The following is a 144179-nucleotide window of genomic DNA, read 5'->3' as shown; positions in this document are numbered from 1 at the left end:
TCTACGGGCCAATACTAGATCTATGTCCCCTCCCCTAGGAGATCATAGATCTAGTATTGGCACGTAGAGAAGCGTATTGGATCTTTACCCTAGACACTCGTTTGCCGAAGGGTTTGAATTCCAGATTTGATATAATTAATCACTGGGAATGAGTTCTTGGAGAAATCTTACCAGGTAGTCTGTCACGTTTCCTATATTTGTCAGGTCTTTGTAACTAAAATCCAGCATAATTTCCATTATATATATTATGTTCCATGATGCTAATGCCCAAATAATGTTGTTACACTTAAATGTAATGTTCAAGTTTTTTCTGTATTAAGTGCTCATTATGAATAATAGGCATAGAGTAATGCCATTTTTACAATGGGGCATTATCACATAATGGGTATCCTTCAGTGGTTTTGAATAATCACAACCCTCCATGTAGAGAGGTGTACTTTACCTATGTATTTACCTTAGGTTTACCCATTATCTGAACATTTATGCATCCTGATATCATCGGTCCTTTTAAATTAAATTGATTTAGTTACGTTTGGATAAATTTACTTTAATACTCTTTAATATTCTTCTCATGTTAAATATATAATATTTGCATTCATTTGTGTTTTTTCTATTTGGTGAATATGCAAATTGTTTGGGTTCTTTGAAACCTTTCATTCATGTTAAATGCAATGGAGGGTGTGTTAAATTTGGTATGTTGTTATTGGTCTTCATTCATGGGGGTGTGTGTTTTTGTATAACCAATCACTATTGTTTTAAAGCCTTTTAAACAAATGTGCGGGCTAGCACCTCAGGCTGTGACTACGGATACGTCCGAAATGCGTATGCCTGTTTGTGCTGCGCCCATGTCTTTGACCTAATGCTGTGTTTATCCTTTTAATCTCATTAATAAATATTGGAACTTTTAATTTATATCTACTCTGGATGCCGGTTTTTCCTTTTGAATTGTGTCTACTCCAGTCTCTTCCGTGACATCCAACCTGTGCTTTCGTCTTGGAGCGGTTCCTTCTGTGCGTTAAGATTCCGGAGCAGAGCTACTTTCCACTGACAAGAGGCGTGGTGACGTCAACACTCTACCCGCATACAAGCATCCTAGCGAGACTCTGTGAGCCGTACTGTTTGATGCAGGATGATTTGAAATCTCCTTCGTATACGGCACAGAGGTGAGGACTTACCCGGGGGTGATCCTGGATTACAAATAAGGAGTTCACTGCTGATGCTTGGTGGGCGATACCTGCACACGCCTGGTTGTTCGTGCAGCTTTTTCGGTGAGTGTTTGTTACAATACACGCCTACTTCTCTACTCGTGTTTATACACGTCTTTGACTCTTGCAACTAATCTGGATAAACTGCTGGATCCTACTTTATTACACACCAGCTATATAAAGCTTTAGGCTTAGTGTTTGGGTTTTTTCGTGTGTGTTTTTAATCAGCATAAGAGTCAGGTACAGGAGTTTCTATAGTTGATGTATGAAGAATAGAAGTAGAGAGATAGCATGACTTGGTACAGAAGTCTGATGTAAAACCCACCTCTGAGGTCTTCCAGTTAATATGTGGTTGGTGTGTTTGTAACCAGCGTAGGCCCAAAACAATTGGAAAAAGCGTTGAGGCTATAACATCAAAAGTGACATGTTCCCTATGCCCTGATGGAGTAGACATTAGAAGAGGCACAGTATGGTGAGTAATGGGGCCAGAGGAAATGAAAGAACCATCTATCACACAGAGTGCGAGTGAATCAACTTTCTTTATTAGAGGAATGTGATACAGCTTAGTGAATTTTATATCTATGAAGTTACCAAGAGTACCAGAATCAATAATGGCTTGAGTCGGTATTCTTTGGGTTTCCCACTGTAGAGAAAAATAAACGTTACAGTGAGTACTAGTTGATAACTGGTTTGTACAACTATTATAAGTTATGCATCTCTTTCCCTTCTATTTTAGAAGACTGGGACAGTCCTTGACAGAATGGAGGCGCAATATAGGCATAGGTTGTTAAGCCTCCTTCTGTTTTTCTCCTCTGTGGTGAGGGGCCCATTTGTGAAAGCTATTTCCTTTGGTTCTTCTGTACTCTTTTGGGGTGAAGGGGAATAAGAGGTAGAAGGGTTTTTCTTCCACGGCAGTTCAGTTGTGGCTTTTTCATGTCTGCGTTCATGTATGCGCCGATCTATGGATACAGCTTGAGCCATAAGAGTGTCCAGGGTAGAGGGGAGTTTTCCCCTAGCTAGTTCGTCCTTCACGGACTCTGATAATCCAAGACAGAACTGAAACCGGAGTGCTGCTTTGTTCCAAAGTGTGTCTGGAGCCCATCTCTTAAAGTCAGAGACATAATCCTCAGCGGGTATTTTATTTTGCTTTAAAGTCCTGAGGGCATTTTCAGCAGTGTTCTGCTTATTTTTATCTACATATAAGAATGACATTTTTAAAAAAAATGAATCTAGGGAGTCCAATATAGGATCATTTGTCTCATAAAAGTTGGTAGCCCAAGATTTAGGTTCTCCTTTTAGATACAATATCACAGTCAGAACTTTTGTTCGTTCTGTGGGATATGTTTTAGGTTTCAAAGAAATGTACAGCATACAGGAATTCTTAAATTCCCTGAACTGGGTCCTGTCCCCCGAGAACCTTTCAGGGGGGCAAACCTGGGGGTCTGGGTGAGAATCAGGTACACTAGGTCTAGTGTTTATGTTATCCTTGATAAAAGTCCTCAAGTACTGGTTTTCCGTTTGTATTTCCCTTACACCCTGGATTAAGAGATCCATATTTTGAGATAATTAAGCAACTCGGTTTGTGAGTTCTGTCAACTCCATGATAATTCCTGGAAAAGCTTAGTATTATGTGAGGATATGTGATTATAGTAAAGTAAAGAGGAGAAATTAGATCTTTGTTCCACTCACAAAATAGCGTGGTTACTATTGTAATGTATCCCCTGTTCTGATCCTTGACTGAGGGCCCACAAGGGGAGTTAACGGCCTTTAGAAGTATGAGAGGTAATAGACAGAGTTTCTCTACAGGGCATAATTCAGTTATAGATTACAATACAGAATGTGTGTATGTAATGCACGTTAGTTCAGGAGATTTTGGACACAGATAGTAACTTATGAAAAATGCTTGCAGCAAAGATAGATGTGTATAAAAGTTCTTTTAGCAGGTAACCACAACTATTATAACTAACTGTCCAGGTGCAAGAGAACCGCAACAATATGAGAGGTGACACAGTTCCGGTTTGCTTAGCAAGCAGTTTAGGAGGAGGTGTGAGTAAGTTAGTAAAGAGAAGCGGCAGGAGGTTGAATTGCAAACTAGTAGTTGTCAAAGGAATCAATACCTGGTAGCTAAGATTGTTGTTCCTGCCGGGTGTATGTGAAGACAGAGGTTGCTGCGACTCTTCTCAGGCACTGGAACGTGCAGACAACTAGAGTGGGCGGTCCTTGCCTTAGGCTAGTAACGGATCCTCCTTCTTACAATGTAAGAGTTCTGTGTAGGGTGAAAAAAGCAGTTTTGGTTTAAGAGGAAACTTGTACTCTCTCCTCTCGTACCACACTAGTAGAAGCACTGCTACTGGCAATGCACAAGTAGCTGCGGCGTCCTGGTAAGGAATCCTAGAGGCTTAGGTTATCACAAGCTGTGGCAAGACTGCGTGCCGTAGCAGACAGGTAAACACACAAAATACTAAGCATAGGAAGTTGGGAGGAGGATACCTTTATAGGGAGAGCGATGTGAATTAAAGGGAAAGTGAGCAACATAGGTAATATCATGACACAGAGTGACGTTAGTGTGGCATTTAAAGCTACAATTGTAATAGATGAGCAAAAAATGTATGAAAAAAGTGAGGATGTATTTACAGCTTTTAAATTATACAAACTGAAAGCTATAAAAGAGCTGAAATTGAAGTGGGAGGTAGCTAGCCTTGAAAATTATGTACAAGAAAATTAATACAGAGTACCCCGGTATTAATTTAAGGGGACTTAATGCTGATAATGATTTTGTCAAAAAGTGGAACGCAATACTAACTAGATGTGTCATTGAATTAATGGAACTAATGATTGAAGAGGATAAGAAAAATTTGGATGAAAGTAAAATAGAGGTAGAAAAAGCTTATACGGTAGTTAACACCTTTGCTACAGATCCAGCTTTTGAGAAACTCAGCGTAATATTGACAAATTACAAAATGAGATTAAGTTTAAAAAAAGAAGGAAGCTAATGGGAGATCAGGAGGGTGAGAGAGAAAATAAGATCTATATTTACAGAAATGGTGGAGGAATCCACAATTCATATGATTCAGAAACTGATAACTCGGATAATGAACTAGAAAACACCCAAAATATAAGAAATGCCCTACAGGATTCATCCCCTTTAGGAGGAAGTCAAGGAGGGGAGGGAGAAGTAAGAGATGGTGCTGGATGCTCTTTAAGCAGGAGGAAAGGAGGAGGGAGGTACAGGAACAACAGAGAAACACGGATGACAATGAGGAATCAGAGGACTTAATGTCTATCCATGGTACACAACCTAGGGATCTAATTGATGGCCTTAGAGTTGTGAACTTGTCCCCCTTCCCCCTGTCCCTCTCTCAAATCATTATGCTCAAGAAAGGCTTGTCCTTCTGTCCATCAGCGGGCCTTGACAAATTTGATTTCATCAAGGACCTAAACTTGTTTGCTAGAAAGTTGGTCCTTAAGAAAATTATGAACAAAAATAATAGATGACTTGGTGTCCCTTCTGGAGGAACAAGATGAGGACATACAACACCCTAAAGTATCTAGGTTTAAACCCCCATCTAAATATATGCCTCCCTTTCGCCCACACCAGACGTACAAATCTTTGTGAGATGTGTGGAAAATGAAATAGGGAAGTTACATATTTGTGGGGTTGTAAATGATAACCTAAGTAGAGATAAACGTAAATCTTTAACAGAACTCCTTAATCAAAAGAATTTGATCTTCAAATCTTCAGATAAGGGTGGCAATTTGGTCATCATGAATGAAATAGATTACCTAGCTGAAGTTCATAGACAGCTTGGTAACACAGCACAATACAAATTGACTGATTGGTCTGCATTTGACAGATCGTGTAATGAACTACAATTTAAGCTCAATGATGCACTAAGAGAGGGCTTGATAAAAAAAGAGCATGAATTCATGCTCAAAGGCTTTCCCATAGTACCAACTTTTTATTGTATCCCCAAACTCCATAAAAGCATGATAAAACCACCAGAATGGCCGATTATCTCGGGCATAGGAGGTGCAATGGAAGAAGCAAGCAGGTATATTGAATCTTTTATGAGTCCTTTCCTGAGTTCATTCCCCTCTTATGTCCAAGATACCTCGGATGTACTCAGAAAACTTGACGGAATAGAGATTGATGATGATACTTTATTAGTTAGCCTTGACGTGGAATCTCTATATTCCTCGATCCCACACACAGTGGGAATTAGAGCTATAAGGTATTTCTTAGAACAGAGAGGACATGAGTACCAAGCTCATACAGAGTGTGTTATCTCCCTATTACATTTAATTCTTACCAACAACATCTTTTTATTTGATGGAAAATATTACAGGCAACTCCAGGGAACGGCCATGGGTGCCACGTGTGCCCCCACCTATGCCTGTTTATATTTAGGCCTTTGGAAGGCTTGAGGTTTTCTCAAGTTTTGGGACCCTAGTGGAGACACACGTGGCACTCTGGATTCGTTACGTGGATGATATCCTTCTCTTATGGAAGGGTAGTAAAGATCTCTTAGAAACTTTTCTTGGGATCCTAAACACTGACAACGGGTATAACATCTTCCTAACTAGTGAAATTAGTAAACAGAAAGCTACTTTTCTGGATTTAACCATTAGGAAAGATGATAAACATTTAAACACTAAAGTACATTATAAACTAACTGCAACAAACAGTCTCCTACATGCTAGAAGTCATCACTCTGACAGTTTGAAATCAGGCATCCCAGTGAGACAGTTCCTTCGCCTTAAAAGGAACTGTTCCAGTATTGATGATTTTGAGGAACAAGCCAAAGATATGTCCTGTAGGTTTTTGGAAAGGGATTATTTAAAAAGACAAGTCAAGAGAGCATGGGTAAGAGCCAGAAAAAGTCAGAGACGAGACCTGCTATACAACCAGAACAGGGAAGAGAAAGACACGGGCAAAGACCGCCTTATAACGAAATACAATTCACATTGGAATTAACTTAGATGTGTAATTAAAAAATATTGGCATATATTAACTGCAGATGTTGAACTCAAAGAATGCATTGGCGATAATCCCCTACTAACTGCACAAAGGGCTCCAAGCCTTAAAGATAGATTGGTGCAGACTGCAGAGTGAATATAGGAAAGGGGTAACATCACAGACATGGTTAGGTGCAATGAATAGATGGCGGGGATGCAGTCCATGTGGACATTGTGTATATTGCAGGTTTATACAAAAACAAATTTGGAACCAATACTAATAAGAAATATGATATTAGGCAATGGATCACTTGCAACACAACAGGTATAATCTATCTCTTACATTGTTCCTATCCCATGTATTACATAGGGAAAACAAAACAAGACCTAAAAGATTGGGTCAGGGAGCACAGAAACGACATAAAAGGCAAGGTACAAGACAGCTCAGTTGCTAGGAACTTTGAAACACATCATAGTTCAGATTTTACCATTATGAAAGTAACTGGCATACAACACATTATTCAACACCACCGAGGTGGTGATGTAGCTAAATTGTTATTACAAAATGAGTCCCGCTGGATGTATAGATTAAATACACTGGCACCTAATGGCCTTAATGAAAAAATTGAGTTCTCATGTTTCCTTTTACCCCTTAACGACCAACGACGTACAGGGTACGTCCTCTATAAAAATAAAGTTAACAACCGAGGACGTACCCTGTATGTCGTTGGTCTGGGAAAGCGGTGGAAGCGATCCAGCCACTTTCCAGTTATTGCAGTGATGCCTCAATATCGAGGCATTCTGCAATAACACCCCTTGGCCAATAACACCCCTTGGCCATCTGATGCAGAGAGCCACTCTGTGGTCCTCTCTGCACCGGACATCGATGGCCGGTATCGTTGGTGGGTGGGAGCCGAAGTGGGAGGCGGGTGGGCGGCTATGTGATGTGGAGGAGGGCGGGAATGACGGGGGGTGCGCACTGATGCGCACACGTGCACGGGGAGGGAGCGGGTGGGAACCGCTACACTACGGCAAAAATTTAAATGTAAAAGTGGGAGAAAGGGGAGAGGGAAGAGTTTTTAAAATATAACTAAGGGATCTGGGAGAGGGTGGGGGGTTGATCTTTGGGGGGGAAAGCTACACTATGGAAAAAAATAATAATAATAAAAAAATATATATTTTATTGTAAACTGGGTACTGGCAGAAAGCTGCCAGTACCCAAGATGGCCCACAATAAGGTAGAGGGGGAGGGATAGAGAACTGTTGGGGGGGGGTCAGGGAGGTTGGGGGCTAAGGCGGGATCCTACACAGCAGCATATGCAAATATACTGAAGAAAAAAAAAGATATCTTTTATTTTAGTACTGGCAGACTTTCTGCCAGTACTTAAGATGGCGGGGACAATTGTGGGGTGGGGGAGGGAATAGAGCTGTTTGGGGGGATCAGGGATTCAGGGGGTCTGATGTGTCAGGTGGGAGGCTGATCTCTACACTAAAGCTAAAATTAACCCCGCAAGCTCCCTACAAGCTACCTAATTAACCCCTTCACTGATAGACATAATACACGTTTGATGCGCAGCGGCATTTTGTGTCCTTGTAATTAGCAAAAAGCAACGCCGAAGCCATACATGTCTGCTATTTCTGAAGAAAGGGGATCCCAGGGAACCATTTACAACCATTTGTGCCATAATTGCACAAGCTGTTTGTAAATAATTTCAGTGAGAAACCTAAAATTGTGAAAAATTTAACGTTTTTTTTTAATTTGATCACATTTGGCGGTGAAAAGGTGGCATGAAATATACCAAGATAGCCCTAGATCAATACTTGGGGTTGTCTACTACACTACACTAAACTTAAAATTAACCCTAGAAGCTCCCTACATGCTGGGCATAATACACATATGGTGCGCAGTGGCATTTAGAGGCCTTCTAATTATCAAAAAACAACTCCAAAGCCATATATGTCTGCTATTTCTGAACAAAGGGGATCCCAGAGAAGCATTTACAACCATTTATGCTATAATTGCAAAAGTTGTTTGTAAACAATTTCAGTGAGAAACCTAAAGTTTGTGAAAAAAAAAAGTGAACCAAAAAGCAAAGAACATGTAAACATTGGGTATTTCTAAACTCAGGACAAAATTTAGAAACTATTTAACATGGGTGTTTTTTGGTGGTTGTAGATTTTGGGGTCAAATTTACAAAAAATGTGTTTTTTTTTCCATTTTTTCCTCTTATTTTATAATTTTTTATAGTAAATTATAAGATATGATGAAAATAATGGTATCTTTAGAAAGTCCATTTAATGGCGAGAAAAACAGTATATAATATGTGTGGGGACAGTAAATGAGTAAGAGGAAAATTACAACTTTACACAAACACCGCAAAAATGTAAAAATAGCCTTGGTCCCAAACGGACAGAAAATGGAAAAGTGCTGTGGTCATTAAGGGATTAACGATATGCATTGTGTATATATATATATATATATATATATATTTGTTTAAAATTGCACATCTAAAGATAATCTAAAATCATTGAGGCATATAATAGATTAGTGTAGTAGTTGCATGGTTTGGCTGAGCCGTTCAGCTTATTTTTCAATTGTAAGGAGCCATGGTGCTATCCTCAAAAACCTGACACTTTTGAAACAATGTAATATATGCAACTGATTTGACGATGCATATACACATTGCTGTAGGATGGTAATTATGTTACTATAGACTCAGCAGCGTTAACACTCTGGAATAAATGTTAGCTGGTGGTCCCTTTAATAATTAAAGGAGAAGCAATGAAAAGGAGTAATACTTCAGGTGCTTAAAAAGCCGTCTCTGACAGAAACCAGCATCTCATGAAGCCCTAAAGTTAGCCCAGAAAGGGGAGGGGCAAAACGTGTCATGTCTGACGCTCCAAAGACCGGCATCATTTAAACAAGCTAATCTGAAGTGCTGTGGTTACAGTTTGTCCGGAGGTTCCTGTTTGCCATTCACGTTTGTTGACAACATTCCTGGAGGCGCAACACTAGGCGCTATATGCAGTACCAACACGGGAGGAGAACCGTCAGTGACTTTGAATATAGTCACAGCTTCTTCAGTAGCCGGAAGATATTTCTCACTCGATGTAGATACAGGATCCAGTAACATGAGACCCAGGAAATCTGAAATCACAACGTGGTGAGGCTTTTGTATCTTAAGCTGTCTCCGGACAAGAGCACAGAGCATAAGTAACTTTGTCATATATGTCCCTGAGGACTTTTTGTGGAGCGTGTTTTGAACACTAAGTGCTCCATTTGGACTGGCATTCATGGTTCTGCTGGCTATATAGTAATTTCAAGGAGCTGTGTACATTGCCTGTCTCCCTCCGTTACCAATTTAGGGAGTCTGGATCTGTGTATTTAAATTGCCCTGTAGGGCTTGAGCGTGTCACACTTATGTGCTCATTTCTAACCCTGTAATTGCTCTTTGTGAATAACACTGTTTTCCAGGCCTGGATATGTTTTCTTTGACATTGTGTGTGTTTTTAACCCCTTGAGGACTGATGATGGTCCTGAACCGGCATGACTTAAAACGAGCAGTGGCAGCGATCAGAGATCGCTTCCGCCGAAATACCGCTGTTACTATCTGCCAGGCATGTGAGGCACGTAGTAACAGACAATTATTATGTTTGTGACAGTGTTACAATGTCACTATTGATACATTTTAAAAATATATATTTTGAAACAGCAATGTCCTACTTGTACTTATAGCCCTATAACTTGCAAAAAAAAAGCATAAAATCATGTAAACACTGGTTGTTTTTAAACTCAGGACAAAATTTTAAATCTATTTAGCATTTTTTTTCATTAGCTTTTGTAGATGAATAAAAGATTTTTCAAGTAAAAGTAAAAAAACATGTTTTTTTTTCATTTTTCACCATATTTTATTTTTTTAGTAAATTATATGACGATACAAATAATGCTATGTAAAGAAAGCCCTTCTTGTCCTGAAAAAAAAAAACAATATATAATTTGTATGGGAACAGTAAATGAGAGGAAAATTACAAGAGACAGAGAGAGAGAGGATAACAAGAGTAGTATAGTAGTATCTTGAGACCGAAGGCTGTCCAACGACACCCTGGAAGTGCTGCCGTTCCCCTGGGATCACCTCGGAATAGCCCTTTCCGGTTATTGCAGTGATGCCTCAATATCCTGCAAAAACCTTTCTTACCCCTCTGATGCAGAGAGAGCCACTCTGGGGCTCTCTCTGCACCGGACATCGATGGCCGCAATCGTTGGTGGGTGGGAGCCAATGTGGGAGGCAGTCATCAATGGCTTCTTCCAGTAAGAGGGGGGCAAGATCGGGGGCGGGGTTGCCATGGGCGTGCACGGATGCGCGCGCGTGCACGGGGGGCTGTGGGTGAGCGCGTGTACGGGGAGGTAGCGGGTGGGAACCGCTACACTACAGAAACATTTTATGTTAAAAAGTGGGAGAAAGGGGGGAGGGAATAGATGTAAAAACAATCTAAGGGATCTGGGAGGGGGTGGGGGGGTTGGTCTTTGGGGGGGAAGCTACACTACAGAAAAAATAAAATAAAAATAAAATCTATTTTATTGTAAACTGGGTACTGGCAGACAGCTGCCAGCACCCAAGATGGCTCCCAATAAGGTAGAGAGGGAGGGTTAGAGAGCTCTTTGGGGGGGGGGGAATCAGGGAGGTTGTGGGCTAAGGGGGGATCCTACACAGCAGCATATGTAAATATGCTTAAAAAAATAAAAAATATATGATACCTTTTATTTTAGTACTGGCAGACTTTCTGCCAGTACTTAAGATGGCGGGGCGAATTGTGGGGTGGGGAAGGGAAGAGAGCTGTTTGGAAGGGATTGGGGGTGTGATGTGTCAGGTGGGAGGCTGATCTCTACACTAAAGCTAAAATTAACCCTGCAAGCTCCCTACAAGCTACCTAATTAACCCCTTCACTGCTAGCCATAATACACGTGTGATGCACAGTGGCATTTAGCGGCCTTCTAATTAGCAAAAAGCAACGCCAAAGCCATATATGTCTGCTATTTCTGAAGAAAGGGGATCCCAGAGAAGCATTTACAACCATCTGTGCCATTATTGCACAAGCTGTTTGTAAATAATTTCAGTGAGAAACCTAAAGTTTGTGAAAAAGGGAACAATTTTTTTTATTTGATCACATTTGGCGGTGAAATGGTGGCCTGAAATATATCAAAATGGGCCTAGATCAATACTTTGGAATGTCTACTACACTACACTAAAGCTAAAATTAAACCTACAAGCTCCCTAATTAACCCCTGCACTGCTGGGCATAATACACGTGTGGTGCTCAGCGGCATTTAGCGGCTTTCTAATTACCAAAAAGCAACGCCAAAGCCATATATGTCTGCTATTTCTGAACAAAGGGGATCCCAGAGAAGCATTTACAACCATTTATGCCATAATTGCACAAGTTATTTGCAAATAATTTCTGTGAGAAACCTAAAGTTTGTGAAAAAATTTGTGAAAAAGTGAACGATTTTTTTTATTTGATCGCTTTTGGCGGTGAAATGGTGGCATGAAATATACCAAAATGGGCCTAGATCAATACTTTGGGATGTCTTCTAAAAAAATATATATATATATATATACACATGTCAAGGGATATTCAGGGATTCCTAACAGATATCAGTGTTCCAATGTAACTAGCGCTAATTTTGAAAAAAAGTGGTTTGGAAATAGCAAAGTGCTACTTGTATTTATTGCCCTATAACTTGCAAAAAAAGCAAAGAACATGTAAACATTGGGTATTTCTAAACTCAGGACAAAATTTTGAAACTATTTAGCATGGTTGTTTTTTGGTGGTTGTAGATGTGTAACAGATTTTGGGGGTCAAAGTTAGAAAAAGTGTGTTTTTTTCCATTTTTTCCTCATATTTTATAATTTTTTTATAGTAAATTATAAGATATGATGAAAGTAATGGAATCTTTAGAAAGTCCATTTAATGGCGAGAAAAACAGTATATAATATGTGTGGGTACAGTAAATGAGTAAGAGGAAAATTACAGCTAAACACAAACACCGCAAAAATGTAAAAATAGCCTTTGTCCCAAACAAACAGAAAATGAAAAAGTGCTGTGGTCATTAAGAGGTTAACGATATGCATTGTGTATATATATATATTTGTTTAAAATTACACATCTAAAGATAATCTAAAATCATTGAGGCATATAATAGATTAGTGTAGTAGTTGCATGGTTTGGCTGAGCCGTTCAGCTTATTTTTCAATTGTAAGGAGCCATGGTGCTATCCTCAAAAACCTGCCATTTTTGAAACAATGTAATATATGCAACTGATTTGACGATGCATATACACATTGCTGTAGGATGGTAATTATGTTACTATAGACTCAGCAGCGTTAACACTCTGGTATAAATGTTAGCTGGTGGTCTCTTTTATAATTAAAGGAGAAGCAATGAAAAGGAGTAATACTTCAGGTGCTTAAAAAGCCGTCTCTGACAGAAACCAGCATCTCATGAAGCCCTAAAGTTAGCCCAGAAAGGGGAGGGGCGAAACGTGTCATGTCTGACGCTCCAAAGACTGGCATCATTTAAACAAGCTAATCTGAAGTGCCGTGGTTACAGTTTGTCCGGAGGTTCCTGTTTGCCATTCACGTTTGTTGACAACATTCCTGGAGGCGCAACACTAGGCGCTATATGCAGTACCAACACGGGAGGAGAACCGTCGGTGACTTTGAATATAGTCACAGCTTCTTCAGTAGCCGGAAGATATTTCTCACTCGATGTAGATACAGGAATCCCGTAACATGAGACCCAGGAAATCTGAAATCACAACGTGGTGAGGCTTTTGTATCTTAAGCTGTCTCCGGACAAGAGCACAGAGCATAAGTAACTTTGCCATATATGTCCTTGAGGACTTTTTGTGGAGCGTGTTTTGAAAACTAAGTGCTCCATTTGGACTGGCATTCATGGTTCTGCTGGCTGTATAGTAATTTCAAGGAGCTGTATACATTGTCTGTCTCCCTTTGTTACCAATATAGGGAGTCTGGATCTGTGTATTTAAATTGCACTATAGGGCTTGAGCGTGTCACACTTATGTGCTCATTTCTAACCCTGTAATTGCTCTTTGTGAATAACACTGTTTTCCAGGCCTGGATAGGCTTTGTTTGATATTGTATGTGTTTTTAACCCCTTGAGGACTGATGACGGTCCTGAACCGTCATGACTTAAAACGAGCAGTGGCAGCGATCAGAGATCGCTTCCGCCGAAATACCGCTGTTACTATCTGCCAGGCATGTGAGGCACGTAGTAACAGACAATTATTATTTTTGTGACAGTGTTACAATGTCACTATTGATACATTTTAAAAATATATATTTTGAAACAGCAATGTCCTACTTGTACTTATAGCCCTATAACGTGCAAAAAAAAGCATAAAAGCATGTAAACACTGGTTGTTTTTAAACTCAGGACAAAATTTTTAATCTATTTAGCATTTTTTTTCTTTAGCTTTTGTAGATGAATAAAAGATTTTTAAGTAAAAGTAAAAAAACTTGTTTTTTTCAATTTTTCATCATATTTTATTTTTTTAAAAGTAAATTATATGGCATGATACAAATAATGCTATGTAAAGAAAGCCCTTCTTGTCCTGAAAAAAATAAATATAATTTGTATTGGAACAGTAAATGAGGGGGAAATTACAGCTAAACACAAACACCACTAAAGTGTTAAAACAGCCCTGGTCCTTAACCCCTTAATGGCCGACGATGTACGGCGTACGCCGTAAGTTGTCGGTCTTGGAAAGCGGTACAAGCGATCTAGATCGCTTCCAGCCACTTCCCACTTATTGCAGTGATGCCTCAATAACGAGGCATCCTGCAATAACCTTTCTTACCCCTCTGATGCAGAGAGAGCCACTCTGTGGCGACATCGATGGCGGCAATCGTTGGTGGGTGGGAGCCGATGGCTTCTTCCAGTAAGTTTAGATGCCGGCCCATTTTTGGTGAACAACCTGGGTTGTTCTTGCAGATTGGTGGATAAATTCATCCACCAATAAAAAAGTTCTGTCCAGAGTTCTGAACTAATAAAAAAGTTAGTATGCCTTCTTTTTCAAATAAAGATAGCAAGAGAACGAAGAACATTTGATAATAGGAGTAAATTAGAAAGTTGCTTAAAATTGCATGCTCTATCTGAATCACAAAAGAAAAATTTGGGTTCAGTGTCCCTTTAAGTTAAACCAGTAGTGGCCTCCAGTGGTGGTTCTATGGTGGTGCACACCTTCAAAAGCCTGTGTAGCATCCCCGTTGAGCTGCGAAGAGTAGAGCATAATCTGCCAAGGGGCATTATCTGTTCGGTGTCTTTTCAAGTTTTTCACCACCTTTTTTAGGCCCCCAAATTTTAAGTTCTAGAACCGGCGTTGGTGGCCTCTGTGAGTTAAAGGAACAGTATTTAATTTCCTTATAAAATACCAAAGGTTAAAATGTACGTTTCAGAGATCCCAGCTTAGTTGAGCATCTGTTTGTGTTTTTTCCTCTTGGCAATGCATTTATAATTCAAACTTTATATCTATATTATAGCTTTATCGTATATAAATGTTTGTAATATTTAACATGTTTTTGTTTAGTCACTCATTCTCCTTCATTATTATAAAGTAATTGAATATAATGAGGCTTTTTATAGGGCTAATAAGTTTCTATTGTTCTATTTCCATGACTAAATGTGCATAACATAAGCACATCTATCAGTAAAAAAAGAACCTAGTGAGTAGAATGTTAAAGGGACATTTCGGGCAAAATTTAAATGCACATAGATGAATTACATCTTTGTGTAGAAACATATTTGAAATATACTTGTATTGGCAAACATATTCCTAGTGAAAGTTATCACTGTTTTAGTGTTAACATTTTTCTCTGCACGTGCATGTGAAGCATAGCAAGATATTCTCAGTGCACATGCATTTTAAATATTGTAGCTGCTTAGAGTGCCAGTGAGGCATGTATCATGTCAGCTATTAACAAATTGAGTCATTACATGATGGTACAGGCACCTTAGGCTTTCTGAGCAAGTGTTGGTGCTCGTGCATACTTAGATACACATCTGAAACAGTTGTAGATTGTATTAGAAGCATTTTTGCTAATACATTTATATTACAAAAATGCTTCTATTCAAAACTGAAAAGCATCCATGTGGATTCCAATTTTGGCTGGAATGTCCCTTTAAGTTAATGTGAAAGCTTAGCAATATCCATTTCTTTTTTTGCTTCTTAAATGTAAGAATCTATCAAAATGTTTCTCAATTCCATTCCTCAGGGCACACTTACAAGATTTGAGTTTCAGAATATCTGAACTCGAGCACAGGTGATATAATCAGCTCATCAGTAACCATGGTTATTAAAAGAAGACCTTTCATGATTCAGATAGAGCATACAATTTGAAACAGCTTTCCACTTTGTTTCTATTATCTAATTTTCTTCATTCTCTTTGTACTCTTTGTTGAAAATCATATCTAGTTAGGTTTATCAGCAGCAATGCACTAATGGGAGCTAGCTTCTAATTGGTGGCTGAATGTGTATGACTGTTTTCATTGGCTCACCTCAGCTAGCTCCCAGTATTGCGTCACTGCTCCTTCAATATAAGATGCCAAGGGAATGAAGCAAATTTGATAATAGAAGTAAAGTTGTTTAAAATTGCATGCTCTATCTGAATCATAAAAGAAACATTGTGGGTTTCATGTCTCTTTAACCTGCACATACCTACAGTAATCATGCAAAGCTTACCTGTTAGTGTGCCCAGAGGCTAGGTATTGCGAAACACTGAACTAGCACACACATCTTGAGAGTGAGGGATAAACTTTTTTTTTTTTTTTTTTTTAAATAAAGGCATTGAGTGCTTTTGAGAATATATATATATATAATAGAAATCTTAGGCATAGTCTTATAAAACATATCCTGTACAATTTTGTTTATATTGGCTTTATTGGAAACTATAACATTTTATATTCTTTTATTGCAATTACCATACAACGCACTTGTATTAAAAAATTACACCTAGATTACGAGTTATGCGCACTATAGGGAAATTAACTAACGCAACAAACGTTGAGTTATTTAACCCTCTATAGCGCTGCCATTACAAGTTTTGAAACAGCCGGCTAGTGTGTGTGATATGGTGCTTTTAAGCTCCATAGCGCACAAAATACAAGCGCTGTTTTGACGTACTCATGCATGCTTTCCCCATAGACATCAATGGGGAGAGAGTGTTAGAAAAAAGTCTAACACCTGCGATCGCAGAATGAAAAGCTCCGTAACGCAGCCCGATTGATGTCTATGGGGAAAAAAATGTCATGTTTAAACCTAACACCCTAACATAAACCCCACGTCTAAACACCCCTAATCTGCCCCCACCGACATCGCCGGCACCTACATACAGTTATTAACCCTTAATCTGCCACCCCCGATATCGCCGCCACCTAAATAAAACTATTAACCCCTAAGCTGCCGCTCCAGATATCGCCGCCACTTTACTAAATTTATTAACCCCTATTCTCCTGCACCCCAACATCGTCCACACTATAATAAATTATTAACTTCTATTCCGCCGTTCCCTGACATCGCCGCAACTATATAAAGCTATTAACCCCTAAACCTCTGGCCTCCCACATCACTACCACTAAATAAACCTATTAACTCCTAAACCGCCAGACCCCCACACCACAACAACCTAAATTAAACTATATTAACCACTAAACCTAACCCTAACGTAACCCTAAGCCTAACCCTAACCCTAAACCTAACCATAACCCTCACCCTAACGTAACCCTAACACCCCCTAACTTTAACATAGTTAAAATATAGCTAAATTAAACTTACAATTATTAACTAAATAATTCCTATTAAAAACTAAATACCTGTGAAATAAAACCTAAACTAGCTACAATATAACTAATAGTTATATTGTAGCTTGCTTAGGTTTTATTTTTATTTCACAGGAAAGTTTGTATTTATTTTAACTAGGAAGACTAGTTAGTAAATAGTTATTAACTATTTACTAACTACCTAGTTAAAATAAATACAAACTTACCTATCAAATAAAACATAAGCTGCCTTACACTAAAACCTAGCCATACAAAAAATAAAAAAATCAAATGACAAAAAATAAAAAACCTACCATTACAAAAAATAACAAACTAAATTATACAAACAATAAAAATTATTCCTATTCTAATACCCTTTAAAAAAAACAAAAAAAACACCCCAAAATAAAAATACCCCAAATCTATAATAAATTACCAAGGGCCCTTAAAAGGGCCTTTTGTAGGGCATTGCCCTAAAGTTAACAGCTCTTTTGCTACAAAACAAAACAAACACCCCCTAACAGTATACAAACCCCAACCTCCGAAACCCACAAAATAAAAATAAAGTAAAACCTAATCTACCCATTTCCTTAAAAAGGGCATTTAGTTTTGTTGCTGCCCAAGCCCTAATCTAAAAATAAAAACCCACCCCAAAACAAACAAAAAAAATTACACAAAATAACAAACAAATTATCAAAAATAATAAAAATGATTCCTATTTTAATACCCATTTTAAAAAAAAAACACACCAAAATAAAAAACCTAATCTAGAATAAACTACCAATAGCTCTTAACAGGGCCTTTTATAGGGCATTGCCCTAAGTTAAACAGCTCTTTTACCTGGACATTTTTTACAAAGACCCACTAACATTACAAACCCCCACCCCCAAAATAAAAAAAAATATCTAAAAAACCTAATCTACCCATTGCCCTGAAAAGGGCATTTGTATGGGCATTGCCCTTAAAAGGACATTTAGCTCTTTTGCTGCCCAAACCCTAATCTAAAAAAAAACACCCAAAAAACCCTTAAAAAAAACCTAACACTAACCCCTGACGATCCACTTACAGTTTTTGAAGTCCCGCTTGAACGATCTTCTTCTATCTTCATCCAGGCGGCGAGAAGTCTTTATCCAGACGGCCTCTTCTATCTTCATCCAGGAGGCATCTTCTATCTTGATCCCGGCCGTGCGGAGCGGGTCCATCCTGAAGACATCCGGCACTGAGCATCCTCTTCATACGGTCGCTGCCGTACACTGAATCTTCAATACAAGGGAGCCGTTTCAAAATGGCGTCCCTTGCATTCCTATTGGATGAAAAATTAGAATCAGCCAATAGGAATTAGAGCTGCTAAATCCTATTGGCTGTTCAAATCAGCCAATAGGATTTAAGCAGCTCTCATTCTATTTGATAACTTTATTATAGCGGTAACAATTTCGGGGAGCGGCGGCGGAATAGGGGTTAATAATTATTTTTAGTGGCAGCTATGTCGGGAGCGGCAGATTAGGGTTTAATAAGTTTAATATAGTATTTGCGATGTGGGAGGGCCTCAGTTTAGGGGTTAATAGGTAGTTTATGGGTGTTTAGTGCACTTTGTAACACTTTAGTTATGAGTTTTATGTTACAGTTTTGTAGCTTAAAACTCATAACTACTGCTTTTAGATTGCGGAACGGATCTTGTCGGTATAGGCTGGGACGCAAGGTTTTTAGCCTGACCGCAAAACTCGTAATGGCAGCGCTATGGATGTCCCATGAAAAAACATAATTTTTACGTGTTTGGGACTGACGTTGCGGTACAGGCTAAAAGGCTTGCGGTACAGCTATACCGACAAGTCTTGTAATGGCTGTGGTGCTGTTTTAAGGCTGAAATGACCATTTTTTCAGTGTTAAAACCCGAACGCACAACTCGTAATCTAGCTGTTAGTGAATTGAAAAAGAAACATCTATTTTTTAAATTTAAGAAAGAGAAAAAGAATAATGTCATAAAAATAAGCTGCTTTGTGTTAGAGCTGTTAGCTTTTTTTTCAATAAATGAAATCATACTTTTTTTTCATTCCTGCTAAGGGGCTCATCCTATGGGCAGAGTCACATGCCAGCATGTTCCCATGCCATACCCAGATTGGTCAGCAAATCAATTACTACATACTATAGCAACTACTCCAATATTTGTTATATCTAACACTTTGTACCACTATATTTTATAGCCCATAACATAGCATTTATGCTTAGCTCAAAATAAGAAACAATGCAAACACGAACATTTTACATCATTCATTGTTTTTTCTTGTACTATATTTAACCCCTTCAGGAACGGGAATTTTAGAGAAAAATTTACTTAAATACAATATTTTTTTAGCATTTTTGCTATCACTCCATTTAAACAGAAATAAATCCTTGTTTTTTTTTTAAATCTATTTACCTATCAAAACTATATATTTGTTTTTAGAAGACAAGCTACCCGATTAACCCCTTCACCCCAAGGTATTGTTCTAGGCACACTTTGGTATATTTCATGCCACCATTTCCCCCGCCAAATGCGATTATATATAAAAAAAACGTTAACTTTTCACAAACTTTCGCCTAGATTACGAGTTTTTGTCGGTAAGGCTTGCAGGTCTAACGCTCCCTTTTTTCCCACAGCTCCCTTAAGCCAACGCTGGTATTACAGGTTTTTTTAAACCCGGCGTTAGCCGCAAAAAGGTGAGCGTAGAGCAGAATTTAGCTCCACATCTCACCTCAATACTAGCGTTGCTTAAGTCAGTGGTAAGCTGGCTAAACGTGCTCGTGCACAATTTCCCCATAGGAAACAATGGGGCTGAGCTGGCTGGAAAAAAACCTAACACCTGCAAAAAAGCAGCGTCCAGCTTCTAACGCAGCCCCATTGTTTCCTATGGGAAAAATTTTTTTTGTCTGCACCTAACATCCTAACATTAACCCCGAGTCTAAACACCCCATATCTTACACTTATTAACCCCTAATCTGCCACCCCCGCTATCGCTGACACCTGCATTATATTATTAGCTCCTAATCTGCCGCTCCGGACACCGCCACCACCTACATTATTCCTATGAACCCCTAATCTACTGCCCCCAACATCGCTGACACCTATATTATACTTATAAACCCCTAATCTGCCCCCCCCAACGTCGCCGCCACCTACCTACAATTATTAACCCCTAATCTGCCAACCGGACATCGCTGCCACTTTAATAAATGTATTAACCCCTAAACCGCCGCACTCCCACCTCGCAAACACTAGTTAAATTGTATTAACCCCTAACCTCCGTCCCTAACATCGCCGACACCTACTTACATTTATTAACCCCTAATCTGACACCCCCAACATCGCCGCTACTATATTAAATTTATTAACCCCTAAACCTAAGTCTAAACCTAACCCTAACCCCCCCTAACTTAAATATAATTTAAATTAAACTAAATTAATTTAACATAATTAAATAAATTATTCCTATTTAAAACTAAATACTTACCTATAAAATAGACCCTAAGCTAGCTACAATATAACTAATAGTTACATTGTAGCTAGTTTAGGTTTTATATTTATTTTACAGGCAACTTTGTATTTATTTTAACTAGGTACAATAGTTATTAAATAGTTATTAACTATTTAATAACTACCTAGCTAAAATAAGTACAAAATTACCTGTAAAATAAATCCTAACCTAAGTTACAATTACACCTAACACTACACTATCATTAAATAAATTACCTAAACTACCTACAATTAATTACAATTAAATTCAATAAACTAAAGTACAACCCCCCCCCCACTAAATTACAGAAAATAAAAAAAGAATTACAATAATTTTAAACTAATTACACCTAATCTAATCCCCCTAATAAAATAAAAAAGCCCCCCAAAATAATAAAATTTCCCTACCCTATACTACCCTATACTAAATGTGGGGCATTGCGCCAAAGTAATCAGCTCTTTTACCTGAAAAAGAAAAATACAATACCCCACCACCCACACACCCCTACTCTAAAACCTACCCAATCCCCCCTTAAAAAAACCTAACTCTAACCCCCTGAAGATCTCCCTACCTTGAGCCGTCTTCACCCAGCCGGGCACAAGTGGTCCTCCATACGGCAGAAGTCTTCATCCGATCGGGGCAGAAGATGTCCTCCAGACGGCAGAAGGCTTCATCCAGGCTGCATCTTCTATCTTCATCCTTCCGGAGTGGAGCCATCTTCTATCCAGCCGACGCAGAGCCATCCTCTTCAAACGACATCCTAACGAAGAATGAAGGTTGCTTTAAGGGACGTCATCCAAGATGGCGTCCCTTGAATTCTGATTGGCTGATAGGATTGGATTGGATCAGCCAATAGGATTGAGCTCGCATTCTATTGGCTGTTCCCAGGGCTATTTGTAATTTAGTATAGGGTAGGGAAATTTTATTATTTTGGGGGGCTTTTTTATTTTATTAGGGGGATTAGATTAGGTGTAATTAGTTTAAAATTATTGTAATTCTTTTTTTATTTTCTGTAATTTAGTGTTTTTTTTGTACTTTAGTTTATTTAATTTAATTGTAATTAATTGTAGGTAGTTTAGGTAATTTATTTAATGATAGTGTAGTGTTAGGTGTAATTGTAACTTAGGTTAGGATTTATTTTACAGGTAATTTTGGACTTATTTTATCTAGGTAGTTATTAAATAGTTAATAACTATTTAATAACTATTGTACCTAGTTAAAATAAATACAAAGTTGCCTGTAAAATAAATATAAATCCTAAAATAGCTACAATGTATATTATTTTATTATTATTATTTTATAGGTAAGTATTTAGTTTTAAATAGGAATAATTTATTTAATTATGTTAAATTAATTTTGTTTAATTTAAATTATATTTAAGTTAGGGGGGGTTAGGGTTAGGTTTAGACTTAGGTTTAGGGGTTAATAAATTTAATATAGTAGCGGCGACGTTGGGGGTGGCAGATTAGGGGTTAATAAATGTAAGTAGGTGTCGGCGAAGTTAGGGACGGCAGATTAGGGGTTAATAAAATTTAACTAGTGTTTGCTATGTGGGAGTGCAGCGGTTTAGGGGTTAATACATTTATTAAAGTGGCGGCGATGTCCGTTCGGCAGATTAGGGGTTAATAATTGTAGGTAGGTGGTGGCGACATTGGGGGCGGCAGATTGGGGGTTAATAAATATAATGTAGGTGTCGGCGATGTTAGGAGCAGCAGATTAGGGGTCATAAGTATAATGTAGGTGGCGGCAATGTCCGGTCGGCAGATTAGGGGTTACAAATTTTATTATAGTGTTTGCGATGCGGGGGGGGCCTCGGTTTAGAGGTTAATAGGTAGTTTATGGGTGTTAGAGTACTTTTTAGCACTTTAGTTAAGAGTTTTATGTTCCGGCGTTAGCCCATAAAACTCTTAACTACTGACTTTTAAATGCGGTCGAAGTCTTGACAGGAGAGGGCCTACCGCTCACTTCTTCCAAGACCCATAATACCAGTGTAAGGCAAATCCCATTAAAAATATAGGATACGCAATTTACGTAAGGGGATTTGCTGTAGCCTTGAGTCGCGGAAGAAAAGTGAGCGGTGAGCCTCTACCTGTCAGACTCGTAATACCAGCGTTAGATAAAAAGCAGCGTTGGGACCTCTCAACGCTGCTTTTTAAGGCAAATGCAAAACTCGTAATCTAGGCGTTTGTGTTTCTCACTGAAATTATTTACATACAGCTTGTGCAGTTATAACACAAGTGCATGCAAAAGCTTCTCTGGGGCCCCTTTTGTTCAGAAAGTGCAGACATACATGGCTTTTCCATTTCTTTTTGATAATTAGAAGGTCGCTAATTGCAGCTGCGCAACATACTTCTGAAATTCCAGGCAGTGAAGGGGTTAATTAGTTAGCTGGCAATGGTTATAATATTCTTGTGTAAGAATAACCGTATCACCTGACACTCCCTTCCATACTTTATTTTATGTAGTGTAGGGCCCCTCCCACTTCCTTCCTCTCTCTTCCCCTCTCCCTTTGTGCCACCCGCCTCCCTCCTTCACCTCCCACCGGCACTGAAGGAGATTGTTAAAGACAGTGACACAGACCATATCCCTGTCTGTAACGATATGGCAATCTGCACTCATTTTGTAATGGAGCACCGTTCGTGCTCCATTACCATATGAGAATAGATTGCCTGCAGGATGAACCTGCTCTGCGCGGCCGGGATCAAGATAGAAGATGCCGCCTGGATGAAGATAGAAGAGGCCACCTGGATGAAGACTTCTCGCCACCTGGATGAAGATAGAAGAGGCCGTCTGTATGAAGATCGTTCAAGCGGGACTTCAAAAACTGTAAGTGGATCGTCGGGGTTAGTGTTAGGTTTTTTTAAGGGTTTTTTGGGTGTTTTTTTTTTTTAGATTAGCGGTCAGTGCTGGAGCTTCTTGAAGCTGCAACGTATATATCCATTATGTGGTGTAATGGACCTTTAATCGCATAACGTATATATATATGTCAAAAAAAGAAACAATCCCAATCGTCCAGATAAGGTAGGTAAAACAAAAAATGTATTGTAAATCCATGAAAATCAGGTACAACAGAGGCTCAATGGGTGATAAGCACTGTCTTATTTGTTTCAGCCGAGACGGCTGTAATCATAGACATGATATATGTGTCGCATTGGGTAAAGAGGTTAAAGAGACATGACACTTAAAATGTTACTTTCATGATTGAGGCAGATCATACAATTTAAAAATAAGTTTCCAATTTACTTCTATTATCAAAGTTGCATTGTTCTCCTGTTACTCTTTGTTGAAGAAATATATAGATAGGTAGCGTGCGTATATTTTTTATAAAATATTTTACCAGGAAGGATACATTGAGATTTCTCTCCTTTTCAAGTATGTCCCGAGTCCACAAAACATTGCACTGATACAATAGGGTATAATAAAATACAAAAACAATATTAATACATAACATATGCAAAATTTAACATAGAACAGGTAGGAAATATATAATCAACCATGACAGGTGCATTCTGTTTTGAGATATGCAAGGAGGGATCTCTTAAAGGATTTTAGTCTTGGGGAAGGTTTTATGTTAAAAGAATTTTATTTCAGTTCCAAAAGCAAATACAAACACTTATCATCCGACAGTTACATTGTCAATAAAGGTCTTTAGTTCTTACACAGATTACCATTCTGTTTATCATCATTACTTAACAAGTCTTTGCTCAAGTCCTTTATGTTTTATGGCATTACATGTGACTCCGTAATACCTTTTTGCCCATTCTCTTGTAGACCACATCTATATTGAGTGCAACTGTCTCTTAAGCCTGAGAGAATAATAGCATTTAAGTTCTCCTATCCCATTACTACCTCCGTCTCTTTGGGTATTCCCCTTTAGTATCCAATAATACCATATTTTCTGAAATTGGCCTGTATTTCCTTGCAATCGTGAAGCTCCTTCTGAGAAAGAGTATATATCCTGAATCTTATCTGTGACTTCTTTCCAAGTCGGGTTACCTATTTTCCAATATTTGGCTATGCATATTCTAGTTATTGTACATAATATTTTAGTGAACTTATTAATTGACGGTAGAAATCTTGGCAGGTCTCTATTTAAAAGTGCTTGGTCCATGGTCAATGTTATTTGTTCGTCTAGTAGATAGCTTAGTAGATCATTTAACCTAGCCCAAGTATTCCTAATTATAGTACAATCTCACCACATGTGCCTATAAGACCCCCTTTCTCCGCATCCTCTGTAACATAGTTTGCTCTTATTAGTTGAATAATGAGATGTGTTAGTCGGGATTAAGTACCATCTAAATATTGTTTTTATAGTGTTTCCCCGTAAGTCTGCACTTGCCAATCCTTTGCAGGACTCATGAAATATCTGATCCCACTCTTCCCTCGGGAGTGTAAGACCTAAGTCTGCTTCCCACTTCAGAATGATGTTGGATTTGGTATTAAGCTTGTCAGCTTGAATATCCATGTATATCTTGGAAATTACTCCTTTCTCTCTATGCTCTGATTTGCATATTCTTTCTAAACTAGTGGTAAGTTGTCTGTTGTGAAGTTTAATGTAACTGGTTAAGGCTGAGGAAATCTGAAGATATGCAAACCAATGCAGTTTGTCCGGCTGTAATATGTCACGTAAATGGTTATAGATTGCTACCTTTCCCTGTACCACCAGGTCTGCTACCCTATATAATCCCTTGTTTGTCCATTTACCTACATAGCTATGTAGCTCTTTCGGTAGAAGATACTTTATGGGCCTAATCCATGAGTGATTGGGTAGGAGTGTATGGGATTTCATGGCCAGATTCCAACACCTTTGTGATTCTAGTATGGTAGGGATTGTTCCCAAGCGATATCTGCCCTCTTTACCTGAATCCCATAAGATACCATCCAAATTTTCTTGTTCTACCAGATCTCTTTCTATTTTAGTCCACACTACTTCACTCGACTGTTTACTTAAAAGTGTCGTTTGAGCTGTCCTAGCAGCTTGATAGTAATCGGCTAAGTTTGGTACACCAACCCCTCCTTTCTGTCTATGTTGAGCTAAAATTTGTGACGCAATTCTTGCTCCCCTATTTCCCCTCAGGAAGGAGTGGAGATCCGTTTGTAGTTTCTTTAGGTCCTGATGGGGGACCTTAATTGGTAGGGCACAAAATAAATACAGTAGTCTGGGAAGTATATTCATTTTTATTGATGACAGACGGCCATACCACGAGAAGTTGCCTTTCTTCCAATTATGTAATTCCTGTCTAATTGTGTGATATAAAGGGATATAATTTAGTTGGTAGAGCTTATGATATGAGTCTGCTAGCTTTATCCCTAAGTATGTAAGGGAATGCTTGACCCAAGAGATATCAAAGTTGACCTCTAACAGCTTTTTCGTATGAGAGGGGAGTGAGATCGGTAAGGCCTCGCACTTATCATTATTGACCTTGTAGCCAGATATTTCTGAAAATTCTTGTAACACCTTGTATAGATGCGTCATGGAATTTAAAGGTTTAGTTATTGTCAGAAGGATGTCATCTGCGAACAACGATAATTTATATTCTTTTTTTCCTATTTTAACTCCACTAATATCATCTGATCTCCTAATTCTGGAAGCTAGCGGCTCGATACAAAGAGCGAACAGTAGTGGGGACAGGGGACAACCCTGCCTGGTACCATTCAATATTGGTATAGATCTAGATTGGTATCCCGCAGCGCTTATTGTAGCCGAAGGTGTTGAGTAGATTCCTTTAATTGCCTGTACAAAGTCGCCCTCGAAACCGTAACCCGTCAGTACCTCCAACATGTACAACCAGTCAATTCTGTCGAACGCCTTCTCCGCGTCCAGTGATAGGAGCAGAGAAGGCGTTTCCCCTATTTTCAAGCATTCCGTCAAGTCTATTGTTCTTCGGACATTGTCTGGAGCTTCCCTTCCTTGAATGAACCCCACCTGGTCAGGGTGAATAATCTCTGGGAGCACTGTCTTAAGTCTGTTGGCCAGAATTTTTGTTAGTATTTTTATGTCCTGGTTAATTAATGAAATCGGTCTGTAGTTTTTGCATTGTGTAGGGTCTTTCCCAGGCTTGGGAATAACTACAATCTTGGCTCTTAGTAAGTCCATAGGGATCTCCACTCCTTTCATGATATCATTACAGAACGTTTTTAAGTGTGGGACTAACTCCTTTTTAAAGGCCTTATAATATTCACTGGTTAGGCCGTCAGGGCCTGCTGCCTTACCCACCTTAAGATCCTTCAAAACACTCAGGATTTCTTGGGAAGTTATCTCTGCATTCAAACTCTCTTTATTTGCGGTGGAAATTTTTCTAATCTGAGCTTGTCTCAGAAATTCTAGTGTTTTAGTGTGTGTCTGAGGTGTTCTAGTAACCTTTTTACCATCATAAAGTGATTCATAATAGGATGCAAAGGTATTCGTGATCTCCTGTGGGTTTGATGTTTTAGTGCCTTCTTTAGTCTGAATGGTCGGGATAGAATGCATTTTCACTCTTTCCCTCAATTTATTGGCTAAATATTTATCCGGTTTATTTGAATAAATAAAGTATGAGGTCTTTAATCTCTGAATAGCTCTCGTGGCCGAATCATTTAAAATCTTTGCTAATAGCTTTCTTTTGGTCTGTAACAATTTAAAAGTGGCTACCGATAAGGTTTGTTTATGTTGTGTTTCTAGTGTGTGGATTTCCTCCTGGAGTTGGTCTATAGTCCTATGAGAAAGTTTCCTAATCCTGGCCTTTTCTTGTATAAACATTCCTCTCATATAAGGCTTATGTGCTGCCCAGTCGGAGAGTTGGTTTAATGTGGACCCCCTATTTAATTCCCAGTATTCTTTAAGTAGTTTGTTCATTTAAGTAAGGGCATGAGCATTACCAATAGTTTGTGGGTCATATGTCCAGGATCTTTGTCTTTGATAATTTAGTATTCCCTTTAGTTCCACCTGTACCATAGAATGGTCTGACCAAACACAGGGAACTATAGAAGCGCTTATTATATTAGGGATCATCATCTGACTAACCGTTACATAGTCCAGTCAAGTATACGACCTGTGTGCATGCGAGTAGAATGTGTGGTCTGTCGTTTCTCCGTAAAGGGTCTCCCAAGTATCCACTAGATTATGTGAGGCCAATGAGTCTCTTATTGATTTGGCTATTGATTTTTGTCTATTCAATTTCTTTGAGATTTTGTTTTGCAAGTCTCTGACATGTGGTGATAGTGAAATATTAAAGTCACCAGCCATGATTGTTCTAGTCTGGGACCATTGGGTAAGGTGGTATGAGATCTGTTTGAAAAACGAGTTTTGCTGTTCATTCGGGGCGTATACATTACAGAGCGTTATGTCAAGGTATATGTGAGATTAATAAATATATATTTTGATCATATATTTCAAGATTAATAAATCTGTATCTTTGATCAAATATTTTCACTGATCAGTAGAAAATAACTCATTGCATTCAGAACTGACTTCAGACAGGTTCAGTTCTCTCCCACTTCTTCAATTACACAGGAGATCTCACACACTCAATATGTTAAATTATGCAATTGTATAATTTAGCAAGGAACTAAAATTAACACAGTTTCAGGAACCTCTGTATGATTGCCTGGGAACCAATGTTAAATGACAGCACTTTGATACAATGGGACATTTGGCCTGCCCAATTTAATACAGTCACTTAGAGGAATGTTGGGGGAAGTAATTTTGAAAGAGAACAGGATGAGTCATAAAAGGCAAATTAAGAGGATAGATTGTCAGATAGGTAACACCACACAAAATATATGGAGACGAAATGTCTGAAATACCCATTTTGGAACTGATCAAAATCATAGAGAAACAGCTTTTATGCACATAGGTGTTAGTTAAACATCAAATACACATCTACACTGCTGGCTAAACAGGAGATATGCTGTATTAAGACTTTTACAACTACTCGTGGATTGACCCCATGTGGAGCAATGAAGGCCTTGGAAAACAAAAGACAGATGCTGAGGTGTGACTCTGGAAGCTCACATAAGCAGGCAGCAAATAAACATCAATTTATTTTTTTCTGTTTGAATGCATGCCCCAGAATGTATTAAATATAGAAATTTGAGAAATTGTCTAATTCTCTATTATTATTACATGGGTATTTGCTAAGCTTGGGAGGTAACTGTTTTAGTCAGTCAAAAATGTGTAATAACCTCTGTTTTGTTTATATTTTTCAGACAGATAATCTCAGATCTACATAGAAATAAATGTGCATATATATGTGTATATATATATATATATATATATATTCATATATATATATATATATATATATATATATATGTTTTGAAAACATAAAAGATCTTACTTAACCTCTGTGTTTTTAAGAATATAAATAAATACTTGTGGACCTGGAAAGAAATAATTAATGACACTTATTACTTTATTTCAGATGGAATGCCTGCATGAAATGAAATATCATATCATATGAATGTGCAATAAATATTTATAAAGTTTCAAATACATCTTTTAAAATATAGTAAGATGAAGATATGGAAGTTACTTTGATGTGATATGACTATGAGATATACATTTTCTGTTAGGCTAAATGAAATATAAATTATTTTAATATAATGTTAGATGTATTTGATGTTTCAAATCGATCAGGAAATTAATCTGATGCCGCTTCACCTATAATTAATATTGGGAGAGATTAATACAAGAAATTATGGGAGTTATTATACATTTTAAAGAAAGATGCTTAAATGTATAACTGTATTTCACTGTATTTCTTTGTCATGCTGCATTTGTTTATGCTGTCTAATTGTAATGCTGCCACCCGGTGTTGCTATGAGAGAACTACAGCCAGAAAGCTTTTTGGCTGTTGGAAATGGGATATTCAGATTATCCAATAGAGGGACAAGGTTTCGAAGGGCCACCCATATTTCACACCTATGATTAGACAATAAGTTGTATGCAGAAGGAAGGAGAAACACTGGCTGCAGAGTTTGGTAACTGACTGAAACTGTTTTGCGTGGGACACAGTCAAACTATAAAAACAAAGTGGGCCATACTACTCCTATTCCATTGCAATTACACTTATTTTATATGAGGTGTGAAAAAATCTTGAAGTTTCCTTCGTATCATGTATCCTCCCTCTGACTATAAGAAACCTCCCCTCCGGGTCTGTTATTACTTCTTCTTTTATAAAGTGCAAAGATGAGTGGATTAAGATTGAAACTCCTCTTTTTTTTTGGTCTGTAGTGGTGTGGTAATGTGTTGGATAATGTCTGCCAAAATTTGGGAATTTTCCTGAAGGAAAACAATCTTAGCCTTTAGCTTCAAATATTGACTAACTGCTGTCTTGCGCTTAATATTTGTATTTAAGCCTCTCACATTATGTGAGAGGATTGTGAGTGTAGGTGTAATTTGTTATCTTAGTGGTGTATTTGCCTGGACCCATAGCAACCTGTGCCAACCCAAAGTACCCGTTATAACACACAGACTGAATAACCTAAAAAATGAAAAACTAAACATTTCAAGTATAACATAACAATTGTATAGGCTCAATGCCCTATTATAACAGTTATTGTTCATCTAACCCTTTAGGTAAATAGTTTCGTGCAGGAAATCTAAACATCTTAAAAACAGCTAAACTAACTAAAAAGGTGTATTTTTATTCTATAGCAATATAAGGACCTGGTCACTGGGTAAAGTTAAAAAATGTTCAATGCATCAGCGTGCCAGGTAAAACAGTGTCCATTATCATATCAACAGAGTCTTTGCAGTTGCAGCTTAACCCTAAAAAAAAAACAGTGTAAAACAGTTAACTTTGTATACTCATCTGCCACCAGTCTGATCGTGAGGACCAATCTCGTGTCATCTTGGAGTTACAGAATCAGCAGTCATGCATTAAGTCATTTTGGTTTCTTTTTGGTGACTTTAATCCATTTGGCTCTTTTGTGGATGTTATCTCTTTGTGGCTGTTGTTCTGCTTCTGAATCGCTGTGGGTGGATGGAAGGTCCGGTGATTCCAGACCAAGATATTCACAGATATCCGGGATATCCTTCCTTTCTTTTATTGAGAGGGTTTTCCCCTCATGCATGATATGCAGGGCGAAGGGGAATCCCCATCGATAGTTCATTTGTTGTTTCCGGAGCAGTTGTGTGAGGGGCCTTGATAAAACTGCACTACCACTCCTTGATATTTGAAGGTTGGGTTCTTCCTGGCCGCCATAAGAATTGCCTCTTTTTCTGGGAAACTAAGCAATTTCACTATTACATCTCTGGGCGGGAAATCACCCTTTGGCTTTGCTTTCAGGGCCCTATGAGCCCTCTCTATGTGGAAGTTGTCTTCTTCTGAGGATCCAGTGACCGCCCTGAACAATTGTTTTAAGTAGCACTGAAGGTCTGTCTGCGAAACGGTCTCCGGGACTCCTTTCAGCCTCAAATTGCTTCTCCGTGAGCGATTCTCCAAATCTTCCATCTTGTCTTGTATAGAATCTATTTCTAGCTGATGGTCTTGTGATCTTTGGGTCATAGCGGTCACTTTTTCCTCTATATTATTCTCATTATCTTCCAACGTGGAAGATCCTGCATCTCATGCTTTAGTTCTGTGAGACTATTGGTGATGGTGGTCTGAAAGGAGTCCATTTTAGTCCACAATTTTTCAAAGTTTTTATCAATATCTTGCTTTGAGACTAGCATTTTAATATCAGCCCGGGTAATCGGGATTAAGTCAGCATCACCTGTCTGAGAGTCTAAATCTTCTTCCATGATCCCCACTTGTTCTGAATCCGGGGGTTCCACCGTTTTCTCCCCTTTAGAGGGCTTAAAGAACAAGTTGGCCGCTGTTGCCTTCCCTGTAGTGGGAGGTTTGTTTAATTTTCTGGCTGCCATTACCTCTTATTTTGTTTAATCCTTCTGTCTCCTCTGTATATATCAAAATATTCAGCTCTTCTTATTATGGCATGCGATAGCTTACTAATAACAGGATGCAGAATAACAGTTTTACATTAGAACGCATCAGCAGACAACCAAACACTTTGTATATGGGGCTAATGTCTTAGCTTTTCCTTATATATAATTTCTGAGCTCTTTAGAATCCATGGGTAACACAGAGTATAGGGTCACGACTTATCTCTTTAGTAGCTAGCTCTGTCCTTGGGTAGAGGGGAGCCTGACATGCAGCCTAAGTTTCTCTATATAGTTGTCCGGACAGTTACAGGAGTTAGGGCTGCAGACTTGAAGGACTTCAGACCGACCTGCATGGTCGCAACTAGATTCTCTCATTCTTTAACATGCTGTGACTTTACCCTGTCAGGCTGCCCGATCCCTCAAAGGGTGTTATTTTCCCCTCTTCGTTACTTAACACTGCCTGGTTCTCATTTAATAGGCTTATTACTGCCTCACCATGCGGTAAAATCTGCTTCTATACCGGTTGCAGGCCACATCTGATGTGTCATAGATATTGATCTTTCGTATATGCAGTTTAAATGACAGCCTTGAATTTACATTCACACTGCGTTCCGGTCTCTAATAAAAATTATTTTAAGTCTTGGGAAAACTTACAATCAGGAGTTCCGTAGTAATTCACTTGTCTGTTTCGTATTTATCTCCCATGTGGGCTGTCAAGATGGCGCCTCCTCTCACAGAGCTCGGTAAAGCTTCACTTCTATTTCTCCACACCAAGCACTTTACCCGGCTAAAAAGAGTCACATCTTCTTCCCTAGTAGTCAGCTTAGTGTCCGCTGGCAGTCAAAGTTTGTTTGCTAAGTCTTAATTACTTTTTTCAGCCACCTTTATAAGTGTCCGGCACGGAGCAGCTCAATTATGCTGCCCTCTCCATTCTTAGTTCGGCTCCGCCCCCCTTGGGGAAGGTTTAAAGTGTGCGGGAGGTTGTTCCATAATTGTGGTGCTCTGAAGGAAAAGGAGGATCGAGCTGCTCTCTTTTTGTATGGAGGCAAACTAAATAATGTGCTGGTACTGGATCGGAGGTTATAGGAGGTTGGAACAGATGGAGAGAGCATTCTGCTCAGGTAGGGTGGGAGCTTCCCAGAAAAGCTCTTAAACACAAGGCTGGAAAGATGGAGGGTGCGTCTGGATTCCAGCGACAGCCAGTTTAGTTCTTTTAGCATGTCACAATGGTGGGTCCTGTAGTTACATTGTAGCACAAAGTGGCAGAACAAGTTATACAATGTATTAGGTTTATTTAGGTGAGTTTGCGGTGCAGGTGCATATACTACATCCCCATAATCCATGATTGGCATCAGCATTTGCTGTACAATCTTTTCCTTTACTGTAGGGCTGAGGCAGGATTTGTTTCTGTACAGGGCACCTAGTTTTTCTATGTGGAGGCCAAAAGATAGATTTGGGTCTAACAACATACCCAAGTATTTGAAAGAGTAGACTGCGGTCAGTGTGCCATTTGATTTTGTTTTGATGCGTAGATGGGAATTTTGTAGTTTGTGTAATTTAGGTACCGTACCAAAGATCATTGTGACAGTTTTGTCAGTGTTTAGGAAGTGTTTGTTTTTTGAGATCCACATTTCTACCTCTGTGAACTTGGTCTTGGTGCACTGCCTCAAGCTGCGGCAGATAGGATTTGTTTGCAAAGATTACCGTGTCATTTGCGTACATGTGTACAGTTGAGGATTTGCAGACATTTGGCAGATCATTTATAAATAATGTGAATAGTAGGGGGCCGAGAATGGAACCTTGGGAAACACCACATATGACTGGGAGAGGAAGGGAGTCACTGTCAGAAATGGAGAAATACTGTGATCGATCCGATACATATGATCAAAACCAGCATAGTGGACGATCACCAATACCTGAGTATTTTAGTTTGAGCAGTAGTATGTCGTGGTCTACTGTGTCAAAGGCCTTTGCAAAATCAAGGAAAATAGCTTCAGTTAGGTCTCCTTGTTCCATGCCAGTTTGGATGTCGTTGCAAACTTTTAGGAGGGCAGTTGTAGAGGAGTGATTCGGGGGAAAACCTGATTGAACAGGGGTCAGATAGATTGTTGGTAATACTCACATAGTTACATATGGAAGCATTTTTCTAAGATTTTTGACAATACTGGGAGCAATGATATTGGGCGATAGTTAGTAACCAAGGTTAACTCACCACTTTTATGGATAGGCACTACTCTTGCAGTCTTCCAAAGTTTGGGTATGTATCCAGACACCAAGGATTCGTTAATTAGGGTTGTGACAAGTTTAGCAATTGCCGGCACATTGAGCTTCAATAGCATTGCTGGGATTTGATCAGGTCCAGACTGGTTTTTAATTTTTAGATTATTAAGGTGTTTCTTAATGACATTGATGGGTACAGGTCTAAAATTGAACTTCTCTATATTCTTCTCAGATTTATTGGGGCCTGATCCACATTTGTAGTTTCAGGATGTGTGCCATTTATTAGTTTGTCAATCAGGGTGGTGGAGCATCCGACAAAATAAGGCATTTGCTACTTCTAAGGGAAGTTGCAGGGTTTGGTTGTCCACTTTGACAGTGGAGGGTTGGGAGTGGATTGGGGGAGTGTGTAAGTTATTTATGACTTTCCAAAACTTTCTAGGGTTTGATATGTTATTGTTCAGATTTTAAGCAACAAAAAAGGGAGCGATCCACACCAGCCAAATAAAATCTTGGGTCTTTATTTGAAATATAATGGAAGATATACAGCAGACAGAGTAAGCGCAGCACTTGGCTTACGCGTTTCGGCTAGCAAGCCGTAGTCATAGCCTATAGTGCTGTGCTTGCCTCTGATATTTAAGAACAGAGAAAGGAGCCCATTGGCTCAGATTTCATTCAATTAGTTCATTCATTAAAAACACTTGTGTGTTACTCAGTAAACATTATAATGCCTGATTCTATGTTGATATGGAGCAAAACAGATACTCATTGTAAAACAAAACTGAGTATAGAAGAGCTATCATTAATAATGGTGTGCAAGATAGTAAATCATATTCAATAATGTACGTTAATGGTAAATTATCCATAAATGACTTTTAAATTGAATATATGAATATATAGTTGGATGTGTTTTACTGGTTATATTTTATGTTTACACCTGGGGGAGGGGAGAGGATGGGGGAGATAGAAAAAGGGGAGGGGGAAGAGAAAGGGGAGGGGGGAGAAAGGGGAGGGGGGAGAAAGGGGGGAGGGGAAATTAATAAATTACCACTTTATAAACAACTAGATTAACCTGCTATTGGGTACATTGAAACAAAAAAAACCTAAAGCCTCTGTGTAATCATTAATGGGATTATCCTAATCTAAGGACAATTTTAAATAATGTCTTTATTAATTAATAAATAACTTTATTAATTAATAATGTTCACTAGGTATAGGAAAGTTGGATTTATTTACATAAACTTCCAACAGTGTATAAATACTATTCCCAATAATTTATCATATCAAATTTGGAATTCAATCCCCTAGGCACCCTCGTTTCCAATTTGAAAATCCAGAAGATACCTCTTTTTGCCAAAAGCTGGTACAAATTACCACCACGTTTTGGCAGGACTACCATTTTAATCGCACACCATCTGAAGGTGTTTAAATTACCCTTGTGGGTCTTTGCAAAATGTTGCACTAATGGGGTGGATGCCCTGCCTATACTGATGGTAGAGAGATGTTCCCTGATTCTCAAATTCATATCCCTTGACGTGAGACCAATGTATTGCAATTTGCATTGAGTGCATGTGATTAGATATATTACATAGTTGGTTCTACAGTTTAAATATGAACGTATGTCAAATTTATTTCCATTCACTGTTGACTCAAAATCTTTGGTGATATGTACATATTCACAAGGGCGACAATGATTGCTCCCACACCTATACATTCCTACATGTCTGAGCCAAGAGCTGTTTGTGCTCTGTGAATTTCTCAATTGTGTGGGTGCCAATAATGTACCCAGGGTCTTGCTTTTTTATATGAACATCTAATTCCTTTGTCCACTATCTTGTTAAGATGATCATCTGCTGCCAGAAGTGAGAAATTTTTCCTCACTATTTTGCAGATATCATGATACTGGGCACTAAATTCAGTGATAAAGTTTACTCCGCCATAATTGTCACTGTTTGAACCCTTCTTCTTATCAGCACTAAGCAGTTGGTCTCTTGGAATGGAGTCCACAACTGCTTGTGCTCTGATAATATCTTGTTTGGGATATTTTCTGTCTCTTAGTCTTTTGCTGATATCAGAAGCTTCTTTCTGATATTCAGAAGGGTTAGAGCAATTACGCTTGAGTCTGATATATTGCCCTTTGGCTATTGCAAACCTATGCCTAGATTTAGAGTTCTGCGTTAGCCGTCAAAACCAGCGTTAAGGGGTCCTAACGCTGCTTTTTACCGCCTGCTGGTATTTAGAGTCAGTCAGGAAAGGGTCTAACGCTCACTTTCCAGCCGCGACTTTTCCATACCGCAGATCCCCTTACGCCAATTGCGTATCCTATCTTTTCAATGGGATCTTCCTAACGCCGGTATTTAGAGTCTTGGCTGAAGTGAGCGTTAGAAATCTAACGACAAAACTCCATCCGCAGAAAAAAGTCAGGAGTTAAGAGCTTTATGAGCTAATGCCGGTTTATAAAGCACTTAACTACTGTGCTCTAAAGTACACTAACACCCATAAACTACCTATGTACCCCTAAACCGAGGTCCCCCCACATCGTTGCCACTCTAATAATTTTTTTTAACCCCTAATCTGCCGACCGCACACCTCCGCCACATACATTATCCCTATGTACCCCTAATCTGCTGCCCCTAACATCGCCGACACCTACATAATATTTATTAACCCCTAATCTGACCCCCCAACGTCGCCGCTACCTTACCTACACTTATTAACCCCTAATCTGCCGACCGGACCTCGCCGCCACTATAATAAATGTATTAACCCCTAAACCGCTGCACTCCCGCCTCAAAAACCCTATAATAAATAGTATTAACCCCTAATCTGCCCACCCTAACATCGCCGACACCTAACTTCAAGTATTAACCCCTAATCTGCCGACCGGACCTCGCCGCTACTCTAATAAATGTATTAACCCCTAAAGCTAAGTCTAACCCTAGCACTAACACCCCCCTAAGTTAAATATAATTTTTATCTAACGAAATAAATTAAATCTTATTAACTAAAGTATTCCTATTTAAAACTAAATACTTACCTAAACTACCTACAATTACCTACAACAATTAAATCAACTAAACTAAATTACAAAAACAAACAAATACTAAATTACAAAAAATAAAAAAAGATTACAAGAATTTTAAACTAATTACATCTACTCTAAGCCCCCTAAAAAAATAACAAAGCCCCCTAAAATAAAAAAATGCCCTACCCTATTCTAAAATAAAAAGTTAACAGCTCTTTTACCTTACCAGCCCTTAAAAGGACTTTTTGCGGGGCATGCCCCAAAGAAATCAGCTCTTTTGCCTGTAAAAAAACATACAATACACCCCCCCAACATTACAACCCACCACCCACATAACCCTAATCTAACCCACCCAAACCCCCCTTAAAAAACCTAACACTAAGCCCCTGAAGATCTCCCTACCTTGTATTCACACAGCCGGGTATCACCGATCCATCCAGAAGAGGTCCTCCAGAGGGTCCGAAGTCTTCATCCTATCCGGCCAGAAGAGGTCCTCCAGAGGCTCGGAAATCTTCATCCAGGCGGCATCTTCTATCTTCTTCCATCCGGAGCGGAGCGGGTCCATCTTGAAGCAGCCGGCACGGATCCATTCTCTTCTAATGACGTCCTAAGTTCTAATGAAGGTTCCTTTAAATGACATCATCCAAGATGGCGTCCCTCGAATTCCGATTGGCTGATTCTATCAGCCAATCGGAATTAAGGTAGGAAAAATCTGATTGGCTGATTGAATCAGCCAATCCGATTGAACTTGAATCTGACTGGCTGACGTCATTTAAATGAACCTTCATTCGGACTTAGGACGTCGTTAGAAGAGGATGGATCCGCGCCTGCTGCTTCAAGATGAACCCGCTCCGCTCGGATGGAAGAAGATAGAAGATGCCGTCTGGATGAAGACTTCCAAGCCTCTGGAGGACCTCTTCTGGCCGGATAGGATGAAGACTTTGGACCCTCTGGAGGACCTCTTCTGGACGGATCGGTGATACCCGGCTGGGTGAATACAAGGTAGGGAGATCTTCAGGGGCTTAGTGTTAGGTTTTTTAAGGGGGGTTTGGGTGGGTTAGATTTTATTTTTTGTAATTTAGTGTTTGTTTGTTTTTGTAATTTAGTTTAGTTGATTTAATTGTAGGTAATTGTAGGTAGTTTAGTTAATTTATTTATTGATAGTGTAGTGTTAGGTTTAATTGTAACTTAGGTTAGGATTTGTTTTACAGGTAATTTTGTTATTATTTTAACTAGGTAGCTATTAAATAGTAAATAACTATTTAATAGCTATTGTACCTAGTTAAAATAAATACAAAGTTGCCTGTAAAATAAATATAAATCCTAAAATAGCTACAATATAATTATTCATTATATTGTAGCTATATTAGGATTTATTTTACAGGTAAGTATTTAGCTTTAAATAGGAATAATTCATTTAATAAGATTTAATTTATTTTGTTAGATAAAAATTATATTTAACTTAGGGGGGTGTTAGTGTTAGGGTTAGACTTAGCTTTAGGGGTTAATACATTTATTAGAGTAGCGGCGAGGTCCGGTCGGCAGATTAGGGGTTAATAAGTGTAGGTAAGGTAGCGGCGACGTTGGAGGGGGCAGATTAGGGGTTAATAATAAATATTATGTAGGTGTCGGCGATGTTAGGGACAGCAGATTAGGGGTTCATAGAGATAATGTAGGTTGCGGCGGTGTCCGGAGCGGAAGATTAGGGGTTCATAGTAAAATGCAGGTGTCAGCGATAGCGGGGGCGACAGATTAGGGGTTAATAAGTGTAAGATTAGGGGTGTTTAGACTCGGGGTCCATGTTAGGGTGTTAGGTGCAGACTTAGGAAGTGTTTCCCCATAGGAAACAATGGGGCTGCGTTAGGAGCTGAACGCTGCTTTTTTGCAGGTGTTAGGTTTTTTTGCAGCTCAAACTGCCCCATTGTTTCCTATGGGGGAATCGTGCATGAGCACGTTTTTCCAGCTGGCCGCTACCGTAAGCAACGCTGGTATTTAGAGTTGAAGTGGCGGTAAATATGCCTCTACGCTCCCTTTTTGGAGCCTAACGCAGCCCTTCAGAGAACTCTAAATACCAGCGTTATTTAAAAGGTGCGGGGGAAAAAAACACGCGTAGCTAACGCACCCCTTTTGCCCCAAAACTCTAAATCTAGCCGCTAATTTGCTTAGGGTGATAACTGTTGCCATGTAAAATGGTATTTCCTGTTATTGGCTTGCGGTAAACGCAAGTGGCAACACTTTTATCAGTTGTACCTTTCAGCAACAGGTCTAGGAAATTGATTTCTACTGGATTTGTCTCACAAGTGAATCTCAGACCCATATCACTCAAATTGAGAAAGTTCATAAACAACTTGATATCCTCTGCTTCGCCTTTCCAGACTAAAAGCAAATCATCTATGTACCTATAGTCCAACATAATATTGTTTCTGTAAGGATTGCCATCTCCATAGATGCAACCAAGCTCCCACCAGCCTAGATATAAATTGGCGTATGATGGGGCAAATTTTGCCCCCATGGCTGTGCCGCATCTCTGGAGATATCAATCACCCTCAAATTTAAAGAAATTATGAGTGAGAAGAAACGTTACCACCCTTATAACATAGGCCTGAAACTCAATCGTGAAATTGGAATAATTCTGCAGAAATAAATGGATTGCCATTAAGCCTTTGTCGTGAGGAATGGAGGAATATAATGCCACTGAATCAACAGTTAACCAAGTATAGCTACTGTCCCATTTGAATTTTTGGATGATGTTAATGACATGTTTGGTGTCTTTAATGTGTGAAGCCAATTGAACCACAAAGGGCTGTAATATGGAATCGACCCACTGCGAGAGATGCTCTAGCAGTGAACCGATTCCACTCACAATAGGCCTCCCCTGTACATTTACCAATGTTTTATGTACTTTGAGAAGATGATGGAACCAGGGGGTCCTGGGAAATTGGACATCCAGACATGCAATAGTCTGGTCATCCAGGAACCCCTGCTCCCTACCATCATCCAGAATCTTTCTGAGTTCATGTTGGTAGGCTTTGGTGGGATCCCTATTGAGCTTCAAATAGTCGTGTGTATTATGTAACTGGCGTAAAGCCTCTGTTACATAATCTGTCCTGTTCATGACCACTACCGCACCGACCTTATCCACGGTGCGTATCACCAATTTATCATTATTTTGGAGATGTTTGTTAGATTTTGTTTGGTGTGGGTACATGAACTTGCCAGATTGGTAAGATCTTTTTCTACTCTCTGTTGGAATGTTTCTAATATATTCCCACGGCTATGAATAGGGTAAAACGTGGATTTACTTTTTAGAGAGGTTATTTTGCTCACTGTGCCTGAGAAATTTCTGGACTCACTTTCCAGTGATTGCAATGTGACTATATCACAGACTTCGTTGAAGTCATGTAAAGTATTCTCAGTGGATAAAGGTTGTACAGCTCTATCTTCCAAAATGAATTCACTTTCACCAAAATGCTTTTTTAATGTTAAATTTCTAATCAGACGGTTGACATCTAAAAGTGTCTGAAATAAGTTGAAATTACTTGTGGGTGAAAAACCTAAGCCAAGGGAAAGAACCTGAAACTGTTCTACAGATATTAATTCAGAAGAGAGATTAATAACATTGTTTCTCATTTGTACCTTATTTGTGGGCGATTGCCCCTGAGTTGGTATCTCCCTCCCACATCTTGGGTTTGTTGTGCTCCCCCTATTTGATCTTGGGTCTCTGGAAAAACCTGTGGGAAAACCTGTTCAAGATCAGGGTATGAGGTATTATATGTGAGTGTAGAATTTTGAGCTTGTTGTGACTGGTGGTATGCCTCTTGCTTATATGCCGATATGGAGCCCTGTACCTGTTGTGGCTTATAGTGTGCCCCTTGTTCAATTGCACTCTTTTCTTTAGGTCTAACAATCAAATTACTCACTGTTGCTATATTTAAACCTACATTGCCTGGGGTGCAACTTGGTGGGTTAATAGTAGTGGTAATAGCTGGTGGGGTAATCGCAGAAGCAGAGCAAGCTTTTCCCTCATCTGAGGAGTATTATGTTTCACTCCCTGAAAATGACACATTTTTATTTGATTTGTTGCCTCTGCGTCTGCGGTTGCCCTTTTTTTTGTTACCAGAGAAGTGTGTTCGTCTAAACTCCCCTCTTTTCTTGCGATTCCAGATATACACTAAATCAGTTTGATAATCTGATCTGTCTCGCAAGTATTTTGAATGTTTGTTTTCCATGACTAGGCTTTTTCCTCTAGCTACCATACCCCTTAGGATTATATCAAATTTTCCAAACTGTGGATCACTAATGCGTAAATCTGTTATTTCAATTTTTATCACATTCAATTGTTTCAACTTGTATTCTCTCAACATCACCATTAATCTAGATGAGCATTCAGACAAAATTAAATTCCAATTTTTGACAAAATCTTTCTCATTTTGATTAACTTCAAAAGTGGGGAATTTAAACAGTCTCAGTCCTCTGGGAATCATCCCCAATTCTAAGTATTTATCAAATGTCCAGATATCCCACTGGATTTTGCATTTTTTCAGCAATAACGATTCCATGGTTTCAAAGAGGGAACTCAAAGATAAAACTCCATTGTCCTCTGAAAAAATATGTCTTGTACATTATGCTCCCTTGCAGTGGCAGGCATTAATGAGAAGTAGTCCCTGTTAGATTGGACTAGCTGCTGTTGGTGAACTTCCACGTTACAGCTGTGTTGCAACACTCGTAACTCTGACACCCTCAAATGATACCTCCAGACAGTATCCAATTAAACAGTCATACAAAGAAAGAGGAGAGTGGTGTGAGTCAATAAAACATCATGAGATGCAAAACAAAATGCCTTTCTGCTGGATCAATGGTACTTGATACAGTGCCACATGAGAGATTAATGCACAAAATTAAGGGACTGGGAATAGCTGAAAATGTTAGCTCATGGATAAATAACTGGATAAAAGATAGGGAGCAACGAGTAGCAGTAAATGGATCATACTCAGATTGGACAAAGGTAATCAGTGGCGTCCCCCAGGGATCAGTACTGGGCCCTGTTCTTTTTAATATTTTTATAAATGACTTGGAGCAAGGATTAAATAGCAACATCTCTATTTTTGCAGATGATACTAACTTAAGTAAGGTCCTTAGGTCAGAGCAGGATGAACTCTCTTTGCAAAGGGATTTGCTAAAATTAGAACTATGGGCAAGTGAATGGAAAATGAGATTTAATACAGAAAAATGTAAGGTTCTACATTTTGGAAGTAAAAATAAGCAGGCTATGTATTTTTTAAATGGGACAAGACTTAGCCAAACACAGGAGGAAAGGGATTTGGGAGTAGTAATAGATAACAAGCTAAAGATGAGTGCACAATGCAGGGCAGCGGCTTCAAAGGCTAATAAGATACTAGCATGTATTAAAAGAGGCATTGATTCAAGGGAGGAAAGCATAATTCTGTCATTATATAAAGCCCTGGTAAGACCTCACCTTGAGTTTGGAGTGCAGTTCTGGGGACCGATTGCTAAAAAAGATATTGCAGAACTAGAAAACGTTCAGAGAAGGGCCGCAAAGCTAATAAGGGGATTGGAGAAATTAACCTATGAGGAGAGGCTAGCCAAACTGGGTCTGTTCTCTTTAGAAAAAAGGCGCTTGAGAGGTGACATGATTACTTTATATAAATATATTCAAGGCCCATATACAGAGATGGCAGAAGCTCTTTTTATTCCAAGAAAATTGGTTCTGACAAGAGGTCATAATTTAAGGTTGGAGGAAAGGAGATTTAATCTCCTGCAACGGAAACGTTTTTTCACTGTAAGAGCAATAAAATTGTGGAACTCATTACCAAAGGAGGTAGTGAATGCCAATACCATAGATACATTTAAAAATAGTCTGGATAAATTTCTGTATATAAACAAAATTCATGGATATGATTGCTAGTATTAAATGGGTCACATTTTAATGGGGTTATTTAAGCTTAACTGGAGCTTTTTGTAAGTATTTTAGATTTGTATAGGTTGAACTCGATGGACTTCAGTCTTTTTTCAACCTTATCTACTATGTTACTATGTTACTATGTTAAATTATCCCCAGTGAACATCAATATTGCATGTATACAAAACTTGGTATGTACATATGGGTCGGCACATACAGTACTCTCTTACCCTTCACCTTGGACTTTGTGATCCATTGGAGAATGTTAGGACGATTCCAATTGACGAGAGCAGTTTACTCCCTGGTCTCCTCCGCCTCCCTCGGCGTCTCCGACAATCAATGATCCTCAGGTGTCCCGGAACCTCCGGGTGACGTCACTCGTATACTGGAGATTGTAACTTGATCTTACAGCAGAGTGTGAAGTGAACAGCTGTGCAGCTGTGCGGATCTCTGGATTCAGCAGATAGAAGCAACAAAAAAGGGAGCGATCCACACCAGCCAAATAAAATCTTGGGTCTTTATTTGAAATACTTAAAATATAATGGAAGATATACAGAAGACAGAGTGAGCGCAGCACTTGGCTTATGCGTTTCGGCTAGCAAGCCGTAATCATAGCCTATAGTGCTGTGCTTGCCTCTGATATTTAAGAACATTGAAAGGAGCCCATTGGCTCAGATTTCATTCAATTAGTTCATTCATTAAAAACACTTGTGCGCTACTCAGTAAACATTATAATGCCTGGTTCTATGTTGATATGGAGCAAAACAGATACTCATTGTAAAACAAAGCTGAGTATAGAAGAGCTATCATTAATAATGGTGTGCAAGATAGTAAATCATATTCAATAATGTACGTTAATGGTAAATTATCCATAAATGACTTTTAAATTGAATATATGAATATATAGTTGGAGGTGTTTTACTGATTATATTTTACATTTACACCTGGGAAAGGGGAGAGGATGGGGGGGATAGAAAAAGGGGAGGGGGAAGAGAAAGGGGAGGGGGAAGAGAAAGGAGAGGGGGGGGGGAGAGAAAGGGGGGGGAGGGGAAATGAATAAATTACCACTTTATAAACAACTTGATTAACCTGCTATTGGGTATATTGAAACAAAAAACCCCTAAAGCCTCTGTGTAATCATTAATGGGATTATCCTAATCTAAGGACAATTTTAAAGAATATCCTTATTAATTAATAATGTGCACTAGGTATAGGAAAGTAGGATTTATTTACATAAACTTCCAAAGGTGTATAAATACTATTCCCAATAATTTATCATATCAAATTTGGAATTCAATCCCCTAGGCACCCTCGTTTCCAATTTGAAAATCCAGAAGATCTCTCACTTTGCCAAAAGCTGGTCCAAATTACCACCACATTTTGGCAGGACTACCTTTTCAAACGCACACCATCTGAAGGTGTTTAAATTACCCTTGTGGGTTTTTGCAAAATGTTGCACTAATGGGGTGGATGCCCTGCCTATACTGATGGTAGAGAGATGTTCCCTGATTCTCGAATTCATATCCCTTGACGTGAGACCAATGTATTGCAACTTGCATTGAGTGCATGTGATTAGATATATTACATAGTTGGTTCTACAGTTTAAACATGAACGTATGTCAAATTTATTTCCATTCATTGTTGACTCAAAATCTTTGGTGATATGTACATATTCACAAGGATGACAATGATTGCTCCCACACCTATAAATTTCTACATGTCTGAGCCAAGAGCTGTTTGTGCTCTGTGAATTTCTCAATTGTGTGGGTGCCAATAATGTACCCAGGGTCTTGCTTTTATATATGAACATCTAATTCCTTTGTCCACTATCTTGTTAAGATGATCATCTGCTGCCAGAAGTGAGACATTTTTCCTCACTATTTTGCAGATATCATGATACTGGGCACTAAATTCAGTGATAAAGTTTACTCCGCCATAATTGTCACTGTTTGAACCCTTCTTCTTATCAGCACTAAGCAGTTGGTCTCTTGGAATGGAGTCCACAACTGCTTGTGCTCTGATAATATCTTGTTTGGGATATTTTCTGTCTCTTAGTCTTTTGCTGAGATCAGAAGCTTCTTTCTGATATTCAGAAGGGTTAGAGCAATTATGCTTGAGTCTGATATATTGGCCTTTGGCTATTTCAAACCTAATTTGCTTAGGGTGACTACTGTTGCCATGTAAAATGGTATTACCTGTTATTGGCTTGCGGTAAACGCAAGTGGCAACACTTTTATCAGTTGTACCTTTCAGCAACAGGTCTAGGAAATTGATTTCTATTGGATTTGTCTCACAAGTGAATCTCAGACCCACATCACTCAAATTGAGAAGGTTCATAAACAACTTGATATCCTCTGCTTCGCCTTTCCAGACTAAAAGCAAATTGTCTATGTACCTATAGTACAACATAATATTGTTTCTGTAAGGATTGCCATCTCCATAGAAGCGGTCAAGCTCCCACCAACCTAGATATAAATTCGCGTATGATGGGGCAAATTTTGCCCCCATGGCTGTGCCGCATCTCTGGAGAAAGCAATCACCCTCAAATTTAAAGGAATTATGAGTGAGAAGAAACTTTACCACCCTTATAACATAGACCTGAAACTCAATTGTGAAATTGGAATAATTCCGCAGAAAGAAATGGATTGCCTTTAAGCCTTTGTCGTGATGAATGGAGGAATATAATGCCACCACATCAACAGTTAACCAAGTATAGCTACTGTCCCATTTGAATTTTTGGATGATGTTAATGACATGTTTGGTGTCTTTAATGTGTGAAGCCAATTGAACCACAAAGGGCTGTAATATGGAATCGACCCACTGCGAGAGATGCTCTAGCAATGAACCGATTCCATTCACAATAGGTCTCCCCTGTACATTTACCAATGTTTTATGTACTTTGGGAAGATGATGGAACCAGGGGGTCCTGGGAAATTGGACATCCAGATATGCAATACTCTGGTGGGATCCCTATCGAGCTTCAAATAGTAGTGTGTATTATGTAACTGGCGTAAAGCCTCTGTCACATAATCCGTCTTGTTCATGACCACTACCGCACTGCCCTTATCCGCAGTGTGTATCACCAATTTATCATTATTTTGGAGATCCCGTAGGGCCTTCTTCTGTATGTTTGCTAGATTTTGTTTGGTGTGGGTACATGAACTTGCCAGATTGGTAAAGATCTGTTTCTACTCTCTGTTGAAATGTTTCTAATATATTCCCACGGCTATGAATAGGGTAAAATGTGGATTTTCTTTCTCTTGTAAGGTGTATCCAGTCCACGGATCATCCATTACTTGTGGGATATTCTCCTTCCCAACAGGAAGTTGCAAGAGGATCACCCACAGCAGAGCTGCTATATAGCTCCTCCCCTATTCTCTTGCAACTCTCAACAAGCATGGAGGTAGTAAGAGGAAAGTGGTGAAATGTGGCTGTTATCTTGCTTCAATCAAAAGTTTGTTATTTTTAAATGGTACCGGAGTTGTACTATTTTGTCCCAGGCAGAAAAATAGAAGAATCTGCCTGTGATTTCTATGATCTTAGCAGGTTGTAACTAAGATCCATTGCTGTTCTCACACATGACTGAAGAGAGAGGTAACGTCAGCGGGGGAATGGCGTGCAGGTTATCCTGCTATGAGGTATGTGCAGTTAAGATTTTTTCTAGAAGATGTGAATGCTAGAAAATGCTGCTGATACCAAAATTATGTAAGGTAAGCCTGAATACAGTGATTTAATAGCGACTGGTATCATGCTTACTTTCTGAGGTAATACTTTTTTATATTTACAATATAAAACATTTGCTGGCATGTTTAAACGTTTTTATATATACTTTGGTGATAAAACTTTATTGGGGCCTAGTTTTTTCCACATGGCTGGCTTAAATTTGCCTAGAAACAGTTTCCTGAGGCTTTCCACTGTGTTACTATAAGTGGGAGGGGCCTTATTTAGCGCTTTTTTGCGCAGTAACTTTTACAGACTGAGACATCCAGCTTCCTCCAGGAGTCCCCTGAATGCTATAGGACATCTCTGAAGGGCTCTTAGGTTTTCCAAAATTGTTTGTTGGGGAAGGTAGACCCACAGCAAGGCTGTGGCAGTTTGGTGTGACTGTTATAAAACGTCTATATCGTTTTTTGATCCGTTTTTTGAACTAAGGGGTTAATCATCCATTTGCAAGTGGGTGCAATGCTCTGTTACCTTATTATACACACTGTAAAAATTTCGTTTGATTTACTGCCTTTTTTCACTGTTTTTCAAATTCTGACAAAATTTGTTTCTCTTAAAGGCACAGTACCGTTTCTTATATTTGCTTGTTAACTTGATTTAAAGTGTTTTCCAAGCTTGCTAGTCTCATTGCTAGTCTGTACAAACATGTCTGACATAGAGGAAACTCCATGTTCATTATGTTTAAAAGCCATTGTGGAACCCCCTCTTAGAATGTGTACCAAATGTACTGATTTCACTTTAAGCAATAAAGATCATATTCTGTCTTTAAAAAATTTATCACCAGAGGAATCTGACGAGGGGGAAGTTATGCCGACTAACTCTCCCCACGTGTCAGATCCTTTGACTCCCGCTCAAGGGACTCACGCTCAAATGGTGCCAAGTACATCTAGGGCGCCCATGGCGGCAGTCATGGATAATACACTGTCAGCGGTATTAGCCAGACTACCTGAATTTAGAGGAAAGCGAGATAGCTCTGGAGTTAGACAAAATACAGAGCATACTGACGCTTTAAGAGCTATGTCTGATACTGCCTCACAATATGCAGAAGCTGAAGAAGGTGAGCTTCTTTCTGTGGGTGATGGTTCTGACTCAGGGAAGATGATGCAACCTGATTCTGATATCTCTACATTTAAATTTAAGCTTGAACACCTCCGCGTGTTACTCAGGGAGGTTTTAGCTGCTCTGAATGACTGTGATACAATTGCAGTGCCAGAGAAATTGTGTAGACTGGATAAATACTATGCAGTGCCGGTGTGCACTGATGTTTTTCCAATACCTAAAAGGTTTACAGAAATTATTACTAAGGAATGGGATAGACCAGGTGTGTCGTTCTCTCCCCCTCCTATTTTTAGAAAAATGTTTCCAATAGACGCCACTACACGGGACTTATGGCAGACAGTTCCTAAGGTGGAGGGAGCAGTTTCTACTCTAGCAAAGCGTACTACTATCCCTGTCAAGGACAGTTGTGCTTTCTTAGATCCAATGGATAAAAAGTTAGAGGGTTACCTTAAGAAAATGTTTATTCAACAAGGTTTTATCCTACAGCCCCTTGCATGCATTGCTCCTGTCACTGCTGCTGCAGCGTTTTGGTTTGAGTCTCTGGAAGAGGCTTTACAGGTAGCGACTCCATTGGATGACATACTTGACAAGCTTAGCCATAGCAGAGCGCTATGGCTTAAATCATGGTCAGCTGACGTTACTTCAAAGTCTAAGCTGCTTAACATTCCCTTCAAGGGGCAGACCCTATTCGGGCCTGGTTTGAAGGAGATTATTGCTGATATCACTGGAGGAAAAGGTCATGCCCTTCCTCAGGATAGGTCCAAATCAAGGGCCAAACAATCTAATTTTCGTGCCTTTCGAAACTTCAAGGCAAGTGCGGCATCAACTTCCTCTAATGCAAAACAAGAGGGAACTTTTGCTCAGTCCAAGACGGTCTGGAGACCTAACCAGACCTGGAACAAAGGTAAGCAGGCCAAAAAGCCTGCTGCTGCATCTAAGACAGCATGAAGGAATGGCCCCCTATCCGGTAACGGATCTAGTAGGGGGCAGACTTTCGCTCTTCGTCCCTAGGCGTGGGCAAGAGATGTCCAGGATCCCTGGGCGTTGGAAATTATATCCCAGGGATATCTTCTGGACTTCAAGGCTTCCACCCCAAAAGGGAGATTTCACCTTTCACAATTATCTGCAAACCAGATAAAGAGAGAGGCATTCTTACAGTGTGGGAATGATCCATCCAGTTCCAAAGGAGGAACAGCGACAGGGATTTTACTCAAATCTGTTTGTGGTTCCCAAAAAAGAGGGAACCTTCAGACCAAGTTTGGATCTAAAGATCTTAAATAAATTCTTCAGAGTTCCATCATTCAAGATGGAGACTATTCGTACCATCCTACCTATGATCCAGGAAGGTCAATACATGACTACAGTGGATTTAAAGGATGCTTATCTTCACATTCCGATACACAAAGATCATCATTGGTTTCTCAGGTTTGCCTTCCTAGACAGGCATTACCAGTTTGTAGCTCTTCCCTTTGGGTTAGCTACAGCCCCAAGAATTTTTACGAAGGTTCTGGGGTCGCTTCTGGCGGTCCTAAGGCCGCGGGGCATAGCAGTGGCCCCTTATTTAGACGACATCCTGATTCAGGCGTCAAACTTCCAAATTACCAAGTCTCATACGGACATAGTGTTGGCTTTTCTGAGGTCGCATGGGTGGAAGGTGAACGAGGAAAAGAGTTCTCTATCCCCCCTCACAAGAGTTTCCTTCCTAGGGACTCTGATAGATTCTGTAGAAATGAAAATTTACCTGACGGAGTACAGGTTATCAAAACTTCTAAATTCCTGCCGTGTTCTTTATTCCATTCCTCGCCCTTCGGTGGCTCAGTGCATGGAAGTAATCGGCTTAATGGTAGCAGCAATGGACATAGTGCCGTTTGCACGCCTACATCTCAGACTGCTGCAACTATGCATGCTCAGTCAGTGGAATGGGGATTACACAGATTTGTCCCCTCTACTAAATCTGGATCAAGAGACCAGGGATTCTCTTCTCTGGTGGCTATCTCGGGTCCATCTGTCCAAAGGTATGACCTTTCGCAGGCCAGATTGGACAATTGTAACGACAGATGCCAGCCTTCTAGGTTGGGGTGCAGTCTGGAACTCCCTGAAGGCTCAGGGATTGTGGACTCAGGAGGAGTCACTCCTTCCAATAAACATTCTGGAACTAAGAGCGATATTCAATGCTCTTCAGGCTTGGCCTCAGCTAGCGACAATGAGGTTCATCAGATTTCAGTCGGACAACATCACGACTGTGGCTTACATCAACCATCAAGGGGGAACAAGGAGTTCCCTAGCGATGTTAGAAGTCTCAAAGATAATTCACTGGGCAGAGATTCACTCTTGCCACCTATCAGCTATCCATATCCCAGGTGTAGAGAACTGGGAGGCGGATTTTCTAAGTCGACAGACTTTTCATCCGGGGGAGTGTGAGCTCCATCCGGAGGTGTTTGCACAATTGATTCATCATTGGGGCAAACCAGAACTGGATCTCATGGCGTCTCGCCAGAACGCCAAGCTTCCTTGTTATGGATCCAGGTCCAGGGACCCCAAGGCAACGCTGATAGATGCTCTAGCAACGCCTTGGTCCTTCAACCTGGCTTATGTGTTTCCACCGTTTCCTCTGCTCCCTCGTCTGATTGCAAAAATCAAGCAGGAGAGAGCATTGGTGATCTTGATAGCGCCTGCGTGGCCACGCAGGACTTGGTATGCAGATCTGGTGGACATGTCATCCTTTCCACCATGGACTCTGCCGCTGAGACAGGACCTTCTACTTCAAGGTCCTTTCAACCATCCAAATCTAATTTCTCTGAGGCTGACTGCCTGGAGATTGAACGCTTGATTTTATCAAAGCGTGGCTTCTCCGAGTCAGTCATTGATACCTCAATTCAGGCACGAAAGCCTGTCACCAGGAAAATCTATCATAAGATATGGCGTAAATATCTTTATTGGTGTGAATCCAAGGGCTACTCATGAAGTAAGGTCAGGATTCCCAGGATATTATATTTTCTCCAAGAAGGATTGGAAAAAGGATTGTCAGCTAGTTCCTTAAAGGGACAGATTTATGCGCTGTCTATTCTTTTGCACAAGCGTCTGGCGGATGTTCCAGACGTTCAGGCATTTTGTCAGGCTTTAGTTAGAATCAAGCCTGTGTTTAAACCTGTTGCTCCACCTTGGAGCTTAAATTTGGTTCTTATAGTTCTTCAGGGGGTTCCGTTTGAACCTCTTCATTCCAAACTTTTATCTTGGAAAGTTCTTTTTTTGGTAGCTATTTCCTCGGCTCGTAGAATCTCTGAGTTATCTGCCTTACAATGTGATTCTCCTTATCTGATCTTCCATGCAGATAAGGTAGTTCTGCGTACCAAACCTGGGTTTTTACCTAAGGTGGTATCTAATAAGAATATCAATCAAGAGATTGTTGTTCTGTCTTTGTGTCCTAATCCTTCTTCAAAGAAGGAACGTCTATTACACAATATGGACGTGGTTCGTGCTTTAAAGTTTTACTTACAAGCTACTAAAGATTTTCGTCAAACATCTGCTTTGTTTGTTGTCTACTCTGGACAGAGGAGAGGTCAAAAGGCTTCGGCAACCTCTCTTTCTTTTTGGCTAAGAAGCATAATCCGCTTAGCCTATGAGACTGCTGGCCAGCAGCCTCCAGAAAGGATTACAGCTCATTCTACTAGAGCTGTGGCTTCCACATGGGCCTTTAAAAATGAGGCTTCTGTTGAACAGATTTGCAAGGCGGCGACTTGGTCTTCGCTTCATACTTTTTCAAAATTCTATAAATTTGATACTTTTGCTTCTTCGGAGGCTATTTTTGGGAGAAAGGTTTTACAGGCAGTGGTACCTTCCGTTTAAGTACCTGCCTTGTCCCTCCCTTCATCCGTGTACTTTAGCTTTGGTATTGGTATCCCACAAGTAATGGATGATCCGTGGACTGGATACACCTTACAAGAGAAAACATAATTTATGCTTACCTGATAAATTTATTTCTCTTGTGGTGTATCCAGTCCACGGCCCGCCCTGTCATTTTAAGGCAGGTATTTTTTAATTTTAAACTACAGTCACCACTGCACCCTATGGTTTCTCCTTTCTCTGCTTGTTTTCGGTCGAATGACTGGATATGGCAGTTAGGGGAGGAGCTATATAGCAGCTCTGCTGTGGGTGATCCTCTTGCAACTTCCTGTTGGGAAGGAGAATATCCCACAAGTAATGGACGATCCGTGGACTGGATACACCACAAGAGAAATACATTTATCAGGTAAGCATATATTATGTTTTTTAGAGAGGCTGTTTTGCTCACTGTGCCTGAGAAATTTCTGGACTCATTTTCCAGTAATTGCAATGTGACTATATCACAGACTTGTTGAAGTCATGTAAAGTATTCTCAGTGGATAAAGGTTGTTCAGCTCTATCTTCCAAAATGAATTCACTACCACCAAAATGCTTTTTTAATGTTAAATTTCTAATCAGACTGTTGACATCTAAAAGTGTCTGAAATAAGTTGAAATTACTTGTGGGTGAAAAACCTAAGCCAAGGGAAAGAACCTGAAACTGTTCTACAGATATTAATTCAGAAGAGAGATTAATAACATTTTTTCTCATTTGTACCTTGTTTGTGGGCGATTACCCCTGAGTTGGTATCTCCCTCCCACATCTTGGGTTTGTTGTGCTCCCCCTATTTGATCTTGGGTCTCTGGAAAAACCTGTGGGAAAACCTGTTCAAGATCAGGGTATGAGGTATTATATGTGAGTGTAGAATTTTGAGCTTGCTGTGACTGGTGGTATGCCCCTTGCTTATATGCCGATATGGAGCCCTGTACCTGTTGTGGCTTATAGTGTGCCCCTTGTTCAATTGCACTCTTTTATTTAGGTCTAACAATCAAATCACTCACTGGTGCTATATTTAAACCTACATTCCCTGGGGTGCAACTTGGTGGGGTAATAGTAGTGGTAATAGCTGGTGGGGTAATCGCAGAAGCAGAGCAAGCTTTTCCCTCATCCGAGGAGTATTCTGTTTCACTCCCTGAAAATGACACATTTTTATTTGATTTGTTGCCTCTGCAGTTGCCCATTTTTTTGTTACCAGAGAAGTATGTTCGTCTAAACTGCCCTCTTTTCTTGCGATTCCAGATATACACTGAATCAGTTTGATAATCTGATCTGTCTCGCAAGTATTTTAAATGTTTGTTTTCCATGACTAGGCTTTTTCCTCTAGCTACCATACCCCTTAGGATTGTATCAAATTTTCCAAACTGTTGATCACTAATACATTTATCCATCTCAGTTTGTAAATCTGTTATTTCAATTTTTATCACATTCAATTGTTTCAACTTGTATTCTCTCAACATCACCATTAATCTAGATGAGCATTCAGACAAAATTAAATTCCAATTTTTGACAAAATCTTTCTCATTTTGACTAACTTCAAAAGTAGGGAATTTAAACAATCTCAGTCCTCTGGGAATCATCTCCAATTCTAAGTATTTATCAAATGTCCAGATATCCCACTGGATTTTGCATTCTTTCAGCAATAAAGATTCCATGGTTTCAAAGAGGGAACTCAAAGACAAAACTCCATTGTCCTCTGAAAAAATATGCTCATAGTCTTGTACATTATGCTCCCTTGCAGTGGCAGGCATTAATGAGAAGTAGTCCCTGTTAGATTGAACTAGCTCCCCCTGCTGTTGGTGAACTTCCATGTTACAGCTGTGTCGCAAGAGGCAAGCACAGCACTATAGGCTATGACTACGGCTTGCTAGCCGAAACGCGTAAGCCAAGTGCTGCGCTCACTCTGTCTTCTGTATATCTTCCATTATATTTTAAGTATTTCAAATAAAGACCCACGATTTTATTTGGCTGGTGTGGATCACTCCCTTTTTTGTTGCTTCTATCTGCTGAATCCAGAGATCCGCACAGCCGCGCAGCTGCTCGCTTCACACTCTGCTGTAAGATCAAGTTACAATCTCCAGTATACGAGTGACATCAACTGGAAGTGCCGGGACACCTGAGGATCATTGATTGTCGGAGACGCAGAGGGAGGCAGAGGAGACCAGAGAGTAAACTGCTCTCGTTGATTGGAATCGAGGTCCCAACATTCTCCAATAGATCACAAAGTCCAAGGTGAAGGATAAGAGAGCACTGTATGTGCCGACCCATATGTACATACCAAGTTTTGGATACATGCAATATTGACGTTCACTGGGGATAATTTGAGTACCATTGATCCAGCAGAAAGGCATTTTGTTTTGCATCTCATGATGTTTTATTGACTTACACCACTCTCCTCTTTCTTTGTATGATTGTTCAGATTTTCACAGAAATATTGGGTCTTGGCAAATTTTGTTTGTTTAGTGCATATATTTTGCCATTGTCTATATACACAGTGATCTTTCATAGAGCCAGTATGCTCAAACTTTGACCACAATGAATCCCAAAACTGGTACATTTGAATGAGGTCAGCTGTAATCCAATTCATATGTGTTCCTTTAACTCTCACCTTACGCAGCAGGGCATGAAAATTCCAAACTTGTAGGAGTTCGGACTGAAAGAATTCAACTGCAGAGTCTAAGGGGCATATTTACCAAATGTCTGTCGGACCTGATCCCACAGTGCAGATCAGGTCCGACAGACATCGCTGAATGCGGAGAGCAATGCGCTCTCCATATTCAGCATTGCACCAGCAGCTCACAAGACTCGCAGGCAATCGACCGCTAGCAGGGGGTGTCAATCAACCCGATCGTACTCGATCGGGTTGAATTCCGGCGATGTCTGTCCGCCTGCTCAGAGCAGGCGGACAGGGTTATGGAGCAGCGGTCTTTAGACCACTGCTTCATAACTGCTGTTTCTAGTGAGCCTGCAGGTTTGCCAGAAACACGGGCCCTCAAGCTCCATTCGAAGCTTGATAAATGGGCCCCTAAATCTGTTAATAGGTTTAATCTGTGCCAGGGGAGGTTCTTGATGTCATTTAGAAATGATTGAAGATTACATTTTTTTGAAGGACCTGGTGAGTTTAACCTTGGGAGAGGATTTTGTAGCCTTTATTTTGCACACGCAGTACACTAAGCAGTGGTCACTGAAACTGTTAGGGAGAACACCTGCCTCCTGGATTCGGTCAAGAGAAGTGGAGCGAATCCAATCGAGCACGGTGTGGTTATGGCTTTTAATCTTTATTCGAGATGGAGAGGAGATTAATTGCGTTAGCTGCAAAGTCTTAAATGGTGAGCAAGAACTATTATTTTTAGGATTTAGGATTTTAGGATTTAGGACCAAAATTTCACTTTTTGGGTTTTGAACTATGGTTTCACTAAGGAGATGGGCTATATCAGAAAGGGAATGCACAGGGGAGCTAGGTGGGCGGCAGATTCCTGCAACAATGATTGATTTTCTGCAGGGGATCTCAATTGTGCCAGAAAGGAAATCAAAGGTGGCAGGAGAGCTAAATTGTTGTAAAGGGGTGAACATTATAGAACTGTTAACATAAATTACAATGCCGCCTCCTCTTTTTGCTCTGTCATTTCTATGGCATGAATACCCATGTATTGCAATGGCAGAGTCAGGTATTTTTGAAGTTATCTTGAGCATTAAACAGCAGGATAAAGTGCTGCCACTTTAGTGCTTTTGCTAATGTATAACATACTGCCATATATTGCTGTAGACAAGTGAATGCTCCTGCTTTTCAACAAAGGATACCAAAAAAATGAAGAAAATGTTATGATTGAAGTAAACTGGAAAGTGGTTTAACATTCCATGCTCTATCTAATTGATGAAAGAAAAATGTTGGGTTTTATGTCTCTTAAAGGGATAGTAAACCCCAAAAATATTTTTAATTTAATCAAAATATCTTTATATAATAAATACCGGCTAGATTACGAGTTTTGCGTTAAGGTAAAAAAGCAGCGTTAACAGGTCCTAACGCTGCTTTTTTACGCCCGCTGGTATTAAGAGTCTTGCAGGTTTAGGGTCACCGCACACTTTTTTGGCCTTACCGCAAAACAACTTACGTAAACTTTGTAAAGTCTTTTTTCTATGGGACTTCCATAGCGTCAGTATTACGAGTCTGTCCTGGGAGGCCAAAAAGTGAGCGGTACACCCTCTCCTGTCAGGAGTCGTAACGCATTTAAAAGTCAGTAGTTATGAGTTTTATGGTACAACGCTGTAACATAAAACTCATAACTAAAGTGCTAAAAAGTACACTAACACCCATAAACTACCTATAAACCCCTAAACCGAGGCCCTCCTGCATCGCAAACACTATAATAAAAATGTTAACCCCTAATCTGCCTCTCCGGACACCGCCGCCACCTACATTATATTTATGAACCCCTAATCTGCTGCCTCCAACATCGCCGCCACCTACATTATATTTATTAACCCCTAATCTGCCTTCCCCAATGTCGACGCAACCTGCCTAAACTTTTTAACCCCTAATCTGCCGCCTCCATCGTCACTGCCACTATAATAAACATATTAACCCCTAAACCTAAGTCTAACCCTAACACCCCCTAAATTAAATATAATTTAAATAAATCTGAATAAAATTACTATCATTAACTACATTATTCCTATTTAAAACTAAATACTTACCTATAAAATAAACCCTAAGCTAGCTATAATAACTCAGAGCTTTCCAAACTTTTCATGTTGGCGACACACTTTTTAGACCTATATCATTTCGTGACACAGTAATTCAGTTGTACTAGCAAACAGGAGTTTAAACTAACTTGTTTTAAGAGATACGGACACATACGTAAATTATATAATAACGAAATGTATTTACAAGTAACCGTATGTATGTGCAAGAATTAAAAAAAGTTTAATAACACCAATAGCTACCTACTATTTTAATGAGCTCCATGAGGTTGATGGGATGAACACAGTTTCTGAATATTTGGTGGAATATTTGCTAAAAACACTCGCATTTCATCATCAAGCATTTTTAAGCATTTTTAAGCTTCCACTTCCTATCCATATATCAAGAGCAGGAGCAGCAATGCACTACTGGGAGCTAGCTTAAACAAAAAAAAAAAACACTGACTTCTGACTTCAGCTCAGCGTTTAAGCTGAAGCCCTCAGAGCTCTGCATGTCCGACTTTCTACTGCCCGTGCTGCAAACACACTGCTGTCCACTCGCTGACTACATATGCAGTCACAAGCCTATTGAGGAGACTACGCATGCAGTCAGGAGCCAATTTTCCCACCAAAGCTGCCAGTGGTGAGCTGTGCCAATTGGTTAAGATGATCTGTGACCCACTAGATATGAATCACGTGTCAACCACGTGATATGCATAGCAGGCAAGCAGAAAGTCAGAACCCCCCCCCCCAGTTAAAAAAATTGGTGCTGAAGCAGGGACACACTCACACACTGCTGCCGACACACTAATGTGTCACGACACACAGTTTGGAAAGCACTGATATAACTAATAGTTACATTGTATCTAGCTTAGGGTTTATTTTTATTTTACAGGCAAGTTTGTATTTATTTGAACTAGGTAGAATAGTTACTAAATAGTAATTATTAAAACTATTTAATCACTACCTAGCTAAAATAAATACAAAAGTACCTGTAAAATAAAACCTAACCTAAGTTACACTAACACCTAACACTACAATATAATTAAATTAACTAAATTAAATTAAATTAGCTAAAGTACAAAAACAAACAAACACTAAATTACAGAAAATAATAAACAAATTACAGATATTTAAACTAATTACACCTAATCTAATAGCCCTATTAAAATAAAAAAGCCCCCCCAAAATAAAAAAAACTCTAGCCTAAACTAAACTTAAAAGGGCCTTTTGCGGGGCATTGCCCCAAAGTAATCAGCTCTTTTACCTGTAAAAAAAAAATACAAACAACCCCCCCAACAGTAAAACCCACCACCCACACAACCAACCCCCCAAATAAAATACTATCTAAAAAAACCTAAGCTCCCCATTGCCCTGAAAAGGGCATTTGGATGGGCATTGCCCTTAAAAGGGCAGTTAGCTCTTTTGCCGCCCAAACCCTAACCTACAAATAAAACCCACCCAATACACCCTTAAAAAAAACCTAACACTAACCCCCTGAAGATCGACTCTCCAAGCGCAATGTTTTTTACTTTACTTTGCTGTGCTTTAACACTAAATGTATTATTAAAGTTAAGGGGCCCAGCCGTTTCACCATTGGATGGGGGTCGGATACTAGATTTACATGAGCCATGCCTCATCTTATGGGCGGTCGTTACTGCTTATTTCATGATAATTTAATCTTGAAAATGAAGGTATGTGAAAGCTTCATTTAAAAAAAAAAAAAAAAAAAGTTTTATTTTATTGCATTTATAGTAGTCTTTATATGAATATATTTTAATTAGGTTCAAATGGTGATCAATTTCTAACCCTTTAAAATATTTTGTATAATAACTATCAGTATCTCATATACCCCTTTTAAAAAATAAAATAAATAAATAAATAATGTATTTAGATTTTCAGTTATTATGGTTTACTAATATTTTTGTAGCAAAAAATAAAAAAGCATAACTTCCTTTTTATGTTTAAATCTTTTTATTAGCATATTTTAAAACAAGTTGCAACATACCACACATAATAAGGAGACATGTTAACACCTAATAATCATATATCCATTACCATATACAATCTCCAATATAATAAAAGTAACTTGTCTATTACAGACCATACGTCTTGTAATCTTTGTCTTTACACATTCTACTAATGTTTATGTTGGATTCCAATATCAAAAGACATTTTCAAACAATAACAGCTGTCTGTACAAACGAATACCCAACACTAAGAAAAACAATAACGAACAAAAGAAAAAAAGAGGAGAGGAGAAAAAAAAAGAAAAAGGGAAAAACGAAATTGAGTCAATTGAAATCAGTACTTCTGTGTTTGATTTATGTTTCTTTTTCTATCTTTTCTTTTTTGAGGAAGAGTGGACGACACTGGGCTGTATAAATGAGAATGTCAGTCTGTTAAAATCTGTTAATCTATATGCATTATTAGCATGGGTCTAGAAGTGTTAGCATGTGATCCTCTCAGTACCCAATAAAACAATAACTTCCTTTTTAAACTACATACTAACTGAAAATTATTTTGTAGCATAACCCACTATATGAGGCTTTAAAGGCATAAAAAGATTAGGTCCCTGCATATGGCGCAGATTCAATTTAGAGAATTTTGCTTTTTCAAGGTCTTTCCAGGTGGTCCTTGTTAGGTGACATCCATCAATGAGCAGTTTCCACGTAGGATTAAGGACTTTCTGGACAAAACTTGTATAACTGGAGTCATCTGGGGATGCTACATGTTCCAAAAAATAGAAAGCTCCCCCCTGAAAAGAAAAAATGAATATTGTTACATTTCATTTGCATTTTCCTATTAAAGGGACAGTAAACACCCTGTAATTACAAGACATTTCTGTTGTGTTATATAGAATAACAAACCAGTCAAGTCTTAACGTTTTAAAACTAATTAGCCATCCTTTTTACTGCAATTTTGTTTATCAAAAGTCAAACTCCACCAACCATTATTTGGAGTAGTCAATCTGGGCTTTAGTGTACAGACAAGGCTAGCCACTGTCATAAAGTTAGTATAGAGTACATTGTTTTGCATCTGTTATCTAATAAAGCCAATTAGACACACACACACACACACACACACACACACACACACATACATACATACATAAACATACATAGATACATATATATATATATATATATATCAATCAGGGTTATAGCCTCGAAAAGTCATCAGGGTGCAGTTTAAAGGGACATGAAGAATTGGGCCCTTAGCATCAGCAGAAATTCCATCTTGCATATTTAAGGTGTTTTTCTATAGGTTGTTTTAGACCTAAGGTATGTGGTACAGAGCCTTTTAACATCAAGGTGTCTAAAGGACTAATGGTCAAAAGTTTACCATCAAAAAACATATTAAAAAAATATGTTTTGCCTCGCAGGGACAGTCTTCATGCATTTATCAAAGAAAATGGGCTGTCCCTGCAAGTGGTGAGCTGTCTCTCAAAGAAATAATGAGAGTTCCCTGCTGTGTAAAATTTTGCAATGGAGGATGAATTACACAAAGAGAACCCAGTGTATGTTTAAACAAAATGTATTACGTCTGTTTCTATATTCATACCTAATGGTTGCCTAGTCTCCAAGGTATAGATCCAGTTGGCCTCTTTTTGCGTAAATCCCTGAGTCAATCACCACCCTGGGGGTTTCTTACAGAGCAAATCTATGACCATCCAGGTAAATGAACTCACATCTTTATTGTGCATGTCAATAAAATGTCTAGCCGCACCAGTGGCATTATGGCCATGCTAAATGTCATTTTAGGTATCCACATATTCATTCCCTCACCTCCCGTGAGGTACAGCCAACGTACTGTTTGTCACATTTTGAACACGTGATCACATAAATGACATTCAATTTGTGCAATAATAGTGTGAGTATGCCTTTTGTATTACAGTAGATTGAAAAACCTTACCTACTATCATCTAGATTGTAAGTTCCCACGGGAACAGGGCCCTCAATTTCCCCTGTATTTGTTTGTTAAACTTTGTCTGGTGTCTTTTATATTGTACTGTACTTTTATCGCTGTACTCATGGACAGCGCTGCGGAATCTATTGGCGCTTTATAAATAAAGAATAATACTACTACTACTAATAATAATACTATCACATGGCTACATGCTTTACATGAACCCCTACCCATGAATAATGTCCCTTGGTAGTTAACCAACTATTCTTTGCTTCAGATGTTTTCATTATTGAGGGTGAGATACTATTGCCAATTGTTGCATTGCACCTTGAAATACAAAAGCAACTATTTCTAACCTCACCCTTTAGAACTTCATCTGCCAAGAGAATTGGGAGATTTCTGCGCACTATATTGCACACCCAATAGTACTGGGAACTATATGTGGTTATAAAGGTGGGCCTATCTCTGAGGGCTCTTTTCCTTGATGATTCTACAAGCAATTGTTCTCTGTCCTTGTTCTTAACAGCATTATATGCTCTTAATATTGTTGACCTATTATACCCTCTTTCAAGGAATTTATTCATTAGGACTTTGCTCATGCGAGAAGCTGTCACCATCCGAGCAGTTCCTTTTGAGATGCAAAAATTGTTCCTTTGCAATGCCGTAACTCATTTGTTTAGGATGATAGCTCCTCTCATGTAGAAATGTGTTTGAGGCTATTGGTTTCCTATAGAGAGAGGTACCGATTCTATTCTCTCTGGGTATTCCTACTAGCATTACATCTAAATATGATATTTTCTCCCGATCAAAGGATGAAGTAAATTCTAAGCCTACTTCATTGCCATTAAGATAATTGACAAAATCTGTGCTGCTTGATTCTGGACCTGACCAGATAAATAGCAGATCATCAATATATCTTTTATATCCAGTGATTGAATTTAAATATGGGTTTTGATCTGCATAAACATGGGTAAGCGCCCACCAGCCCATCAATATATTAGCATAGGCTGGAGCAAATTCAGCTCCCATGGCTGTCCCTCGTCATTGCAGATAAAAAGGCCCCCCCAAATTCAAAATAATTATGGGTTAGTAAAAATTCCAATACACCCAAGATATATGTAGTTCTGATGAATAACTACTGAACTTATTTAACATATAGTTAACAGCTTCCAAACCTTTGTCGTGTGGGATAGCTGAATAAAGGCCTACCACATCAACTGTCAACCAACCCATGTCCTCTTACCAAGGTGTTGTTTTTTAACAGCCTTAATAGATGATATGGTCATTTATACTATGGGTTGTAGTATGGATTCAAGCCAATTGGACAGATTTTCGAATGGTGAACCTATACCAGAAACTATTGGTTGCCCCTTGACTTCTATCGCAGATTTACGGACCTTCAGGAGAAGATCGAAATTTGGAACGAAGGGAATGATAAAAATTCAGGGAATCAAAAGTATTATCATTTAGGATACCTAGTTCTCTAGCATCATCCATCAGATTGTGCAACTGAGCTCTATAAATATTGGTGGGATCTCCTGATAAATTCATATAGACATCACTGTTATTTAGTTGCCTTTCTGCCCCCCTTGTCCGACTGCTTGATGATTATATCTTCCCTCTTCTGTAGTTGTCGCAAAGCTAGCCTTTGTTAATTTGTAAGTTTATCATTTCTGTTAACTTTTTTGATGTCTTATTTCATATGGTCTTCCTCTATCCTCTTATGGACATGTATAGGGTAAAAAAATTATTTGGGCTTGAACCCCTTATGGGAGTTCTTGAGGGATTCTACATTTGTGCTCTCTGACTCCAATGAATAGAGTGCAAGGAAGTCCTCAGCCTCTGTCAAATCAAAGTAATCATGTTGTGGACTAGTATCTTTCTCTTCAAAACTATCCTGAACTGGTGTTGGATTATGCATATAGTATTTCTTAGGTGTAAGATCTCTAATGAATCTGTTGACATCCAAGATGTTAAATCTAGCTGAGGGGACAAAAGTAAGACCCAGACTTCTAAAATGAAAGTTCTATCCCTATTAGTATTACTTTCAAAAAATTTATGACATTTGATCCCTCTATTTGTTGATGTGCCTGCCCCGTCTCAGGGAATAATGATCCCTCTGTAGACATTTGATTGCACCATAATGCCTGTTATTTCTATTCCTCCTCTTTCTTGTTGGTGGGTTAAGTGAAAATCCTGTTGGCCCTGCAGTGTACTACTGCTATCCTGTGTGGCCTGTGTCTGTATTTATTACCTCTCTGAGGATTTACAAACTCTGGCTTCTTTGGTCTCACAGATATTTCAGTAGGCTTAACTGGTTTTATTCTTGACAGATGAACTGCTCTAATGGTATGGGGGGAGGGGGAGAGTGGGTACAGACTGGGTAGCAGCACTAGTAACTAAGGCCATAGCCTGTGTGTCATCTTCTGACGTTTGTCCACTAGACATAAATGATACAAAGTCTTGTAGGTCATCGTCCTCAGTATATTCAGGATCTCCTCCCTTCTATCCTATTGTATTGGGCACGTCTATTGCCGTGATTTCTCTGTCTAAAGTTCCTTCACAAACTCCAATTGTATACTCTGTTGGTCGAATAGTGAATAGTCTTTCAAGTCTCTGGAATATTTCTTAAATTTAATTAAGTCCAGTTCCTTCTTGGCATTGCCAACCTTCTGTTGTAGTACTTTGTCCAATTTAGAATAATCTGAATGATCTACAAACACATTGAGATCTTTTTGTATATGTTCTATATGTAGTCTTGCTTCAGTCAGTTTTTTGTCTTTATGTCTAATAATGAGAGCCATTAGTCTCAATGAACATTCTGACAGAATGTCATTCCATTCAAGCACAAATTTTTCATCCATCACTAAGGATGAAAATGTCCTCAATCTTAGTCCTCTAGGAACCATCTGGAGAGAGACATACTTTTCTAGTGAACGTTTGTCCCACCATAATTTGTATTCCTTTAATAATGCCTTTTCCATAGACATGAAAGAGTCTGATATATCCAATGTATTACATTTTTTCTCAAATGTATCCTCTATACTGGGCCTGCCACCTTCAATATTGGCTACAGTTTGTAAAGAGTAAAAATGCTGTGCCATATTTGCCACACTGTCACTCTATTTGTAGCAAAGCACAATGCGAAAGCGCATTGCATCGAAGCTTTGCAGGCATGAGAGCGCACTTCCATAGGCTCCAATGGGAGCCTCGTTCTCATGCCGTCAGATGCGGCTGAGAACCTAGCGCAGCAAAGGGGGTAAGTCGCGCAGCGTTGGGCAGCAAATATTAAATATATATGTATATATTCATATATATATATATATATATGTGTATATACACATATTAACACATAAATATATATGTACTATATAAGCATATACAAATATATTTATAGAGAACACACAGTTCCCCATAGACCACAATGTAAAGGCATGACCTGTTTGTTTCTAACATTTTGAACCTTTTAGCAATTAACAAAACCTTCTTCTTCTGACTCTGCTTACATTGCTACTCTCACACATGGTGGTCTCCCTTTTTAGCCATACCCCTAGGCCAGGTGAGAGACATTATGGTGGTGTTGGAATCTTGCTCTCCCCCTCTTGCTCCTATCAGAACCTGCCTCTACTCCTATCTCTCTCGTTCTTCTCCTTTAAAGTGCACTGCATTCGCCTGTTCTCCCCCCCAACTTTGCTGCATGGCTTACTCACTTTCTCATTCCAAATATACTGTTCTCATACTGGGGGGCTTAATTATCCCAATTGATATCTCATCTGCTCTTGCTGCCTCTAAACTTCTTTCACTCACATCCTCCTCCTGTCTCTCACAGTCCACCCTATTCCTATTAAAAAACATATACAGATAGTTTTGGGAAAAAAGGGAGTGTTTGCAATATGTACTTTGAAAGTAATCGTAATATTTCTGCAATAAAATCATGACTTCCTATGCACAGTGGAAAAATATAGACTACTGTCTGAGTAAATACTACAAACACTCCCCTTGCAACTAATAACCTGCATGTCTGTGACACCCGGTAGTGTGCATAAATCACACAGTCGCTGTCCCAGTGAGGGTGCTGTCTGTCCCGCATTGCCATCAGCCCCCATGCTGCTGCACTGTTAAGTGTTTTGGGAGAAAAACACCTTCCTATTGGGTCCTCTTGCTTACCATTACATCAGTCACATGACCCTTGCAGCCAATCCTTGCAGTTAGTCTGCAGGTGGCTACAGTAACACGTGATCGCTAAACATGTGAAAGTGAGTCTCCGTGCATGTGGATGCGGTGCTGGAACTGCTCTCAGTCATTCTCGTCGTGATCACTCGTAAGGTAACAAAATGTAACTTACTGTGTTGTGAACTACTCTGAGCTCGGGTGGGTGCATATGGCACAGGGGTAATACTACAGCCTGTACTAGCTACCGTGCATGGAGGGTGCTCTCTCTGGCTCACTAGTCCCTCACATTTAATTCATATCATTAGGGTAATCATATAGATAACTGTAAAGAGCTGAAACCTGAAGAGAAATATTAGCGCGCAGCTGAGATGTCTTTTGTATTCATACTCACTGATCAAACTTCTGCTGCATCTCTAGTTGTCAGAAGCAACAGCAGCATACGACTTCTCAGTACACAGGTCTTGAAAGAGTCATTTAAGCCCATGATAATGCTAATATTAAACTATTCTACTTTCTGGAACCACCCTGCTTTAGAAAGTGAGCTCATGGGCTATTCTAAATGTAGGGCACATTAAATTAAAGTGCATTTACTAATGCTTGTTGCTGTCAGGGTGCCAGGAATCAGACTGAGACGAGAAGTGCAAAAATAATCACACCTTTATTAATAGCAAAAAATAATAAAAAGTCCACAAGTCAAATAACAAGCCAGGAATCAAAACCAGAGCTGGTAGTCAGACGAGCTGAGTCAGGAGCCAAAGTGAGTAGTCAAACGAGCCGGAATCAGGAACAAGGAGAACAGCAGAGTCAGGAACAAGTCAGGGATCAGGAACCAGGAGGGACTTCAGACAGCCAGGTAATACACAGGAGCTCTCACAAACAGGTCTGAGACAATGCAAGGGCAAAGCATACAGAACAGAGGCCCTTTAAATAATAAGTGATGACATCACAATTCTGAGACTGCAAACTGTCTCACACGGATGATGTACTCCAGTCTGGCCATAAAATGAAGTGCAGGAAATTAGCAGCATCACACAGTATGCACCAGAGTCAGCAAGAGAGGTGAGTAAAATGGCTGCCAGCAGCACATGGCAAACAAAACAGGGAAAAAACCCTGACAGTACCCTCCCCTCAATGACCCCTCCCACGCGGGAGGACAAAAGGCTTATTGGGGAAACGGGCATGGAAGGCATGGAGGAGGGCGGGAGCATGAACATCAGAGGAGGGAACCCATGAATGCTCCTCTGGACCGTAGCACCTCCAGTGAACCTAATACTGTACGCAGCCCCTGGACATACGAGAGTCAATAATGCTGCTGACCTCATACTCCTCATGGTTGTCAACAAAGATAGGATGGGGACGAGGCAACACAGTGGTAAACCAATTACAAACCAATGGTTTCAAGAGGGAGACATGAAAAACATTGGAGATGCGCATTGCAGGAGGAAGGTCAAGAGCGTAGGCCACAGGATTGACCCGTCGAAGTATTCGAAAAGGACCAACATAACGGAGAGCCAGTTTATTGGAAGGCACATGAAGATTCAAGTTGCGGGAGGACAGCCAAACTCTCTCACTAACCTGGTAGGAAGGCGCTGGCAGATGCCTACGATCATCCTGGAACTTTTGGCACTGCATAGAACGATGAAGGCAATCCAGAATCTGCACCCACATGGAACGGAGTTGCCCGAGATGCTCCTCCAAAGCTGGAATACCCTGAGACATGAATGAATCGGGCAACAAGGATGGTACTTGAAACCCATAATTTGCCATGAACGGGGATAACTTGGAGGAAGCAATAATAGCACTATTACGAGCAAACTCTGTCCAAGGTAACAGTTCAGACCAATTATTGTGGTGATCTGAGAAATAGCAATGGAGGAACTGTTCCAGAGCTTGATTAGATCGTTCCGCAGCCCCATTGGATTGAGGGTGATATGCCGAGGAGAAGGAAAGCTGGATCCCCATTTAAGCACAAAAGGAATGCCAAAATCTGGAGACAAACTGGCTACCCTGGTCCGACACTATCTCCTTGGGTAACCCATGTAAATGGAAGGCCTCCCGGGCAAAAATTGAAGCAAGCTCCTGAGTGGTAGGCAACTTCTTCAAGGGAATGCAATGTGACATTTTAGAAAAACGGTCAACCACCATAAAGTTAACAGTATTGCCATTGGAAACAGGGAGCTCGACAATGAAGTCCATGGAAAGATGTGTCCAAGGACGCTCACCATTAACAATAGGTTGAAGAAGACCCACAGGAAGACGTCGAGGAGTCTTACTCTGTGCACAAACTGAGCAGGAGGCAACATACGCAGCAACATCAGAACGAAGACCTGGCCACCAGAATTGTCGAGTGACAGACCAAATTATTTGGTTCTTGCCTGGGTGACCTGCAGCTTTAGGAAAGTGGTAAGTGTTCAAAAGTTTAGTTCGAAGATTCTCAGGAACAAAACACTTACCACTAGGTTTCTCAGGAGGTGCATTGGTTTGTGCAGCCAGGATTGCCTCCCCCAAGGGTGAAGTCAAATTAGTATGTATGGTAGCCAAAATATGGTCAGGAGGTATAACTGGAGTAGGTACAGACTCCTCCTTTGTTAGATACAGCAGTGTTAGCTGCTGATTATTGTTTCTAATATGCAAATATATGCAAAATAGAGATGCTGTGACAAATAAAGAAGTTTGTTTGCTAGTAAGAAAACACAAACTTAGTTACTTGTTATTATTTTGCCTTGGAATTCTTAAACCAATAATATAAGAAGTATTAATGGTTAATTAGTTTAGGCATAACAAAGTAATGAAATTTTCGTAAACTTCAGATTAGGAAGGTAACAGTTCATGGAACTCAGGAATAGCTAAGGATAAGGTAATCAACAGTTCAATTCAGATATATACTTTAGGAGGTAAGTCTATTATACTATAGAATCAGTGTGGAACGTTATCAGTAGGTCTGTCTTATTAGCAAGCAGTTAACAGTTTTCCCAGCTGGGTACTATTATGTACAAGTGCAGTGGCAAAGGTAAACGGAGCTACAGCAATCACTCTATAAGTATACGGAACCTGTTCCTGTAGCCGTGATGATGATGGAGGCTAATGATCAGCAGGGTGGTTTGTGTATCCATGAGACCGGAATGCTGAGGATTCGAACAGCGTGTCACGCTGAGCTGTTTCTCAGTGCAGAGCTTCCCTGCTGTCTGTGAGGTAGGAGGAGAGAGTTACACTGCCGGACCTGACGTCACAGCTTGCGGCAGACAGTAAACTGATGCGATCCGGATGAGAGAACCAAGGAGACACAGTGCAAGTGGTATCCTCTGTATAACAAGGCGCAGAGTCAAGCTGGAGTCTTTAGGGAGCTTCAATAAACCAGCAAGGAACCTTGGGAAAACGTAGGTAATATAGGGAAAGAAAGGATGTTAATTGAAATTAAAGGTGGTATAGTGATGTTACACTGATTTACTTAAGGTGGAATGGAGGAGTTCATGACATCCTTGGACAGAGGGGAAAATTGTCGAGAGAGGGCATCAGCCCTAACATTCTTACTACCAGGCAGGTAGGAGACCACATAATTAAACCGAGACAAAAATAGCACCCATCTGGCCTGTCGGGGGGACAAACGTTTAGCTTCAGATAGATAAGTTAAATTCTTGTGGTCAGTAAGAATGAGCACTGGCACACTAGTACCCTCGAGAAGATGCCTCCATTCCTTGAGTGCCAAAATTATGGCCAGTAATTCCCTGTCGCCAATTTCATAATTGCACTCAGCTGGAGACAATTTCTTAGAGAAGAAACCACATAAATGCAAGGAACCGTTAGGCATAGAACGTTGAGACAAGAGGGCACCTACTCCAGTCTCAGACGCATCAACCTCAAGAACGAAAGGCAGGAAAGGGTTAAGATGAGCCAGAACTGGAGTGGCAGCAAAGGCAGTTTTAAGACTATCAAAGGCCTTAATGGCAGTAGGTGACCTATGGAATAGATCATTCTCTTTACCGGTCATGTCTGTGATAGGTTTGACCAAGGAAGAAAAGATTTTAATAAACTTTCTATAGTAATTGGCGAACCCCAAAAAACGTTGACTAGACCAAAGACCAATTGGGCGAGGCCACTGCAGAACTGCAGATAATTTGTCAGGATCCATGGAGAACCCTGCAACAGAGATAACATAACCTAGGAAGGTTACTTGAGTCTGATGGAACTCACATTTCTCGAGTTTACAAAACAGGCCGTTCTCACATAGTCTCTGAAGAACCTGCGTAACATCAGAACGATGAGCCTCAAGTGTGGGTGAGTGTATGAGGATGTCGTCCATGTACACCACAACACACTGTTGCAACATATCTCGTAGGACATCATTAATAAATTCCTGGAAAACAGCAGGAGCATTACATAGGCCAAAGGGCATTATAAGATACTCATAATGCCCGCTCCTGGTGTTAAATGCTGTTTTCCATTTGTGGCCCTCCTTGATCCTAACGAGATTGTATGTTCCTCTCAAATCAAGTTTAGTAAAGACCGTAGCTCCCTTGAGGTGGTCAAAGAGTTCCGTAATGAGCGGAATAGGGTAAGCATTCTTAATGGTAAGATGATTAAGACCCCTATAATCGATGCATGGTCTTAACTCGCCACCCTTTTTCTTCACAAAGAAGAAGCCATCCCCTGCAGGCGAGCAGGTTTGCGGATAATCCCCCGCGGCAGAGCATCGGCAACATACTCCTCTATAGCACAATTCTCTGCAACAGACAAAGGGTAAACCTGGCCCGAGGAGGAATGGCTCTGGGTTGCAGGTCTATGGCACAATCGTAAGACCGGTTAGGAGGCAACGTACCTTGTCAAAAATGTCTAGGAACTCTCGGTACTTCTCTGGCAATTGAGATACCGAAGAAGTGCACAAGATTTTAACTGGTTTCCGAAGACAAGTGGAAATACATTGCGGAGACCACGACAAAATTTTGGACCTGCACCAGTCGAGACTGGGATTGTGCTTTTGGAGCCAGGGAAAACCCAGAACAACCAGAAAATGCAGAGAGTTTATCACCTGGAACTGGAGGGTTTCAAAATGGAGAGCCCCAACAGCCATGGATAATGGAGCAGTTTCGTGAGTAACGAGTGCGGGCTGAAGGGGCCTGCCATCAATGGCCTCAATAGCAAGCAGAACGGACCGAGGCAAAACAGGAATGGAGTGCTTTGATACAAAAGCACTGTCAATGAAATAGTCTGCAGCACCGGAGTCAACAAGAGCCTGGGTGACTATGGACAACCGTGACCAAAGGTTTCTCCTTTAGCGGTTCCGGGGACAAGGATAAACCACCCAAGGTCTGCCCCCAACAGGACCTTAGGTGTGAGCGTTTCCCGACCGTGTAGGACAAAACTTCAAAAGGTGGCCCTGTAACCCACAATAGAGGCAGAGCCCCTCCCTCCTCCTAAAGGCCTCTCCGCCACAGAGAGACGCGTGAATCCCAACTGCATAGTCTCAGCAGTACCTGGTGACTCTGGACCAGGAGGCATGGGAGGAGATGGAGGCATGGGTGGGAACGAACACGTAGGAGACCAACGGAACAGGAGGCTTCCACAAGCGCTCCTTGAAAGAGGGCCTCTCACTTAGTCTGATGTCAATTAGGATAAAAAAAGACACCAATGCCTCGAGATCTTCTGGTAAATCTCTGGCAGCAACTTTGTCTTTAATTTTATCACAGAGCCCATGAAAGGGCTTCATTGTTCCAACCTACCTCTGCGGCAAGCGTACAGAACTCAATGGCATACTGAGCAACAGATCTTGTACCTTGCTGAATGGACATGAGTCATTTAGCAGCAGAGGAGGAGAGAGCCGGAAACATCAAATACCCTTCAAAAGGAGGCCACAAATTCAGGGTAATTTGAAATCACAGGTTTATTCATCTCCCACAAGGGATTAGCCCAGGCAAGAGCTGTGTCAGAGAGTAACGGGATGAGAAATCCCACCTTAGCTCTGTCAGAGGGAAACACCTGAGGTAACATCTCAAAGTAAATGCTCACCTGGTTCAAAAACCCTCTGCACTGATTAGGATCGCCTCCATAATGCTGAGGTAGAGGCACAGAACCGGACATGCTCCTGGTAGGACTAGGTGCAGTAGCGGAAACAGGAGCAGCCATAACTTGCGGGACACTTTGGTCCAAATGTGCAGTGCGAGTTAGCAGGGCTTGCACGGCTAGTGCAAATTGATCCAAGCAGTGATCCTGTTCATCCATCCTGGAAATTATGGCAGGTAAAGGTGGATTATTAGCACCATCAGGATTCATGGCCCTTGCGTAATGTCAGGGTGCCAGGAATCAGACTGAGATGAGAAGTGAAAAAAATAATCACACCTTTATTAATAGCAAAAAAATAATAAAAAGTCCACAAGTCAAATAACAAGCCAGGAATCAAAACCAGAGCTGGTAGTCAGACAAGCCGAGTCAGGAGCCAAAGCGAGTAGTCAGACGAGCCGGAATCAGGAACAAGGAGAACAGCAGAGTCAGGAACAAGCCAGGGATCAGGAACCAGGAGGGACTTCAGACAGCCAGGTAATACACAGGAGCTCTCACAAACAGGTCTGAGACAACGCAAGGGCAAAGCATACTGAACAGAGGCCATTTAAATAATAAGTGATGACATCGCAATTCTGAGACTGCATCCTGTCTCACACAGATGATGTACACCAGTCTGGCCATAAAATGAAGTGCAGGAAATGAGCAGCATCACACAGTATGCACCAGAGTCAGCAAGAGAGGTGAGTAAAATGGCTGCCAGCAGCACATGGCAAACAAAACAGGGAAAAAACCATGACAGTTGCTCAGGGTAATTTATATCCTTTTTTTCAAGTTTGTTGAGTATGTACTGTACCACTGTATAGTCCTGTGTAAAATTCTGGTTCTTTATAAAGCCAGTTTACATGGGCCATTTTTTGCAGTACAGCGTTCCCACCCCTTGCTCTCTCTCTCTCCCCCTCTCTTTTGCTCTCTCTCCCCCTTCTCTTTTGTGCTCTTTCCCCCTCTCTTTTGGGCTCTCTCCCCCTCTCTTTTGCGCTCTCTGTCGCTCCACCTCTCTTTTGCTCTCTTTTCCCCTCTCTAATGCTCTCTCTCTCCCCCCTTTCTTTTGCTCTCTCTATCCTTTCTTTTGCTATTTCCCCTCTCTTTTGCTCCCTCTCTCCACCCTCTCTTTTGCTTTCTCTCACCCTCTCTTTTGCTCTCTCTACCCCCTCTTTTGTGCTCTCTCTCCCCCTTCTCTTTTGTTCTCTCTCCCCCTCTCTTTTGCTCTCTCTCCTCCTCTCTTTGCACTCTCTCCCTCCCTCTCTTTTGCGCTCTCTCTCTCTCCCCCTCTCTTTTGTGCTCTCTCTCTCCCTCCTCTCTTTTGCGCTCTCTCCCCCTCTCTTTTGCGCTCTCCCTCCTCTCTTTTGGGCTCTCTCTCTCCCCCTCTATTTTGCGCTCTCTCTCTCCCCTCTCTTTTGCACTTTTTCTCTCCCCCTTTATTTTGCGCTCTTTCTCTTACCCCTCTCTTTTGCGCTCTCTCCCCTCTCTTTTGCCCTCTCTCTCCTCCCTCTCTTTTGCGCTCTCCCCCCTCTCTTTTGCGCTCTCTCTCTATCCCCTTCTCTCTTTTGCACTCTCTCCCCCTCTCTTTTGCGCTCTCTCCCCCTCTCTTTGCTCAGTCTCTTTCCCCTGTTTTTTGCTCTCTCTCCATCCCTCTCTTTTGCTCTTTCTCTCCATCCCTCTCTTTTGCTCTCTCTCTCCCCCTCTCTTTTGCTCTCTCTCCCCCTCTCTTTTGCTCTCTCTCCCCCTTCTCTTTTGCTCTCTCCCCTCTCTTTTGCTCTCTCTCTCCACCCCTCTCTATTGCTCTCTCTCCCCTCTCTTTTGCTCTCTCTCCCCTCTCTTTTTTTCTCTCTCCCCCTCACTATTGCTCTCTCTCCCTCTCTTTTGCTCTCTCTCCCCTCTCTTTTTCTCTTTCTCCCCCTCTCTATTGCTATCGCCCCCCTCTCTTTTGCTCTCTCCCCCCCCCCTCTCTCCCTCTCTCTCCCCCCTCTCTCTCTACCCCCTCTCTCTCTCCCTCCCTTCTCTCACAACCCCACCATGCCCGGTCATGCCCCCACACACTCCCGGCCATGCCTACTTTTGCTGCACCGTGCCTCAAACAGCAGATCAGGTAAGGCCAGGTGTGTTTGTCCTGTGCTGTCCCTACTGCGCATGACAGCTTCGGACAAACACATTTGGCCTTTTATATTATAGGATATGTCATATATTTATAATGTAATATGAGAGCATCAAAACTAAAGAATTAATTAACTGAAACTTCTGCTTCTTCAATTTTAAAAATTGTCACCCTCAAAAAGAAGCATTTTTTCTTATTCTTGCACTTCCCATAAATGTGTGTGTTTTCCTCAGCAGCCAATGAACTTCTATCCCTCAGGCTTCATGTCTGTTTCCAAACAACCAGTCTGTTTAATTACACCTCTAGCCAAATGTATTAAAGTGCTTAAATAATTTAATTGGCTAGTGCTGAATGTTATATATACAAATGTTATCTTGTGATTCACACAGAGCACACCATTTTAAAAAAAAATACACTTTACTTCTATTATCAAATTTGCTTCATTCCCATGATATTCTGTGTTGTAGAAATATCTGGGTAGGCATCTGGAGCACTGTATTGCAGTAAATAGAACTGCCATCTAGTGATCTTGCAAATGGATAACTGCTGCCATATAGTGCTCCACAAATGGATCGGCCTGATTTACAACAAAAGATACCACGAGAAAAAAGAAAAAAACAATTCAAATAGAAGTAAATTAGAAAGGTCTTCAAAATTGGATGCTCTATCTCAATCATGAAAAAAAAATTGTGGGTTTCATATCCTTTTAAGTTCACACTTGTTCACTGTCCAAGGTGTTGCCTGGTAAGTCTTAGCCTCCTTTTTTCCCCTTAGCCTACTTTCCTGGTAGACACTTCTTACTAATAAGATATGATGAGATATAAACACACTGTGGGGCATATTTATCAAGCTCTGAATGGAGCTTGATGCCCCGTGTTTCTGACGCGCCTGCAGGCTCACCAGAAACAGCAGTTATGTAGCAGCGGTCACAAAGACCGCTGCTCCATAACCTGTCCACCTGCTCTGAGCAGGTGGACAGACATCGCCGGAAATCAACCTGATCGAATCCGATCGAGTTGATTGACACCCCCTGCTGGCGGCCTATTGGCCGCGAGTCTGCAGGGGGCGGCGTTGACCAGCAGCTGCTGGTGCAATGCTGAATACGGCGAGCGTATTGCTCACCGTATTCAGCGAGGTCTGTCGGACCTGATCCGCACTGTCGGATCAGATCCGACAGACCTTGATAAATATGGGCCTTTATGCTTATTGGACTTTAAGCCATGGATGGATAATTAAAAATTTAATATTAGCTAACTGTATATATACAGTCACATTGATCCCTGGTAGCTAGTTAAGGTGTCTAAGACATTTAGAAGGTTTCACTATGATAGCATCTTTATTTCTGTATTTTTAGCTATATTTTTAACCTCAAATATACCGGCCATGTCAGTAAAATACTGGCTGGGTTGCAACCAGGCCTGGCCTTTGGGCAAGTTGAGAGGGGCACCAGCCTATTTTTTAATTAACAATTGTGCTTAGCACAAAGTGCTCCCCCTTTACTGGAGCACATTAAAATAGCGCTTCACTTGTAATCTAGCCCAGGGGCAGAACTACCACTGGTGCAGCAAGTGCAGTAGCACCAAGGCCCAAGAGCAAAAAAGCAAAACAAAAATCCAAATATTCTACAGATATTGTGAGATATTGCAGTTTTCATTCCAGACCACCGCAATTAAGTGAATATCGCAAGGTACACAAATTCTTTGAATTCCCAGTGCATATAAAAGTTATGTTTACACTTTACTTTAGTCTATTAAAGGGACATTTTACCCAATATTTTTCTCCCCTTTAATTTGTTCCCAATGATCCATTTTACCTGCTGGAGTGTAATTAAATTATTTACAATTAGCTTGTTTACCCTTATTTCGGCATTTGAAATTGCTGATTTAGCCTGTAGTATCCCCTGCTATACTGAAAGTTTCTATACTTAAATCCAGTCTATTGACAGGCTATGTAAACACAGTCAAAAGAAGAAATTACACTCCCGGTGGGATGCAGAAAAGATAACTAATAAAATGCTAATTTTCTATTGTTCTCTCAAAGGCCCTGATGATCAAAAGTGCTGCGAGGCGGATATATATTTAAAAGGAATCTGATGCGATGTCGAGAAAGATAAAATATTAAAAGGTGGCAACATTACTGTTTAAACAAAGCATCGCTGAGAGGCGTTTTACTATACATTGCAATGGGTGGCGATGCTGGTGAAATATTTCATGCAGCATAGGCACCAACATTGGCAAAGTAAATTAAAAACAAAATTTATGCTTACCTGATAAATTTATTTATTTCCGGATATGGTGAGCCCATGGCTTGAGTAATTACTGTTGGGAATATCACTCCTGGCCAGCAGGAGGAGGCAAAGAGCACCACAGTTAAACTGCTAAGTATCACTCCCTTACCCACAACCCCCAGTCATTCAATCGAAAGGAAATGGAGTAAAAGGAGTAACACAAGGTGTAGAGGTGCCTGAGGTTATAGTCAAAAGAACAACAAAGGGTGGGGCCGTGGACTCACCATATCCAGAAAGAAAGAAATTTATCAGGTAAAAGCATACATTTTGTTTTTCTTTCCTAAGATATGGTGCGTCCACGGCTTGAGTAATTACTGATGGGAACCAATACCCAAGCTAGAGGATACGGATAAATAGGGAGGGACAAGATAGGCAGTCCTAAACAGAAGGCACCACAGATTGAAGAACCTTTCTCCCAAAAGAAGCCTCAGTTGAGACAAAAGTATCAAATTTGCAAAATTTGGAAAATGTATGTAGAGAAAACCAAGTTGCAGCCTTGCAAATTTGTTTCACAAAAGCTTCATTTTTGAAAGCCCAAGAAGAGAAAACAGCTCTTATGGAATGAGCCGTAATTCTCTTAGGAGGCTGCTGTCCAGCAGTCTCATAAGCCAAACAAATTATACTTTGTAACCAAAAAGAAAGAGTAGTATCAGTAGCTTTCTCACCTTTACGTTTCCCAGAGAAACAGACAAAGAGGGCAGAGGACTGGCAAAAATCCTTAGTCGTCTGTGAGTAAAATTGTACAACATCCAAATTGTGTAACAAACGTTCTTTGGAAGAAGAAGGATTAGGATACAGAGAGGGAACAACAATTTCCTGATTGATATTTCTATTAGAAACAACCTTAGGAAGGAAACCTAACTTAGTACAAAGAACCGCCTTATTGGCATGAAAAATAAGATAAGGGGAATCACACTGCAGAGCTGAGAGTTCCGAGACTCTTTGAGCAGAAGAGATAGCAACAAGAAACAAAACCTTCAAAGATAACAACTTAATGTCTATGAAATGCAACAGCTCAAACGGAGCCAGCTGCAAAACTTTAACAACAAGGTTAAGGCTCCAAGGATGAGCAACAGACTTAAAGACAGGCCTGATTTTGACCAAGGTCTGACAAAATGATTGCACATCTGGCACATCTGCCAAACGTTTATGTAGTAAAACTGATAAAGCAGAAATCTGACCCTTCAGGGTACTGACTGACAATCCCTTCTCCAGGCCTTCCTGAAGAAAAGATACAATTCTAGGAATTCTAATTTTACTCCAAGAGTAGCCCTTGGATTCACACCAATAAAGATATTTACACCATATCTTATTGTAAATTTTACTAGTAACAGGCTTGCGAGCCTGAATCATGGTCTCAATGGTCTCAAAACCCACGCTTAGACAGAATTAAGCGTTCAATCTCCAAGCAGTCAGCTTCAGAGAAATGAGATTTGGATGAAGGAAGGGACCCTGAATCAGTAGGTCCTTCCTCAGAGATAGTCTCCAAGGTGGGAGAGATGACACCTCCACTAGGTCTGCAAACCAGATCCTGCAAGGCTACGCAGGGGCTATTAGAATCACTGATGCCCTATCCTGTTTGATAAGAGCAATGACTCGTGGAAGGAGAGCAAATGCAGGAAACAGGTATGCCAACCTGAAAACCCAAGGAACCGCCAAAGCATCTATCAGAATGGCCTGCGGATCTCTTGACCTTGAACTGTACCTTGGAGGCTTGGCATTCTGACGGGATGCCATCAGATCTAACTCTGGCACCCCCCATTTGAGGACTAAGCTGGAAAACACCTCCGGATGGAGTTCACACTCCCCGGGATGAAAAGTCTGTCTGCTCAGAAAATCCACTTCCCAGTTGTCTACTCCTGGAATGTGGATGGCAGATAGACAGCAATTGTGGGTCTCTGCCCACTGAACAATCCGAGTAACCTCCTTCATGGCTAAGCAACTCCGAATTCCTCCCTGGTGATTTATGTGAGCCACAGAGGTTATGTTGTCTGACTGGAACCTGATAAACTGGGCTGAGGACAAATGAGGCCAAGCCAATAGAGCATTGTAAATAGCCCTCAATTGCAATACAGACTGCTCGCCAGCCCAGTAGACTGGCGTCCATGGTCACGATCACCCAGGAAGGTCTCAGAAAGCATGTGCCCTGAGACAGATGTTCCTGAGAAATCCACCACGGGAGAGAATCCCTTGATGACTGATCTAACTCTATTCTCTGAGATAGATCTGCATGGTCGCCATTCCATTGACTGAGCATGCACAACTGGAGAGCTCTCAAATGGAATCGAGCAAAAGGAATGATGTCCATGGAAGCCACCATCAGACCGATTACCTCCATACATTGAGCCACTGAAGGATGAGCAGTAGCCTGAAGAGAGAGGCAAGAGGAAATTATTTTGTTTTTCCTGACCTCTGTCAGAAAAATCTTCATCAATAGAGAATCTATTATGGTCTCTAAGAACACTACTCTTGTAGCAGAGGAAAGGGAGCTTTTTTTCTAGATTCACATTCCATCTGTGGGAATGAAGAAAAGACAACAATATCTCTGTGTGAGATTTTGCTTGTTGAAAAAAAGGCGCCTGAACCAATATGTCATCCAGGTAGGGTGCCACAGCAATTCCACAAGAACGTTTTACTGCCAAAAGAGCCCCCAGATCCTTTGAAAAAATTCTGGGAGCCGTGGCTAGACCAAATGGAAGGGCCACAAACTGGAAATGTTTGACTAGAAAGGCAAATCTTAGGACTCTGTGATTATACCTGTGAATAGGAACATGAAGATATGCATACTTTAGGTCTATGGTTGTCATGAACTGACCCTCTTGCACTAAAGGAAGAATGGAAAGTATAGTCTCCAGCTTGAAGGATGGAACTTTAAGAAACTTGTTTAGACACTTCAAATCTAGAATAGGACGGAAAGTTCCCTCTTTTTTGGGAACCACAAATAGGTTGGAGTAGAACCCGAGACCCTGTTCCTGCACTGGAACTGGAACTATCACTCCCAGGGAGGAAGATGTTGTATACATTTCTAGAACGCCTCTCTCTTTATCTGGTCTGCAGATAATCTTGAGAGAAGGAGTCTGCCTCTGGGAGGAAAAGTCTTGAATTCCAATTTGTAACCCTGGGATACTATGTCCACAGTCCAGGGATCTGGGACATCTCGTATCCAGGCTTGAGAGAACTGAAAAAGTCTGCCCTCCACCTGATCCGATCCCGGATCGGGGGCAAACCGTTCATGCTGATTTGAAATCAGCTGTGGGTTTCATTGATTGTTTCCCCTTGTATTGTTTCTGTTCTGCTTGGAAGAAGAAGGGGAAGGGTTTCCTCTAAAGTTACGAAAGGAAGGAAAGTTACTCTGACATCCTTTAGGCCTATTCTTCTTATCTTGAGGTAGAAAAGACCCTTTTCCACCCATAATATCAGAGATCATTTCTGCCAAACTGTGTCTAATTAAGGTTTTGCCCTTGTAAGGAATCGCCAGAAGCTTGACTTTAGAGGAAACGTCTGCAGACCAGGACTTCAACCATAATGCCCTGCGGGCTAGGACAGCGAAATTAGAAGTTTTTTAAATAACATTCAGCAAGTTGTGCGGTATGGCTATACCGCAGAAAAATTGGTCTTTGCGCACGGAATGACAGGTCTCCCGTATTACAAGTGACGGCGGTACAGCTATACCGCAAGCGTTTTAGTCTATACCGCAACTCTCCATTCTGCACTCTAAAAATGTCTTTTGAGTGTGAAATTTTAATTGCGCCCGTATTACAGGTTGTGCGGTCTGGCTATAATGCTAGCGTTATGGCTTATACTGCCACAATCCATTCCGCGATCAGAGACCAGTAGTTATGGATTTTGCAAAACAAAAATGTTTCACAAAACTCATAACAAAAAATTTACAAAGTACACTAACACCCATAAACTACCTATTAACCCCTAATCCCCCACCCACCCACATTGCCAACACTAAAATAAAGTATTAACCCCTAAACCGCTGACCCCCACTTCGCAACACACTAAATAAACCTATTAACCCTAATCCGCCACCCACCCACATCACCAACACTATATTAAAGTATTAACCCCTAAACCGCAGACCCCCACATCGCCAACACTAAATAAACCTATTAACCCCTAAACTGCCCCAGTAGTTTTACTAAACTAAACCTATTAACCCCTAAATCGCCGGCCCCCCACATCGCAAAACCCTAAATTAAAATATTAACCCCTAAACCTAACACCCCATAACTTTAAATTAAGTGACTTAAAGTTACATGCTCTATCTGAATATTGCAGGTTTAATTTTGACTTTAAAGGTTTGCATTTAGTGACTTCAAAATGTATAGAGCACTCATAGTAGTATTTTGGGATAATTTTCAGCCCCTGATATATATATAAATATTCATATATATATATATATACATATATACATACATACAGTACATACATACACACACATCTGGGGCATGATCAAATATATGGCACAGGTTTCGTCGCAAGCATGGGAACCTGCGCCATCCGTAATTTCACCTCGCCCATCGGGGTATTACATAAACCCCGCCGGCAGTTCATAAAGTGCCGTAAGTCTGATAAACTAGCGATGTCCAGAAATGAGCGTAAATACAAATTTCTGGAGTCGCCAGTGACTTACGGCACTTTAGAAACTGCTGACGCCTAAGAAAAGTAAAGAAAATAACAAATCTCCCGTAAAAGTCTAACACGCCTCCCAAAAATAAGTCCGACACGTAAAACCCCTATATCTGCAATCACCCCCTCTCATTACTAATATTAAATGTATTAACCCCTAGACCGACAACACCCCACAACGCAATATGCCTATTTAAACTATTAACCCCTATATCCGCCATCAAACCCACACCGCAAGTAATAATTAAATTATTAACCCCCAAATCCGCCAACTCCAACATCGCAAACTACCTATTAAAACTATTAACCTCTAATCTGCCATTAACCCACAATGCAATAAACCTAATCAAGTATTAACCCCTAAACCGCCATAGCCCACAACGCAATAAACCTAACCCCTAACCTAACCCCCCCTAAATAAACTTAAATTACCTAATTTACAAAATACTATTAAATATAAAAAAAATTACACTACTTTTAAAATACAAATAAACTAAGTATAAATTAAAGGGGCAGTCTAATCAAAATTCAGGAGTAAATTGCCCCTTTAAGCAAGAATTACAGAAAATAAAAAAATCTAAGATTACAGAAAATAATAAATAAAATTACAAAAAACTTAAATAAATTACACCTAATCCCTAATCCCTGCAAAAAGTCCTTTTAAGGGCTACTGGTAGTTTATTAGATTAGGGGGTGTTTTCATTTTGGGGGGCTTTTTTATTTTCATAGGGATTAGGTGTAATTTATTTAAACTTTTGTAATTTTATTTATTATTTTCTGTAATCTTAGATTTTTTTATTTTCTGTAATTCTTGCTTAAAGGGATAGTCTACTCCTGAATTTTAATTAGACTGCCCCTTTAATTTATACTTAGTTTATTTGTATTTTAAAAGTAGTGTAATTTGTTTTATATTTAATAGTAACTTTAGTATTTTGTAAATTAGGTAATTTTAGTTTATTTAGGGGGGGTTAGGTTGGGGGGGGGGTTAGGTTAGGGGTTAGGTTTATTGCATTGTGGGCTATGGCTGTTTAGGGGTTAATACTTGATTAGGTTTATTGCGTTGTGGGCTATGGCGGTTTAGGGGTTAATACTTGATTAGGTTTATTGCGTTGTGGGCTAAGGCGGTTTAGGGGTTAATACTTGATTAGGTTTATTGCGTTGTGGGCTATGGCGGTTTAGGGTTTAATAGACTTTATTAGTTATTGTGGTGGGGGATTGCGGTTGACAGGTAGATAGACATTGCGCATGCGTTAGGTGTTAGTTTATTTTTGCAGGCATTTTCGGGAGTTACGGTGCTCCTATACTCAGTGCAAGGCTTGCTGCAGCTGCCTTTTATGGCGAGGTAAAAATGGAGTAAGATTTCTCCATTTTCGCCACGTAAGTCCTTGTGCTGGATATTGGATACCGATTTGCGACGTGGGTTCTATGTTAGCCTATGGGAGTAATAATTGCGAGCAACGGGTTAAATATACGCGCGTAACTTGTATGCTATGCCGTATATGTAATACCAAAATTGCGTAAAATCTGGCGGCGGAGGATTTTGCGGGCGACGCTGCATATGTAATGGTGGCCCTGGAGTGCAAAGTTTCACCATCACTGGGTGTTAGGTTTAAGGAACATTATAGAAGGTTCAAGAGGGATATTTTAGTCCTGATATGTAATTCTTTCCTATAAGGGAATCAGTCTGGGGCAGGACCACTAGATATCTTTTCTCTACAACCCCTCCAACCTCATCTAAGACGTGTGGTGGTAGTGAGGTACTGACCAGTTACATTTTTAAAGGGACAGTCAACACCAGAAATTTTGTTTTTTAAAAAGACAGATAATCCTATTATTACCCATTTCCCAGTTTTGCACAACCAACACAGTTATATAAATACACTTTTTACCTCTGTAATTACCTTGTAGCTATGCCTCTGCAAACTGCCCCCTTATTTCAATTCTTTTGACAGACTTGCATTTTTATCCAATCAGTTCTGACTCCTAGGAGCTTCACGTGTCTGAGCTCAATGTTATCTATGTGAAACACATGAACTAATGCCCCCTAGTGGTGAAAAACTGCCATAATGCCCCGAGAGAAGAGGCGGCCTTCAAGGGCTTAGAAATTAGCATATGAACCTCCTAGGTTTAGCTTTCAACTAAGAATACCAAGAGAACAAAGCAAAATTGATGATAAAAGTAAATTGGAAAGTTGTTTAAAATTTCATTCTCTATCTGAATCATGAAAGTTTATTTTGGACTTTACTGTCCCTTTAATAGAATTTGTATAAAGTACTAAAGCAGATGAGTTCTTTTCTTTCTCCTTTATTGAAACACTCTATATTTTTTTTTAAAATAATTTTTTATTGAAGTTAAAGTATAGATTAACAAACAAACAAGATTCGCCTTGAGGCCAATGTTACATCAGAGTAAATAATACATTGTCTATAAGCTGACATTAATAGAGAAAGAGAGACAAAATACACATGTAACAAGATAATTACTTATCCAATCTTAACATGAAGATAGACAAAAGTTTAGGCGAGGTGGGATATAACTTAATTTCATGTTATATTATTAACAAATGTTCTCCACAGTACTATAAAAAAACAATCAATAGATTATCTGAGTCAAAGGTATCAGGCTATGGAGAATTAGCTTATGTGTCAGCCACTCTTGGGCTGAGATATATAGGGGGGGAGGGGATATTCAGCGGATAAGCACCGCTATACATATAGGGGAGACGGTGGGGAGGTGGGGGGGGGCGGAGCCTTATATGAATATAAGTAGATTAAGGTAGGTGACAGAGACTTAGCAGTGTTCAAGTGGGGGAACTCCAGGGCTGTCTAGCCAAGATTATTTCTAGTATGTCATAAAATGAATTAGGTTATTCTCTGATATTAAGTTTTCCCTCTCCTCTATTTAGGGGGTGATGAAAATATCTCTAAAAATACCTATAACATATATAACAAACCTAGGGAGAACATAAATAACAGATCTCCGTGTCTTAGACATGAAAAGCTATGTGAACTTAAAATAACGATAGTTACATATTGCTTTGAAATCACTGCCATTTAGTAAGTATGACACATAACAAAATCATTTGACAGTGTTTAAGTAAGCATAGCCACATCTACCAAAAAATCCAGAGATTTAGGTGTAAGCCATAGGTCCCAAACATCTCATAGTAACTCAAAAGTCATAGCGTTATGGTCACTCTTAGATTAGCAATATAGGGATGGGATAGAACAAAACTTTAGAAAAATAGTAATAGGACATATCCAAGTACCAGTATAGAGATCAGAAATGGTTAAGGGTGATCCACAATGTAAGATAGACTGTTAGGCTCCCTGCAACTATGGAGGTGTGCCTTCGCAGGGGTTACTTAGTAGAAGGGTGTGCCACTCAAAGACTAAGCAGGGAGAACCCATTGTACATAAGATAGATAGTACTAAACCTGAAGCTGCAATGCATAGAGTGACTATGCCATGGTATATTTACGGTATGCTCCCTAAAAGGATAGAATAGCAGTGTGATTGTTCTACACCAAACAGCAATAAAGCTAAGTACTGGGGCTTAACATTAGTATAGGGAAAACATCCAAAGAGAAACATTCTATAAAAACTGCAACACTCCGAAAATTATTAAATAGGAGAAGGGGAGTATATCGCCTAAGTTAAATATGAGTTAGCGGTAGCAGGTGTGCAGAAATTAAGCAGTTATAGAGGTCATTTAGTAGAGTTAAAACAATACAGAGCTGACTATGGGAGCGTTTCTCAGTGATATTTAGTAGTTAGTAATAAGTTGAGGAAATCCCTACAACCGCCACAATTATTAAGGAGTGTCTAGAGCCTACACTAACGGTCTAATATATATGCCAATATAGATGATTATATAAGTAAGGATAAATACAGCTCAGATAAAAAGTGTAAGGAGCTATATCTGAACATACGTAATAGCCACAGGAGTACTATAGAGATAGTTAATTAAAACATAGGCTAATATTAGACTGCATGAGTTGTGATACAACAACAACCTAGTGTGTACAGTTGAGTGAGCCCATGTCTTAGGACCTGAAATATTATGAACATTAAGCTAGATAAAAAGATTCCCAATAGTTTTGACTTAATAGCACAGCATTGTAGCGTGGTAATAAGCAATAGTATTTAAGAAGGTCAACTTCAGACTTGCAAATAGCAGAAGAGAGATTTAACCTGCAGAGTCTGAGGCATATAACTGTATCATAGCAAGGCCTTCTATGTATGTGAATACCCACTACCTCACTAGCTTGAGGCTGAATTTTTAGGGGAGTAAGATACATTTAACAGAAAGTAATGTAACAGTACCAGAATAATACTATAAGTTGTAAATAGCAGTGATAATTAGTGACTAGCATGCCTATGGTCTTTAACAGCTTGTCAAAAACTCTATGTGCATATATATCCTATTGTTCAACAATAAAAAAAAAAAATGAACATGATATAACATTAATGACATTAATTGACATAAAACTCAGCGAATATGTCTCCAAAGTGACAATAATCTGGCCCACACCAGGTTTCTGCATTTGTCTAAGAGAGATTCAACCACTCTGGAAGTAGGAGTCAGCAAATTCTATATACAGTGCAATCATTGCTTTCTTTGGGCTCGTTGGTTTATTGTAGGCTGTGGACAGTGTCGCTATAGATCAAGGGAGTTCACTGATGTATAGCAACTAAGACTGAAACTGATATAGGAATAACATAAGTCTTACACTAGCCAGTGGGATTCTGATGTCTGTGTCCCCAGTTGATTAAGGTAGTCTTTTGCTTACTAAATAAACATATATAAAAAACACAACAAATAGGTTGAAACTAATATATCTTTAGTTATGAATAATGTACAGGATGCTGACGGTAATGTCCTTGAACTTTCCTACTGTGTCATACATATGTCAGGAAGACAGTTAGCAAGTCTAGCCTCCTGGGTCAAAGGGGTCACTTGGCAGTCCGGTATAGGCTTGTGTAGAAACTGTTTTGCGTTGCCCATGTTCTATTCCAGTAGTAAGAACTATAAAGACAGAAATCCCTGATGTACTCCTGTTGTTCCAACTAACCTGGTGATTGAAGAGCCGAAGCTGCTTCTTTAAAATGTGGAGGGACAACACAAGGCTTCTTAGTTGCTGCTCGCTGCGTAGCTGTGATGTACAAGTAAGGCTCTGAGACTGTGAAATCCCATAGCGAGCAGCCAGAGTTCTTATAGCAGAGTCTAGATGGGATTTCCTATCCACCGGCCGTGTCAGCCCGACTCTGCCGGGCAGGATGTCAGCAGTTGAAGGAGCGCAGTAGAGCATCAGCATACACAGGCCTCGAAAATGTTTCTGCTGTGCTCCAAGAAGGCCCCTGTGGGTGAGTAACCCGGTGCCGCAGGTAGGTGGTGAGAAAGGGCTCAGGGTGTTTCTCTGCAATGGTCGGAACTGCTCCTGTTAACTCTATCAAGACCTCAGCAGAGAGTATCGCAGCAGCTGTATGCGGGTGCGCCTGGTCACAGCCCACCGCCCCCAGTAGGGTGTTTGCGGAGACCTGTCCAGTCTGTTGCCCCTGCGATCGTTCGCATGGGAGCAGAATTGGTGATAGCAGATCTTCTGTCAGGCCTGCCCCATCTGCATCTCTGTCAGTTAGGTGAGCGGCGCCATCTTTGTTGCGCAAATCAGTGATGAGAGACCGCAGGCCGTGAAACTGTCTGTCGGCTTTGCTACATAGCCTCTCTAGAAATAGAGCCAGGTGCGTGGGCGACTCCTCCATCTTCAAAATGCTGCAGGGGTAACAACAACCGGCTAGTTGATAAACCGGGCCCGTCTGTCAAATGGATATTTAGTAGGTCAGTTACCACGTTGTATTCCCCGTCTCGGTTTGAGCCGTTTAGCAGGCCTCTGCGCCTTCTCAAAGGCTAGTAAATTAAATTACAGGCTCAGATTATAGAGACCATGCTCAGGCATATGTTAAGAGTAGATCCTAGGTAGATATAGCTTCTTAGAACGCCATAATTTAATATTTCAATGAAAAAGTGTCAGGAGCTCTTGTCGCTCTGGCAGTTGGCTCCGCCCCCCCAAACAATCTATATTTTAAAGTGACAGTAATGTATTTATATTTTACTGGATCCTCTGAGTATAACCTGATTAAACAGCTGTACTTCACCTTCACAGAGCCTGAGAAATACATTGTGAAACAAATGTAATATCATCTTATTGTTGTTCATTTTTGTATTATTATCTTTATTGTGGATATATACCATTTAAAATAAATGAGCACATTTGGTTAAAACTGGCTGCTGTGGGTCAGGAGGGAGTTAGCTGTGCAACTCAGAGGATCCAGCATATGCCTAGACACTTGTTTGGTGAATACCCATCCAAAGGGCAATTTGGTATTGGGGTTTCACTATTCCACAGGATATGTTATGTGGCGCCCCCATTTGTGTTACTTCAAGATGTATTATTCCTTTTTAATGTGCTGTATTTAGTACTATATCTCTTCTAACACAGATCACAAACTTTCACTATCTTCACATTTCTTTTAAAACATTTTTTTTCATAAGACATTAGAGCACTGGAAGCCAATAACTTACACCATATGTGTACAGTTTGTCATCATGACTTTGCAATATTTCCTCACAGACTCCTAAATGTTAACTCCTTAACAACACAAGATACCCTGCATGTCACATGTCACTAAGGGGTTTTTATCCCACTATTACTGTTTACCTCACTCCAGGAGTAGTTCAGCTACAGTGCAGTCTCCCCCCCCAACAGTGAGACCAGCGCTAATTAACCCCTTAGATTAAAAACGACAGCCGACATACAGGGTACATCATCTGTCATCAAGGGGTTAAGTTATTCAGTGCAACTGACTCTCTGAATAGATGAGTGAGCTTTATTGATCCAGCTGTAAGTCTTTTATAACTGACCCTAACTAGTATTAGCAGAGAGGATAACAGGAAACCTAAATTACAACATGGTGGCTCCAACTACATTATATAGACTACAATTTTACACCTATTTGTTCAATATTTAAAATAATATACTTAAAAAATACATCTACATATTATTCTCAGGCTAAAATTTGCTCAAATATATCATTAATATAGCATTTATTTAGGACTACATTACAAGAGGAGCACAAAATATTAGTGATACTGTGCTTTAACATTGCTTACGCACAGTGCCTTCTATTTTTTGCTCTCATATTTCAAGCCCAAGGTTATTTTTTATGGCTTGTGAAATAGTATAGAGTGCACAGGTGTACTAAATACCTCACATACTAGACTTCTATGCAGTACAAATTTACGGTAGATATTGATGGGGTGATAAGCCAATGTTGTGCGAAGCCGATGGTGCGCAAGTAAGGCTGCCACCTCTGCCCTGTTTTCCTTGACACTTATGAATTACACATGCTGCAGGGTGTGCAGAGGGAAACCCTGTGCATTTTCTCCCTGATCTGATATTATACCACCTCCTGTCTTCATAGCCAATATGCTGAGGACCTATTCTATCATATTGATCAGCAAAGCTTCAGACCTTAACCCCTTAAAGGGACACTGAACTCAATTGTTTTCTTTCGTGATTCAGATAGAGCATGCAATTTTAAGCAACTTTGTAATTTACTCCTATTATTATCATTTTTTCTTCGTTCTCTTGCTATCTTTATTTAAAAAAGAAGGCATCTAAGCTAAGGAGTGAGACAATTTTTGGTTCAGTACACTGGACAGCACGTGTTTATTGGTGTGTGAGTTTACCCACCAATCAGCAAAAACAACCCAGGTTGTTCATCAAAAATGGGCCGGCATCTAAACTTACATTCTTGCTTTTCAAATAAAGATACCAAGAGAATGAAGAAAATTTGATGATAAGAGTAAATTAGAGAGTTGATTAAAATTGCATGCTCTATCTGACTCACAAAAGACAAAACTTGGGTTCAGTGTCCCGTTAAGGAGCGGGCATTTTAGACAAAACTTCCCCAAAAGGCCAGAGCATTTTTAGCATTTTTGCCATCACTACATTTAAACAGAAATAGAGCATTTTTATATATATTTACATATATAAACTATATATATATATATATATATATATATATATATTTTTTTTTTTTTTAGTAGACAACCCAAAGTATTGATCTAGGCCCATTTTGGTATATTTCATATCACCATTTCACCGCCAAATGCGAACAAATAAAAAAAAATCGTTAATTTTTTCACAATTTTAAGTTGTCACTGAAATGATTTACAAACAGCGTGTGCAATTATGGCACAAATGGTTGTAAATGTTTCTCTGGGATCCCCTTTGTTCAGAAATAGCAGACAAAAAAGCATTGTGCTAAATGCCACTGCGCATCACCCTTGCATTATGCCCAGCAGTGAAGGGGTTAATAAGGTAGCTTGTAGGGTTAATTTTAGCTTTAGTGTAGAGATCAGCCTCCCACCTGACACATCCCACCCATGATCCCTCCCTGACCCCTCTCAAACAGCTCTCTTCCCTCCCCCACCTCACAATTATCACCGCCATCTTAAATACTGGCACAAAGTCTGCCAGTACTAAAATAATAGGCTTTTTTTATTATTATAATTTATTTATTTTTATAAATATTCTTGAATGTTGGATCTCCCTAAGCCCCCAACCTCCCTGATCCCCCCCAAACAGCTTTCTAAACCTCCACCCTCAACCTATTTGCCGAGATCTTAGGTTCTGGCAGCTGTCTGCCAGTACACAGTTTGCAGCAAATTAGGAAAAAAAATTACAAAAAAAATTAAAATATCCCTTTTTTCTGTAGTGTAGCTGCCCCCCTTCTACCCTACCACCCTCCCCCTCCCAGATCCCTTTATGGCAACAGATCCCACATAGGATCCCCTCATTGCCCCTACCTCCCTCCTTCCCCCTCAATGACGCAGGATTTTTGGCTTCCCTGTAGCTTGACGTAGCGGTTCCACCTGCTCCCGCCCTTCTCCCGCCTCCTACAGTGATGGCCCACCCACCCGCCTCCATCCTTATCCTCCCACCCACCAACGATCGGAACCACCGCTGTCCGATGCAGAGAGGGCCACAGAGTGGCCCTCTGTGCATCAGTATCTCTGCAAATCTATTTCTGCAGTGCCCCACTCATAGGGCATGCAGAAATAGCGTGGCCTCTCAATTTTGAGCGAGATCGCCGCAGAGAGAAGCCCCGGACTACAGGGTACGGCACTGGTCGTTAAGGGGTTAAGGCCAGGGATAGTAAAATCTAAATAAAAAACTTACATGATTCAGATAGAGCATGCACATTATAAGACACTTTTAAATTCACTTCTTTTTTTTAAATATGCTTCTTTCTCTTGGTATCCCTTGTTGAAAAAGAATACACAAATGTAATACACTAGTGGGAGAGAGCTGTTAATTGGTGCAGAGAGGAAACTCTTGAAATCTTGTCTTTTACTATATAATGTTAGTCCATAAGGGAGCACAAATAGTCTAAAAACTTAAATTATACATTGCAAAGAGTAACTGATTTTGACACCAAATTAAAGGGACACTGTACCCAATTTTTTTCTTTTATAATTCAGAAAGAGCATGCAATTTTAAGCAACTTTCTAATTTACTCCTATTATCAATTTTTCTTCGTTATCTTGCTATCATTATTTGAAAAAGAAGGCATCTAAGCTTTTTTTTGGTTTCAGTACTCTGGACAGCACTTTTTTATTGGTGGATGAGATTATCCAACAATCAGCAAGGACAACCCAGGTTGTTCACCAAAAATGGGCCGGCATCTAAACTTACATTCTTGCATTTCAAATAAAGATACCAAGAGAATGAAGAAAATGTGATAATAGGAGTAAATTAGAAAGTTGCTTAAAATGTCATGCTCAATCTGAATCACGAAAGAAAAAATTTGGGTACAGTGTCCCTTTAAGAAGCTCATTTTAAATATCACTTGATGCCATGTACTTTGTTTCACAACCAATTAACCTATTACAAAGTCTTAGGCCCTCATAGTTTCAGTGGTGATGAAATAAAGTTAATGACTAAAGTTATATTAAAACATAATGTCTGAAAGTAACAATACAATAGCCTATTAATTAATAGAATCAGATATATTCATCATATCAATTCCATACTTTCAGCCTTCTCACATTCAATGAATTTAAAAGGCTACAGGATCAAAAAGGACAAATACATGATAGTACAGATCAGCAACTTTCCTTTAAAGGGACAGTCAAGTCAAAATTAGACTTTCAGGATTAAAATAGGGCTTGCAATTGTAAGCAACTTTTTAATTTACTTTTATCATCAGATTTGCTTTGTTCTCCTGGTATTCTTTGTTGAAAGCTATACCTAGGTAGGCTCATATGCTAAATTCTAAGCTCTTGAAGGCTGCCTCTTATCTTAATGCATTTTGACAGTTTTTTAGTTAGACACTGCTAGTTTATGTGTGTCATATAGATAACAGTGTACCAATGAAAAAAATAGAGCAAACCAGCAAATAAAATAAAACGTAGCATTTATTCCAATACTTTAAAAAGTAGGATTAAAGTGACATCCTATGAGATTGATTAACACCTCGGGCTGGCAGGCTTACGCGTTTCGGCATTGCGCCGTAGTCATAGCATAGTTTGCCAGTCCCAGGTGTGTAATTTATACACAATTCCATTATTCTATTGGCTAAAACATAGATAGAAGGACATGTGGTTAAAACAAAACACGCCCACAAGGGTAACTGTCAAATAACCGTCCGTGAGAGAACAAAGTGATTAAAATACTACAAGGAATAACACTCACATGATGTTGATACATAAATAGATTGACAGATTGTAAATAGGTGCATACTAGAATATAGGACAAGTACAGAGACAAATTGAATTAGTATTATGTTGATAAGATTAGAAACTAGGTATATATATGCGCACACCTCTGTTAACTCAACATACATCTAATCACATGTCTTATCTATTATGTGACATTCACATTTTATGCTAACAATAATAGTTACAAAATACATCAATATACATATACATATTGGCTCATAAAGAGATACATATGAAGGCATCAACATGTGTATATATATATTAACGCTGTGTCTATAGAGGCTATAATAAACACCAATGTGCAGTAGCCTGGATTAGAGTAATGATAATGAGTGAACTGGAGTGAACTTCACTTAAAGAAAGAACCACAAACGATAGAGGCTAAATACTATAAGCAAGGCAAATTGTATTATTCCACATATGCATATGGAGATGTCCAAGTATAGGAATCAAACAATAAAAAAAATACATATATATATATAACACATATCTATAAATATGCATATATGGGACAATACAAACACACTCATACGCATATAAATATATACGCAAAGGGTCCTCATAGAAGACTTGCCACATACTGGTCAAAGGAATAAGTAGAAGTTATAGATACCTAACTGGATGAATACACTAATAGAGGGACAGCTGGGCATATCCATAGATATGTATATATACGCTTGCATATATATAGGATAAATCAGATAACTGTTTGATCATTCCCAGTAGTTAATGAGATCAAGCTCTGAGTTTAGACCTTTGGGTACTCTAGTTTCCAATTTAAAAATCCATAGCATCTCTCTTTTATTTAGCAAAGTCTCTCTATTTCCTCCTCTGCGTGGTCGTGGTATCATGTCAATTGGCTGCCATGAGAAACAAGACAAGTCTTGATTGTGAAACTTGGCAAAATGATTTACTATAGGAGTGGTGGCCTTTCCCACTCGTATAGTAGATAGATGCTCTCTCACTCTGGACCTTATGTCCCTAGTGGTGAGACCAACATACTGCTTGCCACATTTTGTGCATGTTATACAATAGGTAACAAATTCAGATGTACAGTTAAGACAGAAGTTGATCTCGTAAGTTTTGCCAGTCACAGTAGAGCTGAAGTGGTCTGCTACAATAAGATATTCACAGGCTCCACATCTTGAGCTCCCACATCTATATGATCCCTTGCTCGTTAACCAAGCACTGCCTGTAGACAATGGTTTTTTTAAGGACTGTGGGTACTAGTATGTTCCCTAATGTACGATTTCTACGATAGGAACATCTTAATCCATTTTGGACGCAACCCATGAGTCTGTCGTCAGCAATGAGCATGTTAAAATGCTTCTTTACAATGTTAACCACTTGCTCGTATTGGTTACTATAGTCTGTTACAAACGTTACTCCATTGCAGACAACAGTAGTGGGTTTTTGGGGTTTATCCATTAACATCTCAGTTTTGTTTAGTCTAGAGACCTCCCCATAGGCTCTACGAATAGCCTTACGTGGATAACCTCTTTTTCTAAGTCGGCCGCATACCTCATCCATTTGTGCCTTAGTTCCGCTTTGCCCTAATCAGCTGTCCCTTCGCTATAGCATAAGGTACAAATTTCGGGTGACAGCTAGTGGCATGCAGAACGGAATTGCCCGAAATAGGCTTCCTGTACAGACTGGTGGTAACTTGACCCCTATCAGTACCACTTAATGTTATGTCCAGATAGTTTATACAACTCTGATGGGTCTCAAACGTAAATTTAATGCCCACATCATTAGTGTTGAGGTGATCAACAAATGACATGAGTTCACTTGGATCACCCCCCCAAACAATGATCAAATTGTCGATGAATCAACGGTAAAAAGCAATATTGTGCCTATACCTGTTAGTATCTCCAAAGACGTGGGACGGCTCCCACCAACCCATAAATAGGTTGGCATAGGAGGGGGCAAATTTAGCCCCAATAGCCGTCCCACGTCTCTGGAGATAGAAGGTATTTTCAAATTCAAAGAAATGATGTGTCAAAAGAAACTTAAGGACACGTAGAATGTATGTCTGGAAGCCACACGTCAGATCTGACCATTCCCCTAAAAAATAGGCAACCGCCTCCATCCCTTTATCATGGGGGATGGAGGAGTATAGGGCAACAACATCTATGGTAGCCCACTTGTGGGTCCCAGACACCCACTCAAAATCTCTCCGAGGATCCTGATTGTAAGGCACAAATGGATGAGGTATGCGGCCAACTTAGAAAAAGAGGTTATCCACGTAAGGCTATTCGTAGAGCCTATGGGGAGGTCTCTAGACTAAACAGAACTGAGATGTTAATGGATAAACCCCAAAAACCCACTACTGTTGTCTGCAATGGAGTAACGTTTGTAACAGACTATAGTAACCAATACGAGCAAGTGGTTAACATTGTAAAGAAGCATTTTAACATGCTCATTGCTGACGACAGACTCATGGGTTGCGTCCAAAATGGATTAAGATGTTCCTATCGTAGAAATCGTACATTAGGGAACATACTAGCACCCACAGTCCTTAAAAAACCATTGTCTACAGGCAGTGCTTGGTTAACGAGCAAGGGATCATATAGATGTGGGAGCTCAAGATGTGGAGCTTGTGAATATCTTATTGTAGCAGACCACTTCAGCTCTACTGTGACTGGCAAAACTTATGAGATCAACTTCTGTCTTAACTGTACATCTGAATTTGTTATCTATTGTATAACATGCACAAAATGTGGCAAGCAGTATGTTGGTCTCACCACTAGGGACATAAGGTCCAGAGTGAGAGAGCATCTATCTACTATACGAGTGGGAAAGGCCACCACTCCTATAGTAAATCATTTTGCCAAGTTTCACAATCAAGACTTGTCTTGTTTCTCATGGCAGCCAATTGACATGATACCACGACCACGCAGAGGAGGAAATAGAGAGACTTTGCTAAATAAAAGAGAGATGCTATGGATTTTTAAATTGGAAACTAGAGTACCCAAAGGTCTAAACTCAGAGTTTGATCTCATTAACTACTGGGAATGATCAAACTGATTTATCCTATATATATGCAAGCGTATATTCATATCTATGGAAATGCATGACTGTCCCTCTATTAGTGTATTCATCCAGTTAGGTATCTATAACTTCTACTTATTCCTTTGACCAGTATGTGGCAAGTCTTCTATGAGGACCCTTTGCGTATATATTTATATGCGTATGAGTGTGTTTGTATTGTCCCATATATGCATATTTATAGATATGTGTTATATATATATATATATATATATATATGTATTTTTTTTATTGTTTGATTCCTATACTTGGACATCTCCATATGCATATGTGGAATAATACAATTTGCCTTGCTAATAGTATTTAGCCTCTATCGTTTGTGGTTCTTTCTTTAAGTGAAGTTCACTCCAGTTCACTCATTATCATTACTCTAATCCAGGCTACTGCACATTGGGGTTTATTATAGCCTCTATAGACACAGCGTTAATATATATTTACACATGTTGATGCCTTCATATGTATCTCTTTATGAGCCGATATGTATATGTATATTGATGTATTTTGTAACTATTATTGTTAGCATAAAATGTGAATGTCACATAATAGATAAGACATGTGATTAGATGTATGTTGAGTTAACAGAGGTGTGCGCATATATATACCTAGTTTCTAATCTTATCAACATAATACTAATTCAATATGTCTCTGTACTTGTCCTATATTGTAGTATGCACCTATTTACAATCTGTCAATCTATTTATGCAGCAACATCATGTGAGTGTTATTCCTTGTAGTATTTTAATCACTTTGTTCTCTCACGGTTATTTGACAGTTACCCTTGTGGGCGTGTTTTGTTTTAACCACATGTCCTTCTATCTATGTTTTAGCCAATAGAATAATGGAATTGTGTATAAATTACACACCTGGGACTGGCAAACTATGCTATGACTACGGTGCAATGCCGAAACGCGTAAGCCTGCCAGCCCCGAGGTGTTAATCAATCTCATAGGATGTCACTTTGATCCTACTTTTTAAAGTATTGGAATAAATACTAAGTTTTATTTTATTTGCTGGTTTGCTCTATTTTTTTCATTGGTACTTTGTTATTTGCCTGTTTGAGCACCAGAACCTGCTTGACCTATAACTTATTTACCCTTACTACGTTAGCCAATGTGACCGGATTACAGCTGGGAACAGAGGAGGATTTTTTCACATTCAGCCTGTGTTACTCTCCGATTTCGATATTGGAGCGCTCTAATTGGCAGTTCACCCATGATGACAGGGATGTCGGCTCGTGCCTGATAGGCTCTACCCGCGGAAGTATCCAGGAAGAGGGCGGGACCTGAGCGGCACTGAGCGAAGGGGAAGAGGACGCCGAATGCCGTCAGGAATAAGCGCCAAGTGAGTAACACGAGAAGGGCTCTACATCTGTCAGCGGCAATGCATGTTATCCAGTGCTATGTTAGTGTGATGGGACTCTACTCCGGGTGGTGAGAAACCCGTTTATAACCGCTTACTGAATTTGGGAACTGTTTCTGGATATCACTGATATATGTTTGTCTTTTTGACCGCCTAAGTGAAATTATTATACCTTTGAATCTGGCAATACAGGGTCACACTGTGAATTAGGCCATTTGGCTTTGGGTATTTCTTCTGTGAATTATAAGCATAAGTTTTTGGTCAAGATTGGTGATAGATTCCCATTTGACTCTTTGGTTGTTTCTAATATAGATAACAGTGGCGTCACTCCCGTGGAGTTACTTATGAGTCAGCACTAATTGGATACATTTTTTTTAAGATTTTTTTTTTTTTTTTTTACCTGCCCTAGGCAGTGTGGGACAAGCACACATTTTCAGCAAAAACTATTTTTTTTTACAGCAAATAAAATAAGCAATAAATGTCTATTGCATTTTTCTTTTACTACTCTTAAACATTTTATATTACTATCTCAAGATGTTTCATTAAACAGATAGATTGGTGAATCCTACAGAGAGGACTCACTAAACAATAAAGGTAAAGTGCACTTTAAAGAATTAATACAGCTTAGGGATCACACAAAAAAACATATCTACTGTATATATTATAAATTACAGACCATAAATATGCCAATCGGGGGAGCAATTAAATATACGGCGCATGTTTTCGACACAAGCGTGGGAACCAGCGCCGCCCGTAATTTCACCTTGCACATCGGGGTATTACATATACTGCGCCATTATATGCTAAACTGGCATAAGTAGGACAAACTGGCGATCTTCTGAAATGTGCGCAAATACACATTTTAGTCGTTACAAGTAACTTACGCCAGAATTTTGTCCACAGAAAGTGTCAATAAAGAGTAACACTCGTAAAAATGAACCGCGATTTCATATAAAAATGCGACATGTAATTACGCTATTCAAAATTCATATAGAAACCCATGCGCAGCCGCCATTTTCTTCAGTGTGTTTGGATTGTTCGTTGAGCTACAGCACACTACAATGAAGTGAAGGATTATTCAGAGTACAGAGAGAGGCGCAAACAGAGGAGTTAGTTAGGTCGCATTGTTGTTTGATTAAGCTTGTACACTTACACATATTTTTACATATTGCACACATATTTTGCATACATACATATACAAAATACACCACACTTTTTTTCTAACACCTCACACATTTTATTTGAATTTTACAGTGTGATAGGCTGAGTGTTTGGTTGTGATTGTGTGTGATTGAACTGTGAGTGAGTGTGTGTAGTGTGATTTAGTGTGAGGATGGCAGGGAGAGGTAGGGAGGAGGGGAGAGGAGTGGCAGGGGGAGAGGAGTATTGGAGAGGACAGGAGGAGCAGTGGGCCCCCCGTCAGGGAGTAAGTGGAGTGGGGAGAGGGAGAGCTAGAAGGGATGATGGGAGATGACCGAGAGCCCCAGAGACCAGGCACATCTAGGAGAGGGACAGAGGGTGCACATGAGCACAGAAGGGGGGAGGAGGGAGAGGATAGGGAGGAACCCACACCAGGGACATCACAGGGAGGAAGCCAGGTGTCCATGGAGGATGAGAGGCTGAGATGTCCCAACTTCTCATTTGATGAAAATGTTGCCCTAGTCCAGGCCATCATGGACAATTACAGTGCCGACTTCGGCCAGGAGAAGGGCAAAGGCATTGCCAAAAAGCAAAAAACGGCATGGTTGGCGGTAGAGGATGCCGTCAACAGTGTGGCCCCGCAGAGGAGGACTGTTGATGGCCTGAAAAAGCGGTGGAATGACTGCAAGAGGTGGGTCAAAGAAAATATGGGGCAGGAAGCTATACACCAGAGGGGAACAGGCGGTGGTCCATCCCTGGATATTGAGTATAACACCTGGCAGGAGATGATACGCAGGTCCCTGAGTATCACAGCAGTCAGTGGACTTCCAGGGGCTCGTGACTCAGGGGCTGCAACCACAGCACATTATGCTGGTGAGTAACATCACACACACCAGTATTATATGTATTTGAGATATAACATCCTTTAATATCACACATTCATGTACACAATGAGGAGCATGGTATTTGGTCTACTAACAAAAACATCTACAATTATGTTTGACATTAATGCTACTGAACACAATGCAATTCATGATATGAGGTGGAATAGTGCAATACTAACATGTCTCAGATTAACACAGGACACATGTTATAGAGTTTGGCATGAGAATCAGTATAGGCCCTAGCATGTATCAATGCATATTGTATGCCCACATGGACATATATCTGACTTTACTAATCCATCTCTTCCTTTGACTCTTTCACAGAACCTCCTGTCACAAGGATACAAACATCTATGCCACCGCCACCATCACTCTTCAGGCAACCGCAAGATCAGTATGCTCCCAGTCATGAGCATGGTTGGATGGCTTCAGTTGAGGACCCAGAAGTGATGCCACCACCATTGCCATATGACCCCTGGCAAGATTCCTGGCCAGAGGAATATCCTCCCTTTGGCTTTGAGGGGGAGCCTAGACAGCCACAAAGGGTCCATGTATTTACCCCCCTCCCCCCCCCCACAACACAATCTCATGGCAGTCAGGGATTTTACCAACAGACAATGTCACAGGAAGTTCCAATTGGAAAGGCTGAGTGGTCACACACTCGTCATCATTGGGACTATGAACCAACCATGAGAGCTCCACCATCCTCAGCAATTGGACGAGCTCCACTATCCTCAGCAATTGGACGAGCTCCACCATCCTCAGCAATTGGACAAGCTCCACCATCGGCAGATGGAAAAATAGCAGATTCTACAGCTGCACCTTAAGAACCATCAGATGCAGGTGACCCTGCCCCACATGAACCAGCAGTTGAAGCTGGCCCTGCCTCATATGAACCAGCAGTTGAAGCTGACCCTGCCCCACATGAACCAGCAGTTGCAGCTGACCCTGCCCCACATGAACCAGCAGTTGAAGCTGACCCTGCACCTCAAGCAACAGCAGATGCAGGTGACCCTGCCCCACAAGTACCTAGAAGCCCTGCTGCTCCAGAGCCTGTGGATGCATTGTATTCTCCCCTGGGTGAGGAATACATTGCACTCCAGAGGAGGCTCATAACAAGCACTGAGAGCATACAAAGAGGCCAAGAAAGGTTCTTCAGGAACCATGAAAGGTTCATCAGGAGCCAAGAAAGGAGGCAACGACGTAGCATAGAGCTACAGAGGGACATGGCAGCATCGTAAAGTGCAAGTGTTCATAACCAGTCACAGATGATGCGAATTCTGTCTGATATGCAGATGCAAATGGACAATAGATGGAGAGAACAAAATCAACTCTTGGGTGTGTTGGTTGAGCACTTTACACAAAAGCAGGACACTGCCTCCAGCCTATCATCTGTGGCCAGCACACCAGAAGAAACACCAGGATCTTTTCAATCCAGGAGAACAAGGAAATTCACTACAGTCACCTCAGCTCCCTCATCCAAGAAGCCAAAAAAGAAATAAATATTCTTATAGTTCACCATAAATCTTGTCCTCTGTTATTTACCATATAATTGTCATCCACATCCATGTGAGGTGTGTTTTAGTACACTAATATTGTTAAAACATATAATATGACCTGTGTGGAAATGGAAATAAAAAAGGTAATATTATCATGTTTATGACATATTCTTGTACTATAACTCACAGCCACAATAGTTGTTTATGAAGGGTACATATAGTAATATTCACTTCTACTATGTAAATCAATGTATCTCACATCCAATATAAATTGACACATTGGTATATATAGTATCGATGTTACTGATAGGGTGGGCATTATCAGGTGTTTTAAGGCTGCAGGTGAGAGGTTGTGTTGTCTGTGATTGGTTTGACACAATTGCAAAGAGGCAGCCTTCAAGAAGGTCTTAGAAATTATCATATGAGCCATCCTAGGTTTAGCTTTCAACTAAGAATACCAAGAAAACAAAGCAAGTGTTAGAATTAAATCTGAAAGTAGTTTGAAATAACATGCCCTATTTAAAACAAGAAGGTTTTATGTGGACTTAACTGTCCCATTATATATTTTGGCATCAATGCCAAGCTGTGTTAACATTAGAATAAATTACACTCCAGTGGGTTCTAAAGAGATGAAGGTAATACAATTATGATTTCCCATTGTTCTCTCCTCCAAGCATTGTTGATTGTTTTGAGAACAAATTTAAAGTAAATAAGCAAGTATATGTCCACAATGTGATAAAGTACCTACAAGCTCAATCTATTTGATTATGTTGTGGCTTCAAACTATTTCAAATACACAAATAAACCTTAAAAAAAACAATATCATAGTATATTGTCCCTTTAACCTTGAGATGCTGCTTAAATGTATGTGTTTGTTAAGGCTTCCAGGGAGTTACGTTGCTTTTTTAGTCAGTGCAAGGGTTGCTGCGCCTGCAATATGTGGCGAGATGAGAATGGGGTAGATTTTCTGAATTCTGCGCGCGTAAGTCCTTACGCTGCATATAGGATACCGAATTGCGCGGCTGTTCTATGTTAGTCTATGGGGATAAAAATTACGGCCAAAGGGAGAAATATACGCACGTAACTTGTATGCTACGCCGTATATGTAATACCAAAATCGCGTAAAATCCGGCGGCGGAGGATTTTGCGGGCGACGCTGCATATGTAATGGAGGCCCTAAGTGGCTATAATCCTCTCAAAGGCGTTCTACTTGGTGAATCACAGATAATAGAATCCCCTTCAAGAGTCCCACAACCAGGAACCACAGGTTTTTAGTTGCTTCACTCCAAAACAAGCTCTGGATCAAGCTCCACAAAGAGCAGACTTCTAGAAGAAACACACAGCGTATCCTGTGGAGCAGTGAAACCCCAATACCAAATTGGCCTTTGGATGGGTATTCCTGTGTAAGAGACAACAAATGGTGTCTAAGCACATACTGGATCCTCTGAGTGTAACCTGATAAAACAGCTGTACTGCACACTCACAGAGCCTGAGAAATACTTTATGAAACAAGCGTAATATCATCTTATTAGTTAGCTGTGCAACTCAAAGGATTCAGCATAGACACTTGTTTGGTGGTCTCCCATCCAAAGGGCAATTTGGTATTGTGGGTTCACTGTTCCACAGGATATGCTATGTGGCACCCCCATTTGTGTTACTTCAAGATGCTTAATGTGATGGGTGTTTTTTAATGTGCTGCATTTAGTACTCTGGGGCAGATTTATCAAATGTTGGGCGGACATGATTCTCTGTAGCGAATCATGTCCGCCCAACACAGCTACATGCTACATGCCGACAGCATTTATCCTTGCACAAGCATTTCTGGTGAAATGCTTGTGCAATGCCGCCCCTGCACAGCCACTAGCAGGTGGTGTCAATCATCCTGATCGTATCTGATCAGGATGATTGCACTCCGCCACCTCAGAGGTGGTAAACGAGTTAAAGGGACACTATACCCAAACATTTTCTTTCATGATTAAGGTAAAGAATACAATTTTAAACAACTATCCAATTTACTTCTATTACCTAAATTGCTTCATTCTTTAGATATACTTTAATGAAGAAATAGCAATGCACACGGTGAACCAATCACAGGAGGCATCTATGTGCAGCTAACAATCAGCAGCTACTAAGCATATCTAGATATGCTTTTCAGCAAAGAAAATCAAGAGAATGAAGCAAATTAGATAATAGAAGTAAATTAGAAAGTTGTTTATAATTGTATGTGCTTTCTAAATCATGAAAGAAAAAATTTGGGTTTCATGTCCCTTTAACCCCTTAATGACAACTGACGTACCAGGTACGTCATGCAAAAACTAACTGTTAATGACAATAGACGTACCTGGTACGTCAGTTGTCTAACAGAGTGCTGGAAGTGATCACAATCGCTTCCAGCAGCTCTGAGGGTATTGCAGTGATGCCTCGATATGGAGGCATCCTGCAATACCCCTTTCCAAGCCTCTGATGCAGAGAAAGCCACTCTGTGGCCCTCTCTGCACCGGTAGCGATGGTGCCAATGGTGCCGTTGTCCGGGTGGGAGGAGGGAGCGTGCATGGGGGCATGCGTGCACGTGGGGATCTGGAGGGGGGGATCAGGGAGGTTGGTGCTAAGGCAGGGGTCCATCACAACTAAAATATTTTATTATTTTTATTTAAAAAAAAACCAACTCTTTTATTTAGTACTGGCAGACTTTCTGCCAGTACTTAAGATGGCGGGAACAATTGTGGGGTGGGGGAGGGAAGAGAGCTGTTTGGGAGGGATCAGGGGGTGGGATGTGTCAGGTGGTAGGCTGATCTCTAAAATTAACCCTGCAAGCTCCCTACAAGCTACCTAATTTAACCCCTTCACTGCTGGGCATAATTCACGTGTGGTGCGCAGCAGCATTTAGCGGCCTTCTAATTACCAAAAAGCAACGCCAAAGCCATATAAGTCTGCTATTTCTGAACAAAGGGGATCCCAGAGAAGCTTTTACAACAATTTCTGCCATAATAGCACAAGCTGTTTGTAAATAATTTCAGTGAGAAACCTAAAATTGTGAAAAATGTAAAGTTTTTTTTTTATTTGCTCGCATTTGGCGGTGAAATGGTGGCATAAAATATACCAAAATGGGCCTAGATCAATACTTGGGGTTGTGTACTACACTACACTAAAGCTAAAATTAACCCTACAAGCTCCCTACAAGCTCACTAATTAACCCCTTCACTCCTGGGCATAAAACACATGTGGTGCGCAGCGGCATTTAGCTGCCTTCTAATTACCAAAAAGCAACCACAAAGCCATATAAGTCTGTTATTTCTGAAAAAGGGGATCCCAGAGAAGCATTTACAACCATTTGTGCCATAATTGCAGAAGCTGTTTGTAAATAATTTCAGTGGGAAACCTAAAGTTTGTGATAAAATTTGTGAAAAAGTGAACTTTTTTTTTTTTATCGCATTTGGCGGTGAAATGGTGGCATGAAATATACAAAAATGGGCCTAGATCAATACTTGGGGTTGTGTACTACACTACACTAAAGCTAAAATTAACCCTACAAGCTCCCTACAAGCTCACTAATTAACCCCTTCACTCCTGGGCATAAAACACATGTGGTGCGCAGCGGCATTTAGCTGCCTTCTAATTACCAAAAAGCAACCACAAAGCCATATAAGTCTGTTATTTCTGAAAAAGGGGATCCCAGAGAAGCATTTACAACCATTTATGCCATAATTGCAGAAGCTGTTTGTAAATAATTTCAGTGGGAAACCTAAAGTTTGTGATAAAATTTGTGAAAAAGTGAACTTTTTTTTTTTTATCGCATTTGGCGGTGAAATGGTGGCATGAAATATACAAAAATGGGCCTAGATCAATACTTTGGGATGTCTTCTAAAACAAAATATATACATGTCAAGGGATATTCAGGAATTCCTGACAGATATCAGTGTTCCAAAGTAACTAGCGCTAATTTTGAAAAAAAGTGGTTTGGAAATAGCAAAGTGCTACTTTTATTTATTGCCCCATAAATTGCAAAAAAAGCAAAGAACGTGTAAACATTGGGTATTTCTAAACTCAGGACAAAATTTAGAAACTATTTAGCATGGGTGTTTTTTGGTGATTGTAGATGTGTAACAGATTTTGGGGGTCAAAATGAGAAAAAGTGTGTTTTTTTCCATTTTTTCCTCATATTTTATCATTTTTTTTAGTAAATTTTAAGATATGATGAAAATAATGGTATCTTTAGAAAGTCCATTTAATGGCGAGAAAAACGGTATATAATATGTGTGGGTACAGTAAACGAGTAAGAGGAAAATTACAGCTAAACGCAAACACTGCAGAAATGTAAAAATAGCCATTGTCATTAAGGGTAAGAAAATTGAAAAATGGCCCGGTCATTAAGGGGTTAAGGAGCAGCGGTCTTAAGTTCTGTTTCCGGTTTTACTATCTTCGCATTTCTTTTAAAACTTTTTTTCTATGTTATAGTCATAAGACATTAGAGAACTGAAAGCCAATAACTTACACCATATATGTACAGTTTGTCATCATGACTGCAATATTTCCTCACAGACTCCTAAATGTTAACTCCTTAACAACACAAGATACCCTGCATGTCGCGTGTCACTAAGGGGTTTTTATCCCACTTTTACTGTTTACCTCACTCCAGGAGTAGTTCAGCTACAGTGCAGTCTCCCCACCAACAGTGAGACCAGCGCTAATTAACCCCTTAGATTAAAAACGACAGCCGACATACAGGGTACATCATCTGTCATCAAGGGGTTAAGTTATTCAGTGCAACTGACTCTGAATAGGTGAGTGAGCTTTATTGATCCAGCTGTAAGGAAACCTAAATTACAACATGGTGGCTCCAATTACATTATAGAGACTACAATTTTACACCTATTTGTTTAATATTTAAAATAATATACTTATTATTCTCAGGATAATATTTGCTTTGAATACATCATTATGGCTAACATTTATTTAGGGCTAAATTACAAATGGAGCACAAAAATATTAGTGATACTGTTCTTTCACATTGCTCAAGCACAGTGACTTCTATTTTTTGCTCTCATATAGTTCAAGTCCAAGGTTATTTTTTTTATGGATTATGAAATAGTCTAGAGTGCACAGGTGTACTAAATACCTCACATAATAGACTTCTATGCATTTAAATTCATGGCAGATATCAATGGAGTGATAAGCCAATGTTGTACAAAGCCGATTGTGCGCAAGTAGTGGAGGTATTTATGTAGTTCTGTGCTATTTTAATGAAAGCTAAGTATAAAACACTTCATATACACACACACATACACGCACATTCATACATACACACATACACACACACATACACGCACATACATACACACACACATACATGCACATACATACACACACATTCATACATACACACGCACATACACGCACACACATACACGCGCACACACACGCACGCACATACACACACATACGTACGCATATACACACGCACATACACACATACATACACACACATACATACACGCACATACACACACATACGTACGTATATACACACTCACATACACACATACATACACACACATACATACACACACACACACATACATACACACATACACACATACATACACACCCATACATACACGCATACATACACACATACATACACACCCATACATACACACATACATACACACCCATACATACACACATACATACACACACATACATACACACACACACACATACATACACACATACACACATACATACACACCCATACATACACGCATACATACACACCCATACATACACGCATACATACACACATACATACACACCCATACATACACACATACATACACACCCATACATACACACATACATACACACATACACACACATTCATACATACACACGCACATACACGTGCACACATACACACACAGACACGCACACACATACGCACATACACACACATACATACACGCACATACACACACATACATACGCATATACACACGCACATACACATACACACATACATACACACGCACATACACGTGCACACATACACACACACACACGCACACACATACGCACATACACACACATACATACACGCACATACACACACATACGTACGCATATACACACGCACATACACATACACACATACATACACACACATACATACACGCACATACACACACACACCTTTGACCCCTTTCCAGTCCTGCCCCTTTTCATATATCATATCCCTTTCATTTCACCACAAAACCTTTTTTCATTAATAAACCTTTGTTTCATAAGTATTAAAGGACCACAATAGTGGGAAATTTACACTCTCTAATTTGTTAGAACTCTTGACCCTACACTACTGTTTAACCCCACAAAAGGCAGAGCACTACTGGTCCCGAACGGAAACCGCTACTGATTCAACCAGCAGCTCTAGTTGCACAACTTTTATGGTTCTTTAAGTCTAACTATAACTTAAAAACCTTGTTTATGTATTTTGTCATAGAAACTAGCAAACGATAATGTTTACCTCAGGTCTGGAAAAGTGCTATTTTGGATTGTTCTTGAGTGCAACACTTAACTCACCACTTGTAATACCGGTGCAATGAGCATGCTAATTGGACTCACTGCACCATCACTACAAGTATAGTGTGTGCTAAAAACAATTCAGCCGCATTAAAGTGCTATGGGTAAAATATTTAATTTGTAATACCAGATTTTTTGTTAACACTGCATGCTTTCAATGTCTGTTAAGTATCAATGTCATAACCCTATAGAGCAGTGACACAAGTTTAGGTACATTGGCAACAGGACAAGAAAATGTCATGTGTCACATAGCAGAATTTGCTCTCAGACAAAAATAGCTAGCTGTTTGAACAGTCTAGGCAAAACACATTATTATTGCACAAAATATTGATCTCATTGCTCTATAAATCTATCTATTTCAAAAGTAAACTACATGCAACAGATACATGATTCAGTTCAATTTGGGGTATAAATCAAAATTTGTGTTTCATAAAGGGAAAATAATGTTTTATTCTATTAGATTTATCATCATCTTGTGACTGTGGAAATGCTTACATTACATGGGTGGTGTATATTATTGTATGTTTAACCATTTCTTTAAGGAAAATGTGCTTTGCGCCGTGTTTCCCCTTGATGCCCCTGAAGGCTCGCCGGAAACAGAACTTATGAAGCAGCAGTCTAAAGAGGCGGCGGACAGAAATCGACAGAAATCAACCCATTCGAATCTGCAGGAGGCAGTATTGCACCAACAGTTCACAAGAACTTCTGGTGCAATGATAAATGGCGAGATCGTATGCTGTCGGCATTTATCGATGTGCAGCGGACATGATCGGCTATATCGGATCAGTCCGCTCGCACAATCATAAATATGCCCCTTGAATTTATATGCATCTTACAAAAACTAAAAACTGCCCAACAAAATATTACTGACATCCACAAGTTGCTATCCTTTTCATATCTGATCTGACTAATTTCTCCTTAACCCCCCCCCCCCCGTGTGATGTTTGGGGTTAGTGGTATAGATGTTTACTTTTTTATAATCTATTATAATAGCTGCTGTTTGCTGCCCCAGTGCCTTCTCTTTAAATTTTCAATATTTCTCTTAAAACATCAAACTTCAATTACCCTATTTGCCTACAACAAGGTCCGGCTATTTGGTGATATCATGTCAGCATGTACAAGGGTATGGCGTGGGCAGTGTTCAGAAGCTGCTGTCATTCACTGAATGTTAAAAAGAGCATGGGAAAAACTGTGGCACAATATTCAGCGAGCTCTCAGCCTTCCCACATATTGTGGGATTGTTACAGTTTTGAAGCAGCTTTCCCTTTTAGTGTTAATTTTACAGTTTCCAAAATAAAAAAAACAGGAACTGCCACTAAACTTATGGTTTTCACTAACGCTACCCATAACTTTACCATGGATCACCCATGACTGTTCTCCTTCCAGTCCTGACTGTTCCCACAGAATACTCACAGCTCCACTTAAAGTCTCCCTAACTCAGTCTAAGGGGCCTATTTAACAAAGGTCTGTCGGACCTGATCCGACAGTGTGGATCAGGTCCGACAGACCTTGCTGAATGCGGACAGCAATACGCTCTCCGTATTCAGCATTGCACCAGCAGCTCTTGTGAACTGCTGGTGCAACGCCGCCCCCTGCAGATTCGCGGGGGTTGTCAATCAACCCGATCGTACTCGATCTGGTTGAATTGTGGCGTTGTCTGTCCGACTGCTCAGAGCAGGTGGACAGGTTATGGAGCAGCGGTCATAACTGGATAATAATAGGATTGAACTCACATTCTATTGGCTGTTCCAATCAGCCAATAGAATGCAAGCTCAATCCTATTGGCTGATAGGATCAGCCAATAGGATTGAAGTTCAGTCCACGTCGGATGTCTTGAAGATGGAGCTGCTCCTCGCCGGATGGATGAAGGTAGAAGATGCCATCTGGATGAAGACTTCTGCCCGTCTGGAGGACCACTTCTGCCCAGCTTGGATGAAGACTTCTGCCCGTCTGGAGGACCACTTCACCCGGCTTGGATGAAGACGTCTCCCGGTATATCGATCTTCAGGGGGTTAGTGTTAGGTTTTTTTAAGGGTGTATTGGGTGGGTTTATTTTTTAGATTAGGGATTTGGGCTTGCAAAAGAGCTAACTGCCCTTTTAAAGGAAATACCCATCCAAATGCCCTTTTCAGGGCAATGGGGAGCTTAGTATTTTTTAGATAGGTTTTTATTTGGGGGGTTGGTTGTGTGGGTGGTGGGTTTTACTGTTGGGGGGGTTGTTTGTATTTTTTTTTACAGGTAAAAGAGCTGATTACTTTGGGGCAATGCCCCGCAAAAGGCCCTTTTAAAGGCTATTGGTAGTTTAGTTTAGGCTAGGGTTTTTTTTTATTTGGGGGGGCTTTTTTATTTTAATAGGGCTATTAGATTATGTGTAATTAGTTTAAATTTCTGTAATTTTTTTATTATTTTCTGTAATTTAGTGGGGGTTTTTTGTACTTTAGCTAATTTAATTTAATTTATTTAATTGTATTTAATTTAGTTAATTTATTTAATTATAGTGTAGTGTTAGGTGTAATTGTAACTTATTTTACATGTACTTTTGTATTTATTAGCTAGGTAGTTATTAAATAGTTAATAACTATTTAGTAACTATTCTACCTAGTTAAAATAAATACAAACTTGCCTGTAAAATAAAAATAAATCCTAAGCTAGCTACAATGTAACTATTAGTTATATTGTAGCTAGCTTAGGGTTTATTTTACAGGTATTTAGTTTTAAATAGGAATAATTTAGTTAATGATACGAATTTTTAGTTAGATTTCTTTTAATTAAATTTAAGTAAGGGGGGTGTTAGGGTTAGACTTAGATTTAGGGGTGGCGATGTTAGGGACGGCAGATTAGGGGTTAATAATATTTAACTAGTGTTTGCGAGGCGGGAGTGCGGAGGTTTAGGGGTTAATATATTTATTATAGTGGCGGCGATGTACAGTTCGGCAGATTAGGGGTTAAAATTGTTATTTTAGTGTTTACAATGTGGGAGGCCCTCGGTTTAGGGGTTAATAGGTAGCTTATGGGTGTTAGTGTACTTTTTAGCACTTTAGTTAAGAGTTTTATGCTACGGCTTTGTAGTGTAAAACTCTTAACTACTGACTTTAAAATGCGGTACCAGTCTTGACAGGAGAGGCTCTACCGCTCACTTTTTGGCAGACTCTTAATACCGGCGCTATGCAAGTCCAATTGAAAAAAGAGGATACGCAATTTACGTAAGTGGATTTGCGGTATTTCCAAGTCTGGCCAAAAAAGTGAGCGGTACACCTGTACCTGCAAGACTCGTAATACAACCGGGCGTTAAAAAGCAGCGTTAGGACCAGCTAACGCTGCTTTTTAAGCCTAACGCAAAACTCGTAATCTAGCCGTAAGACTTTTAATTTTAAGAAAGCAAAATTCAATGATTTAAGGAAATAATTAAATAACATAAATTTGGACAAAGTATTCTCTAATAAAAATACAGAGGATAAATGGATAACATTTAAAACTTTGTTAAATGAAATACATAAACACATACTATATCGTTATAAAAGTAAAATAAATAAATCCAAGCCGAAGGCATCTATTTATCAAGCCGTAAACCGCAAATACGCTGGAATTCCGCAGCGTATTTGTGGCGAGTCTGATTCCCCTTAGTTATCAAACCCTACAGACCGGCAAAAGTAGAATTTTGTGACGTAACATACGATCCGTCGGGCAAAGTCCGACACAGATCGATGCTTACGTCATTACAGATGTTCCGAATGCAAATTCGGCACTATCTGACTACTTTTGCTAGTTATCAAATTCCTACCAGGTCCGCTCGCCACTATGCCGGCCCTGCGTACCTGGTTTTCAATCCGCTGCCCTGGAGGTGGCGGATACCATAGGAATTAATGGGAGTCTGAAAGCAGTGAAAGCTTATGTTCGCTGCTGCCCGATATCCCATTGATTCCTATGGTAATGTTTACACCTAACACCCTAACATGTACCCCGAGTCTAAACACCCCTAATCTGCCGCCCCTACACCGCCGCCACCTACATTATACTTATTAATCCCTCAACTGCCGCCCGACACCGCCACCACCTACATAAAGTTATTAACCCCTAATCTGCCCCCCCTACACCGCCACCATCTACAATATACTTATTAACCCCTAATCTGCCCCCCCTACACCGCCGCCACCTACATAAAGTTATCAACCCCTAATCTGCCCCCCTACACGCCGCCACCAACATTATACTTATTAACCCCTAATCTGCCACCCCCTACACCGCCGCCACCTATATTATTGGAACAGCCAATAGAATGCGAGCTCAATCCTATTGGCTGATTGGATCAGCCAATAGGATTGAACTTAAATCGTATTGGCTGATTGCATCAGTCAATAGGATTTTTTCTACCTTAATTCCGATTGATGATAGAATCAGCCAATCAGAATCTAAGGGATGCCATCTTGGATGACGTCACTTAAAGGTACCTTCATTCAACAAGAAGACGTTGATTGAAGAGGATGCTCTGCGTCGGATGTCTTGAAGATGGACCCACTCCGCACCAGATGGATGAAGATAGAAGATGCCGTCTGGATGAAGACTTCTGCCCATTTGGAGGACCACTTCTGCCCATCTGGAGGACCACTTCTGCCGGATTCGTTGAGGACTTTGGCCCAGGTGGGTGAAGAATTCTCCCGGTAAGGTGATCTTCAAGGGGTTAGTGTTTTTTTTTAAGGGGGTATTGGGTGGGTTTTAGAGTAGGGTTGGTTGTGTGGGTGGTGAGTTTTAATGTTGGGGGGGATTTGTAATTTTTTTTACAGGTAAAAGAGCTGATTACTTTTAGGCAATGCCCCGCAAAAGGCCCTTTTAAGGGCTATTTGTAATTTAGTGTAGGGTCGGGCTTTTTTTTTATTTTGGGGGGGGCTTTTTTATTTTGTTAGGGGGATTAGATTAGGTGTAATTAGTTTAAAAATATTGTAATTTGTTTATTATTTTCTGTAATTTAGTGTTGTTTTTTGTACTTTAGATAATTTTATTTAATTGTATTTAATTTAGGGAATTAATTTAATTATAGTGTAGTGTTAGGTGTTAGTGTAACTTAGGTTAGGTTTTATTTTACAGGTACTTTTGTATTTATTTTAACTAGGAAGTTATTAAATAGTTAATAACTATTTAATAACTATTCTATCTAGTTAAAATAAATACAAACTTGCCTGTAAAATAAAAATAATCCCTAAGATAGATACAATGTAACTATTAGTTATATTATAGCTATCTTAGGGTTTATTTTATAGGTAATTATTTAGTTTTAAATAGGAATAATTTATTTAATGATAGGAATATTTATTTATATTTATTTAAATTATATTTAAGATAGGGGCTGTTAGGGTTAGTGTTAGACTTAGGTTTAGGGGTTAATAAATTTAATATAGTGGAGTCGGTGTAGGGGGGCAGATTAGGGGTTAATAAATATAATGTAGGTGGCAGCAGTGTAGGGGGCGGCAGATTAGGGGTTAATAAGTATAATGTAGGTGGCGGCGGTGTAGGGGGCAGCAGATTAGGGTTTAATAAGTATAATGTAGGTGGCGGCGGTGTAGGGGACGGCAGATTAGGGGTTAATAAGTATAATGTAGGTGGCGGTGGGCTTTTTGACAGCTTTTTTGGTAACTTTGGAGAACGTATTAAGGTCCGCGGCAGCGATGTTAGACGATCTTAGGCGAGCGCATTGGTGCCATCGAATGCAAGTAAGTTGACGGCTTGATAAGTAGATGCCAATGTGGCTAAATAAAAATGTGTTAAGAGAGATTAGGAAAAAACATAGGGCATTTAAATTATTCAAAGAAAATAGTACTGACTCAACATACCATATTTATAAGAAAAGTAACAAAGCATGTAAAAAAAACAATCAAATTAGCCACAGTTGAAAAAGTAAGATTAATTGCAGAGGATTCTAAGAAAAACCCTAAAAGGTTCTTTAAGTACATAAATAGCAAAAAAAAACTAAGGAGGACAATATAGGTACAATTAAATGTGTGGAGGGTAGCATGATTATCAGTGACAGGGAAAAGACTAAGGTACTAAACCAATTATTTTCTTCAGTATACACAAGAGAGGAACCAATGGAAGATATTTTGGAACTAACTAGAACATGCCAGCCCATACCATTAACTGGATTATGTCTAAATGATATCAGGAAAAAAATGGATAATATTAAGGTAAATAAAACTCCAGGCCCAGATGGAATGCACCCAATGGTTTTATGGGAATTTAACACTGTTATTGACAAACCTCTACTCTTAATTTTTCAAGACTCATTATCCTAAGGCACAGTACCCTAGGACTGGCGTAAAGCTAATGTGGTGCTACTCTTCAAAAATGGAAGCAGGGCTGATCCAGGAAGCTATAGACCAGTTAGTCTGACATCAATAGTGGGTAAGATACTTGAAGGGATTATTAGGTATAATATTGATGGACCGCTGCTCCTTAGCTCATCTGCCACCTCTGAGGCGGTGGACAGAAATCATTCCGATCAGATACGATCAGAATGATTAACACCCCCTGCTAGTGGCCGATTGGCTGCGAATCTGCAGGGGGCGGGATTGCACAAGCATTTCACAAGGAATGCTTGTGCAATGATAAATGCCGACAGCATATGCGATGTCGGGCGGACATGATCCCCTACAACAAATCATGTCCACCCGCATCTTAATAAATCGGCCCCTATGAGTTCAAATCAACATGGTTTTATGAGAAATAGATCATGTCAAACTAATCTAATTAGATTCTATGGGGAAGTAAGTTAAAATATAGATAAAGGGGAATCAGTTAATGGGAAATACTTAGACTTTGCAAAGGTGTTTGATACAGTGCCAAATGAGAGATTAAAGGGACCCTTAACACTTGTCTTCTAATAATCCCCAAAACCTACTTTTTCTTATTAATAAAAATAAAATAATCACTGCTGTTTATTTTATCTGTTCCTCTTACCCCAAGCTTTTGAAAGGGATTGTTTTGAAAAACAGTGTTGAGGCAGTGCTTGATTTCCTATGTAAGCTGCCATATTGTAGCGTGCATTGCAGGGGCACAGTAGTCACATAACGCAGCATATTGGTTGTTACATACAGTACTACTTAGAGGAATAACATTTGCCTGCAGCGTGTGAGCTACAGTGTCTGAAGACACATTTATTTCTCAGTCAGGGTATAAATAGATGTAATTTCCCAGTCTACGTATAAAATATACATTGTGCAGCAGGATAAAATGCTAAGTATTATAATTATTATTATTATCAGGTATTTGTAGAGTGCCAACAGGTTCCGCAGCGCTATGAACATAGGTGGTATATAAAAAACGATTACAGGTATCAAATGGGGAGAGAGCATCCTGCCGAGAATTGTACTGTTGTAGTCGGCTCTTATGAAGATGAACTACAAACAGCTTCTTCTGTTTAACTCCCACCCACAGTTTTATTTTTTTCAAATTTCCCACAAGTTTTATGCTCTAAGCAGAGTGGTTCAGGCACTGTTATAATTGTCAATTACTGACATGCTCCGGGAGGGGGAGAGGGAGGAGGAAGCTCTCACAGAATGGAACGCTGTGAAGTTTGTTTAGAAGATTTCTGCTTTTCATGACCTTTGCTCCTCCTGGTAATGTAAATCACTAAGGGCTGACACTCAGCTTAGTGTTAGTTTGGCAAGGATCGTTTGTATGCATTATTTATCAGTGTGATCTACTCCTGTCACACCCTATGCTGAAACACAGTCAAACTCACTTTCCATTGCTTTTTGGAAATTAGAAGGCTGCTAATTGCAGCTGCCCAGCACACTTTTATTATTCCCAGCAGTGAAGGGGTTAATTAGGTAGTTTGTAAGGTTAATTTTAGCTTTAGTGTAGAGATTAGCCTCCCACCTGACACTTACTCACCCCCTGATCACTTCCTGTTGCCTCTTAAAAAGTTTTCTTACCTCCCCCACCCCCCACTGGTCACCCCATCTTAAGTACTGGCAGTTTTATTATTACTCTTTTCTTCAGTTTAGGATTATCCCCTAACCTTCCCACAGAGGCATAACTAGAGACCTCAGGGCCCCAGTGCAAGAATCCATGAAGGGTCTCCTCCCCCCCCCCCCCCCAAAAAAAAAGAATACACTACATAAATAAATATTTGAGATAACTCTTAAAAAATAGAAAACAAAGATATGTAGCTACAATGAAAAGAAAAGTTTGTTAACTCACAGTTTGAGAGTTTGAGAATACAGGTAAAACTTAGATTTTGGCTGTTTATGCTCCAAGTGCTGTCTCCAGATATCTTGGACTTTTTTTACTATAAGTGTAGACTGATCCTGAACCTTGCCTCATGGCTATTGTTCATTGGCTTTACCATATGCTAAACATGTGTCAGTCATTAGCAAATTCCAATGGTTCCCATGATTCCAAGGGCTCCAACTCTGGATACAAGTGACTAACTAAGTGAAGCCTTCACAGACATACCCTATCCTAACTCTTGCATCAAGTCAAACCAAGACTATATAACAGAACCATATAGGTTAGAGTATTCAAACTAGATAGAAAAAATAACAAGTACATTATATGTGAAAGACAAATCTGACTTGCGTCTAGATTGGCCTCCTATCTTCATACGCTGGCTATAACCATGAATATTTATTTTATTGTTATCAATAAATTCATAATTGTCCCAAATTTACAATCTTTGGCTATTTGTACAATAGAAAATATTTGAGCCTAAAAACATCAAATGCTTCAAATTTCTTTATTTAAACTGTAAAACAGACTAAAAAAGAAATAGCGCAGGAAGGCTTAAAAGCGTATTTCCTTTGCTGAAGCTCTAGCGCACACTGAAACTTCACAACAATGACAACTTGCAGACACGACTTATATACAACCATATTTAAGGGATAAAAACACACAAATCTTGTGCACTGCAATAATTGTGCTGTTATATTGTGCTCACTATTTGTGATATTGTGCTGCTCACTATATTGTGTTCATTGTTTGTTATACTGTGTACAGAATGAAAAAAATAAAAAATAATTTTACAATAAAAGCCTCCCATCATCTCATTCTAAAGGACAATTGAGCAGCAGTCTAGAAAAATGTAAAATAAAGACAATTACTCCGCCCCTCTGCCGCTTCCCAGTCAAAAGGTCCTTAATAATCCTCAATGGCTTAATTGAAGATGGCACATACCAAATAGGGATTTAAATAGGGTGGGCGGCAAGCACTACACAGCACTTAGATTTCACGTCAGCAGCAACAGGTTAAGTCAGATAGCCACTGCAATGTTACCATTACTCCTTCTGCCAAAGCTACATCATGCTTCATCATGCACCAAGGGGGTCGCTTTATAGTATTAGATGTGGCCACCTAAGTTACATATATTTACACAGTACTGTCTTAAAGGTACTGTGTTACAGTTAATAGAAGAACACAGAGGCGCCACAATGGCCCAGTACCACCAAAACAGAGAGATAAGTATATAGATGGCACTATATATACTCACAAACATAGAGCACCCAGATGGTGCTAATGGGGCAGGCTGAAACTTCACAGTAGTCCAGCTCACTGATAGACCTCCAAACAGATCCAGTCGGTGTTCCTTGAGGGCCTAGGTCCTAGATCCTATGCTTAGAAGCTCTCAGTTTAGCTCTGTTGAAAAGGTAGCTGGAAAGCCCCTTCTTTTGCATATGAAAAGCAAGCTGGGTGGAGTAAGAGCTTCAATCTGTCCAGCAGTTGAAACGTTTTTCCTACCGCGCGTTCTTCCACTTCCTACATGTGTGACGTAGTGCCTAGGCGACTTTGCGTGCCAGAGCGTCTGACCGATCTGTCAACTCCTAACCAAGCCCCAAAGTTTTAGGAGAATACCCTCAGATACCTAACCCAGCTTGCTTTTCATATGCAAAAGAAGGGGCTTTCCAGCTACCTTTTCAACAGAGCTAAACTGAGAGCTTCTAAGCATAGGATCTAGGACCTAGGCCCTCAAGGAACACCGACTGGATCTGTTTGGAGGTCTATCAGTGAGCTGGACTACTGTGAAGTTTCAGCCTGCCCCATTAGCACCATCTGGGTGCTCTATGTTTGTGAGTATATATAGTGCCATCTATATACTTATCTCTCTGTTTTGGTGGTACTGGGCCATTGTGGCGCCTCTGTGTTCTTCTATTTGCAGTTTCTAACCACCAGGACGACCATCCTTTGACAGAGTGCTGCCGCCAGATAGTGGGACTTGTTTGATGAATGGACACTAACATACCTATACTTACTGTATAGTTCACTGTTTTGGTGTTCTATCTTGTGCAACTGTTTGTATTCATTGCTTTAATATTCTAGTATATTGTTATCTGTCTAGGTTCTATATTATTTACCTTACACTAATTTTGGTAATTGGGAGGCGCACCCTAAAGGGTGTGGTGTGCATTTGTGTATACCACTCCCTACATTATAATGTGTTACAGTTAAGTAAAGTTTATAATAATCGCTCTCTAACGCTGCGCTGATTTACTGCCTTCGCCATTATTCTATTAAGTAGTGAGTCCTCCACCCACCATCTCACAACCGCTGAGCTGTTGTGTCATCCAGATTTTAGGCAGCAATGCATAATTGGTTAGGTTTAGCAATGCACTTACCTCCTGTTCCACTTCACAGTCTCACTCTCACTACTGGCTCCTGCCTCCTTCTTTCCCGCTTAGCAGCAAAATAAGCAAATGTTTCAGAGCGTTGCCATGGTAACCCACGGCAATGCTCTGAATTAAAACTGCTAGGGGCGGGCGCAGACGCTGAAATAAATTCTGAAAAAAAATAAAAGTTTGGAAAAAAAAGTTTGTTGGAAAAAAAAAGTTTGATGTCCTGAAGCTGAGGCCCCCCTGAGGGTTGGACCTGCCGGGACCGGTCGCAGTTGTGTCTTTTGCACTACTGGTAGTTCCGCCCCTGCCTTCCCAACTCCCTGATCCCTCCCCAAAAGCCCTCTAACCCTCCCCCTCTAACTAGACCCACCATCTTAGTTATATTAGCCATGTTTCTTTTTTTTATTTAATAATAAGGAAAATATTTTCCTAGGATTACTCGGGTAAACTTGACATTACCCAAGCAGCTGTGGGTAAAGCCTGATGTAATGTAATTCCCCCATCTATACATTTTTTTTCCCCTCTGCCTGTGGGGGTTCAAGGAAGGCATCCGCCCCAAGTGAACCTTGGGGAATGAGGTTTACAAGGGGGGCTTTGCCCCACTTGGACCCCCAGGCAGAGGCAAAAAAGATAGTAAAGATGTGTGAATTACAGTGCATTGTATAAATATTTGATGCAGTGGCTTGATAAACTCTGAGAAGATTTATCATATTACACCAGGCTTTACCAACTGCCGCTTGGGTAATGTCAGATTTACCAGGGTAATGCTAGAATTACCCAATTTTTTACTTTACCCGTAACATAGTGACGTGAGCAACATGGATGCTTTCCAATGGTACCTAACTAACTGGGAGCTAGTGCCACCCAGTGGTAACTCTTTGCGGCCCATTTTACTCTCCAATAGAGGCGGCTCTAAAAACGCCTCTATGATGGAGCCAGCCAGGCAGCCAATCAGCAGTGCCGGGATTGCTCACGTGTTGACGTTGATGTGAGTGAAAGAGGGAGCTTCCCTCGTGAGTCACATGACGCTAGGTGTTGAGCCGGAGACGATGCACTGCCACTGCCAGACACTTGATGCCAAGCTGCCGAGGACTCAGAGAAGAAGAGGAGCTGCTGACCTGCCCCAGTGCCACTGCTGCTGCCCGCCCTGCTGGAGGACACCTTGACGTGGTTAACTGTAAGTAATTTTTTTTTTGCTTCCACAGTGCCCGGAGTGCAATGTTATGCTATATCACTTACTATAGAGGTTGTGCACAGGGTGTTGTTGGTGCACAGAAGGAACATTTTACTGTGCTTTCTTAATTTATTTAACCCCTATCTCACATTATGTTTGTTTTATGTACAAGCTGTCAGGTCACAGGTGTGATTACTGGGGGTAACCATTCCAATAGGGTGTAGTGATCCCTTTATTTGAGCCACACAGGGTTTTGGCGCACTTTCCACATCTCTCATTGCATCAAGAGACTCCCCAGTGCACTGAGTGTATGTATATACATATTCATTTTTATTAGTATTATGCGTTGTGTCCCTTTTATAGCAAGGTGCATTTTACTGTGATTCTCAACAGCTTTCCTCATCTTGGCGCTCCTCAGTTTTCCATGAGCGCTAAGATGGTGCTGGGTGCCTCGGGAAGAAGTTGCGTGTCGCAAGGGGGGTTTAACTCTTCACCTGCCACATGGTTTTTAGTGTGCACTTAGCTTCTTATCTGTGAGTAGGATAACTCTTCATAGTCACTCAGCACCTATCGGTCTTCCTGCTCAATCTGGGGGAAAGTGCCTAAGCCACGAAAGGTGTGTGTGTGGGGGGTTACTTAGTTTCATTGAAACTGTAAGTAAGGGATAATTTTTACATAAATGACTTTGCAGTATTTAAATATGTTTCTTTATCATACTACTCATTTATGTGTTCTGCTAATAGCAGTCTGAAGCTGGTTATTTAGCTTTAGTTCCTCAGCAAACTGATGCATATTGGCTTTGGTTTTTCTTTTAGCATCAAACAACCGTGCAGTTAAAGATAAATAGAAATCAGAATTGTTACTTTATTTTATCCAGCTCTCATGTGTACTAAGGAATATGGAACAAGTGGAAAGGTATTTTATTGCTGCTATGTGTTGGGTTCTCCATCAGCAAAGTTTTCTCAGATGTTATGGATTATGTATAGTCTCCATCATGTATATGGAGCAGATTGGGATTGTCATCACTGAATTTAAATTTGTTAGGGCATACAGCCACAGATTTTATTCTATTTATTTCCATGTTATCTTACTACTGCTATTAATTGTGGTGCAAATAAGAGAGTGTGTGTGAAAGAGAGTGTGTGTGTGAGAGAGAGTGTGTGTGAGAGAGAGTGTGTGTGAGAGAGAGTGTGTGTGTGAGAGAGAGTGTGTGTGTGTGAGAGAGAGTGAGTGTGTGTGAGAGAGTGAGTGTGTGTGAGAGAGTGAGTGTGTGAGAGAGTGAGTGAGTGTGTGTGTGTGTGAGAGAATTAGTGTGTGTATGTATATAGATGTATATGTATGTATGTATGTGTATGTATATATATATATATATTTATATATATATGTGTATATATATATCTCTATATATAAAAAATATGTATGTGTGTATGTTTCTCTGGCGTATCATAGCCACTGCCTCACTAGCCTCTGACCTCACTGCACGTCACTGGATATAACATATGTACACACACATATAATTATATATACATACATCTTTATCAGCTAAGTTGTGGGCAGGGCGTTCGTCTGGTACATTAAAAATATGTTATTATTATTCTATTTACAATTACTTTAATATTAAATTGTAATTATATGTGATCACTCAACTGTCAGATGTGAAAAATATTCTGTTTATAATTAGTTTAATATTAAATTGTAATTATATGTTATCACTCAACTGTCAGATATGAAAAATATTCTATTTACAATTAGTTTAATATTAAATTGTAATTATATATTATGACTCAACTGTCAGATGTGAAAAAAAACAGCATTAATTTCTTTAGTGATATCCATATCTTGAGAACTACTGACTTTAGGAGCAAGAAATTTGGCATGTAAGCTTACTTTATAATAAAGAATTTAAATGACAACTATACATTATTTTTGAGGTTTACTGTCCCTTTAAGTATTTATAAATAGATATTCATATATACTGTATATATATATATATATATATATATATATATATATATATATATATATATATATATGTATGTATATATCTGTAGAAATATGTATTTATGAATAATTCTGCTATGTGAAGAACATTGGAATGTGAAATTTCATATGTCTTTCCTATGGCATGGAGAGTCCACAAATCATTCTTATTACTAGTGGGATATTCACTCCTGGCCAGCAGGAGGAGGCAAAGAGCACCCCATCACTTCCCTTACCCATAACCCCCAGTTATTCTATTTGCCTCTGTCAAGGGAGGATGTGCGAAGATGGTGTCTGAAGATGTTTAATCCTTTAATGAGTCCTTTTCCCTGCAAGCAAGGATTTGTCAATCACTTTAGTAAGAGTAATGGTGGCTTTTAGCAGTTAGAAAGTGACAAGGTGGTCTTTGCTTTATTTCTAACATCTATGCTACCCCTTTGATAGAAAACCTGGGTTGGTTACTCTGTATTTTCTTTTTCTACAGGTTTCTGACAGATACTGAATATCAGTCATACCTAAGAAGCTGTTCCTGCCCTGCAGCTAGATCCACAGGTAAGTGCTCTTGCCTTCTAGGTTCTGGGGGCAGCACTCTAGAGGTTAATTCCTCTGTGGATCGTTTAATGGGACTCTTAATTCCTGGGTATGGGAATTTATTTTGGGCAGTACTTTTTGCTGACAATATATTATTGTGGAACTGAAGGCTTAAAGGGTTAAGGTTTTTACTGAGACTGAGTTGGGTTGGAAGTTTTTCACAAGGAATTGTATTTTTTGCACTCTGGGACCATAACGGTTCTGTTTAGGGGACTACGGTATGGCATAAATACCTTCATTGGTGTGATTCAAATGGTTTTTCTTGGAACAAAGTAAGGGTTCCTCGAATTATGGCTTTTCTTCAGGAGGACCTGGAGAAAGGTTTGACAGTCAATACTCTGAAGGGTCAGATTTCTGCGCTGTCTATTCTTTTGCATAAACATCTGGAAGATCTGCTAGACATTCAGTCTTTTGTTCAGGCCTTGGTAAGAATCAGGCCTACGTTTAAACCGGTTGTTCCTCCTTGGAGCCTTAATATTGTTCTTAAAGTTTTGCAGCAGGCTCCGTTTGAGCCAATGCATTCTGTTGATATTAAGTTACTATCTTGGAAGGTCTTTTTTTTTATTGCTATTTTTTCTGCGCGCAGAGTTTCTGAAATTTTGGCTTTGCACTGTGTTTCCCCTTAATTTATTTTTCATGCTGATAAGGCGGTCCTACGTACTAAACCTGGGTTTCTCCCTAAAGTTGTGGCGGTTCGCAATATTAATCAGGAAATTATTGTTCCTTCTTTTTGTCCTAATCCTTCTTCTCAAAAGAACGTCTTTTGCATAACTTGGCTGTTGTGCGTGCTCTGAAATTTTACCTTTAAGCAACTAAGAGTTTTCGTCAGATTTCTGCCTTGTTCGTTGTTTTCTCTGGAAAGCGTATAGGGTCAGAAGGCCACTTCTACCACTCTTTCTCTCTGGTTGAGAATTGTTGTCCGTTTAGCATATGAGACAGCTGGTCAGCAGCCTCATGAGAGAATTACGGCTCATTCCACTTTCATCTTCTTGGGCTTTCAAAAATGAGGCTTCATGGGAGCAAATTTGCAAGGTGGCCACATGGTCCTCCATTCATACTTTTTCCAAATTCTACAAATTTGATACTTTTGCCTCGGCTGTGGCTTCTTTTGGGAGAAAAGTTTTTCAAGTGGTGGTCCCTTCAGTTTAGGTCCACCTGTCTTGTTCTCCCTCCCTATTCATTCTGTGTCCTCTAGCTTGGGTATTGGTTCCCACTAGTAATTGGAATGATGTGTGGACTCTCCATGCCTTGGGAAAGAAAACAGAATGTATGCTTTTTTGATAAATGCATTCCTTTCCAGGCATGAAGAGTCCACGACCCGCCTTTATTTATGTTCAAGCAGCGTTTTTTTTTGTTAAAAACTCAGGCACCTCTACACCTTTGTGTTATCTTCTTTTTCCATTTTCCTTCACTTGAATGACTGGGGGTTAATGGGTAAGGGAAGTGATACTTAACAGCTCTGCTGGGATGCTCTTTGCCTCCTCCTGCTGGCCAGGAGTGACTATCCCACTAGTAATTAGAATGACTCGTGGACTCTCCATGCCTAGAAATAAATACATTTACCAGGTAAGCATAAATTTTGTTTTTCATGTTGGGTTAGTGCACTTGAGAATATGCATGAGTAGGGTGTGTTTTCAACTTTTCGAGTTAGAGTGTGAGCAAAAATTTTTTACTTTTAACTACCCGAAGTGCACAAAAAGCTTACTTTTAACAGAGTTAGTGCGGAACGGGAAGCGATAAATACTGCTCCATTTGTAATCTGGACCTACATGGGCCATATTGATGTCAAGCAACATAATTGTTAAGGCGTAAAAGTGGAAAAAAAAAAAAAAGAAAGACACTGCTAATATATTGCTAGGTATTAGAGGTTAGATATTAGATGTGTATCCTTATTAACATCTACCCTAACAATCAAGACATGTTTTTGGTGGTATGAGCCAGCAACAAGTTTTGTCACCCATCATATCTGACTTAGGCTAAAAAAAAATTCCCTGCCGCCTCGGCCACTGGCAACATGGCAATAGCTGTACTTACTTGTAAAGTAGCATATGAAACAGATATTTTTTTGAGATTAGGATGGAGTTACATACGGCTAGATTTAGAGTTTTGTCAGTAAAGACCCACGTAGCTAACGCAGCTTTTTTTCCTACCGCTGCTTCCAAACAACGCTGGTATTTAGAGTTGTCTGAGGGGCTGCGTTAGGCTCAAAAAAGGGTGCGTTGAGCCTAATGTAGCTCCACTTCAACCCTCAATACCAGCGTTGCTTACGGTAGCGGTAAGATGGGAAAACGTGCTCGTGCACGATATCCCCATAGGAAACAATGGGGCTGAGCTGGCTGAAAAAAAAACTAACACCTGCAAAAAAGCAGCGTTCAGCTCCTAACGCAGCCCCATTGTTTTCTATGGGGAAACACTTTCTAAGTCTGCACCTAACACCCTAACATGAACCCCGAGTCTAAACACCCCTAACCTTACACTTATTAACCCCTAATCTGCCGCCCCCGCTATAGTTGACCCCTGCATATTATTATTAACCCCTAATCTTCCGCTCCGGACACCGCCGCAACCTACATTATCCCTATGAACCCCTAATCTGCTGCCCCTAACACAGCCGACCCCTATATTATATTTATTAACCCCTAATCTGCCCCCCCAACGTCGCCGCTACCTAACTACACTTATTAATCCCTAATCTGCCGACCGGACCTCGCCGCCACTATAATAAATGTATTAACCCCTAAACCGCCGCACTCCCGCCTCGCAAACACTAGAATAAATTGTATTAACCGCTAATCTGCCCTCCCTAACATCGCCGCCACCTACCTACAAATATTAACCCCTAATCTCCTGCCCGCACCGTCGCCGCTACTATAATAAAGTTATTAACCCCTAAACATAACTCTAACCCTAACCCTAACACCCCCTAACATAAATATAATTTTTATTAAACAAAATAAAATTCCTAAAATTAACTAAAGTATTCCTATTTAAAACTAAATACTTAACTATAAAATAAACCCTAATCTAGCTACAATATAACGAATAATTATATTGTAGCTATTTTAGGATTTATATTTATTTTACAGGCAACTTTGTATTTATTTTAACTAGGTACAATAGCTATTAAATAGTTATTAACTATTTAATAGCTACCTAGTTAAAATAATTACAAAATTACCTGCAAAATAAATCCTAACAAACCTAACACTACACTATCATTAAATTAATTAAATAAATTACCTACAATTACCTACAATTAAATACAATTAAATAAACTATTCTATAATACTAAAAAAAACCCCACTAAATTACAAAAAATATAAAAAACATTACAAGAATGTTAAACTAATTACACCTAATCTAAGCCCCCTAATAAAATAAAATAAAAAAAATAATAAAAGTCCCTACCCTATTCTACATTACAAATTAACCAGCTCTTTTACCAGCCCTTAAAATGGCTTTTTGTGGGGCATGCCCCAAAGTAATCAGCTCTTTTGCCTGTAAAAAAAAAATACACCCCCCACATTAAAACTCACCACCCACATACCCCTACTCTAACCCACCCAAACCCCCCTTAAATAAACCTAACACTACCCCCCTGAAGATCTCCCTACCTTGAGTCGTCTTTACCCAGCCGGGCCGAAGTCTTCATCCGATGGGGCAGAAGAGGACATCCAGACCGGCAGAAGTCTTCATCCTATCCGGGCAGAAGAGGACATCCGGACCGGCAGACATCTTCATCCAAGCGGCATCTTCTATCTTCATCCATCCGACGAGGAGCGGCTCCATCTTCAAGACCTATGGCGCGGGACATTGGGGGGGCAGATTAGGGGTTAATAAATATAATATAGGGGTCGGCGATGTTAGGGGCAGCAGATTAGGGTTCATAAGTATAACGTAGATGGCGGCGATGTGCGGTCGGCAGATTAGGGGTTCAAAATATTTATTAGAGTGGCGGCGATGTGGAGGGACCTCGGTTTAGGGGTATATAGGTAGTTTATGGGTGTTAGTGTACTTTAGAGCACTGTAGTTAAGAGCATTAGCCCATAAAGCACTTAACGACAGCCTTTCCATTGGCGGTAGGAGTCTTGTCGGTAGAGGGTCTACCGCTCACTTCAGCCAAGACTCTAAATACCAGTGTTAGGAAGATCCCATTGAAAAGATAGGATACGCAATTAGCGTAAGGGGATCTGCGGTATGGAAAAGTCGCGGCTTGAAAGTGAGCGTTAGACCCTTTCCTGCCTGACTCTAAATACCAGCGGGCGGCCAAAAACAGCGTTAGGACCCCTTAACACTGCTTTTGACGGCTAACGCAGAACTCTAAATCTAGGCGATAGTAAGGTAAACTGAAACAATAAGAGTATTCCATAAATCATATACCAAAATGGAAAATCGCCACCTCCTTTTAAATGAGATAAAGCATAGAAATTAGTATTGTATGTCTCTAACTTATCAGATATTACATCTTTATGAAAAGAGACCATTGTAATAGCATTGTGCACCAAGGTACTAGCAGACCATCTTCTTTAGGCAACATCAATACTGTCTACTGAAATAGAAAGTCTCAGAGGTGGACTCTGTGAATCCTCTCCCCAACAGGCTAACCAGATCACCCCCACCTGAATTTACTTTACTCTCAGGAACCCAGATAGTGAGCACAATTCTCCTCTTTACGGAAAGCCTAGGAAGCAAGTCTCCCTGCAGCTCAGCCGATGTGTCAGCTTCCAAATACTTTATGGTCCGAGACCTTTGAACTAACTCCGGTCTGCCTGATTAGGTTCATGGTCCCCTCTGTGGCCCTCCAAAAGCCCCCCAGGCCATTCAGCTCTAGAAGATGAGCAGCGCTTGGAGATAGTTGCAGGGTCCATAGGTCCTCATTCAGGTCACAAAGACAAACAGAAGGCAGCGCATTCTCACAGTAAGTATTGTCTATAGCCGCTGTAGAAAGTCCTCTGCATTTTATGTCAGTATTGCCCTCTGTTATGATTGAGTTCTGTATATTTCAACATCAATTACTAGGTCCCCCATTCTATATACTGATGGCAGTACATCTGACTGGCAGTTTCTCATCTTCTACATGAGCCGCTGAGGTTTGGATTGCAGTTGCCAAATTCATTTCAAATGCCACTCAAGTCCTAAGAACTTCCCTGAATTAGTTGCCTAATCATTGCCTCCCATCTATCAATGGTGTCCATATTAGATAGCAGACTATGATGACAAAGCAATTCTATTTCTTGCAGACTACCTCAGCTCCCATTAACAGTTTATTATTAAAACACAGCTCTCCTTAGCTGTTCTACCCGGAGGGGGGGAGTAGGTGTAAACCGCGAGCACATTTGTACTGCCTCTGAAGGCTGCACCATTACAGATCCTCTTAGCTGCAAATAGAGCCACCTACTTTAATTATTTTATTTTGCAAGACCACTTCGATCCCCTGTCTCTGGGGCTTCAAAGCAATGCAGCCATCTTGTGTGTTTATTTTGTTGTTGTTGTTTCTTTTAATGGTTATTTTGTGTAAGGGTTTATTTTTACTCTAACTGTTAGGAAAGCATATCACTAACAGAGGGCCTCCGGCCACCCATGGCACATCGCTCTTCTCCAATGAGGTGATGCTTAGACCTCTAGCTGCGCTAGGATGTCAGCTGACACGCACGGTTATTGGTCTAGAGGTGGAAACGTCACCTCATTGAAGAAAGCACTGTGCCGTGGGCGGCTGGAGGCGCTCTGTTAAGATATGCTTTCCTAACAGCTAAGATGAGTGTAACGCTGTTTTTTACAAAATGAGAGAAACTCATATTTATTTTTAGTGATAGTAAATCCTAGAGTTTGTTATACGCTTGGGTTTACCATCACATTAAAAATGTTAATCGTGTATAGGGGTTATTTCGCTTAAGGGGTTAATAGTGTAGAGGGCTTATGTTGTTGAAGGGTTTAATAGTTTAAAGGGGATATGTCGCTTAAGCGGTTAATAGTATAGAGTGGTTTGGTTTACTTAAGGGATAAATAGTATAGAGGGGTTAGGTTGCTTAAGGGATTAATAGTGTAGAGGGGTTATACGGAGATCATGCATTTTTCTTATAAATGTAGTGTTTTATAAATAGTAAAACCACCATTTTTTTTTAAATGGACAGTAAAGTCCAAATAAACTGTCACGATTAAGAGTGAATTTGCAATTTGAAACAACTTTACATTTTATTCTTATGATCAAATTTACTTGGTTCTGTTGGTATCTTTTGTGAAAGGGCAAACCTAGATACAGTGTATGATAAAAAGTATGTAGACATCTCTAATTTCTGACATAGACTCCATAGACAAGTACAATGGGCCATACTGAAGAGCTCAGTGGGTTCACAGAGTGCTGAAACATGTAGCACATAAAAATCATCTATCATCTGTTACATCACTCACTACAGACTTCCTGACTACCTCAGCACAAGAACTGTGCATTGGGAGCTAGTGATGTCGCGAACATAAAAATTTGGGTCCACGAACGGCGAACCGGGCGAACCGCCATAGACTTTAATGGGCAGGCGAATTTTAAAACCCACAGGGACTCTTTCTGGCCACAATAGTGATGGGAAAGTTGTTTCAAGGGGACTAACACCTGGACTGTGGCGTGCCAGAGGGGGATCCATGGCAAAACTCCCATGGAAAATTACATAGTTGATGCAGAGTCTGGTTTTAATCCATAAAGGGCATAAATCACCTAACATTCCTAAATTGTTTGGAATAACGTGCTTTAAAACATCAGGTATGATGTTATATCGATCGGGTAGTGTAAGGGTTACGCCCGCTTCACAGTGACAGACCAAACTCCCGCAGCGGTTACAACATCATCATCATCATCACACCGTACGTCCATGTGTGTAATGCTGCCTGAGTGAGACATATCCCTGTTATCTACATCCTCTGGCAATAATGGTTGCACATCACTCATTTCTTCCAACTGATGTGTAAATAACTCCTCTGACAGATCGAGTGAAGCGGCTGTGGTGCTAGTGTTGTTGGTGGTGTGAAGGCGGGCGAGTGGTAACTTGAGAGGTGCCCGAAGCTAAGCTGGAGGAGGATGGTGCGTCAAGGTTCCGAGCTGTAGAAGATTGGGTTTCCTGTGTTAGCCAGTCAACTATGTCCTCAGAACTTTTCGAGTTCAGGGTACGTGGCCTCTGAACACTGGGCATTATTCTAGGGCCAAATGGAATCACAGCACTACGACGGCCCCTGCGGGGTGGCCTGCCTCTGCCTGTCATTTTTTTTCCGATTAGTGGTACTATGCGTGCAAGCTACTGTGACAACAGATATGAGTGGCACTGTGCACTGGCAGAAGTTGGCAGAGTAGACGCTGTAGGTCTGACACACACGCTTGCAGACAACTAACTGCTATTCAATCTATTACAGTCAAAACATTTTTTTTTTTTTAATGTACACTACTGTTACACCAGATATGAGTTGCACTGGTGTGACACTGTGCCCTGGCAGGCCCTGAAAAATCTGTTACACATCTACAACCACCAAAAAACAACCATGCTAAATAGTTTCTAAATTTTGTCCTGAGTTTAGAAATACCCAATGTTAACATGTTCTTTGCTTTTTTTGCAAGTTATAGGGAAATAAATACAAGAAGCACTTATATTTCAAAACCACTTTTTTTCAAAATGAGCGCTAGTTACATTGGAACCCTGATATCTGTCAGGAATACCTGAATATCCCTTGACATGTATATATTTTTTTTAGAAGACATCCCAAAGTATTGATCTAGGCCCATTTTGGTATATTTCATGCCACCATTTCACTGCCAAATGCAATCAAATAAAAAAAAAATTGTTCACTTTTTCACAAACTTTAGGTTTCTCACAGAAATTATTTACAAACAACTTATGCAATTATGGCATAAATGGTTGTAAATGCTTCTCTGGGATCCCCTTTGTTCAGAAATAGCAGACATATATGACTTTGGCGTTGCTTTCTGGTAATTAGAAGGCCGCTAAATGCCACTGTGCATCACACGTGTATTATGGCTAGCAGTGAAGGGGTTAATTAGGTAGTTTGTAGGGAGCTTGCAGGGTTAATTTTAGCTTTAGTGTAGAGATCAGCCTCCCACCTGACACATCAGACCCCCTGATCCCTCCCAAACAGCTCCCTTCCCTCCCCGACCCCACAATTGTCCCCGCCATCTTAAGTACTGGCAGAAAGTCTGCCAGTACTAAAATCAAAGGTTTTTAATTTTTTTAATTTGTTTTAGCATATTTACATATGCTGTGGTGTAGCATCCCCCCTTAGCCCCCAACCTCCCTGATCCCCCCAAAACAGCTCTCTAACCCTCCCCATCTGCCTTATTGGCGGCCATCTTGGGTACTGGCAGCTGTCTGCCAGTACCCAGTTTGCAAAAAAAAGTAGTTTTTTCTGTTTTTATTTTTTTTTTCTGTGTAGCTTCCCCCCCCACAGACCAACCCCCACCACCTGCCTGATCTTTTTTTTTTTACTTTTTATTCCTTTTTTTTTAAAATTTTACACCAACTTTTTCTGTAGTGTAGCGGTTCCCACCCGCTCCCTCCCCGGGCACGCGCCCGCCCCCGCCCTCCCGTGCATGCGTATCCCCACCCACGATCCCGCCCCCCTCCACTGACTGCTATTATTTCACAGTCAAATTTCTAGTTTTTTTTTAGCCCCTTAAGGACCAAGGCCATTTTTCAATTTCTTTCCCTTAAGGACCAGGGCTGTTTTTACATTTCTGCGGTGTTTGTGTTTAGCTGTAATTTTCCTCTTACTCATTTACTGTACACACACATATTATATACCGTGTTTCTCGCCACTAAATGGACTTTCTAAAGATACCATTATTTTCATCATATCTTATAATTTATAATTAAAAATATATTATAAAATATGAGGAAAAAATGGAAAAAAACACACTTTTTCTAACTTTGACCCCCAAAATCTGTTACACATCTATAACCACCAAAAAACAACCATGCTAAATAGTTTCTAAATTTTGTCCTGAGTTTAGAAATACCCAATGTTAACATGTTCTTTGCTTTTTTTGCAAGTTATAGGGAAATAAATACAAGAAGCACTTTGATATTTCAAAACCACTTTTTTTCAAAATGAGCACTAGTTACATTGGAACCCTGATATCTGTCAGGAATACCTGAATATCCCTTGACATGTATATATTTTTTTTTAGAAGACATCCCAAAGTATTGATCTAGGCCCATTTTGGTATATTTCATGCCACCATTTCACCGCCAAATGCGATCAAATAAAAAAAAATTGTTCACTTTTTCACAAACTTTAGGTTTCTCACAGAAATTATTTACAAACAACTTATGCAATTATGGCATAAATGGTTGTAAATGCTTCTCTGGGAGCCCCTTTGTTCAGAAATAGCAGACATATATGGCTTTGGCGTTGCTTTTTGGTAATTAGAAGGCTGCTAAATGCCACTGCGCACCACACGTGTTTTATGCCCAGCAGTGAAGGGGTTAATTAGGGAGCATGTAGGGAGCTTGTAGAGTTAATTTTAGCTTAAGTGTAGTGTAGTAGACAACCCAAAGTATTGATCTAGGCCCATTTTGGTATATTTCATGCCACCATTTCACCGCCAAATGCGATCAAATAAAAAAAAAACGTTAGATTTTTCACAATTTTAGGTTTCTCACTGAAATCATTTACAAACAGCTTGTGCAATTATGGCACAAATGGTTGTAAATGCTTCTCTGGGATCCCCTTTGTTCAGAAATAAAGAAAGTCTGCCAGTACTAAAATAAAAGGTTTTTACATTTTTTTATTTTTTTTAGCATATTTACATATGCTGTGGTGTAGCATCCCCCCTTAGCCCCCAACCTCCCTGATCCCCCCAAAACAGCTCTCTAACTCTCCCCATCTGCCTTATTGGTGGCTATCTTGGGTACTGGCAGCTGTCTGGTATTATTTCACAGTCAAAAAAGTGTTGTTGTTTTTTTAAATATACACTACTGTTACACCAGATATGAGTGGTGGCACTGGGCAAGTGGGCACAGTATACGCTGTGAGCCTGACACACACGCTGGCAGGCAGGCAACTGCAATTAGATTACACAGGAAAAAAAAAAAGTAGACTGATGTTCTAGCCCTAAAAAGGGCTTTTTGGGGTGCTGTCATTACAGCAGAGATCAGATGAGTCCTTCAGGACTGTAGTGGACACTGAATACACTAGCCTAGCTATCAATTTCCCTATTAAATGAGAAGCAGCTACACTGTCCCTCCTCTCACTAAGAATGCAGCTTCCAAATGAATCTAAAATGGATGCTGTGCAGGAGGTGGGAGGGTCTGGGAGGGAGTGTCTGCCGCTGATTGGCTGTAATGTGTCTGCTGACTGTGAGGTAAAGGGTCAAAGTTTACTCAATGATGAAGAATAGGGGGCGGATCGAACATCGCATATGTTCGCCCGCCGCGGCGAACGCGAACATGCTATGTTCGCCGGGAACTATTCGCCGGCGAACTATTCGCAACATCACTATTGGGAGATTCATGAAATGGGTTTCCATTTCACAACATCACCAAGTGCAATGCCTAGAGATGGCTGGAGTGTTGTAAAGCTTGCTACCCCTGAACACTGGAGCAGTGATAACTTGTTCTGTAAAGGGATTAATCACGCTTCACTATCTGCCAGTCTGATGGAATAACTGAACTATTGCACATGCTCGCTCAGTAGGAACATATGCATTTAAAATGACAGTGCACATTTTAATAGTGAAAGTACTGTTGTATATTGATTTTTTTAAGAACTTGCATGCTCTATCTAAATCAAGAAATGTAAGTATATATCTTTCAATAACTGATACATTACTCCACACATATTTCTACACAATACATCCTCACCCTGCAATATTCTGTACTATAACACATTTTCTTATTTTGTTTGGTTTTCCATTGTTTAAAATATGTATAAACAAAATTATAATTCATAACAATATATATGAGCTTATGCGAACTGTAACAGTGATTATCAGAATAACATAAATTATGCTTACCTGAGAGTCCACTGCTTCATTAATTACTTGTGGGAATTAAAAACCTGGCCACCAGGAGGAGGCAAAGACACCCCAGCCAAAGGCTTAAATACCTCCCCCACTCCCCTCACCCCCCCCCCCAGTCATTCTGCCAATAAAACAAGGAACAGTAGGAGAAATATCAGGGTATAAATGGTGCCAGATAATAATATTAATTTTTGGTCCACCCACCGGAGCAAACAGGCGGGAGCAGTGGACTCTCCTCCCACAGATGGAAATGAAATTATCAGGTAAGCATAATTTATGTTTTCAATCTTAATGGGAGGAGAGTACACTGCTTCATTCATTACTTGTGGGAACAAATGCCCAAGCTCTAGAGGACACTGAATGAAAATAATAGGAGGGTAAAAGGAGGCGGACCCTAAACTGAGGGCACCACAGCCTGCAGAAACTTTCTCCCAAAAGCTGCTTCAGCTGAAGCAAAAACATCACATTTGTAAAATGTTGCAAAAGTATGTAAAGAGGACCAAGCAGCCACCTTACAAATCTGCTCCATAGAAGCCTCGTTCTTAAAGGCCCAAGAAGAGGCCACAGCTCTAGTTGAATGAGCCGTAATCCTCAGAGGAGGATTATGTCCCTCTGTCTCAATGCAAAACGGAGGGCACTCCTCAGCCAAAAAGATAAGGAAGTCGAAGAGGCCCTCTGACCCCCACGCTTCCCGGAAAGAGAACAAACAGAGAAGAAGCTTGTCTAAATTCCTACATGGTCTGAAGATAGGACTTCAAGGCACAAACCACATCCAGAACTATGTTGAAAGGAACCACTATCTCTTGATTGATGTTGTGAATTTACACAACCTTAGGAAGAAAACCTAACTTGGTTCGTAGAACAGCCTTATCAGCATGGGAAGCCAGATAAGGAGGGACGCATTGCAAGGCAGTAATCACAGCTACACTGCGTGCAGAATCAATAGCCCGTAGAAAATGACAATAATTTAATGTCTACTTTATGCATAGGCTCCAACAGAGCCCGTGCAAAACCTAAAGAACACAATTTAAACTCCAAGGAGGAGCAATAGATCTAAACACAGATCTGACCCTAGCAGAGCCTTAACAAGTGACTGCACATCAGGAAGCTCAGCGAATCTCTTGTACAGTAACTCAGACAGGGCTGAAATCTGTCCCCTCATTTGACTTGTAGAAAGCCCTTCTCCAGTTCATTCTGGGGAACAGCATAAGTAGATCCTCCACAACTTATGATAGATGCAACGAGCAACCAGCTATGAGCTTGAATGAGAGTAAAAATAACACTCTCAGAAACCCTCCCTTGGCTAGGACTAAGCGTCCAATCTCCATGTAGTCAGCCTCAGAGATCTAGACATAGATGAGCAAAGAGACCTTGGTCAGCAAATCCCTGTGACAAGGTAATTTCCACAGAGGAGATAACGAGATCCCCACTAGTCCGCGAACCATATCCTTCGCGGCCAAGACGGAGCAATCAGTATCACTGATGCCTCCTTGATTCGAGCCACTACACTAGGAAGTAGTGGTAATGGCCATAAAAGATAAATTAGATTAAACCTCCAAGGCCCCGATAATGCATCTGTTAGCTCTGCCTGAGGATCCCTGTACCTCGACCCATATCTGGGTAACTTGGTAATGAGACGTCATAAGATCTTCCTCTTGCAAATGTCCGCAAACACTTGGGATGAAGAGACCAATCCACTGTATTAAAGTATTGTCTGCTGAGGAAATCCGCTTCCCAGTTGTCCACACCCGGAATGTGGATCACTGACAGTGAACAAATGTGGGTCTCCGCCCACTCCAGAATCTGAGATACTTTCCTCATACCTAGGGAGCTTCTTGTTCCCCCATGATGGTTGATATAAGCCACCAAGGATATATTGTCTGATTGGAATTTGATAAACTGGGACGAACCCAGCAGAGGCCCTGCCTTCAGAGCACTGTATATTGCCCGAAGATCCCAAAGCAATCGGGAAAGAGCTTTTCATCCTGAGTCCATAGGCCCTGTGTCTTCCTGGCACCCCAAACAGCTCCCTCTCCTGACAGACTCCCAACCATAGTCACAATCCCCCAGGATGCTCTTGAGACAGACATCCCTTGGGACAAGTGATCTGAACAAAAACACCAGAGAGCGATTCTCTCGATCTGTCCAGAGAATCTGTTGAGACAGATCCGAATGATCGCCGTTCCACTGCTTCAGCATGCGAAGTTGCAACAGTCTAAGGTGAAACCTGGCAAAGGAAATTATGTCCATTCTGGACACCATAAGACCAATCACCTCCATACACCAAGACACAGATGTCCTTAAGGAGGACTGGAGGGCAAAACATGTTGAAACTAGCCTGCAATGTCTCTGCTCTGTTAGAAAAATTCTCATGACTATGGAGACTATTATAGTACCCAGGAATTCAACCCTGGTACTCGATACAAGAAAACTCTCTCTACATTTATCTTCCATCCATGGGATTGAAGAAGACCGAGGAGAAAATCCAAATGGTCCACTCTTCTAAAAACTTCTTGGAGAATGCTGCGTTGGCCGAAAATCAAACCCGGGCCAACTACTTTGAAGGCAGTTATGCTCACCACTATACCAGCTAGACCAAACAGAAGATCAATCAAGTGCTGGTCCAGGAATGCAAACCCTAGGAACTGGAAGTGGTCCTTGAGGATTGGTACGTGACGGGAGCATCCTTTAGATCTATCGTGGTCATGAACTGCCCTTCTCGAACAAGGGGAAGAATGGACCTATTGTCTCCCTCTTAAACGAGGGGGCATTTAAAAATTTGTTTAAGCACTTCAGGTCCAAATCGGACGAAAAGTTCCCTCCTACTTTGGAACCATGAAAAGGTTTGAATAGTATTCCAAACCTCCCACTGCGATAGGCACCAAGCCAATAACTCCTAAGAGAACAGATCCCGTATGCACCCCAGAAAGGCTTCTCTCCTTTCTGGTCAGGAAGACAGGAGAGAGGAGGAACTGCCCTTGGGTGGCTGAGACTTGAAACCTATCTTGTGACCCTGAGCTATGACCTCCAGGACCCATGGATCCTGAACGTCCCTAAATCAAGTGACTGAAAAGAGCAACAGATTGCAACCTGGGACCGCCAGTTTATGCCGACTTAGACTTCGCGGGCTTCTTGCTCTGCTTGGATTTATTCTAGGACTGAGCCGGCTTTCAAGAGCTCTTGGTTTGCTCAGGCTTAGCCGAGGACTGCTGACATGGGCTTTATCAAAACGAAAATTGTCCTTAGACTCGCTCAGATTCTCTTGCGGTAGATTGGCACCCTTGCCCCCTGTGACCGTGGAGATAATTGAGTCCAAGCCTGGACCAAACAAATCATTCCCTTAAAGGGGAGGGAAAGAAGACTAGACTTAGAAGTCATATCCGCAAACCATGACCTCAGCCAGAGCCCAATCGGCCTGAACAGAAAAGGCTGAAGCCTTAGCATTTAGGCAAATAATTTGTCTTATAGCATCACAGATAAAAGAATTAGCAACCCTCAAGGCCGTAAATCTTTTCTGAGTAACGCCGAGGGGACCTCTCCACTCCGATCAATCCTATCAGGAGTTACACCAGAAGGTAGTTTCTCCAGCAACCGAGGCAACGGCCGCCTCTGGTTGAAACAAATATCCTGTATGTTGAAAACAACTGTCTTAACAGAGTTTCCATCCTTTATCCATGGGCTCTTAAAACGAAGAGCTATCTTCAAACGGGATAGTAAGACGTTAAGCAAAGGTAAAGATAGCGCCATCCCCTTTAGGGACGGAACCTCACAACTCCATTGAGCGTCCAGGGTCGGGAACGATTTGTTAGAAGAGAGGAACATTCCAGTCTTATTCATTCTTAATATTTTTGCCATCTAACAGGAGCAGGGAATGATAAGGTACCACCCTGTCCTCAAACTCTATCAAATTTAGGAATTAAACTTTCCTCAGGCAATATGGCCTCTGAAACCACTGAATTTCCTAAAACTAAAGTCTGGATCCTCCATAGCCGGTGGTTTAGAAGCAACAGACTCCGACCCAGAATGTTCCTACTCTGAAGTCTCAGAAAGAATTTCATCTTCTGATAACCCTATCAGTTAAATCCAATAAATTATCTGATGTACTCTGAGAAGGAGTGCAATATCTAACCTTTCGCTTGCGCTTAGCAGGGCGAGGTAAAGCATTAAAGGCCGCAGACACCGCTATCTGAGCAGCAGCTGCGCAGTAACGTCTGGTTAAAAAATGGCCCCCTCCAGATGGAGGATCAGCAATGCTACGGGAAACTGCATGTGTAGAGAGATAAGCATGCAGGGTACGCACTTCACTGGACGACAACTCCTCAGAGGTGGGTGGCTCAGTGATATCAATCATATGAAGGCATATGGAACATAATTGAGGGGGCGGTAAGGCCTCTTCACATTATAAACAGGAATTACTCTTTAGGAATAGAGGGCGTGCCCTTTAAGTAACATAATCCTCCGGCACTAGTGCAATAATTGGAGAACTATAGAAATAAAACGTTATTTTATTAAAAAAAACTGCACCTTTATATCCCAATGGACACTCACCACCTCCCATGACCCAGACAGTACAGAGAGTTAGGACTTCTCTCTGATAGACACCTGGTCATGAAAGAGGGAAGAATCATATGGTGCACAATGCAGGACCGTCCCTGCTATGAGAAAAAGCGCGCCAAGCTTGTAAGCTGCATGTCTTCTAGCGTTATCATACATGTATAAAAATGAAACAATCTTACCAGAATTTATGCTGTGGAACAGGAACACAGCCTTTCAAGTGTGACAGGCTAGTAGCATCGCTCCTGACATGGACTTGAGAGCAGAAAGCAAGCAGCAAAACTCGTCAACGCTGATTGCTTATAGAGCTTTTTAATCGGAGTCAGGATGGTTTCGTAAAGACGACACTCCCTGCATCTCCGGACTCTAACTTTCACCCATGCTCTCACTGAGAGGTTGACAGTATTACTTAAAACTCCAGTCCCATTGCGAAGAGTACTACCCTCCATAAGAGACTACTTCGAATCTTCCGACACTTCTCTGCCAACCTCCTGTGATGAAAGGCAAAGAATGACTGGGGGATGAGGGAAGTGGGGGAGGTATTTAAGCCTTTGGCTGGGGTGTCTTTGCCTCCTCCTGATGGCCAGGTTCTTAATTCCCACAAGTAATGAATGAATCAGTGGACTTTCCTCTCATTAAGGAGGAAAATACATTTTATTTGGTATAGCTACATTGTATAAAATTATACAAAATTAGTATTTCAAATGATTGTAAAAGTAATTTTTTTCTAACACAATTGTAAATAAATCAGACATACGACTATAATTAATTTGTGTTGTGTATTTTCAAGCAAGTTTATTTTAATCCACATTGCATTTTGATATGTTTTCAAAAAGAAATGCAGGAAAAATATGCTGTCAATATTCACAGTGCTTGAAAAAAAAAAAAAAATGCAGAGAAATCGGGGTGGTTTTATTTTCTTGGGTTTTCTTTCACTGTTTTTATATTGTAAGATTTCTTTTCTAATTTCCAGTATTTTTTTTTCTGTAACAACTTAAAGGGACAGTAAAGTCAAGATGAAACTTTCATGCTTCAGATAGAGCATGCAATTTTAAAAAACTTTCCAATTTACTTCTATTGTCAAATTTGCTTTGGTAACCTTAATTGAAGTCAATGGGGCCGACTTACCAAGCCCTGTATTGTGCTAAATGCACCTGTTTCTGCGCGAGAAACAGAAGTTAAAAAGCAGCGGTCTTAAGACCGCTGTTTCTTAACTCATCCGCCACCTCTGAGGCGGTGGACAGCAATATGCCCGATCGCATATGATCGGGTTGATTGACACCCCCCTCTATCGGTCGATTGGCCGCAAATGTGCAGGGGGCGGCATTGCACAAGCATTTCTAGTGAAATACTTGTGCAATGATAAATGCCAACAGCGTATGCTGTCGGTATTTATTGATGTGTGGCATGCATGATCTGCTACAGCCAGTCATGGCTGTCCGCACATTGATAATTCGGCCCCTAATAGGAGATTAGGAGTGTGCATGAGTCTATAGCAGTCTATGGCAGCAGTGAAACATTGCTATAAACAATGTTGCAATCACTGCTGCCAGATGGTTAAAGACACGTGCACGCTCCTGAGCTCAACTAGGATTACTCTTTATCAAAGGATAACAAGAGAACTAAATTGACAATACAAGTAAAGGATACCAAGAGATCTAAATTGACAATATAAGTAAAGTGGAAAGTGTAAATTGCTTAAAATTGCATGCTCTATTTTTGATGCAGGTTTTGATGCAGGTTTACTTGATTTTGAATAACAGCCATAGGGGGGTAGTTATCAACGTGTCTACTTTTCCTGCCTTCGCCGGCCCAATACGGCCACCTAAGCTCGCCTCACATCGCCGCCGCAGACCTGCAAAAATTCGCCTAAGTTATCAAAAAAGCTGTCAATAGTTAATAACTATTCTAACTAGCTAAAATAAATACAAAGTTACCTGTAAAATAAATATAATTCCTAAAATAGCTACAATGCAATTATTAATTACATTGTAGCTATCTTAGGGTTTATTTTACAGGTAAGTATTTAGTTTTAAATAGGAATAATTTATTTAAGTATAGTGTAGTGTTAGGTGTAATTGTAACTTAGGTTAGTTTTTATTTTACAGGTAAATTTCTCTTTATTTTAGCTAGGTAAGCTATTAAATAGTTAATAACTATTTAATAGCTATTGTACCTAGTTAAAATAAATTGAAAGATGCCTGTAAAATAAAAATAAATCCTAAGATAGCTACAATATAATTATTATGTATATTGTAGCTATATTAGGGTTTATTTTAAAGGTAAGTATTTAGTTTTAAATAGGATTAATTTAGTTCATAATAGAAATATTATTTAGATTTATTTAATTAATATTTAAGTTAGGGGGTTGTTAGGGTTAGTGTTAGACTTAGGTTTAGGGGTTAATAAATTTATTACAGTGGCGGCGGTGTAGTGGGGGGCAGGATAGGGGTTAATAAATGTATTATAGGTGGCAACGGTGTAGGGGGAGCAGATTAGGGGTTAATAAATTTAATATAGGTTGCGGCAGGGTCCGGGAGTGGCGGTTTAGGGGTTAAACTATTTATTTAGTTGCGGCGAGGTGCGGGATTGGCAGGATAGGGGTTAAAAACTTTATTATAGAGGGCGGCGGTATAGGGGGGGCAGGATAGGGGTTACTAGGTATAATGTAGGTGGCGGTGGGCTCCGGGAGCGGCGGTTTAGGGGTTAATACATTTATTATAGTTGCAGCGGGGTCAGGGAGTGGCGGTTTAGGGGTTAATATGTATAGAGTAGCTTGCGGTGGGCTCCGGGAGCGGCGGTTTAGGGGGTAATAACTTTATTTAGTTGCGGCGGTGTAGGGGGGACAGATTAGTGGTGTTTAGACTCGGGGTACATGTTAGGGTGTTAGGTGTAGACAGCTCCCATAGGAATCAATGGGATATCTGGCAGCAGCGAACTTGTACTTTCACTATGGTCAGACTCCCATTGATTCCTATGGGATCCGCCGCCTCCAGGACCGGAAAAGTGCAGAGCGTACCTGCTAGTTTTTTGATAACTAGCAAAAGTAGTCAGATTGTGCCGCACTTGTGTGCGGAACATCTGGAGTGACGTAAGAATCGATCTGTGTCGGACTGAGTCCGGCGGATCGAAGTTTACGTCACAAAATTCTACTTTTGCCGGTCTTGAGCCTTTGATAACTAAGGCGAATCAGCCTCGCCACAAATACGCTGCGGAATTCCAGCGTATTTGAGGTTGACGGCTTGATAACTAGGCCCCATAGTGTAAAAGAAACATTTCTAGTAAACCAAGGATTGAATTCTATTTACACTTTTTTTTCTTTTTATCTGCAAGCTGCTTCACATAAAAAGCATTTATTGTTTTGCTTGGTGTTTTTATAAAATGAGTTCAGAAGCTTTCTATCTATTTTCCTTTGCATAATTCAAGTATATATAAAATGATAGTTTAATTAGTATACGTGCTTGCTAATTGTATATTACCATTTGTTGCGTTATTCTTTGCTAATCACTGATTATGCTCCTATGCCAGATGAGAATACAGCTGGTGAACAAATCAGAAGTAAGCATACATGTGTATGTTCCAATCACTGGCTTTATCCTCATCTGGAGCAAAATGGGGGTATCCTAGGAGTGCAACTTTGACTATGTTTAACTCTTTTGAAGGAAATGTTCTAACAAAATAGAGCATTTTACTTGTTAACAACAATGTCCCTTTAAACTGGTTTAGCATGTGTAGATGGAATGCAGAAGGTATTAAATCGGACTTAACTGTTCACGTGCCTTCCTCTGTATTAGGGCTTTCAGCATAATACAGGAGGGAATTACACTGCAGAGAAACACATTGCTTTGAACACAGTGTCAAGGGACCAGTGTTGGAAGATTGCCAGTTCCAAGGAATGAGCAGAAATTTCATTGTTATCTAACAGCAGTGGAAAAACAAATGCAGATATGGAGGCCGAATTATCAAATGTCTGTCGGACCTGTTCCAACAGTGCGGATCAGCAGGGAGGTGTCAATCAACCCGATCGTACTTGATCGGGTTGAATTGTGGCGATTCCTGCTCAGAGCAGGTGGACAGGGTTATGGAGCAGAGGTCTTTAGACCGCTGCTTCATAAATACTGTTTCTAGCGAGTCTGAAGACTCGCCAGAAACACGAGCCCTCAAGCTCCATTCGGAGCTTGATAAATGGGCCTCATGGAATTAAGAAATATGTAGGCAACAATACACAACTATTTCTAGATGTAAAAACTGACTAGGTTGAGCAAGTTTGTATTTTTTTTTACTTTAATAGAATTCATGTAAGTCCTATTCCCAAAACTTGTACCGCCCTCTCTTATATTAAAGGGACATGAAACCCAAGTTTTTTCTTTTATGATTCAGATAGAGCATACATTTTGAAATAATTTTCCAATTGACTTCTATTATCAACTGTGCTTAATTCTCTTACTATCATTTATTAAAGGAGCAGCAATGCACTACTGGGAACTAGTTGAGCACAGCAGTAAGCCAATGATAAGAATAATATATGTTCAGCCACCAATCAGCAGCTAGCTCACAGCTCTTGAGCCTATCTAGGTATTCTTTTTAGCAAAGGATACCAAGGGAATTAAGAAAATTAGATTTAAGAGGTACATTGGAAATTGTTTAAAATTGTATGCACTGTCTGACTCAAGAAATACATGTTGGAGATATATGAATATATATAGTTCTTTTCAGGTACCTACATTTAAGTTGGTACTTGGTAGATTATTCTGCTCTGCATTATGTACTATAAAAGTACACAGGACCTTTCATAGATTAATGATGATAAACATACCTAGAGCAATAAATGTATGAACAAAGTTTGTAAACAATATGCCACCCCACCCCACCCCCCAAAAAAACCTATGAAATACTGTACACTATTGTGATATAGTTTCTCAAATGCAATGTATCTTGAAAGGGAGAAGTTTCACACAGGTCTGAGAATTGTTTCCAGGAACATTCCTTCAAGTTAACAATAAACTCAAACAGAAAATTTTAATGGAGCTATCATACCATGACGACCTGACCTGTCATATATACTAACTATAGACTATAGAATTGCATAATTTGTGCTTATTCCCTGCTTTTATTATTAAAGGGACATTAAACACTTTGAGATGATAAATCGTATATATAAAAAAACTTTGCATTATACTTTCATTATTTATTTTGTCCCTTTTTCCTATAATTCTATTCTGAAATTGAGAGCATTTCAATTCCTGTTAGAAATGAAAATGAAGAACACTGTTATATTTCACACAGCCATTGGCTACACACTCTAGTGACCTATTTATAACGGTCTCTAATTGGCCACAGCAGAGAAGGTAATCTATGTTACAACATGGCAGATCCAGTTGTTTTAGAGACACTAAGGGCCAGATTAAAAGTGGAGAGCTAAATATTAATCACGCGCAAGCGATATTAGCACTCCAATGAGTAATACCAGTGCACGCTAATGTGCTGGTATTACAAGTTAAGCACAATGCAAATGCAAGCTCGCATTCGCATTGCTAGGAAGAATTGTGATCACAAGACTACGCTTTCATAGGCTCCAATGGAAGCCTCGTTCTGTTTGCGGGAGTGGGATGTTAGAAAAAAATTGCACTGAAAAGTGCCTTTACATTGCGGTCTATGGGAACTGTGTGTTCTCTGTAAATATATACAGTATATTTATATGCTTTTATATATATATATATATATATATATATATATATATATATATATATATTGCATCTAAAAGATACTTGAAAATGTATTGCAGCTTTTTGTTGGATATTCCTGTGCTTTGTAAAAATACATTTTTAATGCTGTTGAATGTGTCTCTGTCTACCAATAGAGCTGTAGAAAGTGCCATAATCAATCACTGAGCAATTTACTTTGGTTTATAAGTTGTGCACAAAATACTTTTCTTGTTTATTTTAATATCAGTTTATTTGTGCAAAAATATGTTTAATGGTTGTGCTTTCATATGATTTTTGAGTTTAACCCCTTAAGGATCAGTACGTCACTGGTCTTTTAATACTGTTTGCATTGCTTATATCGCGGTCTTGCTCCCAGCGGCGAAGCCATGCTATTTCCGGCGACCAGAAGGTTGGAGGGATAGTGCGGTCCCACTGCTTGTGGCATGACCTTCGCTATTATTAGCAAGGAAACCCGTAATGGCCGGCAATGTACAGGGTACGTCACGTTCATTAAGGGGTAATATACATTTAAACATCAATACTATAAGGGACACGTGCACTATTTTACACATTATTATTATTATTATTATCGGTTATTTGTAGAGCGCCAACAGATTCTGCAGCGCTATAAACAAATGCGGAGCACAACAAAACAATTATATGGATCAAATGGGTAGAGGGCCCTGCCAAGAGTTGCACTATTGTAGTCAGCTCTTAAGAAGGTGATCTACAAACAGCTGGACTCATAGGCTTACATGCTAAGGGGGTTCAGGGGATAGCGATGGAGGAGAGGAACTGGTATAAAGAAAGGATACAGTTATTTTATGTTTATTCACATATAGCATAAAGGGACATTAAACCTAAAATGTAATTCTCCATAAAATGTTTAATGATGCATCTACTTTCATTATTTACATTGTCTGCTTTTCCTGTAATTTAAATCTGAAACATGTAGTTAATTCTATTACTCCCAGAAAGCCTGAAGAGCATTCTGGGGAATGCAGGATCCTGACCTTGCTATGTGCTGCATGTTAATAGGTAAAAATGTGCTGCTGCTCATTTATATTTTTCCTTAACTGGCCACAACATAAGAGATGTGATTTACAAGACTAAAAATGGTTCTAAAGCTGTGTCTCCCTAGTCTCTTAAAAGCCTTGCTAACAAATTTATAGATTAAAATGTTTCATTAATTCCTGCTGTATATATGAAAAAAATACCATTAAGTCGGAGGCGGACTGAAACCAACCAGGACCCCCAGGCAAAAATTAGAGAAGGCCCCCACCTTGCCTTCTATGGCCCTCCCTTAAACCATGATGATCCGATCATTGCCGTGTCGCTGCGGCTCCCGGATCTGCTCTCTCTTCCTTTATCGCCGTGTCATGTTGCCTAGTAACGTGACGCAGCCTTCCTTTGTCACGCCCCCATGATGTCACAGCCCTTTAAATCTCCCTTTAAATCTCCAGCGGAACTTCTCTCTGGTGCCCGTTTGTCGTATAGTGTTTCCTGCTTCCTGGCTTGTATTTTGACCATGAATATTTGCTCTCTTTCCCCTGTTTAAAAGGAACATTGACCACTGCTTTGCCTGACCACTCCATTGCCAAATCCTTAAACCTGCTTAAAGGGACATTGACCACTGCTTTGCCTGACCATTCTGTTGCTGAATCCTTAAACTTGCTTAAAGGGACATTGACCACTGCTTTGTCTGACCACTCTGTTGCCGAATCCTTAAACCTGCTTAAAGGGACATTGACCACTGCTTTGCCTGACCACTCTGTTGCCGAATCCTTAAACCTGCTTAAAGGGACATTGACCACTGCTTTGCCTGACCACTCTGTCGCTGAATCCTTAAACCTACTTAAAGGGACATTGACTACTGCTTTGCCTGTCCACTCTATTGCCGAATCCTTAAACCTGCTAAAAGGGACACTACTCAGTCCACCCCTATTTAATGTCCATTTAAATGTTTACAATTCTGCAAAGAAATTGCATTGCATTATATACTTATTTTATTAGTATCAAATTATTAGATTTATGTTTTTTCTATGGTTTAACTCACCGGTCTAAGAACCCTGCACACCTCTTCTAGTACCTTTGGTGTGTCTGACACCGAACATGCCAACAGCGTGCAAACCACTACATCCATAGATCCATCGGGCACCTGGTTCATGTTGTCTGCTGAAGCTACCAAGAAACGCTCAAATACAAGGTGGTCATTCTCTTCTTGGCTTTTAAGCAGGTGTTTTTCAAAATTGGGGTTTAGATCAACACATGTCACTCTGCTGCCTCTTGGGTAGAATTTGAAATTGACCCCAGTGCCACAGCCAATCTCTAGAAGTTTGAGTCCATTAGTTGAGCTTTGAAAATCACAAAGGTTGCTGAAGAGATCCTTTTTTGTAGGATCCATATTTCTGTTATATGAAACAGCAAATTTGATCATAAATTGAGGAAACAACCTTTTGCATATAGGGTTCCAAAGGCCAAGAAAGTGAAGTATATAGAATGGAAATGCTATTATTGCCAGGGCCAGTTGGAATATAAATACTGAGGCACACATGGCCTTAGAGCAGCAGTTGCTTGCAATCCTCTCTCTATACACAGATTGAGCTGCAACTTTGCATTCCAGAAAAGCTATATGTGTTTACTCCTCCCCTCTCAACACAGAGGGTAGGCGGACTGTGCAAAGTGAAGAAACTTGCATAAACAAGTCGTACAAATATTTCATATGTGTTTAATTAAAACAGTTTTCTTCTACTAGATACGACGAGTCCACGGATTCATCCTTACTTGTGGGATATTATCCTCCTGCTAACAGGAAGTGGCAAAGAGCACCGCAGCAGAGCTGTATATATAGCTCCTCCCTTCTCTCCACCCCCAGTCATTCTCTTTGCCTATACTAGTAATAGGAAGGGTAAAGTGAAAGAGGTGTTAAAATTATAGTTTTTATTTTCTTCAAGCAAGACTTTTTTATTTTAAATGGTACCGGTGAGTGCTATTTTTCCTCAGGCAGCAGATGGAAGAAGATTTCTGCCTGGAGGTTGATGATCTTAGCAGTTGTCACTAAGATCCAGAGGCGTTCCCACAGAATGGCTGAGGAGTAGTGATGTCGCGAACCTAAAATTTTCGGTTCGCGAACGGCGGACTCGAACTTCCGGTATTGTTCGAACCGCCATTGAATTCAATAGGCAGGCGAACTTTAAAACCTACAAGGACTCTTTCTGGCCACAATAGTGATGGAAAAGTTGTTTCAAGGGTACTAACACCTGGACTGTCGCATGCTGGAGGGGGATCCCTGGCAAAACTCCCATGGAAAATTACATAGTTTATGCAGAGTCTGCTTTTAAGCCATAATGGGCCTAAATCAACTAACATTCCCAAATTGGCTGTCTCAAAACATCCCGGACAGAAGATAGATTGATAGATAGGATAGATAGATATACATAGATTGATAGTTAGATAGAATCGATAGAAGAGAAATAGATAGATTTGTTAGATATATAATTACCCTAATAAAGTCTAATAATTAAACATGCGTTCTTGGACCCAACTAGGTTGTGTTAAGTAGTACTGTTCTTCGCACTTTCAGCCCTGTAACTCCCCCTATTGGTGGAGGTCTATATGGCGGTTATGATTACCCTGACAAAGTATAACAACAAGACACGCGGTCTGGGACCCATGGTAATTTTGTTGTGTTAAGTAAAACTTTTCTTATCACTTGAATCCCTCTTACCCCCCCTTTTGTTGGAGCTCTATATGGCCTGCATGATTAGCCTGACAAAGTATAATAATAAAACATCTGGTCTTGGACCCATGGTAATTAGGTTGTGTTTAAGTAGTACTATTCTTATAACTGTAATCCCTGTTCCCCCCCCCCTTATCGGGGGTGTTCTATATGGCCTGCCTGATTACCCTGAAAAAATATAATAATAAGACATGCGGTCTGGTACCCATTTTAACTAGGTTGTGTTTTAAGTACTACCATTCTTAGCACTTTAATCTCTGTAACTCCCCCTATCAAGGAAGGTCTATATGGCCTGCATGATTACCCTGACAAAGTATAACATCAAGACACACGGTGTTGGACCCATGATAACTAGCTTGTGTTAATTAGTACTTTTCTTAGCACTTTAATCCCTGTTCCCCCCCCCCCCCTATCGGGGGTGTTCTATATGGCCTGCCTGATTACCCTGAAAAAATATAATAATAAGACATGCGGTCTGGTACCCATTTTAACTAGGTTGTGTTTTAAGTACTACCATTC

General features: G+C 40.1%; 1 protein-coding gene across 1 annotated transcript; it reads right to left on the bottom strand.

Moving 5' to 3' along the window:
- Window positions 1-57813: 57813 nt before the first annotated feature.
- Window positions 57814-142505, bottom strand: LOC128652047 (putative methyltransferase-like protein 7A). Its single transcript, XM_053705002.1, has 2 exons — window positions 141978-142505; window positions 57814-58616 (listed from the first exon to the last, which is right to left on the bottom strand). Exons 1-2 carry the CDS (start codon window positions 142473-142475, stop codon window positions 58377-58379), a joined length of 738 nt encoding a protein of 245 aa, XP_053560977.1. The 5' UTR covers window positions 142476-142505; the 3' UTR covers window positions 57814-58376.
- Window positions 142506-144179: the final 1674 nt, after the last annotated feature.

This window comes from Bombina bombina, chromosome 3, assembly GCF_027579735.1.
Source record: "Bombina bombina isolate aBomBom1 chromosome 3, aBomBom1.pri, whole genome shotgun sequence".
Lineage (NCBI taxonomy): Eukaryota > Metazoa > Chordata > Amphibia > Anura > Bombinatoridae > Bombina > Bombina bombina.
The sequence above is the reverse complement of the archived record's forward strand: the minus strand, read 5'-3'. Positions and strand labels throughout refer to the sequence as shown.

Excerpts from the sequence above, each read along its gene's own strand:
- LOC128652047 (XM_053705002.1), bottom strand. The coding sequence starts at position 142,475 with ATGTGTGCCTCAGTATTTATATTCCAACTGGCCCTGGCAATAATAGCA. Across the intron at positions 58,617-141,977 it reads TGTGCAGGGTTCTTAGACCG|GGGGGAGCTTTCTATTTTTT; the intron begins GTGAGTTAAACC and ends TTTTCTTTTCAG.